Source organism: Protomyctophum bolini (genome assembly GCF_963924005.1).
Source record: "Protomyctophum bolini genome assembly, chromosome: 14".
NCBI lineage: Eukaryota > Metazoa > Chordata > Actinopteri > Myctophiformes > Myctophidae > Protomyctophum > Protomyctophum bolini.
In genome coordinates this window covers 30,694,351-30,827,316 of record NC_137875.1, presented here as the reverse complement: position 1 = coordinate 30,827,316, position 132,966 = coordinate 30,694,351, and the positions used below count along the sequence as shown (strand labels likewise).

At 42.6% G+C, this 132,966-nt stretch overlaps 5 protein-coding genes across 10 annotated transcripts; 2 read left to right on the top strand and 3 right to left on the bottom strand.

The window, feature by feature from the left end:
- Positions 1-5,992: 5,992 nt before the first annotated feature.
- On the bottom strand, positions 5,993-46,043 carry pcnx2 (pecanex 2; the record flags this gene model as incomplete). The annotated part of the gene is made up of 40 exons (XM_080782958.1): positions 5,993-6,166; positions 7,578-7,754; positions 7,963-8,037; positions 8,975-9,141; positions 9,446-9,624; positions 10,111-10,227; positions 11,181-11,338; positions 11,708-11,938; positions 12,141-12,285; positions 12,919-13,022; positions 13,758-13,991; positions 14,432-14,685; positions 14,906-15,121; positions 15,719-15,777; positions 19,188-19,317; positions 19,477-19,585; positions 21,913-22,090; positions 22,465-22,606; positions 24,113-24,263; positions 24,844-24,936; positions 25,040-25,148; positions 25,669-25,778; positions 26,455-26,546; positions 27,031-27,141; positions 27,565-27,736; positions 28,493-28,525; positions 29,289-29,442; positions 31,737-31,879; positions 32,887-33,028; positions 33,220-33,298; positions 33,785-33,927; positions 35,470-35,620; positions 35,768-35,948; positions 36,108-36,569; positions 37,027-37,221; positions 37,734-38,263; positions 39,867-39,900; positions 40,203-40,320; positions 42,659-42,861; positions 45,891-46,043. 40 exons carry the CDS (start codon positions 46,041-46,043, stop codon positions 5,993-5,995), a joined length of 6,408 nt encoding a protein of 2,135 aa, XP_080639084.1.
- A 2,894-nt stretch (positions 46,044-48,937) lies between these two features.
- Positions 48,938-81,810, top strand: map3k21 (mitogen-activated protein kinase kinase kinase 21). 3 transcript variants are annotated; one of them, XM_080782839.1, is made up of 10 exons: positions 48,938-50,659; positions 61,522-61,702; positions 63,165-63,313; positions 64,139-64,314; positions 68,700-68,940; positions 70,308-70,430; positions 72,671-72,821; positions 78,375-78,469; positions 79,121-79,951; positions 80,530-81,810. In XM_080782839.1, the coding sequence occupies exons 1-10, from the start codon at positions 49,855-49,857 to the stop codon at positions 80,901-80,903; spliced, it is 3,126 nt and encodes a 1,041-aa protein (XP_080638965.1). In that variant the 5' UTR covers positions 48,938-49,854; the 3' UTR covers positions 80,904-81,810. The 3 variants fall into 3 exon arrangements, with proteins under 3 accessions (XP_080638965.1, XP_080638966.1, XP_080638964.1); XM_080782840.1 differs by having other exon boundaries at positions 79,118-79,951; positions 80,560-81,810; XM_080782838.1 differs by having other exon boundaries at positions 79,118-79,951.
- A 7,320-nt stretch (positions 81,811-89,130) lies between these two features.
- il22ra2 (interleukin 22 receptor, alpha 2) lies at positions 89,131-101,172 on the bottom strand. The gene is made up of 6 exons (XM_080782599.1): positions 99,709-101,172; positions 99,075-99,195; positions 98,156-98,340; positions 96,951-97,096; positions 91,903-92,057; positions 89,131-91,308 (listed from the first exon to the last, which is right to left on the bottom strand). The coding sequence occupies exons 1-5, from the start codon at positions 99,770-99,772 to the stop codon at positions 91,908-91,910; spliced, it is 666 nt and encodes a 221-aa protein (XP_080638725.1). The 5' UTR covers positions 99,773-101,172; the 3' UTR covers positions 89,131-91,308; positions 91,903-91,907.
- A 43-nt stretch (positions 101,173-101,215) lies between these two features.
- Positions 101,216-116,496, bottom strand: ifngr1l (interferon gamma receptor 1-like). Of its 2 annotated transcripts, none has more exons than XM_080782315.1 (7): positions 116,230-116,496; positions 109,009-109,135; positions 108,265-108,380; positions 107,624-107,799; positions 106,762-106,957; positions 105,795-105,907; positions 101,216-105,342 (listed from the first exon to the last, which is right to left on the bottom strand). In XM_080782315.1, the coding sequence occupies exons 1-7, from the start codon at positions 116,306-116,308 to the stop codon at positions 104,797-104,799; spliced, it is 1,353 nt and encodes a 450-aa protein (XP_080638441.1). In that variant the 5' UTR covers positions 116,309-116,496; the 3' UTR covers positions 101,216-104,796. The 2 variants fall into 2 exon arrangements, with proteins under 2 accessions (XP_080638441.1, XP_080638440.1); XM_080782314.1 differs by having other exon boundaries at positions 108,265-108,464; positions 116,230-116,495.
- A 737-nt stretch (positions 116,497-117,233) lies between these two features.
- On the top strand, positions 117,234-123,037 carry LOC308327904 (uncharacterized protein). Of its 3 annotated transcripts, none has more exons than XM_080781534.1 (2): positions 117,234-117,373; positions 121,455-123,037. In XM_080781534.1, exon 2 carries the CDS (start codon positions 121,500-121,502, stop codon positions 122,364-122,366), a length of 867 nt encoding a protein of 288 aa, XP_080637660.1. In that variant the 5' UTR covers positions 117,234-117,373; positions 121,455-121,499; the 3' UTR covers positions 122,367-123,037. The 3 variants fall into 3 exon arrangements, with proteins under 3 accessions (XP_080637660.1, XP_080637661.1, XP_080637662.1); XM_080781535.1 differs by lacking the exon at positions 117,234-117,373 and adding an exon at positions 119,839-120,458; XM_080781536.1 differs by lacking the exon at positions 117,234-117,373 and adding an exon at positions 120,385-120,419.
- Positions 123,038-132,966: the final 9,929 nt, after the last annotated feature.

Here is a 132,966-nt window from a genome sequence, read left to right as displayed (position 1 = left end):
AGATAATACACATAATAGCACATAGGAACAGAAAAAGACACGTTCAGTTTTGGTACCTTATTAGTTATTACAGACTCCCTATTGCAGTCTGGCATGCCTCCTCCAGAGGTGTTTCTGGTATTTTAGGAGAGTGGTCAGATATTTGTACAGATATTGGTTTGATTTTCCTTCTTTTTTTTTTTAAACAGTTTTAGGTAATCACTCTTCTCTTTATTGATTTAGATGCCTAAGCCTCTCAGTTTTTGCAATGCCTTTTGTAGATGGATCACAGACATTAATGCATGATTTATACTTGGACGCCAGTCACAACACATCACGTTGTGATGTGTTGTGAGCTTGTAGATTGGCTATTTCCAGTGCATGACAGCACACAACCAAGTATAAATCAGGCATTAGAGATGATCAACAGACATAGGTAAATTATTTTATTGTCACCGAAAGTGACATTTGTTCTATTCAGCATGCTTTTTGCTACGTAAATGACATAGTAATTCAGTTATTTACTATAAACAATACTGTATGAGTATGTATTAAAGTACTGCAGTATGCAGACAGATATATTTGAAACTCTTGAGAGATTCCTATTGTACTTCTAGTATATTTCACTAGTATTATGAATACTGAAGACTTTTTCATAGTTTGTCAGAATTACTTGTATGACACTTTATATTGACAACAACACTTCTAGAGAATAACTGGCTCTGAATGGAAATGATGGAAACAATTTGAAGCCTAGTACTGCAGAGCTTTTTATTGTAGTTTTAGTTAACTTTCTCTAGGTTCAGAGATTGCTGGCGACTTCTGAAGATGATTGAGACGCTGACAACAGTCATTTATTTGTATCAAGGTGCAGTGGCTGAATCTACTGTATAGTTGATGCCTAGTGGTTGACAGATATGTGATATGTAGTGCAGTGTGAGATTTATTTATCTTCCAGTGCTGCTCTCACCACAAGATGGGCCCAATTTTCACGAAGCAAATTGTTGAGATGATCATGTACATAAGTAGTGGTACTGTAAATTATGAGCTAATATCTTGCTAATCCTCGAGTTTGTGCTGTCTGAGGAGTTGATTTTATTGAGTAATATGATCACAAAAACAATTTATCCTTGATCAGCACGACTACTCTGGAACACCCCTAGAACGCAACTATCCCTCACTGTAGCATTCAAAAGACCATATACACACGTCAGCCATGTGGATTTGGCCAATGTCTTATGACCCTGGGTCATAATCCACGTTCACCCAACCTAGCCTTGTTTCATAGGGATCCAACCATGTATTTCAAGATACAACTGTTGGACTAAATTAGAATCAGCATGGAGCAGTAGGGACTATCAGAAACATTTATTGATCTTGTTTGGTCATCTCAATTCTCTGCATGACAGTAGGATAGCAGGTGACAATACTTTCTTCCAGGGACAGTAGAATTATACCTCTGGAGAAGGAAAAATACACATTTCATTCATAGATCAGAAAGGTGCAAAATGTTTTAGATCATTTGACTTTATTTATTGCGCCGGGTTGCGGAGTGAAGACTACAGAGCTGTGGCACTTGCAGAGCTGGATATATAAAATAATCATACAGTAAATAATACATGATACAGCAATGCAGATACATGTGTTACAATTTGAAATTGCCCAGCACGAGAGTTAATGCAACTATCCTAATAAGTAAAAGAAAATAAATTAAAAAGAAAATAAATCTGCCTGTTTTGTGGCTTGAATGTGCCAAAATGTGTTTGTTTCCATGTAATGAGGCCTGAGGAAGAGTTTTGAGCTGTGTTGCAACAAAACAAAATAAAAACATGTACAGTTTAAAAAACTCAAATGTTTTTTTATATATATATATATATATATATATATACTTTCTTTCTGAAACATAAGCTGTTGTGTCATTTGGAAGTGAACAGGCACACTTGGCTGTTGTTGATTACATCCATTCCATCCTTAGTGGATGGACGCTGTAAATGAACAGTGAACAGGTCCATCTAACTAATCTAAGAAAAATAATTAAGTTTCTCTTTTCTTTTACAATTTACAGGATGACGTACATTACACATTAAGAGGCGTTAGTGGTTCTGACAGACACTGAACATTTGAGTGACGTGGAGGCTACAGCATATCTGCTTCAACTGAATTTGTAACTTAATGTAAAAACAATTAAAATCACGTTTTGATTTGTTTTATTTAATTTTGTATTTTTCATTCATTGTTTTATTTTTATTATATATATATATATATATATATATATATATATATAAAGACACAAAGGTGTGTTACGGCAGTGTTTAACTTATATTTTTAACATACATTTATGTTAGAAGTGTGTTCAGATGTGGTACATTTGGATGTAAAATTCAGTCTCTTTCTTTGTTTACATGACAGCATATTTCAGAAGATCTTCATTCACTGCCCTTGAATATCTGTAATTTAAATAGTGCTGCTAGAGAAATAAATTAATTAAATGTAACATCTTATAATAAATACTTAATAGAATGTGATTGTGTCTTTCTTTCAATAGCGCAATTAAGCGATTAAAGTTGAACTAATACAGGGAATATTTGTGCTTTGTAATAAAGTACATTTTGCATTATATTGGGGGAAAAGGTTCTAGATTGGTTACTTTACGATGTTAATTAATGTAGTAGTAGTAGGAGGAGTAGTAGTAGTAACAAAAAATAAAGTAAAGACTGTAAAGTGCTTTACATATAACTGAAGAGAATATAATACAAATACATTTCGTAAAATAAAACAACAAAAATGATAATAAACTAAGACATTAGTATACTATGCATTTTCAACAGAATGGTAATTTTAGGCGCAGGCACGTTCACATGTGTAATTTGTGTATACATCAAAGGGGCTAGAGGATCTGTCCTTTTGCCTGTCGGTAATAAGTGCCCTCTCCATTGGGAAGCTCAGCAGGTGCTCTTAATTGAGGCTGTGCTGTAACGTCATAGAAATAGGAAGACAGGGACGTTGTGTGGGCCAATACATCATCATCTAGTAGGGAGCTACTAGAGCCTTCACTGTTTCTAAAGGAATTGTATTTCTAGTTATTATTATAATAAAGTGTCATAGTAAATCAGTGGCATACATACTGTATGCCGAAGAATACCTGCAGACTGACATTCAGTACGGATATTGTGTAGGGACATATTTCCTCCCAGTTGTCACCTTCTCACCTCTCTCCCTGAAGCCTTGATGAGCCCTGAATGTCATCACCTGTGAGGACCAGATGAAGTAGGTTTGCTAACGAGCTCAAGACACTATAAAAACTGGGTTGTGATGTGTGTGAATGTTTCATGTCTTTCCTTGAGTTTGAGTTGATGTGGCAGGTTCTCTGTCAGGTCCAGTGGTGTACAGCAGATATACAAGCTCATACCATGTTATGTGACATGCTATGAGGTCGTAGATCTATTTTTGAAGATCTCAAACAAAAAAATGCCTTTAGTTTGTCGGCTACTAAAAATGGCTGACCTACAAAATCACAATGTGATGGGAAGAAAATGAACACAAATCTTCCTTTATGGGGCTCCCCGACTCCCTGCTACATCTTTTCAGCTAGGCAATATACTGTACATCAATCTGGGGGTCCTAGACAGGTGAGGACCACATTTCTAGTGTCCATGTTTGAGGTGTTGTGTGCAGTACATGAGGATGTGTCCCTGTTAAAAGACCCAATGAGAGAAAAAAGAAAGAAACAACTGTGTGATGACATAGACAAGCCCTTATGAATAAAATAAATATAAAAGTGTATTCACAGGTGTGATTTCCATAGCTCATGTTACAACACAACTGATTTTAATTATACAGGGCTACTCTAATAATAATAATAATGATGGATTGCATTTTTATAGCGCTTTTCTATGCACTACGTGCTTACTCAAAGTGCTTTACAACCACTGGTTTGAATATTACTCTGAATATACTCTCTTTTGAATATTATTCAAGAAGACTTCCAGATGGTGTATTCCTCGTTTTAAACTTAACCTGTACATTGTCACTGAAACATGTATCTGAAAACATTTTAGGTTAGAAATAAGCAATATAGTAACATAAACATGTTTCACACCTATTTCACAACATATTTTTTACATCTGCAGCCAAATGCATATATTTGCATATATCTTTGGCAGGAAATCATTTTATTTGGTTCTGGTTATAGTGGAGAAAGAAATAGAACTTGATGGGTTGTGGAAGGTTTCAGGTAATGGAAGGACGGTCCTGACCGTCCTGGGTTACCAATTTACCTGTGACACGTAGTGGAAAAGAGCCATTTGTGTCCTTGGCAACATCATGCAGTGGTGCCCTTCCACCCCTCCCCCTGGGCATTGAGCTACTGATTATTAGCAGTTTCCACATACTGTACTTACTTTCCATATTAACTTGCAATTTCAAGATGGCCACAGTCACTCAGACTTTTCTCGTTTCATGTTCATGTCTTCCCCAGCCCAGATGTGTATCATTTGTAATTAGTCTTGTTCCCCAGCCAGTCCGCTCCTTCCTTGTTGGGTCATTGTTTAGTGTCACCTCATGTTAGTTCATGTTTGTGATGTATTCTCTCTTTCTTCTTCACGTGTATTAAAACACCTAATCATGGGTTTGGGTTCTCGGCCCACACCAAAATGTGACATAATTAGTACCCATCTTTAAATTGCTTTTCTTCATGTTTTTTTTTTTTTTTTTTTACAATTATTTGATGTGATGCTGATTTGAGTGTTGTTGCCTCTAGAGGCTATGGAATGCTCTGCAAACCGGTTTCCATTTCGATTTTGGTTGCAGAAGGTTTTGATGACGGTGTGTCGACTCGTAGACCCTTCTTCTGGTCGTCATCCTCTACAACAGCGACTCCCTTCCCATTCCCAACCTGTGGTCCAGGGCCCACTGGTGGACCGGGAGGATATTGCAAGTGGGCCCCCAAATTATTGGCAAAACACTAAGATTTTGTTGATAATATATTCTGTGAACACTTTCGAGATTTTCAAGTGGGCCAACTAGGCCAACAACCTTTCGTGGAGGGGTCAGAATAAAATTTGAACTTAAACTGTTATTCGTCTATAGTACTCGCAGCTGGTTCCATTTGCAGTTCAATAATTAGTAATTACCCAATGGCGTGAATTCCGTTTGTGTCCGAGCATAGGCATGGTGACGCCCCACCTGCCTGTGATTGGCCTACCAACACAGCCTGTCTTGACTGTCCTGTTGGATAGTCTGAGGTTACTCCGTGGTGGGAAATGATACAAGTAGTACGGTATTATACAAGAGAATGCTAACTTGTAAGTTTTATTTTTGTAGAAGAGAACTAATATTGTTTATGCCGTTTGCTTTGATGGAATAATTGATTGAACATGCATAAACAATATTAGTTTGCCTCTTCTACAAATGTAGAATCTGTTGCGCGTGCCAAGCTGTCATTCTCTTGTAGCCTATTATTTATTTCTCAGTCTCACCATGGATCTCGCGTCTCGGAGGACAGTCAAGACGGGCAGTGTCAGTAGACCAATCACAGGCAGGCGGGGCGTTACCATGCCTCAGCCATGCCTATGCTCGGACACAAACAGAATTCACGCTACCCAATGGCTGCTGTTGTTCAGCAGATTGCACAGTGGTACTTTTAAAATACCAATAAATAAATACAAAATCAGCTCACATAATCAATGTGTCCAATCAATGCAGTGTGATCAAGACAAGCGAGGGAATTATTAAGCAATCTGTTTTAAAAAGTCTTTATTCGATCAGTGGATCAGAGATCACTTCTTTTAGTTTCGTTACATTCAGACAACAGGGTGAGACCATGCTGTGGACAGGAGAGGCGGCAGGTTCGTGTGCATGGGTGTTCTCTCATACAATCATCTGCATGTGTCTAGACATGTAGTGTGAAGTCTCGCATGTGATCATTCATACAGTCTTTTCTGTATACTGTATTAGGACGTGTCCGTGCACTTTCAGTCGTCTCGTGTGTGTGTGTGTGTGTGCTTTCTCGCTCTTAGTCAGTCTTTTGATCCGTCGCCTCTGGGACAGTCGACGCAGAGGCGGAGTCTTCCTGTGTATTCTCCAATAGCTGGCCGCAGCTTCGGTCACCTGACTGCGTGCTGTCTTTTGGACCAATGGCAGCATTAGAGTATGTCGCGTCTATACTCTCATACGCTTCCGATGTCCACTAAGAGTTAGCAAAAGACAAGAAGAGTGAGATAGAGAGAGATGTATTAGGCTGAAAAATGTATACATTGTGAGCTTGTAGATCGGCTATATAGCCATGGATGAAGTGGTTAATGTATGTATGAGTAGCTAAAGTTTTAAAATAATTAGTAATTAGTAGAGTTGTAAAATAGAAATGTGGAAATACAGCCCTATAGTGTGAGAGGTAACATAATGTGTACTTTCCACCAGTGTGTCCAGCCCTATAGTGTGAGAGGTATAAGAGAAGCTGTTTGCCCAGCCCTATATACTGTGAGAGGTATAAGAGAAGCTGTTTGCCCAGCCCTATAGAGTGTGAGAGGTATAAGAGAAGCTGTTTGCCCAGCCCTATAGAGTGTGAGAGGTATAAGAGAAGCTGTTTGCCCAGCCCTATAGAGTGTGAGAGGTATAAGATAAGCTGTTTGCCCAGCCCTATATAGTGTGAGAGGTAAAAGAGAAGCTGTTTGCCCAGCCCTATAGTGTGAGAGGTATAAGAGAAGCTGTTTGCCCAGCCCTATAGTGTGAGAGGTATAAGAGAAGCTGTTTGCCCAGCCCTATAGTGTGAGAGGTATAAGAGAAGCTGTTTGCCCAGCCCTATAGTGTGAGAGGTATAAGAGAAGCTGTTTGCCCAGCCCTATAGTGTGAGAGGTATAAGAGAAGCTGTTTGCCCAGCCCTATATAGTGTGAGAGGTATAAGAGAAGCTGTTTGCCCAGCCCTATAGTGTGAGAGGTATAAGAGAAGCTGTTTGCCCAGCCCTATAGAGTGTGAGAGGTATAAGAGAAGCTGTTTGCCCAGCCCTATATAGTGTGAGAGGTATAAGAGAAGCTGTTTGCCCAGCCCTATATAGTGTGAGAGGTATAAGAGAAGCTGTTTGCCCAGCCCTATAGAGCGCAGCAGTCCCGCCCCCTTTCAGAAAAGCGAGTGGCCCAGGAAATGAAACTCCAATGCATTTTTCCATCGGCACTTTGAATATAATTTATTTAAAGACGGTTACGCCGCGGACAAAGCCAATTCGGATCATGACAAATCATGACAATGAACACAATGTTTTGGGACGATCAAATAATTTATAAGACGAAAAACAAATAGTGTTGTCTCCTGCCTTTATTTTCTTCTTTCTAATGATTTGATCGTCCCAAAACATTGTGTTCATTGTCATGATTTGTCATGATCCGAATTGGCTTTGTCCGCGGCGTAACCGTCTTTAAATAAATTATATTCGAAGTGCCGATGGAAAAATGCATTGGGGTTTCATTTCCTGGGCCACGCGCTTTTCTGAAAGGGGGCGGGACTGCTGCGCTCTATAGTGTGAGAGGTATAAGAGAAGCTGTTTGCCCAGCCCTATATAGTGTGAGAGGTATAAGAGAAGCTGTTTGCCCACTTGTTCCCCGACCTGTGTGGCCCTGCTGCTGGAGCGGTGTGACGGCCCCATGGCGATGTTGACGCTGGACGAGGACTGTGTGTCGGTGGTGTTGCCGCCTTCGGCGGCCGACAGCCCAGAGATGACCAGGCCACTGGAGAAGCTACGCTTCCCAAACAGCAGGCTGAGTGTGGACGACGACGAAGAGACCTGAGAGAGAGAGAGAGAGAGAGCCCGCGCCGTTGACATCAAGAACATGCATTCAAAGATATGCACCACATGTTCATAACTTTTCTAAAATAGCAGATCTACAAGTGGAGTCTGAAGCTGAATTCACACAGTCATACACCAGGAGGGGAGTCTTGAAGCTGAATGAACACAGTCATAAACCAGGAAAGGAGTCTGAAGCAGCAGCTACCTGGCTGGACCGCTGCTGATGCTGGGCTGCATGCAGCTGAGAGCTGATCCCACCAGCCCCAGAGAGACGAGGGACCTAGAGAGACAGAGACAGACAGACAGACAGACAGACAGACAGACAGAAAGACAAAGAATGCATGAGGGAGACAGAGAGAAATATAGCGAGTCAGAAAGACTGATTTAGAGAAATATCTGACACCAACACAGCCAAAACATACCTGAACCACCTTAATGTTTTAAAAAAACAAAAAAACAAACCTAATCATGTTCACACTTTCACACGCAGGCACGCACACACACATATGCGTAACGAGACGTCAGTATAGTCCCTGACGTGGGAAGGCCCTCGGACGCACACGCACACGCATGCACCAAAAACCAATACTGCAGGAAGGTTTTTGTGTGATTCAGGAACGGACATGGCCGCTGCTTGGCCAGTTTTCACAAATGGGGCAGTAGTCCTAGCCCAAGTACACAGTAGTCCTGTGTACTTGTGGAGAGGAGCAAACAATGGAGCACGTCACTGAAGTTTGCCCTCTCCAAAGACTGAAAGGAGGACAAGTCGCCGTTCGCGTTCACACAGCAGACCAGGAGGAAACAGCTTGGCTCAAGGATTTTGCATTCGCTAAATAAATCAATTACTGTTTAACTTGGAACAGTAGTGGTTTGACAATGAATAAACATCTCTTTACAGAAATGCTGCTGAATGCAAAGAAGGCCTTTTGCTCCGGTCCGGGAAGAACTTTTGTTGCTTTTTCTCCCACTCCCTCAGCCCCACCGTTTTGAATAATGAGAATAATAAGACTTTAGCACAACCTTGTGCTTTTTTTTTTTTTTTTTTAATGTTTTACATCCAGTGCCATCTTACAGTGTGGTGTGTACACATGAACATGTGTGTGTGTGTGTGTGTGTGTGTGTGTGTGTGTGTGTGTGTGTGTGTGTGTGTGTGTGTGTGTGTGTGTGTGTGTGTGTGTGTGTGTGTGTGTGTGTGTGTGTGTGTGTGTACTGTGTACCTGTGAGAAGATAGAGGCTATGGAGGTGTTGAAGGACAGTTGACTGTTGGACAGACGCTGGACCAGCCCATTGGCTGAGCCTGAGTCCAAGATGGGCCCTGATTGGCTGCTGACAGGCGGTCGCTGACTCTGGGGCTGCACTGACCGACTGCGGTATTCTCTCCTGGCTGGACACACACACACACACACACACACACACACACACACACACACACACACACACACACACACACACACACACACACACACACAGAAATAGGAGATGTACGGATTGAACATCTACAGTACTTCTCAAATTGCTATAGAGGGTATGCACATGACATCATCATGTTGCGGACGTCACTAAACACTGCACTTAGTAAAAAGTGCTGTGGATGTGCTCTGGACATCGCAAAAGTGCTCCTCCGCTCAAAAAATGCATTCTGGTGGCCTATACCTGAGTTATGGTGTCTGTGCGTGGTTAGCCTATACCTGAGTTATGGTGTCTGTGGCTGTGCGTGGTACGTGCTCGGTGCTGGTAGTGGTTGAGGCTGTTAGACGTCAGGGAGGAGGGATGGTTCTGGCTGAGAGAGGATGAGCCACCGGCTCCACAGTCCACGTCCTCCATGTTCACTCCACTGTTACAGCTAGTCAGGTTGTCCTTACGCACCCTGCACACACACACACACACACACACACACACACACACACACACACACACACACACACACACACACACACACACACACACACACAGTCACACACACACAGTCACACACACACACACACACACACACACACACACACACACACACACACACACACACACACACACACACACACACACACACACACGTACACTTTTCATTTTTTATTTGTGTCTTGCATCATGTATTTGTTTATTTTCTTTTCATGTGTTTGTTTGTTTTTACTTAATTTTTTATGTTAATGGGGAAATATACTGTATATTTCTCTGTTTACAATGTTCTGTTCAGAAACTCTCACACACACACACACACACACACACACACACACGCACGCACACACACACACACACACACACACACACACACACACACACACACACACACACACACACACACACACACACACACACACACACACACACACACACACACACGTTACAATGGACTGACCGTAGCCATTTGGAGCAGATCCAGGTGCGAATGGTGTCCAAACTTAAAGCACCTCCGCCAATGCTGCTTAGTGTCCGGTGTGTTCCGGCATATGATGTAGTCAACGGTGACACGTACCTACAAGGCAGGAGACGTTAGACTGTCCGTGTTGAATAAAAAGTAAAATCCTCTGTGTTATAATTTATCCATTTGTGACTCTGAATGTAACCCAACTTAACTGGATTACATTCATATACTTGCCCTGATGACTCTGTTAGAGTCGAAACATGTTGGCTTCTTTTGACTTTTATAAATAAAATACATCTATTTTTATCCTCCCCTCTCCTCATTCCAGTCCCACTGATCTTTGAAGCACCAGATCCTACTTTACATTATTATTTTTGTTGCATCTCCATCGAGCACCTGGTTGTTTTCTTTTTGTCGCTTAACTGGATTACATTTGTACATTCTCAAAATAAAAGCTGCAATCTGTTACGTTTTCATGTCCTAATTGGGACCGCATCGCAAACCCCGGTCTCCCGCGTGTGTCACGGTCCGTGACATGTTATGTTTTCTTGTGTACCTTTATTTTGTAGTAGTGTTTTGTGCCTTCCTGTTGCCCCTGTAGTTATGTACCTGCCTTGTCTAACCTGTATTGTGATCAGTCTTTGTTTTCCACCTGTGTCCTCTTAGTCCCCCAGCCAATCCCTTTCTTGATTTGAGTTTTGTTCACCTGTGTCTAGTTATCCCATGTCTATAAGTATGCCCTTGTGTTGTCAGTTCTTTGTTGGTTCGTAAATTGTTGTCAGTGTTATTCAGCTCCTCGTGATTCCTTGTATTTTCCTAGTCCTAGTGTTATGTCCTTGCTCCTAGTGTTCCTAGTTTATTTTCCTGTTCCTGTGTTTGTTCCTGCTCCCCTGGTTTTTGGTTAATTAACCACCGTGCACTCGACCTGCCTTGTGTCTGCCTCATCCTCTGCCTTGTCCTGCGCTTGGGTCCTACACACCTCTGACTCTGATCGTGACAGCGTGGGAGTTTACACTGCACTTGGTCAGCCCAGGGCCCTTAGAATGTTCCTCTGTGTCACTTACATGGGGTATCCCAGCGGCTGGTCACAGGATGAGTTGACCATGTTCCTCAATGCCTGCTTTGAGTTCTGGATGCTGCCTCGCTCAGGGTTCCGGTTCCTCAGGAACACCAGCTCCTGTTGCTGGCCTGCCCACAGCCCACGTACACACTCCTTATTAATCTACACAGAAGAAAGGAGAGGAAAGGAAAGGAGAGAAGAACCATGAGGAGTTCAGTGCATGAGCATGGTTGTTGAGAGACTTTTATAACACATTTCAACAACAAAGCAATTCAAATGACAGAAAAAGGCAGCGGCAAATAGAAACGTCTTAAGCTTTGTTTTAAAAGAACAGAGTTGTACTACCAGCATGACCTGCAGTTTTCTGGGTTTGTACCAGATATGTGGTGCATAAAAACTGAACACTGAACACACAGCAATTCACAAACACACACACACACACACACACACACACACACACACACACACACACAGTCACACAGTCACACACACACTTACACCACCTTATTTTGTGTGCTGCCGTCGTCATACCTTGATGACCTTGAAGCTGAGGTGTCGTTTGTAAAGCATGATAATCTTGTACTCGTCGGAGCCGTCATCAATCATGTGCCGCAGGGTAAGCAGCGTGTCACGGCTGGACAGCACCGCCTTGCGCCATGCCGGGTCACTCTCGTGGCAGATGACCAGGCTGGTGCGGTAGTTACTGATGGCCTCGTACAAGATGGACGCCTCCTCTGTTTCTTCCAGGCACGTGAAGTGATCCTGAGAGGGTGAGAGTGAGAGAGAGTAGAGGTTTGAAAAAAGAAAGGGAGTCGACTGGCACACTTTTCTATGCACTACGTGCCTACTCAGCGCTTGAATACTATAGTCAACAGTCTCTAAAACGCTTTTGTCGCAAGTTGAGTTGTGAGTTGTGTTGATGTGGACTGGCCTTTTCTTCATCATGTGACGACAAGGTGTTTACCTGGTGCAGCTTGAGGCTCATTCTAACCCCAGGAGCCACCACTTTCTGTAGGAGATCCATGTCAGCAAACACCCACTCATCTTTGGTGGCAATGCGGAAGTCCCCTTTGAACAGGGTGTTGAAACCATACAGGAATGACTCCAGACTTTGGAGAAAAAGAGATGGGATGCAAGAGATGAGAGTTCCAAGACAGTGAGTGAATCTAAGAATAATATACTTATGGTTATGAATCCGAAAATGACAAAAAGCATTTTAATCATTCAGATCAATGAGTCTTTCTGATGACAATGATTAACTGGCTTTAGCAACAATTGGCCCCCTCTGGTAATTCTTACTAACTGCTGCCATGTTGTCTAAACATGCATCCAAACTTGTTATACGTACATTTACATTATAAGAATACGATGTTAAAGTTTATATCATAACGTTTAGTTTTTGGGTGTGTATTAATGAATACTAATTTAGATCTTTTTTATGCACTGACTCCTGGACCATGCCTTTTTTTCATGTGAATATGAGCAGTTATTACATTATGAGATGCTACATGTGCCTTTCTTCATGTGATGTCATCATGTGCTTCTTTTGTCAGAGTCTCACTGTGAGAGACAGATGGGGAAAGGCTTGATTTATACTTGCTTACGCACTGTCGCACATCAAAAATAGCCGATCTACAAGTTCACAATGTCTCGTGCCACGACCTATTGTGAGCTTGTAGATCAATTCGGCTCATGCACGACACTGTCCACATGACGGAGCACACACATACATGAAGCGTTACCTGTTGGACATGTTGTGTGATGCGGTACCAAGGGACCTCCTTCCCAGGACAGACAGAGCATAGGACAACGTCACGAGAGGAGAGTCCTCATCACTGTCCACCGGCTGGACACACACGCACGCACACACGCACGCACACACACACACACACACACACACACACACACACACACACACACACACACACACACACACACACACACACACAGGGCATAATAAAACATTAACTATGTTGGTTATGTAAATATGGCATATCGCTACAGATTGGTACAGCATGTGCTTCTTTGCACCCACCATCACCCCAGGTGGCGCTTCTGTTTTCCCCTGGTGAGTGGTGGTGCAACCACTTCATTGCAGAGCTATGTGTGTCCCTGGCTGCCTGGGTCCCTGGCTGTTTTTTTTACATACAGTATATCTCCCTGCTCTTAAATGGTTGTCTTAAATTTGGGAATAATATGAAGTATATGAATATGAAGAGTCTAAATGGCAAGATCAAATACATAATATATGAGTATTTACGTTAAATTTTTTCCAATCTACACGTGACTTATCTGGCTGAAGCGTCCCACAGTGTGTAATGTTTACTGACCGTAACCCAAACCAGGCAGGTAGAAACCCATGTGATAACAGTGAAACAAAGTAAAAGCTTGAGTCTGGACAAATGCAACGATACCCATACCCGTAATAATAGGTCACATTTTGTACAGTTACAAATGGATGAATGAACACTGCAGGATGTCACCATCCGGGTGTAATTTTACACTTTCAGAGTTAAAGCAACACTCTTGATATCGCTGTGTATGTTTCTTTTTTTACTTTCTCGCGCCTAGCGTAGCGTACCGCCTCCATCTTGCCGGCGCAGTACTGTATCCACTCCAGGTAGACGTTGCAGAAGCTGGCCCGCGTCACGCCCTGCAGGCAGTGCACGTAGTCCTCGTCGATCTTGACGCTGAACACCTGCGGGTCGCGCTCGATGTGGTGCCACTTGGTGTAGGACTGCAGGGCCTCCTGGATGGACGCGTCCTTCAGCCAGCTGGTCAGCTTGGGAGACTGGACCAGGTAGTAGATGATACTCTGGAGACAGGAGGGAGGGAGTTGGATGTGACAGAGAGCGAGGAGAGAGAGGGAGGGTTAAGAGACTTTGATTGATTGATTGCTTGATTGATTGATTGATTGATTGATTGATTGAATACTTTATTCATAGTTTGCAAAGACGAGCACAGGAAAGTACAGGGGGCTCGCTGCCACACGTTTATTTTCCGGTTGAAAGAAAACACACATCCGGTTCTGGTGGACCTTCAAAATCAGGGTTTCACTGAAAAACACTGGTGGGTTTTGGAAGAATTAATGAATACCTGGCCTGGCAGTGAGGATGTTAAATTTCCATAGACTTGGCTGCCATATGACGTCATTTGGCAGGGGGGGGGGCTCAAAAGGCCCCAGGGGCTTGTTTCCGTCGCGGTCCAATTGTACTCAATTCATCAGTAAGACATGGTGGCTGATGGTGGCTGTACCTTCAGGTAGTAGGTGATGAGCAGCTTGCGCAGGTCGTACACCTGCAGCATGGTGGCGGCGTTGTTCTCGCTGATGCTGTAGCCCTCCAGCAGGTACTTGGTGGCCGTCACCTCCCAGGCCAGCCAGCGCAGGTTGAAGGCTGCGTTGCAGGACAGCACGTGAGGCAGGTGGCCCGGCTCGCAGCAGCAGCACGCGTCGTCCTCCTCCACGCCCTCCGTGATGGCCTCCACCTCCCGCTGCTGGCAGTACGTTCCTGAGGGAGACACACACACGTCTTCTTAAACATTTTTTTTCTAATTTATGGAATTTCTTAGATTTTTCTTTGATTTCCTCATGAAATTACTGAAAAAAAATATTGGAAAAAATCTACAAACTAAATGTAGGAAGCAAGAAATAAAGGGACCCATAAAAATGTGCCTGCATGCGACCCACAAATGGGTCCCGAACCCAGTGTTTGGGAACCACTGGTATACCTCTGAACTCCAGCCCCCTCAGCTGGAAGGTGACCAGGCCGTTGCCGATCTCTATGAGGTGGACCAGGGCGTTGAGGTAGTCAGAGGCCAGGATGAAACAGTCCCCGGCGCTGTAGTTGCCCCAGCGGCCCAGCTGCAGATCCCCGCACAGCGAGTGCTGCAGTGAGCGGGTCAGGTACTCATAGAAGATGGAGTTGAGGTTGTTGTCGTCACAGCCTGGAAGAGCATGAGGACACATGGAATGATGATGCTGTACTGATATTGGGCATATGTCGATATCATAAATTATATATCGGTGTCGGAAAATAAAGTTGACTATACCGATGGCAGTAGCCGTTATTTAACTGTTGTTGATAAGCATCAATTTTGTGTTGGCTATGTTGGTTATCTGCAGTCTATACCAAGCTGTAGAATGCTTCTGCATGTGTATTCTATTGTTAGTTTGACCACTTAAAATCTTCACTCAACGTCTTTAATCATCATAATAAAATAATGAACCGAAAATAGCAGATACAAGCTTGTAGAACGGTTATATGTTCGGTGTGCGACATGCTTCCAAATGACTGAAATCAGTCATGGTGACTTAAAACTTAATCTATCTATGAGGACAGAGGTGGAATTTGCAGCGGATTTACAGTGGAATTACACCGGAAGGTTTAGGATGATGGGTCAAGTACACATTCAGTAAAGAACATGCTTTTAAAACATAGTATAATAAAGGCTGTGTTGATGTTGACAGGGAACAATCAATTGCCTACTTCACCTGGTAAGTGTGGCACACAAAAGTAGATGTAGATGTAAATCTTACTGTACCTGTCTCCTTATCCACCTGGGACACCAGCCTGCTGTTGGAGTTGTCAATGCGTTTGGTGCTGCAGAGAGACATGGGGACAAGAGTCCATTTCATATACTTGCCCTGATGAAGACTCCTTTGGGAGTCCAAACATGTTGACATTTTCAGTGCTCGGATCGCTGCCTTCTCTTCAGCATTTCAGTCCCTTTGATCTTTGAAGCACTAGCCGACTTTTTCAACTTTTTCTGCAACTCCGTTGAGATTTTAATTTTTTCGCTTTAAGAGTCCATTTCAATTGAAGACCCTCAAAGTTCAAAGACCGGGATCGGACCCTATCCAAAGCCACAGGTCTGCTCCTAGTCTGTACTGTAGATTGTGTTATAATGCCATTGAAAAATATTTCTGAAATATATATATTCACTATTTTCTGAGTGAGAACGGGTGCAGTACTTAGTTTAGACAGTATTTGGTTTAGACTAGTCATTTGGTTAGACCAGTCATTAGTCCTACAACTACAACCTATCTCAAACCCTCACCCTAAACCTAACCTTAACCCATGTCTAACCAATGACTAGTCTAAACTAAGTATGCACCCCAGTGAGAACACCAACCCTTCCAACACAAAGTCAGCACCTGTACCAGACGGACCTGAAACCAGATATCTTGGAACTGGAAATATAGTAATAAAAAAGCTTCCTATTCTGTTGACGATGGTGCTGTTTTCTCTCTTGTTTCTGCTGCTGTTGGCGGTGTTCAGATACTACTGCTGAGGTTTGACATAGTGCCACTCGTAGTGTACGGAATAAAATATCTCCCAGAGACACCAGTTGGTGGTTTTGAATCCCGAGGAGATGATGTGGTCTTGTGGTTCATGTTACTGAAATATTTCTGTTGCATCCTTCCCCTTTAAGCTGTGTCATTCAAGACCCTGGCTGTAGTATTACCACATTAATAGATACATTAAGGATCTACTTTCCAGCTGTGTGATTTTTTTTAATGCTAAAACACAGGCATATTCTACTGTAGTGGAAGTCAACTCATAGTCTCTTGTAGCGACCGGAGCACATGGTGTATTTTTAGAGTGCTTTTTATTCATTCATGTTCATTTTCATGTTCATTTTCCATCAATAAATAAAAGACTGGCAGAGGCAGTGGGTTGCAGTTAGGAGTGAGAGATGTATGTGTGTTTTTCGCCCCAGCTTGTCACTTAAAGGGGGAGTGTCAAAGCCCGAGATTAACATTGCTGATAAGGTACATCACGTGGTCTGAATGAAAACAGTTTCAAACGACACGTGACTATATCTCAGGCTCTGACGTGACCTAGCATCTAGCCGAGCTGAGTGGCTAGCGCAGTAAAGGCTAGTGGTTTTGAGGTAACCTTTTGCGTCATACTAGGTGAAAATATCATTAAAAAATTATTTTATTGCTTTTATTTATTCCTTACAATGACATTGAGTTGACGTGGAAGTTTTAGCGTAAACTGTTGCATAATCGCAATTTCGCACTCGGACTTCCAGAGAGCTGGGATGCAGCCCCGCTCACGACCGTTTGTCCCCTCTCACCGCCGGGGCACAGAGAGCTGGGATGCAGCCCCTCTCACCGCCGGGGCACAGAGCCTATTCTGTTCATGCAGGCTGCGCAGTGCCTCTCTGCCCCGCATTGAACTGGGCATGTGTGTACATACACACACACACACACACAACATTGTTTCTTCATGTGAAATGTTTGTTTATGCATAATGAATTCATGAGTGAAAAACATTGTATGGGTCAGACCCGAATAGTTCTGATGATCCTCATGGGGGCTATCCGCAGCCCCGCCTCCCCCCCCCCCCAGCGGTGAAAAAAAAGAAGTTGATGTTTTCTCGCGTTTACGTGAAGCTAGCGGAAAGGCATTTACGTGGATTTCATGTGTCCCGACCTAGACCTAGAATGCCTGTGATCATTTAATTGTACTTCGTACTAGTCTATATATATGATATATAAATGCCGAGTGCACTTGCATGCCTATGCATGCATTCTAGAGGCAAGTCCCATAAGGAAACTGCCCCTGCAAGCGACACCTTTTTATTTATTTATTAGGATATTTCTATAGCATGCGCGATTGCGCTGCTCACTTGACAGCCTTCTCTAGGCTACTCGCAGTGCAACGCGTTGTGAGCTTGTAGATCGGCTCCCGTGGACTCGCGGTGCATGTTAAAAAACAAACTCACAATTATAATAAGAACATTATAGGCCTACACTTATCTGCATTCTGCACTGTACGAATCCAACGTTGTTTAGTGTTGTTTAGTGAGTCAGTTCTCTGACTGTCGGTGTGTGTGTGTGTGTGTGTGTGTGTGTGTGTGAGAGAGAGAGAGAGAGAGAGAGGGGGGGGGGGGGTCTCGCCCCCCCCATATCGGTGTGTGTGAGAGAGAGATAGAGAGTGTGTGTGTGTGTGTGTGTGTGTGTGTGTGTGTGTGTGTGTGTGTGTGTGTGGAGGGGTATAATATTTGATATACATAAAATGATCACCCATACAAGTTGATCATTATAGCCTAAATAACGCTATGTCAAGTTTCATCATACTTCTGGTGGCTATTTGGAGAGCTCCAAGTTGTGCACGGAGAGAGAGAGAGAGAGAGAGAGAGAGAGAGAGAGAGAGAGAGAGAGAGAGAGACCGCCCCCCCATATCGGTGTGTGTGTGTGAGAGAGAGAGAGAGAGAGAGAGAGTGTGTGTGTGTGTGTGTGTGTGTGTGTGTGTGTGTGTGTGTGTGAGAGAGAGAGAGAGAGAGAGAGAGAGAGGGGCGGACACAGGTTAGGCCGGCCGCTAGAGTAGTCACAGGCAGTGTACTGGTAACGTTACGTGAAGCTCCAGGGCTCCGTGAGCCCTGTTCAGCATTTAGCCGGCTGAGGGCGTGTCAGCGGGGGGAGACAGATAGACAAGATAGGTACGATGGAGCCCGTCGCGCGGAATTGCGATTATGCAACAGTTTTCCCTAAAACTTGGACGTCAACTCGGTGTCATTCTGGCGAGTTTTTTGTAGCAAAAAAGTAATTTTTCCACCAAACTTTTACCCAGCTATGAGGCTGAAGGTGGCCTCAAAACCACTAGCATGAGTTGATAGCCACCAGGAACGCTAACTCGCAGAGCCCAGAGCCGCTCTGACATTTAGACCAGATACAAGATCAATTTTATTGGTCAAATTGAGCTGGCCCGTAAGTACGTCACAATCTAGATGCTAGCGTTAATAGCCTTAATAGCTTCCCGAGGGGCGTGTCATCCCCGCTTTAAAGGACAGACATCCCACAAGACTTGATCGTGGGCAATATACAGTATCTTTTAAGGCGATCTCTCAAGCTGCTCTCGTCATTCTCCCTCCCTCTGTCTGTATCTATTTAACCTTCCATTCTCTGTACCTTCTCTCTCCAGGTATCAACACCTCCCCCCTCTCTCTCTTCCTCCCGAATCTTCCTCCCTTCCCCTATACCTCTGACAGGCCCTTCTTACTTGTAGTTGCGTTCCCAGAACTTGACCGGTCGTGGGTAGGACGAGATGAAGATGGCGCTGCCCAGGAAAGGAGCCAGCGGGGTGTAGAACACCGTGGTCACTAGTGTCTGCAGCAGCAACATGGCCGAGTCTGGGCACACACGTGGCCGTTAAGTACTGTTCTTAATTACAATTTTGAGGTATAATTGTACTTTCACTCAACTACATGTATTTGAAAACTTTAGTTACTAGTTAGTTACGTAGATTTATTATTATTACAAAATATACATTAATGTTTAGTGAAGGATACGAGGCACAGCAAAGGGCTGAGCGAAGGCGTGGAAAGCGCTGCCCCAGGCGATCTGCCAGGGGGCGATGTAGACCAGGATGAAATGGAGCTTCAGCAGCAACTCACGCATCTGAAGAACACAACAGAGAGAACATCATTATTAGTCCTACTGTACATATATAAAACACACATAACATACATACAGGCCAGCAGCACACTAATCTCTCAAGAACCGATTCCGAGCTGCGCTACTGAATCTGTCGGCAGGGGCATTCAGAACGCGTATGGTATACATTGTTGTTAGTGGGAATGAGGAGGGCTGAGGGCGGACCCAACGGGCCAACATCCTGTTATGCACATTCTATTCCCCCAGGACCCCAGATTGGTAGCACCAGTATAGACATGGAAAGGTAGACGCATATTTCTGCTCTGGCCGCCTGAATCTCCAGGGAAGGCAAGCTTCCGCATGTGTCACAGAGGTAAATGGTAAATGATGCATTTACATAGCGCCTTTATCCAAGGCGCTTTACATAGATTGTGCGTTACATTCACCCCTTCACACATTCATACACCGATGGCGGCGGAAACCATGCAAGGCACCAACCAGCACATCAGGAGCAATTAGGGGTTCAGTGTCTTGCTCAAGGACACTTTGACACTACTCTGGGGGAGCCCGGGTTCGAACTGGAAACCTTGCGGTTGAGCCACCCCTGAGCCACCGCCGCCAGAGGGGGACATTCGGTAGGCCAATCAGAGGCAATGTAAATGTTTGTTTTCAAATGCCAATAAAGCTGCACACTTGGAATTGTGTGGGAAAAGACGCACTTCCACGTTCTGCTTGACTTCTGCCTTCCCTGCGATACAGGTCGCTCCAATAAACTGCAGCGGCCAATGAGGTATCTAATAATATATTAATAATAATAATAATGGATTGCATTTTTATAGTACTTTTCTATGCACTACGACGTGCTTACTCAAAGTGCTTTACAATGGTCCATTCATTCATACATTGGGAGGTCTAGAAAATAAATCTAAGCCAATTATTTGGGGGCCCATTTGCAATACCCACACGGCCCCAGCCCACGGGTTGTGAATGAGTGCTCTGAGACAGTGGTTTTCAACTCTTTTAATATCAAGACCCATTATTTATTCTGCATTTGAGCCACAGACCACCATTTGATGAGATTTAGCCTTGCTGACATAAGACGAAAGAATATGTCCTCATTATGCTGTATTGATGTTTGTACCATAGGAGAGATAACAGACAATCGTTGAACAAAATAACATTCTCTATTGTGTAGACTACTTATACTTGTACTTGTACTTCTGAGGACGACCTAGAGAGATTTGTAAATAATTAATGCAGATGTTTATCAATAATTTAACTCTTGAGAGAGTGTAAAATGAACCCGTAAGGGTCCATTTGGTTGAGAAACACTGCTCTAAGACATCGGTAAGCAGCAGTCCCTGTTACAGAGCGGCCTCTTGTTTCCTGCAGAATGTTAACTCATTTTGTGGTCTTATATCTGGTTTCAGTTCCTCGTCCAAATAAGTTGTTCAAATATTTGGCCAGCGTGTAATAGCCCTCAAGGTCAAGGTCAGACAGCAGAAATGAAGCTGTGCGTTGTGGGTTTCGTCCCACAGACAGTTATTTATATCCCACAGTCAAAACAAGTCTCTTTCTGTCGTTCTTTGTTTCTGTCGTCTTGCTTTATGGACTCTGATAAACTGATAAACTGCTCCCCACCAAACACACACACACACACACACACACACACACACACACACACACACACACACACACACACACACACGCACACACACACACACACACACACACACACACACACACACACACACACACACACACACACACACACACACACACACACACACACATACACACACACACAGCTCACTGGCTCACCTTGTCAGCAATCGTAGTACACTACTATTGTATGTGGTGTAATTCAACATATTACCATGACCATGTTTAGTTCACAACATTTAGATACAATGTCAATGTTTAGCTGACATTGGCAACCGTTTAGATATAATGTCAATGTCTAGTTGACACTACTGTGGGACAATGCCGCTTATCGAAGTTGGATTTGACTTGAACTCACTGCGCTATAAACACTATTGTGAAAATATCCACATGGTGTTATCCATTCTAGGAAAAGCGCATGGTGTGACTTGGTGTGTGCGTGTGCGTGTGTGTGCGCGCGTGTGTGTGTGTGTGTGTGTGTGTGTGTGCGTGTGTATGTGTGTATACGCGTGTGTGTCATGTGCTTCAGAGATTAGGCAGTCATGATAGATGAGAAAACTGCCAAATGCCCCAGGACACACACGCGCGCACGCATGCACGCACGCACACACGCACACACATGCGCACCCACCCACGCACACACGCACACGCACACACGCGCACATCATCATCATCATCATCATCATCACCTTGTGGAAGACGATGGACATGAGGAAGAAGTCGAGCAGGAAGCTCTCAGACGCGTGTGGACAGTCGAAGTGGAAGAAGACCAGTGTGAAGAGCAGGGTGAGGAACTGCAGGGTGGGGTCGCAGAAGGACGAGCGCAGCAGCTTCATGCCCGCCACCGTGGTCAGGAGCACGTCACAGCTGGGAGAGGGGACCAAGTAAATATATGACCAAGTATAATAGTAGAAATAGTTAACGAACGTGCACACACACGTGCATGCACGCACGCACACACACACACACACACACACACACACACGCGCAAGTGCAATACATTTATAAATGTGAGCTTTATGTTAATAAATATATTGGACTGCATCAGTTTGCCTGCCTGGTTCTGCTTCTGGGTCCTCACCTGAGACACCGTGACAGTTAATGAAACGCCACCCTGCTTTTTCAGCACGTGGGTAAAATCACCTCTCAACTATATCTGTGCCTGCGTGCGTGCGTGCAAAGTACAGTGCGTGCGTATGTGTCTGTTTGTGCGTGTGCATGTGATTTGTGTGTCCACTCACTGGATTCCCAGCTTCTTGCGGTGACTGAGGGCGAAGCCATCGTTGGTGAGCGCGCTCAGCACGATGGCGGGATAGACGACGTACTTCTCGAAACACAGCAGCCCCACGTACAGCCGTTCAAACCACATCAACACTGCATCCTCTGTCAAGTCAAACCAAGCATATCACAATCACAGCTTTTTAGAACACAGAACGCCCTGCACAGGCGCACACTCGTAGCTGACCTGCTTTGAACATGCCATCGCAACGTCCCCAGTTCAGTTGTGAGACTGGTGCTGTATACTGTGGCAATTCACCCTGCCACTAACAGCACATCACACTCATAACACTCCACTACAATACACCATGACACAATAGCCAGGGGCCTTGTTCATTAGTTTGGTGAGTGCACACACTAAAACTGGTATTAACATTGTTCCTGTTCTGTTTTCCAAATGTATTGTTATTTCTTTCTTTATTTTTTTGTATTTTTATTGTATCAAGGTTATGACTTTTGTTTCTTGTTTACCACAGTATATTCCCTGCATGACTTCTGGGCAGAGGCAAAGCACCAGAGGAGTGTCTCAGGCGGCCTTATATGGAGGGGGAGATCATGATTGGTCCATGAGTGGACCATACCATCTGTGGGTTTTGTTTAAGAGAAGAGTTAGTATAGGAATACTTGTTTGAGTAATATGGTCAATAGACCAGGTGTTAGACTGCATGGTGTTTGTACCATTATGGGAATTATATATTGTCTTTGGACATGGGCTAAACTGGGTTGTAACACGTGACCATGGTTTGGTCTAGTGGGAGGGGCCTGGCCTTTATAACCAGGAAACCTGCCACTGTCCAGGAGTCATTGTAGGGCTGTACCTGGAGCTGAGAGGACCTGTAGCCAACCTGGCCAGTTTATGTGTACAGTTTGTTTTGACGGGAACCACCTCCATGTTTTTTCTCTGGACACAAATAAGGTGAATAAAAGCAATTGATTGCATCAAGTGACTTTGTCAATACTTTGAGTATTCCAACTAAGTGGAAAATGTTTGAGTAACATTTTGAGTATTTTTTGAGTTTTTTGAGTTTTTCTTTGAGTATTTTTGAGTTCCTTGGGGATTTCTTTGACTTTTGAGGACTAATTCAAGTGCCTATGGCTCATTCTACCCGCACTCAGTACAGAGTGTGACATATACCTCACCTCTCATACACTCAGTTTACTTACTGTCCATATGCATACAGTATGGTTTTGGTGCTGTGCTGTGCTGTGTGCTGGTTAAAAAAGTATAAAGCATAAAGTGCTTCGGACAAAACCTCTTAACTCCATTGGGCCATTGGGCAAAGCAGCTAACTCACCTCTCCCCATCTCAAGCAAGTAATTGACAATATAAAGTCACAATACCAACTTTGATGAGGCAGTATTGCCTCATAAGTGGACAGTGCAAAGACAAGACTGTCCACTATGTGCACTGGAGGGTGCCGCACAATATACAATTTAGTTTGCTTTTGTTTTACATTTTTTAACAACATTAACTCTAGTGTCCCTATCCTGGGGAGTCGGGACCATTGCGTGAAAACAGCAGATCTACAAGAAGAAGTTTTGAGCTTTGAATTTTTACATAATTTTAAATCAATCAAGACATTTATTCAAGAGTGTGGATCAGTGGCTTACCTCGAGGCTCAAACTGGTGATACTCTTTGGTCTTGAGGACGGGATGGGAGATCCACAGCCAGGGGTGGTGCTTCCTGAGCTGGGGGATCAGGTAGTGGGTCACGAAGCCCACCGTCCCCGCCAACGCATACAACACGATGGTGACAAAAGGCTGGAGGAAGAATCATGAGTCTATATGAATAAACTACTACAAAGATAATAGGTTATTATTAACCCATTTATGGCCTGACCTGAAATAAATATTTTCACAATTTTTCAAAAATAGCAGACCTACAAGCTTGTAGAGCTTGTAGATCTGCTATTTTTTAATAGCTAAATTATAACAATGTTTAAAACACAAAGGGGTTCCCGCCTAAAATGGGTTAATATGACAACAAATTATTAGCTGATCATCCTTCAGTTATGTCACTTTCATAACGTCACACAGCATAAACTTTAAAAGTGCGCTCCTCTGACCACAGGTCTCCGCCAGGCCCGGTTGCCTAACCAGGGCCTGCACACATTTGCAGTCATAGACAATTGGAATGGGATCCGAAAAATCTGACTCATACTGATCACATGACCCCAGAGATAATGTGTAACGATTTGTATGAGACGGTATTAGCTAGTTTCCTAGCAATCGGGCGCTGCATTCATGATGTGTGGCATGGACAGGGACGAAAACAATAGAAGTAGTGAATTGATAAATTAACGCTCAGGACGTATGTAATGAATACACAAGCAAGTCTCACCTTGAGAGACAGGAATACCGTACTGGCGGTTAGGGCAAAGGTTAAGATGTATGCGACAGAACACACAACCACATCCGACAGCAAGATCTCCTTCTGTGGATCACAAGAGAAAAAGACAATCAGAATAACTCATAATGTGATTATCCGGTTAATTATTTAAGTATAAATCAGGCCGTGACATTTTAACTTCTACTACCATAGAGTTTTGGAGCTTCTCCGGCAGAGGGTCTTTGATGGCGTCTTCTTCCTCATCCTCTTCCTCGTTCTCCACCAGCGTTGGCATGACCTTCGACTTGATCAGGGATCTGGACAGGAATGGGCATGACAAGCCTCAGTAGTGTGTGTGTGTGTGTGTGTGTGTGTGTGTGTGTGTGTGTGTGTGTGTGAGGATCCATGCCTCTGCTTTTGATACCTCTGGTGATTAATCTATATTGTCATTTTTTTTACCATATAATATTATATATTGCCCCTCGCCCCACACACATCTCTAGATGCTGTGTAGGCCTTATTTTCATCCATGCGTGCATCAGGTCCTCTAGTAGTCCGGCAGCTGGAGGTGTGGAGTGGGAAATTTGGTATATAGTTTTTTTGGCCCAAAACCAAAATATATATAATATCTACATGTATAAACATACATTCATAAATCCATCTGCTGACGGGCTGTCAGGTATTGAGCACGTTTTTATAGGGGTTTATATGTGACCATTTCCCACTTTAAACAAAATAACCCTATTGGCTGCCGGACTATAGATTTTACCATCCAGTTCTTACATGTTAAAAACAGGGGACAATGTAGTAGGAGGCCACACGGCTTTGGAGACTTACAGAAGTACTGAGGGATCACTGCTCTGTCGACTGAGGTGGTAGGAGAAAACCACCAGGAGGCCACAGAAACCAGAGAATAGTGCTGGGGTGTGCTGCTCATCCCATGGCTCCTGAACACACGCATGCATGTGCACACACACACACACACACACACACACACACACACACACACACTTCTATAAGTAAGACCATGTACAATTTGAAAGGGCATGAGATCCAAAATATTTTATGTGCACAGATCAGATATACAGCTCTTGCTCGTGATAGGGAGGAAACATGTCCATATGCATGTTGCTTGTTGCTTTTTTTTTAACTCAATCTAAAAGGCCAAGGCCAGGTCTTTGCCACGGGCACATGTGTCGGTGTATGGACATATTGATGACCCTAGCATCATTATAAATGTGTCGGTGTATGGATATATTGATGTATTGATGCAGATTGTAAACATGCTTCAGTGAGAGAACGGTGTGTGGTGAAAGAAGGAGAGAAGCACAGAGACTGGACGCTGGTCTCTGCCAGCTTGTTTGTTCTGTACTGTGGAGTATACTGTTAAACTCTGCTCTCTGCTCATTTATTTAGAAAAACATTGAATTCTTGAGAGGTTCCGCTCTCATGTCGTTCCACTGTGTCCCCATATAGTCAATTCTGCAACCCCACTTAGTTCCACCATGAGTTCTCTGGCTCTGTGTTATTTATAAATGAACTGTGGGTTCAAACGCTATTTCTAACACGAATTCTACTCAACACACAGAGGAGAAGAGAGGAGAGGAGATACACACACTGTACCTTGAGTGCACCAAAGCAGAAGCCATAAAGAAGAGTCAAGGCAATCAGACTGCGGAGGATGCTGTACACGGCAGAGTGGAGACCCGTTGCAGCTGAGACACACAGACACACGCCCATGCAAGCATGTGCACGCACGCACGCACGCACACACACACACACACACACACACACACACACACACAGTAATTTAACCCATTAAAATCGGGAAAGCGTGTCATTTCAGATTTTAGTGTTGGCTATTCAAAAATAATAGCAGAAAATAGCAGATATACAAGCTCACCGGGCATCACTTCATGCCGTGCTGCGAGCTTGAACATCTGCTATTTTTTTTTAAGTCTTGAAAGTGTTTGAAAAATGTTACATTTTGACATTTTGAATTACAAAAAAGAATACTGATTTAGAAGGCATTTGTAGAATCTGCCATGTCTTAATGGGTTAAGACTTTCAGAAAGAAAGAAAGAAAGAAAGAAAGAAAGAAAGAAAGAAAGAAAGATGTGTAATTTCATATTTTTGTGTTGACTATTCAAGAATAGCAGAAATACAAGCTCACAGCCAGCTTGTACATGTGCCATGTACCTGTCCCACCAAAGAAGTGTATGTCTATCTGTTCCAGGAGGTAGATGGTGAATGTGTTGATCTGAGGGAACAGGCCCACCAGGAAGGTGACAGGGAAGCAGTAGGTAAAACCTGTCACACACACACACACACACACACACACACACACACACACGCACACACACACACACACACACGCACACACGCACGCACGCACGCACGCACGCACACACACAGACCGGGCCACCACAGGGCCAACTGTAAGTACCATAAGTACACTAAAGCATGTGTCATTTTAAAAAGCAGATATACAGTACAAGCTCGTAAGCTGCAAGCTTGTACATCTGCTATTTTTAATCATTACAACTACTGATTTAGAAGGCATATACATTTTCCCATGTCCAGAGTCGTTTTGAATGAACTAGTAGATAGATAGATCTTTATTTGTCATTGCAACGTGTACAACGAGTGTGTGTGCGTGTCATCAATATGGACGTGTGTGTGTATGTGTGTGCGACTGTACGTGCGTGTGTGTGCCTGGGAGTATACCCGTACCCACTAGCAGGTCTCGCAGGAAGTGCAGGGCGTCGTGGAACACGACCGTGACTCCGTACAGGGTGGAGACGGGCAGGTCCTTCCGTCTCAGCAGCTGCTCCAGCAGCCAGATCAGACCGCAGAAGATGCAGAAGTACGCTGCGCGGCTGTACGCCACCAGCTGGTTGTGGCCCTGCACAAACACAGTAGTGTGTACAGTATATATATTAGCCCATTCTGACCTGAGATCAGATCCATACGAGGTTTCCACTGGACACACACTGGTCTGATTAACCCATTCTGACCTGAGATCAGATTTAAAAAAAATGTCAGTCGTTCTTTGATTTTTCAAAAATAGCAGACCTACAAGCTCGTAGCGCGCCACTCGGTGGCGCGCTATGAGCTTGTAGATCTGCTATTTTTCAATAGCTAAAGCATAACATCATGCCAACACCAAAATGGGTTCCCGGTCAGAATGGGTTAGTATAGACGCTCTTAATCCAGAGCCATTTACAGTAAGCAAGAACAACATATGGTAATACATCACATGCATAGAAACAGTATTCTATGATCATAAGTAAACCAAGAATCTAAATTAAGGCTTTAGCCTTTGCATACGAGCGCGCACGTGCACGCACGCACCTGATCACCATCTCTCCATTTCTTTGGTAAACAGAAAATGTTTATTTCAGTTCGGTTAACAATTACATCGAATCAGGTATAGCCCACAAAGATAATTTATCAGCCTCAATTTTTATAATGTCCCACTTTCAATTGACTTGAAATGCTGTATTTGGGCATGAGTTCTCTTGTCTCCTAATTGGATTAAATTTGTATCCCAAGCTGAAAATGTATTTTTGTGATTGCTAAGAGGCTATAGAGAGATTTATTGTTGATTGTTAAGGAACAATAAACCCGCTCAGAACAGTGTCAGCTAAATCAAACTCACGTGTGTTGGAGATGCAGCATCTGGCTGAACACTCTGGAAAATAAGACACACAAACAAAATATTCCATCACCATTTGCAGGCAAACATATTAGCATTAGCATTAGTCAACACCTGACATGTATTTGCTGGCAACTGGAGAGAGTGAATGAATGGAGAGCACTTCATTTATACTGTATTGTATCTCTGAGGAGCATTCTACTTTTAAAGGGCAATTCACACTGAGCACTATATAACTATAAAAATATAGTTTTAAAAATCGGTCTTAAGTCAAGTGGATGGCAGAGTTCACACTGACTATAAAGAAAATACAATGGTGAACAGTATAGTTTAGTGTTATAGCGCTCAGTGTGAATGGCACTTACGTGATACATCCAAGTGATCAAGTTTTTGTTGACTTGCCCATGCATATGCCATTGCCTTGGCACATGCATGGGCTTTTTTAACTGTATGGATTTGCATCAATCATTTTTGGATTAGATTTGATTGGTCAAAGTGGAACTAAGTTGCATAACATTTCCCCTGAGAACTAAACAATTTGATGGCACTGGTCCCAACTTAGTCAGGTCAGGTGTAGGTAACATAACATCACAGTCGGGTGGAAACCTTGTATGTCCAAAACCATTATTTTTAACTGAATCTTTTTTTTAAACATAAATCTTCTCTCCTGGGGGTCCATGGCACAAAACATTTTCAGATGGGGTTCCAAATGCATCCAACAATTTGCAGGTCCTCGGAATGAAAAGGCTTGAGAACCACTGCGATATGCTGTGACTTCTAATGTATAGCACTGACTTACCTTCAGCAAGGAGTATTGGCAGCTAGCGATGACCAGACAGAACTGGAAGACCCAGTAATCTTTGAAGCAGCCGTGGTTGAGAAGCAGGAAGCCCAAGAAGGAAACCAGGAAGGCCATGAAGACAGCCACCAAGTTCTCCAGAACATCCTTGTTCCTAAACAACACAACCCGAAACAAGCTCATTATACACAGAGCGGCGCTGAGAGTTTATTTTGCGCTCGCGACTTCATGTGGCGTTATTATCTGCCTGCTGAGAGCTGAAACGTTCTCAACTGGGGCGTTTGGGAGCATTTTAAGGCGAGCGCCATGGCGTTTTCAGCCAGGAAAAAATGCCTCTACGGAAATGGCCCCAGTCTTGATCAGGGACACTTCCACACACAGATATTGGCAGGCCAGAACCTTTCTGATTGCCAGATTGCCTCTCTAGTCTCTACCAACTCAGCTCATCAGAAAACCATCCCAGCCCCTGCAGCCGGGGCGTTTGATGGAGGGGAAAGGAACTGGTTGGAATAACGTGTTCCTTCCACGCTCTACGTCCAACCAGGGAAACTCTCCTCTGTCAGGTGTAAAGGAGCGACTTGGACACTCATGCATGAAGGAAGCATGAGTTCAAGTCCGTTGCTCTCCCCAGGTTGGCGGAGCGTGTGTAGAGCCCAGGATCACAGTAGATAATTGACAGAGGTGAAAAATGAGTTACAAAATCGTGGGAAAAATTTAGAAAACAAGAAAACCATCCCAGTAGGCTATTATAAAAAATGGCAATGAGTGTTGAAGTATAAAATATGTGCAGTATACATACAGCTGCATATAATACAACTTTAGACAACACTGATTTTACTTTGATCTTAGTTGAGAAAAATAAAGGGTATCTCCGCACACTCAGATCTGCGCACAATCAAAGTATTTATTTTGCATTACTTTGATCTTAGATGCTAAATAGTAATAGTGTGAAGTTTCATTCAAATCGGACCCCAAATGAAGACGATAAACCAACCATACTCCCATAGATGGATACACAATATACCTCTGTAGTGTATTGCTTATCCAGGGACTACTTTATGTGGCAGACCACTCTGCCTTGTGCTAGGTGCTCTTAGGTCCTGCGCAGCTGCATCGTATACCCTTGATTGATGTGTGTCAGTTCTGGCTTTGACCAGTAAAGTACTATAAACCTGAGCTCCCTTCTCCAGTGAGTTATGTCTTTATTAGTTGTGTTCATAGGCCACATACACAACAAATTGGCGACGAGAATTGAGAACCTGCAGTGTGTTGTTGAAGGACGTTTGCAATACCGGCTTTGGAGTTTGGAGGAAGGAACAGAATGACTTTGAGTGAAGATTAATTGCACAGCCTGCTTGGACATAAACAAAACAAACCAAGGACACGTGAGTGATTTACAAAAAAGATGGCGATGATTGGAACTATGACAGTGGTGCTGAAGACTGGGCAACTTATATTGAGAGAGTGGAGTTATATTGTACTGCTAACGACATTGCTGCTGCCAAGACGTCTGCTAAATGCCTAAATTGTAAATTGTAAATTGTAAGACAGCCAGTGTGTTACTCAGTGTAATGGGAGCCAAGACATATGGGCTGCTACGGAGCTTGTTAACCCCAGAAAAGCCAGCTTTTCAACGTTTGCGGAAATTGTAGAGACTTTGAAACAGCATTTGAACCCCAAACCACTGGTCATAACTGAAAGATTTAAATTTGCATCTTTTAGGTTTGCATGGCTGTTAAGCAATACATCCACTAGAGGGCAGTTCTGAGTCAAAGGTTTTTCATCAGCAAACATGGTGATGGTTGAGGAGTTTGTAAGGTACTGTTCAGTGTTTCCCTATTCTCACCACCTTGCCTAAATGTCCTCAAGTTATGCCATTTTTATTTAAATAATTATCATGTCTACATCTAGTTGAAGAACTCCTATCACTCCTCCTCCGATCACTGCCCCCACAGTTACTAATGGTACTGCTCCGTTTCATGCATACGCTTTCAGAAAGAAACATGCACAATTTTTCAAAAATAGCAGACCTACAAGCTCGTAGCTATGAGCTTGTAGATCTGCTATTTTTCAATAGCTAAATAATGCTTAGTTAAATTAAACACCGAAACGGGTTCCCGTCCAGAATTGGTTAAATGAAAGAAACATGCACAAAGATGAATTAAATGAAAGAAACATGCACATCTATATCGAGTTTTAATGTTGAGCATGAATTGGTTTTAACCCATTCAAACCGGGAAAACATCTGTGTCATTTTAGATTTTTGCATTGGGATATTCAAAAATAGCGGATACACAATGTGCTATTTTGAGAACTACTGATTTCGAAGGCATTTGTAGACTCGGCCTCCGGTCTTCCAGTAATTGGTTAAAGCACGCTAACAAAATCATTTTAAAGGACGGAGCCAGACGTAGTATCCTAGAAAGGTACAGTAAAACAGATGCAGACCTGTCCAAAAGGGCGAGCAGGGTGAGTCGGTCGTACAGGATGTTAATCCATTTCCCAGGAAACAGTTTCAGTTTGTAGTAGAGTTTCCTCGTCGGTTTCTCCTGGGTCGAAGTCTCCGACGACTCATCCATAGAGTCCTCCTCCTGGCAAAACACACAGACGTACACATTTAAATGTTTACTTAATCAATTCTGGATGAGGAGATTGACAACATGACAGAGAGGATGATAACTGTTCAGCCCAAGGGTTGATAAGGCAGTAGCTAATCTGTTAAAGTGCCACTGCACGCTGAACTGTGAATGACCTCGCTGTGGAAAGTACATGGTTGCTGTGTTGATGTTTTGTTTTGTTTTTCCTTGTTGTCTGTGTTACTAAATAAGCTTACATACAGTACAACAAGTAGTAAGAGTCCTCAGCACCACTGCTGCGGGCTGCAGAACTGAGTCATGGCTTGGTATAGACAGTTAGTCTCGTTTATCTGGAGAAAGAGACAAATTCACAACAAGCATTTGGCCTTGCTTGCTCTACACTGCTGTCACACAAGACTAATGGTTTACCATCTGGAGTCAGGGGCAAATATAATGGAATACAATGCAATAGAATATAGAGGAGAGGAGAGGAGAGGAGAGGAGAGGAGAGGAGAGGAGAGGAGAGGAGAGGAGAGGAGAGGAGAGGAGAGGAGAGGAGAGGAGAGGAGAGGAGAGGAGAGGAGAGGAGAGGAGAGGAGAGGAGAGGAATCAATAGAGGATGAGATGAGACTGAGCATCTAGAACAGGAAAAGCAGACATAGACAATTTTAACATTGGGTCGGGACCCATTTTATTTTCCTACATTTTCCTACTTTTCCTAAAAACTTTCCAGACAAACGGGGATCCATCTTGCGCCACCCTTATCCTTATTTGACTGATACCATATTTGACAGCCCGAAACTTAAGGCCCGGCCCTACCTGGGCTCTCATCAAACCCTGTACACTCAAGACACTGCCCCCGCTGCCACCCTTAGATCTCCATATATGGAGTTGACCTGTTCTGACATTCCATTATGTTGATCTGACCTCATCGAACCCTGTACACTCAAGACCCGCTCCATATATGGCCAGTACAGAATTCATTCCATATATACAGTATATACTGTATATACACTGTGTACCTGGAAGATCTCAGGGTGTGTTCTGCGGGGGCGCAGTCTGTGAGCAGGGATGATACGCCGCTGAAAGGGACAGTCAGAGTGACCTCCCGCCAGGCCGCCGCCTTCCTGACACTCTGAGTTGGACGAAGTTGACAGCAAGTCACTGGGGAGACACACACACACACACACACACACACACACACACACACACACAGGCAGGCATGTCAGTTTATGTAAACACATGGACTAAACCTTATTGACAAAGCATGTCAAGTGAAGTGAATGGAGTCATGCATGAGGGCTGAGGGCAGTATGAAAAGGACAGACATAACGAGGAAGCCAGAACATCAGTACCACATGTTGCCTGTGATGAGTTCAGCTCCGAGGGGCAGGTTAAGAGCTCTCTCTGCATACAGCTTACGTGGCCGGTCTCCTGGTGACACAAGCACAACACGCGACGTCCATTATACACACACAAACGCTACAGGCGTTGAGCGGTTTAGTCAATACGTGCATATTACATATTGATCAAATCACTTAGAAAAACAGCAGAACAAAAACGCTGCATTGGTTTGAGCAACATCAGTGCTAAACTGAATTTGCCAGCCTTTTGAGAAAAAGAAAAAAATTACAAATGAAAAACAGCTGTACATAATGGCATATAATGTGTCAGGTAGTTCTTTTTTTTTAAGATATATATTTTTGGCCTTTTCTGTCTTTTATTGATAGAGATAGTAGACTGACAGGAAACGGGGAGAGAGAGAGAGATGTGGAATCGATTGGGACCGGGAGTCAAACCCACGACACGCTGTCAGGTGTCATTACTATAGCAGCCTTTAAGTGCCCAGGTGGCTATGGCCACGTGCCAGAGAGTTCTAACTATTACAGTGTTTTGCAACAGCATACATGCGTGACTCACTGTGTACGGTGTGGAAGGTGTAAGCATCTTCTTTGTTGGTGGCCTCTGGCCTGCAGATGACCTGAAGCATGGAGCTCTCAGACTGAGACGTCTGCGAGGGTAAGGAGTCGTAGTCGGGGTCCTTCTCTCTGTCTGTCTGTGGGCTAGGGGAAGAGACACAATAGGAGACAGTGTCTGTGGGCTAGGGGAAGAGACACAATTCAATTCAAAGGGCTTTATTGGCATGAGAAAACATACGTTTACATTGCCAAAGCAGAAAGAACAATACAACGATACAGCAATACAATCAGAACAAAAATTATGTACTTTCAGGAAGGTCAGAATCTTCAATAGATCAACTTCTGTGTACCAAGATCACTTGATGCAGGTATAGTGCAGGAATATACACAATGATTAGTCTTTAGGGTGGTTGTGTTCCATTTGATATCCTTCTCCTATCACAGCAACTCACAAATCTTGCTGCTGTGTTTGCACATTGTTGTACTTCGCCCAGCAGATATGGGAGTTTTTTATATGGTCATGTTTTCAAAATCTCCGTGTGTGGTTGTAATCTGTGGGAAGTATGTGTCTCTGATGTCTTGGTACAATGGACAGATGGTTAGGAAGTGTAGCTCGGTTTCCACTTCGTTTAGTGTGCAGTGGGTGCATAGTCTGTCTTCTCTCGGGATACAGGTCTGCCTATGACGGCCTTTCTCGATCGCGAGACTGTGCTCACTGAGTCTGTACCTAGTTAAGATTTTTCTTTGTTTTGGGTCGGTCACGGTGCTCAGGTATTCTGCCACTGTGTATTCTCTGTTTAGGGCCAGATAGCATTCTAGTTTACTCTGCTTTTGTGTTGCTTCTTTCCAATGTGTCAGATAGTTTTCCCTTTGCTGTTTTATAATTTGGTTTAGTCCATTGCGTTTTCTATCTCGTGGCTCTGTTTGTGTTTGTGCCCGGAGTTCCAGGGCCAGCTGGCTGAGGGGGCATCTCTCTAGAGTTTCACTGTGTGTGAGTGCCTTGTTATGGAGTGCATCTAGGTCACTTTCTTTTAGGTGGTTGTAGAACTTAAGTGCTCTCTTTTTTATTTTGATTATGAGTGGGTATCGTCCTAATTCTGCCCTGCATGCATTATTTGGTGTTTTTCGCTGGGTACAGAGAATGGATTTGCAGAATTCTGTGTGTAGGGTCTCGGTTTGGTGTTTATCCCATTTTTCCAGGTCATGGTTTGCTAATGGTCCCCAGATCTCGCAACCATAGAGGGAAATTGGTTCTATCACCGAGTCCAGTATTTTAAGCCAGGTTTTAATTGGGATGTCTATTTTGATGTTTCTTTTGATGGCATAGAATGCCCTTCTTGCCTTGTCTCTCAGGTCCTTTACAGCTTGGTTGTAGTTCCCTGTGCTGCTGATGTTTAGGCCAAGGTAGGTATAGTTTTTAGTTTGTTCTAGTGGGATTGTATTTAGGAAAAATTGGTGTTTTTTCAGTAATTTCATGAAGAAATAAAATAAAAATAAATAAAAGAAATTAGAAAATAAATGTTCAGGTAGTAGTGAAAATAGACGCTGCACCAAGCAACACGTTGTGAGCTTGTATATCTGCTATTTTCACTAGTTGGGGTCCCAGCCTAAAAGGTTTGGGAACCACTGCAGTAGAACGCTGGAACCCTGACCTGGGCTGCCTCTTCTGGCCTATACTATACATACCTGTCGGGGGAGACTATAGGGATCCGTGTGGGAGCGATGCTCTGCAGCGGTTCAGTAGCCAGGCTGTTGGGCGGGTTGGGTCTCTCAGGCCGACTGTCCGTGTTTGCGTCCGTAGTTGCCTCATCGTGTCTTGGGGTCGCACTCGGCTCCTCTGGGAGCAGATGAAGTGATAACAGTTTTGGTTGTATATAAGTTCTAACTCTGCAACACATTCACCACAGCTATAGAATTAAAATAGAACGGAAGTGAAGTTGACTCTTTGGACTCCATCACTGACCTCCCAGCTGCTGTCACTCACCTTTCTCTCCAGCTCCTCCTGCTTCCCCTTTGCTCGCTGGCTCCTCCTCTTCCTGTGTACTTTCCCCGCCCCCTCTGGTGCTGAGTGAGCCGAGCAGAGACACAAACTCCAGGAAACTGGACTCGTTGGGTATCTGCCCCTCCTTGGCCTCCAGGTCTGACTTGGAACTAGTCATGGTTGTCTGGTGGATAGACAGACAGATTATAGATAAATGGTGGATGGATGGATGGATGGACGGAGATGGGCTGTCAGACAGTTGCAGACAAAAAGATTTTCTTAATTTCTCCTCAAAAGGTCAATGAAACCACCTATCAATGAGCTATATTTAGTGCTGACATACTGTGTTGTGGGAGCGGTCCGACAGCAGGACAGCGTCCTTCCCACTGTCCATGCTGAGCCCTCGAATGTGAGCTCGGCCGCCCGGCCCGTATCGACACGATGCCGGTGGCAACCGCAGCAAACCCTCCGAGTCAAGATCGGGCGGATCCGAGTCGTCGGGGTGAGATTGGACGTCGATGCCCGATGAGCTAGTGTCATTGGTCAGCTGTGTGCTGAAGTGATCCGTATTCTCCAGGTCGGGACACTCGAGCGCGGTTGACTCGGAGCTGTTGGTCTCCCCGCGTACCTGGAGGTCTTCGTTCTGGTCGGTCTGTTTTGGGGTGGGGTCGTCCTCTGACGCAGCCCCCTGCTCACCCTCCACCGGCTCCTCTCCGCCCTCCTCCCGCTCCTCTCTCTCCTCTTCGGGGGAGTCAAAGGTAATAACCGGGATCTTGATGTGACATTCTCCAGACCCCAACTGAGCCTGCTGGGACACACACACACACACACACACATCCTGATCACACACCGCCACGCCATGGCGCTTTCACATAACACCGCTGTCGCACAGAAACCTGTACAGTATGTCCAAAAGCGTTACTTTTCTGGAAATGGAAAAATAACCCGTGTTTTAATGGATCCAATGTAGTTATTATTTAGTCAAAATACCTTTGGTCAAATATTTATAAACCCTGCAGACAGACAATTTCACTTTCACTTTTGACGGTAGAGAAAAATCGATCTCATGCGATGCTTTGTGAGCTTGTAGATCGGCTATTTTCACTACTTTTGCATGACACTCTTGTATGACGAAGTACGGCATTAATTTACGAATAAAACGTTAAACGTTATAAAATTATTTTCCAGGGGGTCCCAAAATACAGTACACACACACACACACACACACACACACACACACAAAGTGGTGCGTGTGGTCCTACCTGTGCATTCTCCAGGAGACTCTGCTTAACACTCTCCTCCAGCTGAGCGGCGGTCAGAGGGTCACAGCTCATGGTGATGATGATCTTAACCGTGTCGGTGTCATCTAGGCGAGTCATCATCACCGGCCCAGGACCCAAACTGTCCACCAAGACGACGGCGATCTCATCGGAGCAGTAGGTCTCTTCTAGCTGAGCCTGCAATTATATTATATATGTACTGTAGGCCTACTGTAGTCGAAAATAAGAGTAGGTGACAGAAATAGCTATGCATAATCTAGTCTTGTGTACTATAGCAACATGATCATAGATCTCCACCTGCAAATTAGTAAGCCGAGATCTGTTATCATCTGGCTGACTGTCTGTTTGACTATTTATAATAAAATCTAAAATCATTTACCATAAAATGATACTGATAGTTTGAGCTATAGATGGTGATTGATTGAACAGTCACACATTAAAAGAGTGATTGAATAATAATAATAATATGCAGTAAGACGCCTGAGGGGGACCTCGACCTCGCCGAGGTCGGGCGCTGGCGCTTGCATGGGGGGTCAGATCGACATAATATGGAATGAATTCTGTACAAGCATCTCTAAGCTATAATCTCAAATCGTATAAATGGTATCGGGTCCAGACTCCAAACTACTGTAGAGCCGCAAACAAGGATGACTTCTGTAATGCACTTCTCACTTCTAACTTGTACTTACTGTAGATTGTACCTGCGTAGGAGGCTGGGGTGCTTTGACAGGACTGTCTTGGTATTCCTGGAGGTTCTCCAGTGAGTTGTTGTTGTTGGGGTCCGAGGGCTCCTTCTCCCCGTCACTCTGCTCCCCACTCTCCCCTTCGCTCCCCTTAGATAGAGGCAGACCTTCGTCTGCCACCTCCCCGTCCTCAGCGTCTTTCTCAACTGATCTCTCCTGTTGTTGTGAGTCATTCTCAGTTCTCCTGTCCTGCTCCCTGTCGGGATCTGTCAGAGAGCTCTGGATGCACATGTCTTCTTCTCTCCCACCCCCGGACCCACTTCCAGTCCTCTCAACATCTTTTTGTCCAGTCCCTGCTGCTGATCCAGGCCTCGGCTCCTCTCCCCCAGCAGCCCGAGACGAAGGCCTCTGCTGGGCCTGCAGCAGTGGGGCGGCCTGGTCTGGGTTGGGGCTGGAAAGGTCCTCTGGTGAGAGCTCTTGATTGGGATGGAGATCTTCCTCTGCCTGTTTCTCCTCTGTGGCATTGTCATGCTCCCCTAGAACGAAATGGAAAGTGGGCTCATTGATTGATTGATTGATAATTGTATTAGACAATAAAATGCAAACAGTACAGGGGTACAGTCAAGCACAAATGGTCCAAAAGGATAGTACCGAAGAAAGACCTTGCTGTCTTGTTTACATTCGGGTCCCATACATTCATTCATAACACAAAATGACATCAGAAATGATATATCTCAAACATAATTAAATCTGGGTACATGTTGGAATAGAAATAAATTGGGAAAACAAAGGGTAAAGAGGTGGGGCAATCACATCCCTTTGACCTGATGACAGTGACAGGTGAATTCACACCTTTTTTTTAAAGGAAACCAGTGATTTGCTTGTTTTGAAGGAAAGGGGCAGGGTATTCCACACATGAGTGGCAGTGCTGTGGAAGGTGGATTTACCGATATTTGTTCTAAAAATGGATGGCACCAGATCATTATTCACACTCCCTCTAGTGTTATGTCTACTAACGTGCCTAATATTTGACAGTGCATTTTCTAATAATTCCTTTACGGTTAAGATATATTCGCCACAAAAATCTCCCCAGTGCAATAAAATAAATCACCAACTGCCACAAACTCCACTACGGAAGAGCATGTTGATACATTATGCATCCATCTGATGCACTGCACTACAGTGACTATAGACATCGGCTCCTTCCATTAGCTGACTGCTTTGACAAATCACCGGTGCATGAGGTCATAGATTTACAGGAAGCACTCGACTGGTCTGGCTGTGAGGCTGACTGTTCTGGTTGTCTGGCTGTTCTGGATGACTGTCTGTCTGGCATTCTGCCTGTTTGGCTAGCTGGCTGGCTGGCCACCTGGCTAACAGGTTGACAGGCATTCTGGCTAATTTGGCTGCTGGTTGGGTGCTTGTCTGAGCATATTTGTAACCGTGATGTGTTAGCAGAATTGGAAGTGCTCAATCTACATTGTCCGATTATTTCTCCTGTGCATTAGAGAAGTGGAACAGAGCGGGCCAGATGTCTAACAATGTGCTACATTTCTCCCAAAATGTTTTCACTGACTAGACTTAAATAAATGAATAGAGAACATGCATACATATGCATAAATCATACATATGCATAAAACAACAGTGAAAATAGCAACATTAAAAAAGAAAGGTTTATGCACCCATACTGTATGTCGTTTATAGTCACAAGCATTAGTTTGAGGAAACAGCTAGCAAAACTACCATGGCACAGACATTTCAAACTATGGGTTGTACCCAGCGCTAATTGGCCCACATCACTCCAAATTCCAGATTTCATTTTACAGTGCCGCTTTTATATTCAACTTGATTTATGACCATACCTGTTGTTTACAATTTATGTTTGCGCTTGTTTTATAGTACGACTTCATAACGTCTCTGTTATGAAGTTCAATTGCTTAACCTGAACACTATCGCTGCATATATTCCTGATTCCTGCTGAACAAAACAAGCCTTGCTCACTGGAAGTTTATCCTAGATAAAACTGTGGCACTGTTGATGAGCTAGTGTGTGCTGACATTGCTAAAATACATTATTTAAAAATGATGGTCCATTGTGGACCATGCCACCATTTCATGCAAACTTATGAGACAGCATTACCTTCTGTAGTCAACTTGTCTGTCTTTGGACACTCCTAAATGAAGACAAATCAGGGACATAATATTATCAGGTTTGTGTTAGCTGAAGCAGAGACCATCTTTCACTCAACGTCAATAACAAATGTCTGCAGTGAAAAGTACAATCTACTGTCTGAATGTATGTTCTTACAATGTCCATGTAATGTGTGTATAGTCTTGTGTTCATTGCACAATTGTCTCTTGCGCTGTTGTCACAGGCTCACAGCACCATATGCAGATGCGATCTCTGTGCATGATCATCGTCTTTGGAAAGTGATGAACCTGTCTTTCATAAAATGTTGGTTTGCGGTCCACTCACCGCTCCGATCAGCCCCTGGTCTGTTTCTGTCTGTTTCACGGTAACCTGGATCACTGGACTGGGCCGGTTACGAGCCAACATCGTCATGGCAACACTGTCTGGGACTGTGCTGCTCTTCCTGTGTTGAATATAATAGGAAGCAAGGTGAGAGAGAGAGAGAGAGAGACATGAAAAGGGGATGAAGCACCTAAAATATTTTATTGCATTCTAGAGGGGTCTGGGCATGATGAACGATGAAAATCTAATCAAATCAACTAGCCAGCTTGAACCATGGATTAGAGCATCCTCACCTTCGTCTTCAATGTTTGCATGCTGGGCAAGACCTACAGTACGCTGTAGAGTGCATTGCTGGAATTTGGCGGTAGCAGGATTTTTGGCAGAAGTACTGCTCAAGGAAATTACGTTGACGCTTTACAAATCTGTTTACATTCTCCGTGAATGTATGGATGGATGTTCCGGCCCGACAATCTCTGCCTAAGGTTGTGACCAGGATTTTCTCTTTGCAGATGAGTAAGGCTGGGACCGAGGCTAAATGTTTGTGTTTTCACAATGTTTGTGTGTGCACAAACACATCTCAAAGCTGGACATAGGAGGGGCTATACAGTGCGGGCAAAAGACGGTCTTTCTGTGTTTCGGTTTTAATTCATTTCTGTTCCATCATTCAGGAGATAGAGCCTGTATCAACTGAGTCTGTCAAAGTGTCCAAGTTCCTGCCCACCACTGTGGAGGGGAGACTGGGGTTTTATTCCTCCGGCTTGGCCAAGTTTCCAGTAAACACAATAGTGGGAAGACGGCATGTGTTGCATTACTAGCGAGTAGCGACTCAATTTAGATGGACTCCCCACTGTTAGGTGAAAAGAAGCGGCTCCCCCATGTGCATTGGGTGATTGTGTTTACACATAAACACTCAAAACTTTCCATTCGTTGTCAATGGCATTTAATGATTGTGTTAGGACAACGTTTGTTTATATTACACACACACACACACACACACACACTGACACACACACACACACACACACACACACACACACACACACACACACACACACACACACACTAAAAGCATGAACATAGACGGGGCTAGCACCCCTCAAAAACAAAACTTAATGACACAGACAGGGTGATAAAAGGGGATGTATACTCAACAAGTGGCATTATTCCAAAAGACATGGGGTCTTAATGCAGAAACATCATGGATAAATTCAGGTAATCAGGGATTACCCAGATTATGCCGTTGCACTCCATCTCGCATGCACTGGCATATTTTTATGAAAGATATGAGCATTTGCGCCTGTCGTAGACATGTGCAGAGCAAGTTCAGTCAGGGAACCTCAGTCAGCGTGCCGGCCGTTAATTGGGCCACCGCAGCATCATCCACATGATTCACTCAGCCAATCACAGCTCACCCCATCTCTCATACCGGCTACTTGAACCAGAGGTTTGCATTCCTCTGCCTTCTTGCTTGCCCACTGCTGCTGTATCAGCGTGCTGCTGTCATACAACCTGCGCTCAATTCTGCTTGCTTGCTTGCTGCTGCTTTATTGTATACTGTGCGCTGCTGTATACAAAGTGCTCACCCACCTCCACCCCAGCTACCACCTGTCGTTTTGGATCTACTGTTTTAGGTACGGGGGGATTCAGAGTCCCTATGGTCGGGACTGATGCGCTTGACCTGAGTACCTAAAAAAGCAGATCCAATACATCGCCAAACCATAATAAATATATTGCATTGATTATCTTATATTCAATAAATATATATATTACATCCTCCTTGAGTTGTCTGACTGAACTGCCTAGAAAGCTGCTCTTGGCATCGGGAAGAAAGATACCAGTGCATCACTTATCTCTCTGCATAGTCCCCCGCACAGATGGCCCATGGGAACTCACCATATCTATGGTCTCAAACCAGGAGGAGTAGAGGCACTCTCACTGTGCTTCACCCACTGATTACCAAGATGGATTAGCAGGAACGCTGAAAGGGAGACCGCACTGGAGAGGCACAGGAGAAATGAAGGAGCACATGTCGCTCCACTTGACTATTCCACCTCTAGGCACAGCACAGCCCAGGGCTTATTCCTTGTGTTCAGCCTGAGGACTACACTAAGTAACTCACTCTCAGCCTGGCACAAAGCCTGGATAGCCATCGCATTTATTTAACACTCTTCTAGTCGTGCAGAGCATCAGGGGAACCTTTCCGATTCCCAAATGACAATTCCGCCTCCTTAGCCATAGCTGCCAACACTCATCATGGGAATTAATTGGGAACAACCTTGAACTGAGATTGTTCCGCCTCCATCCATTTTAGGCCCTTAGATAGAGGGGTATAGGTGGTGACACAGGTATGTGTAGCACAGTAGTCCTTCCTGAAGCCCAGAAGCATAATATCTCCTTTGGGAAATGCGCTTTCCCCTTTGGATGAGCAGTACATGTGGTTGGTTGCACATGGTTCTTACCTGATGCCGGCGGACAGGCAAGGATCAGAAGCATTGCTCTTCTTCTCAGGAGCCTTGCTCAGGTCTGACAAGCTGCTTCGTACAACCGCCTCTCCCTGGTCAAACATCAGGTGAAGCCGGTAGTTGGCCAGCTTAATGAGGATGAAGAAGACAGTGATAGAGGTACAGTAGATGCTCAGTGCCATGGTGGTGGGGGGCAGGGCCTTAGAGAGAAAGAGATATAGAGAGAGAAGAGATTAAATCATGTGGATCAGACTTCATGTCAATCTGTGACATCAGTGTCATCTCGTCATTTATCTATGACTATAATTTCAGATTTGGCTTCAGGGCCCCTTTAACTTGTTTCCTGTCTACCTATACATCTCCTGACACACATTATTCAGACTGAAAGCCCTCCCCATGACGGCAGTTTCTGGTATGGGTGTCAAAGCAGCAGTCTTTGGTGATTGGTTCATACCAACCATTCAGAATAGTAGGAAAGCAGATGATGTTGTTGTCAATCATGTGGCTATGGCTAACGAGGTTGCTAACCAAATAAACACAGCCAAAGAGCGCTACTAGCATGCTGTAAACAAAACAAAAACTGTAAATTATGTCGGATGATGATGTTTATAAAATAAAAAACATAATCTTTAAAAGTCGGTGGGGCGAACGGTTCTCGAGTTACGTGCATTACAGACGTACACACGTACAGACAGACTACAGAGACTTGGTACATTTATAGTTAGATATATAGATTTAAAACTTTTGTTGTCTCATACCCAAACATATTGCGGCCAATGCACATTTAAACAGACACAAGTAACCACTTTTGTTATTGCTTGTTTTTGTATTGCTTCATGGGAGATGCATTGAACGATAAAAGGCAAGCTGTCATCTTCAAAGCGGAATGTGTATTCTTTTTTCCACCTCCCACTTTCTCACCTATCCTGGAAGAGGGTGCTATTTTGGGACTAACGTAGCTTCTCTTCATTGGTTGCCTGTGGGTTTCAGAATTGATTTTAAGATTTTACTGATGACTTTTAAAGCTCTGCAAGGCTGCCAGGCCAGGCTCAGAGTGCTGCCTTAGATCCTCAGATGTGGCCCTCTTTGTTCTTAAAACTCTCCTCAAATACTGCAGGCTTTGGAACACACTGCCTGCCATTATAGCCAAAGCTATAATGGCCAAGGCTATAATGGCAGCTATAGTGTCATCTTTGAGGGGCGCTAGCCCCTCCTATGCCCAGCTTTCCGGGTTTGTCTAAACACAAACGTTGAAGATAAAAGTGAGGACGCAAATTGTGATTGGCCAGTGTGTGTGTGTGTGTGTGTGTGTGTGTGTGTGTGTGTGTGTGTGTGTGTGTGTGTGTGTGTGTGTGTGTGCGTGTGTGTGTGTAGTGTCTCCACAAAAATCTCATACTGGTATCTCTGTCTGTCTATCTGTGTGCGACTGTGCCTGCGTGTCTCTCTGAGTACCTTTTATGCCTGTAGGGTTTGTCTCTGTCTCTGTGTCTGTGTACGTTTCATGCCCCTGTGGAGCTCCCTGATGTCATCATACTGATGTCATACAGACTGGCCTCCAAGTGCTATATGAGAATAAGTACTGCACCAGTTCTTTATACTGTAAACCTGTGATGTGACAATAACGCTGATTGTACTATAACAACGGGTACAACAGGTATAGCCTACTCTGACAATGGGTACAACGGGTATTGCATAACTGGAAGGGCATCCGTTCCCAACGGCATTGGCCTAGTATAGTAATAATAATAATATAATAATAATAATAACTAGAATTTCGCCGCCCTTCGGCCTACGTTGCAGCGCAATATGGGAAGAAGGAAATTGCAGGAGTTGACAGACTACACACTTTGTGGCGATGAGAGGTGGTGTGTGTGTGTGGCTGGCTGGCCATCGGAGACGCACACACCCTGGGTAAATAGGATGTGTACTGCACATACACACACACACACACACACACACACACACACACACACACACACACACGTAGGCTGGTGGTCTTGCACAAGAATGTGTTCTTTCATAGAAATGGGTATTGTACTGTAAATATGACAGTTGCATGGATGCAAAGTAGTGCGTGATGTCTGGACAGGCATGCTGTTGGTGTTGTGCATGGTGAGATGTGTGCAAACGGTGTGGTTTGGTAGGAGAAGGCGGACAAAGGATGGGGTGTTGCGCTGGCTATTAGTGTGGCAGGATAATAATAATAATAATAATAATATAATTACCATCAGAGGTGGCAATGTAGCAAAGAAGAAACATCTCATCATATTGTGAGTTTTAACATGGCAGGTGAATTGCTTTCTCCCTCATTTGACATTTGACCGAACAGTTGTCTATGAGATGCATTGTTTATTATTATTGTGTATAACAGCTGTGCAAATAGATATATAAATATATAATACCCTGTAGTATATATGGGTCTGTTCTTTAGATAAAAAAGAGATAGGAAGTTAGGAACATAGGCCTACAGAATGATGAAGTCAGTGAGTCAATCTGTCACAGAAAACAATATCTAATCTCAATGAAATAGGTCAGTGTGTCACTGACACTGTATAGTAGCCTATCCCAGCACTACTACTATTATTTTAGGACAGTGATGAAAACACTCTTCTGACTTCTGCAACGAATAGCAAAAAAAATGCAGGCGGTCACTTTGGTTTTTATCCCAGTGGTGTTGACTATTAAAACACTGACAAAATAATTAACGTCCCGTTCACTCAGGTGCATGGTGTTGTTGCAACATAATAACTTTCCATAATTAGGGCATATGCAATATATCCATGCAATACTAATTATAATGCTGATTTGATTAGACTTATTGCATTGCCGTAAATCGTATGAGTTTGATCTTGGCATGATGATGACGGCATAATGCTGCTGTGTTTATCTTTGTCCGTGCGCCGTGCCAATAACATCCTATGAAGCACGCTGACGCCTTGACTCCACAGAGCAGCCATGCGTTCCATAACTGCATGCGGGGAAATACTGCGACAATGCATTTTATTGCCCCTGTTTTGTAGCCCACATCACCCGTCTACGAGACGATGGCGGGTTAATTAGACAGTTAGCCATGAGGTCTTGTCATCGGACGCTTGGAGGCAGTAGCTATTTATCCATCATCGCCAATGACATGATTGGTATGAAATGCCATGTACTACTGTAGCTATACTCACACCCCCTCCGCGGCCTTGTATATACTGTACGTTGCGTTCCGTATATAAATACTCACCAGATGAAGAGACAGGGGCAGCATTAATAGAAAGATCCACAGATAAAGGTGGCAGGAGTTATTGAATTTGTTCTGGTCCGGGTCGTGGTACCAACCCCCAGTCAGTGATGCCCAGACCCCCTGGCGCAGAGTCTGCACAACCTGGGAACCCATCTCTTCTGTCAGCTCAGCTGAGCTGCGGCGGACGGATGGATGGATGCTGCAAGGCAGGCTACAATGGAACGGTGTCCCTCCCTAGCGCATAGGCTGCTGAGCCTCCATATTGGGGCGAACTAAACCGTTTCTATATCATTCTTTCGCCGCTCTAGGTGTTGTCCTGCCGTCTGATTCCCATACCAATGTCAAATCGTCCATTGCTGCCGTGGTCCTCATCTTGTCCTATTCTCCTCTCTGTGTGTGTCTCTTTCTCGCTGTCTCTACAGATGCGCAGCTCCGCCCCTTTACCCCCCCCCCCCCCCAGTCCTTGTGACCTGTCCCTTTCTACCTGGTGATGGTGAATTATAACGTACTACGTATCGCAGGCTACATTGCACTTATAGAAAAACATGGTTTATAAGGTGATTACTTAAATAGGCCTATTTTTGTTAATTGTAGCGGGTGTGGTATCATCTAGGGCAGGCCTATATCATGTTTGTGTTGTGTTGTTTAGAGAGAGAGAGAGAGAGAGAGAGAGAGAGAGAGAGAGAGAGAGAGAGAGAGAGAGAGAGAATCGTGGTCGTGGATGTCATTATGTAGCCGACTTATATACATTTGGTGCTTATGCTTAAATATGCAAATTATGTGTGCGGGAGAGATCAATTTTATCGACACAAAGAAGACTACAATGTATTTATTTGGGAATATGACAATAGCTACAAAAGCGCACTGAAAATAAATTGAGAGAGTCAGAGAGATACATTGAGGCAGAGAGGGGGGGGGGGGCGGATTGTGCAATTTGTGCGTGTTATTATAATAAGCTGTACAATTTCCATAATATTCCTGAAGGCGCGCTCTCCTCACCACATTCCATTGGAGGCTCCTCCCTCCTCGGAGGATGTTTCACATGGACCAGAAGCCACCAATCAGCGGCCACCATAGACAGACCCCAGGACCACATAGGGTAATTATTTTTCCTTTAATAATAAATGTAAGGCAATTCTCTACCTACGTTGCACACTTTATAATTTTATATCATAAGACATAAGTATAGCTGTTTTCCATTTGTTTTGCAGATGGGTTCACATATTCTATCATATATACATTTGAGATGATGATTTCATTGCAATGCTCAGCATAGTTTACTAGAAATGCACTCAGTCGAGGTGCCAACTTGCACACAAGTAGGGCATGTATACGGCCTACTTTAGCCCCTTTTGGAATCCTCGGTTAGCTTTTCTGAATTTTGGACGCGCTACCCTAGGGTCCCTGGCAGCTTATTCCACCCTCCATGGGATGCAGATGTACATACTCTCTGTTCACGGAGAGTGGCGGCGCCGCTTGAGTGTTGGTGAGATGTTTCAAAGATGCATAACACAGCTATAGGAGACCGCCGCAATGTGTACGAAATGTCATTAACCACCGATGCCGTTAAGTATTTTTAATCTTGTGTGCGCAAGCAGAGTGCGCCATGAGGTGCGCTCACCACTGGCATCACCACTGATGATGCCAATGACATCACCACTGGCATCACCAGGAATACTGGTCCTTCATTGCCTGTTAATAATGACCTTGCCGGAGATGCTGGTCCCTGATTGGGCTACAGTCTTAAACAAGAGAGGACACCGACATACATACCCTGACACATACCCAGCCTCTATGATTATCAAGTGCAGTAAAGCCTGAGTACATATGATGCAGGGCCGGTTCTAGGCATAGGCGAACTAGGCGGTCGCCTAGGGCCTCAACCACTGAGGGGGCCTCGTCACAGGGAGAAGATTTTTTTTTTTCATGTATCCCTTACATGGGCTACTGGCCACATGTGGCCCCCACCTAGCTTCTTAATTTTGATCTCAAAGTGCACCAGATTGAAGCATTTTCATGGCAAATTTACAATTTTTATCCGGCGTGGCAAAGCAGGAGTCTCATGAGTCTCAGTCTCATGGTCGGGGGGGTAGGACCAAGGGATTTGGGATTTGTTTATAAACATTTTGGTATTTGTTTATAAACATTTGTGATTTGTTTATAAACATTTGTGATTTGTTTATAAACATTTTGGGATTTGTTTACAAACATTTGGGATTTGTTTATAAACATTTGGGATTTGTAAGTCTCATGGGGGGGGTAGGACCACTACCAGTTGACCTGCAGTAAGTCTCATGGTCGGGGGGGTAGGACCAAGTCTCATGGGTTTTGGGATTTGTTTATAAACATTTTGGGATTTGTTTATAAACATTTGGGATTTGTTTATAAACATTTGGGATTTGTTTATAAACATTTTGGGATTTGTTTATAAACATTTGGGATTTGTTTACAAACATTTGGGATTTGTAAGTCTCATGGGGGGGGGGGGTAGGACCACTACTACTGGCCACATGAGGCCCCCACCTAGCTTCTTAATTTTGATCTCAAAGTGCACCAGATTGAAGCATTTTCATGGCAAATTTACAAATTTTATCCGGCGTGGCAAAGCAGGAGGGGGGGGGGGGGGGCTCTGTATAATATGTTGCCTAGGGCCTCAAAAGGCCTAGAACCGGCACTGATATGATGGCTATAGGTATTTTAACCAGTGATTATTTATTGTCACATAATAACATGTTTACAGGTGTAAACAGTGGTTGAAATTTATTTTTGTGCAAATAATAATAATGATGATAATAATAATACCGGTAATAATCATATACAATAACAGATACTAACAGATAGTACCATTTTCTTGACCTCTCTTCAAGTTAAAAAGTGCAGTTCAAGGTATATTTCAATAGACACATGCCAATTAGAGGCAAGAAAACACCCCATGTCACAGGACCAGGCTGAGTTCCCAGGCTCCGCTTCTCTGGCACGCTCCGACAAGTGTGTGTGTGGTGACGATGGCGTTGTGAGTGAGAGAGAGAGAGAGAGAGAGAGAGAGAGAGGGGGTTGTTTGGTGATTAAAGTTGACGGGACTATCTTGGTATCGCTCATTTAGATCTATTTTTGTTTATTTTTTATTTTCTTCAACCCAAGATGTTGAATGGGTCTATAAACACTCGACCGTCGTCCGTTCCCACTCTGGAGAGAGAAGTAGTAAGCTCTTGAATGCACCAATCGAAGAAGAAGTTGGTGGACCAACTTTTCCAGTGCCATACTACTTCTACCAGGCTGACCGAAGCTAGGAGGCTAGCTCACCAGCTCGCTGCAAAGTGCGGAATGCGGTCAAAACGGAAAGGAAGGTCCACCAAGCGAGCTGTGAAAATACACTCCTAGAAAGACGGCCATTCGTTTAGTTTGGTCGGTGTGGTTTCGGAGAGTTTCGCCCGGCTGGAGCCCCGCTTCATTCGGTCTGAATGGACGGTGCAGGTGCACCTCTCTTCTTGCGGCACCTGCGAAAACTCTGTAGCCCCGTCCGTCGGCGGAGAGCTAACGCTAGCTTCAAACGTTAGCTTTCGCTGTTAAACTATACCAAGTTTCATATAATCTATATCTGATACATACATTCTATTTTTTTGTAATTGTTGTGTTTTCACTGATGTTTCTCGAGTCGCTGGCGCGCGCGATGGCAATGACATTGGCTGACATGTATGGGCTAACTTTGGCCAACAGCTAGTGGTTGACCCACAGTGGCGACGTGGATCCACAGTTTTCAGACTCGCACTCTGCCTCTCAGGACTTTGGACCACGGTTTGACCTCGGCCTGGGCCACACAGGGGAATTGCACCCTGTTGTGCCCTATAGCTTCACAGATGTGACCAAAAAAATGAACAGTACAGTTTGGTATTTTTCACCATTTTGAGTTGTAACTTAGGCACTGGAGCTGAGCACCCTATGGTGCGACTACAGCCACCGAGAAATGGATGTCTCTCAGGCGAGTCAGGCCCCTTTCCCAAACGGTGAAGGGCGGCCGGACGGCGGGGCAGGGACGGGGGAGCTCGCCTGGACAGACTCCCCCATAGCCCGGGCATGGGCGCACTCTGCCCCGCTGTGTTCGACTCGCTCCCTCTGGACCGCCGCCTACGACTACGAGGCCAGCGGGGAGGACGAGCTGAGCCTGCGGCGAGGAGACGTGGTGGAGGTTCTGTCCAAGGACGCTGCCATATCCGGGGACGAAGGTTGGTGGACCGGTAAAATAAATCACCGGGTCGGGATTTTCCCCTCCAACTACGTGACATACCAGCCCGCTATCTACCGGCTCCCCGCCACGGGGGGCTCGGTGGGGGACGGGGAGCGCGTCCCGATTTCGCCGGCGCAAATCGTTTTCGCAGAACTTGTTCTAGAGGAGATAATAGGTGTTGGTGGATTTGGTAAAGTCTACCGGGGGACGTGGAAAGAGCAAGAGGTGGCCGTGAAAGCGGCACGACAAGACCCGGACGAGGACATAACAGCCACCGCTGACAGTGTTAAACAAGAAGCAAAACTTTTCTCAATGCTGCAACACCCCAATATTATCAAGTTGGAAGGAGTGTGTTTGGAGGAGCCCAATCTGTGCCTGGTCATGGAGTACGCCCGCGGCGGCACCCTAAACCGGGCGTTGACCGGCAGGAGGATCCCGCCACACATCCTGGTCAACTGGGCCGTTCAGATCGCCAGAGGGATGCACTACCTACACGAAGAGGCCGTGGTTCCGATTATTCACCGCGACCTCAAGTCTAGCAACAGTAAGGTGTCCTGTGTGTGGGAGAGTGATTTATTGAGTGAGACATCTTGGGATAGTTTTTTCCAAGATTTCTACAAATAAAATGTATTTATCACTCACTCAGAAAGTAATGCTGGCGTGACATGTAAAATGAGAGCAAATGGCAAAACAATATTATTATCTACCTGTTGCTCCTAGGTTTTCTCACCCAGCCAGAGACACATGTGTTGTCTTCAACAGCCATCATAATTGGGATGTTCCGTTTATAAACTCCTCACAAAATGTTTGGAAACAATTGGTATTGTATTTTATATTTTTAATGATTAGTCACCTTTACAACAAGGTAGGTATAACTTGCAATTAAGGATTGTGGAATGAGTAACACAGTTAAACGTGTGGGCATCTCCCCCCCACACAACTGTGCCAGTCGCACAGATGTGCGACTGGCACCTGAACATGGGTCCTGCAACTTTGTTGAGTTTGTGTTTGCTCCAAGCAGCAACACTTTTTTTGTTAAAGTGTCCCTATTGAACGTTTGTCCCTTCAGGATGAGGCCCGTGCGCGCCTGCACGGGCAAGTGGAAGCTGGTGTCCCGTTAGGCAGAGTGGCAGCATTATTTGGTGTCTGGTCAAAAGGAAGACAACACCCCAAGAAGACCAGATCCTCACCCTTGCATAGGCATTCTTGTTTTTCTTCCATAGATTTACAGTGCAACGGTACCGCAGGCGGATGTAAAAGTTGCAGGACCCATGATCAGGTGCCAGTTACACACACCTGTGACTGTTAGACAACTTCCAGCAGTTCTGTGCTGACACTGGCTGGTCACTCAAAACGAGAGTGATTACCAACAGAAGCATATTGGGAGAGTTTGGCAAATTGTTGGGGGTCGCTAGTACCCACACATTTAACTGTGTTGCTCATTCCTTACAAGTTATACCTAGTTGTAAAGGTAACTAATCAACAATGAAAAATATATATGATACAATACCAATTGGTATAACGGAAGGGGAGAAATAATCAACCGAAGTTAAGTTTCCAAACTTTTAGTGAGGAGTTTATTTAGGCAAGGGGTATAGGCAAAAAGTAGAGTACAGACTTATCATTATCATTAGATACTGAGCAGTGGTGCAGAAAATTCACAATGCGCACAACAAAGTCCTCGGCTCACATGCTGAGTTCATAGTTTTCTTAAGCTGCAAACTGACAAAGCTAGTCTTGCCACAACTTGCGAGTTTGGAGAGGGAACAGGGATGTATAAGCAAGATGGAGTTTAAGAGTGTGTGAGAAAGGTCTGCGAGTATGAAGTGGAGGGGGAGATCCTTGAGAGGATGTGAAATAAGGTCAGAGTTTGCTCAGCTGAGTCCCACCGCCTGCCCCCCTCTTGTAACACAGACACACACACCCTACCTTCTTTCCCAGCCCCCTCTCAACCCCCCTGCAATGTTGTTCAAACAAAGGCTCTGATTTAACACACACACACACACACACACACACACACACACACACACACAAACATATTCAGACCACATTATCAGGCCATGTGCTTTGACCAACCAAATGCTGACAAGAGTGGACAGAGTAGGTCATAGGCTAGAATGGTATAAACCGGATAAGAGTTGAGTGTAGGCCTACTTACAGAAAGATTAGAGATGATTCTCTTGAGTGGTTGTCTGGGGAGTGACATGAATCTATTGTGCAATGAGATTCATATTATGGGGTCCTGCTGCCTTAGTTTGAAGAAATGCAGACTTCTATAGTGTACTCCATTGGTCTTTTCCCAATTCCTTGAAATCTGTTGAACCTTTTAAATCAACTTGGCCAGGTGAACAGTCATACATATTTGTAGTTGTTTGTAACAGTGAAGCCAGGTCTGCCTAGCAGGCTTTAGTAATTTACTAGTCTGAATTATGGATGAACGTACCTTGAAGAACTGAGTGCGAGTCATGTACCTACTCTTTTACTCTACCACTACTCTGTGTGTGTGTGTGTGTGCGTGTGTGTGTGTGTGTGTGTGTGTGTGTGTGTGTGTGTGTGTGAAACATGAGTCTTACCACAGTATCTCTTCCTCTGTAGCCACTGATCTATCGTATCAGCCTGGGGCCACTTGGAAAGTGGATCTGATGCTATGCTGTCTGTTTATCTGTGGTTGTAAGTGTTCATTCGTACTTAGTAGCAGATCTACAAGCTCACAAGGTGTCACAGTGCAATAGCTTGTGAGCTATTTGGGTATTTGTGGTGTGCAACACCAACGCAAAATTAAGTATACATCAAGCTTAAGTGAGAGAATGTGTGCAATGCATACACATGCTTCAGCCCTGCACTGATTATCAGATTGAGACATTTTAATGGGAGTCCCCAGAACATATCTCAAACAATCTGAGGGCTTATTATCATTATCACGTAGCCTATAATATAACAGTATAACGTTAAAGAGATGATGTGTACACAAAAATGCACATTTTGGTATGTGCCTACATGTGCCTTGTAAGAGGTACAACAAGATTATCATCAAATAACACAACAAAATTATACTTATTGGACCAGAAAATTAGCATAGGCAATTAGACATAATCTGCCAAAGTTGCCTTTGGTTTAAAATTGAAATATTTCCAATACCATCACGATATAACTGAACATGCTGTAAAGTACTTCATATAACTGAACATGTTATATCACAGTGGTTTTCAACCTTTTTCATGTCAAGGTCCATTATCTATTTGGCATTTAAACCACGGAGCACGGACCACCATTTGATGAAATTTAGACAGATTCTCAGACACAAAACTTTATTATATGTATATAATATAATATATATATTATATTGTATATAAATATATATTATTATATTTTGTTGTCGTTGGTTAAGCGTTTGTCCACAATTCCATGCTGTATTGATGTTGGTTGGTACCGTAGGAGAGATAACAGTCAAACGTTGACCTGTTGACTTCTACATTCTCTAATTGTATACTTCTTGTAAATAAGTAATGCAGATCTTTAACAATATAATTTAACTCTTGAGAGTGTAAAATTATGGGGGTCCATTTGGTCATTTATCTGGGGACCACCTGGAACTCCCATAGCATAGCTGAATGGTGAGAGCCGGCACGGCATGGCGACCTCCTCACCTGAGCTCGCTCGGCAGTGCCTCTCGTGGCTCATCCTAGGGAAATAATATTAGCCCCACAGTGACCTTGAGCAAGACACTGAACTCCTTTCTGCTCCTGCTGTGCAGGTTGATTGGTTTTGCATGGTTTCCTTCACCACCGCCCGGTGTTTGGATGGATGCATTTTATAAAGGGATTTGGATAAAGGTGGTATATAAACATTTGCCATTTTGACCACTAATTATTGGCCATGTGAAGAGATAGGATTTAACTGCTGTTAAACCCTAATTTATACTTCATTCATTCATTCATTGTAGATCAGTGTTGCTCATTGAATTCTGAACATTGAAATCTGTTTGTATTTGGAAAGCACAAAGGCTTAAGGCTGTTCAAGCAATTTAGCAAATCAGTTGTCTGCTAAGACACACAGAGTCAATGTGTTTGTCCTGCCACTTCATTGTGACCAGATGATATAGACTTTGATAGGAGACTGGAGAAGGGGGAATTTAAAATGTATGGGGGAGGTAAGATGATTCGTGATTGAGCGTCTTCTCAGCAATAGAATTAACTTCCGAATCCTCACTGCAGCCATACAAGAAATATATGAAAACTTGTCTGTCAAGATGGATCTGTTAAGATGGAAACATTTGTGGTGTTCTCTTATGGCATTTGCTCTCTATTGTGATTACATTGGAGGCTTGAACTGCTAGCCAACAATTTAATTGATCCTTAACAAGCATGCAACGCTGCGACACATTTCAAGGTGAATCAGTAGTTGATTGCAACAGAGCAATACATAGTTGTAGACGGTCGATGTATGATTGTCTCATGGCCATCAGTCTGAACATCTGTATTCACTATATAGAGCCTTATCTAAACAATGAATGAAGTGTTTACTTTGGGCTAAAGCAATGCGTTCACAGAGACTCCCCCTTCTCAATCAAACGCAAGAACACACCACACCCTGCAGTGTGAAATTTAGTTTTCCCTGCAAAACCATTGCCACTTACAGAAGTCTCTACCAGTGCACATTGTCATTATCTGTATCCAGGACATAAAAACACCCCCTAAGAATTTCTCTAAACTTTCTTCCAGTGTATGTATATACATATAATGTCATCTGAATGCAGCCTATCCCCTGCTTACAGTACTACACTTTACCTTCCAAGGGCAAATCAGGACACTCAACACTCATGGCTCAGGCAGACACCTAACATCCTCCAACCTTCACTCAGCCATTTGGTCTGACGTTTATCAATTTTGCCGTGTACACAAGCTCCACACAGACAAACATGCAGCTATTTGATCAATGATTAGCTAGTAAAGTAATATGTTGGAAGTCAGCGAGATTTGTCCAATGTCTTTTGTGCTTTCCCCCTAATCTGTAAAATCCTGGCCCACAGGGAGGAATGTTGCTAATGAGGGATAAAAGCTTAACATACGTTTGCACAATGGACTGGTCAAGCAGCGGTTGCTAGGCTACTGTGGCCAGAAGAATGGCCAGGACTCGGAGGGTCTCAAAGCCCTCGTTTTGTTTTGTCCCGTTCATATTTAATCTGCTGGAGGGCTGCGCTACTCTTTTATTGCCACAAACCAAGGGGGATTCCCTGCTTCCTTCATTATTTCACTCCTTCCTCACCTTCCCTCCATTGTCCCCCCCCCGGGCTGCTCCTCAGAAGGATCTTTCTTTCTTCCTTTTCTTTCTTCACTTCGACTCTCTTTCCATATGTGGTTTCTGCTGACACACCTCTTGATTACTTAACTCACTTTTCCCTCTCCGTTTCCGTCCCTCATTTCTTCACTCATTCACTCCATCCATTCATCCTTACCCCCCCCCTTTCCCGCTCCCAATAATTCATTCCATCTTTTGGCCTTTTGGGAAGGCGTGGCAAGAGTTTGTTGACACAGTTCCAGATAAGGACAAGCAAAACCACACTGAAACTTGTCCCCGTGCCAGCACGAGTGGCCCACATTAATGTTTAGTTTCAGGTTATGATGGATCAAACGATAGAAGGAATGCCAGGTATGTGTACCCTCGGCTCTAGAATGCCTGGCAGTTGTGTTGAAACCGACATGAAGCGTGCGTAGCTGCATTCTCCCCTGTATCGGTACAAAGCTATTGTTAGACCACATCTCTCTGTTTCATTGACCCTCCTTTCCCTTTCTGTTCCTCTTCCTCTGTCTATTTCTGCACCCCCCACCCTCCCACCCCGACTTGCTATGGACGGGCATAAATATCACAGGAGGGGGGGGGTCTACGCCTCAGTCACCCTTAGTGACTCACAGACAGTTACTGCCTGTCTTTCTCTGACGAGAGAATGGAGAGAATGGGCAGAGGGGAGAGAGGAGGAGTGTGAGATGCTTTCACTGTGTTTTTTATGACCTCTCCCTGACTGCACCTATTGTTGGCCGAGAGGAACGAAAAGGAAAATGGCCAAATGGCTGAGAAGGGCAGCCTCCCGAGTCCACCAATCAGCATCCTTGGTATCCACCTTCAGTCGAGAGTGGCACACCAGGAGGTACAAGACATCCACCACTAATATTTGTTACAACATTTTAATTAGCCTGGTTACAGATAAAGTTGAGTTTAGAGACACAGAGGTGAACTCAATGCGGCTGAGAACAAAGGGTGAGTGGCCCAGAGAGATATGTCCTTGATGGATGGGGGTGTTTCTGGACATTTGCCCTGATCCTGTTCCCACCACTCAGACCAGCCTTACCCCAGGGGCACACTCATTTCCAACCAGGGACGATGGACTTGAAAGAGAATTTTTCAAACTGGTCTCTCTCATGCTTAGTCCAGGAATCCCACTTGCGCGGGAGAGTGAGTGACTGTGCATTCATATTTATATACTGTTGTATTTGTATCCACACAGAGTATACATTTTACAAGTTAGTTTTTAGCCACTTTAAAACGTAATAAAAAATAATAAGCTCAGGCCCGGCTGGGAGATATAAGCTCAGGCCCGGCTGGTTTTCGTCCCTGTCAGTGTGGCTCCATGTCCATCTTGTGTGTGTCTGTGCTCAGCTAATCTCTGACAACGTTGGACCGTTCTGCGTCAAACTTTGCATGCACAGATTGCATACTCTAATATTAGTCTCTCTTTGTTCCGTCTCAATTTCTCTTCCACCTTCCCCAATGTGTTTGTCAGTCTCTGGTCACTCGCTGCACGCACGCGCACACACACACACACACACACACACACACACACACACAGCTGTGCTAAAAAATCTTAAGTGATTTGTCTTTTTGCAGAGTCTTAAGTGGAGAAGAGAGAGTACAAGAATATAGCATTGAGACAGATGAGAGAGTCACCAGGAAGATACTGGGAGTAGAAAGAGAAAGACGGAGCAAAGCATCAAAATGTAATCTGGGACAGACAATGACATTTACTTAAGCTCACAAGTAGTATCCCCCCTAAGTGTATAAGGGGGAAATCCCCCCCCCCCCCCATGACTTGCGTTGCAGCAAAGCTTTCTCTAGCAGGCAACAAGAGAATGAAGCAGCCTTCTTGTATTTGTTCTTTCTTCCATATCTTTCATAATATACCAGGCTAATACTTTCAAATGTAACTATGTGGGTTTGTTACCGCCACACCTGGGACGCATGTTTGTTCCAGGTGGGCAAGGCATTGCCATTTGCGTTTGCACACTTTTCACGTTTCAATCTTAGAATGGGGGATGACTAGGACCTACTACTTTGAGGTCTCTGCGTCTGATCTCCTGATGGTTCCACCCCCAACACTGGGGATCTGCCTGAAGCTCTTCTCCAGAAGTAGGAGGAGAGAGATGTCTGACTGGGTGGAGGCTGCCCTTGAGCCATGACCATCTCCTATTCCTTATCACTGTCTTTTCACCAATCAACAAGATGGATTGGGATCATACTCAAGCCTATTCTATCTGAGTAACTTAGCAGAAGAAAGGCTTTGATTTTGACTTGCGGATTGGGCCTGTTAGAGAAGACTCAAAAGCCTGCCAAGGCTTTACTTTGGGTGCCATGCTAACCCCTCTTTTGGATTGTGAACCGTTGGCTGAGATTATGCAACACCAGCCACCATAGACCATAATATTACCATGGCAAGATGCCTGAATCACGTTACTCAGCAACAGTGGTGGAGTAGGGCTGTGGCACACTGATGGTCACCCGTGGAATGCAATCTCCAAACTATACCTCTGCTTTAAAGATGATACAGTATAACGTCGGTACTGAATCATGCAGACAGGATACAGACCCTTTGTGTAAAATTCTAGTAGGCTCTCTTTGAAGTATCACAGGGCAAGAAAATAAAGAAAATGCCATATGGCATTTTGATACCGTCACGCTAGTCAAATGAGACGGGTCATCCCAGAATAGCTATTCATCAAGGTGGTGTAACGATCCTACAACAGGTCATTGTAAAGCTACAGAGCCTGCTTGGAGGAATCTATGGAATCAGAGAGAGAAGACACAACAACAGGAGCTAGCTGTATATCACTGCTCTAGTGGAACCTGTTTTTTGTAATGGAATGCCTATTGTTGGATCTCGGGCAGAGGATCCCCTTAGTGCCCCCAGGCCTAGTAGTGGCACCAATAATGGCTGTTAGTTGAGGCCCATATAGGAGTCACTGGTTAATGTATGAAATATGTCCAGATATGTATACTCTGAAAGATTAAACTTCTCTGAAACCCTCCCCCCCCCCCCCCCCCCCAAAGAGCTCTTTGAAATTAGAAAGTAATGTTTTGTTTGTTTTTTGTACATATTTATAATAGATATAGCATATATTAGGTTGGCCAAGTCATAGACGCAGAGTATGCGGAAGTGCCGTTTACGCCTGTGCTTTGTGGCCGTGGTACATCACCTCTGCGTTTTCAACCCAGCTTTGTGGGTGTTCGCAGTTTCCCTTTCTGTGATGTGATGGACCGATTACAGAGCGCCAAAGATAAATCCATGTCTGCCTTCGTTCTGTCAGTACAACTAGTTTGTACAGGTTCCTGTACAAACTAGTCAAGGTCTCTCAACCCATCCCCCCAGCTCCCTAGCTCTTTATACCCCCCAAAGTCTTCCTCTGGCTGTCCTCCCACTCAACTCCTCATCCTTTCCCGTGTGTGTGTGTGTGTGTGTGTGTGTGTGGTTCTTAAAGGTCTAGTCAGGTGGTACTTTATCTGCAGTAAGCCAGCAACAACACACACAGCGCTGAACCCAGCTATGGCTATAAGCGTCTGTATGAATGTGATTTGAGACTTGATTTGATTTGAGTGCATGTGTGTGTTGGCACGTTCCGGTAAGTCCAAGGTCAGTGATATGCCCTTTGAGACCACAGAAACACTCGCGCATGAGCAAACCTGCACGCACAGACTTCAATCGGCTCCCGCTGGAGTTTGATAGCTGGAGATCTCATCGGTCATAACCACCAAGAGGAGTAACACACACATGGTTTTTCTTTAAGAGGATATAAAACATTTCATGGGTTAGAGTTTGGGTTGAATTTGTTTTGATCCAAGAACACCTCAATGTGTTTGCGTGTGTGTTGTCCTCACGCAAAGTGTAACTCTATCAGCACACACATTGTTTCTGCTTTGAAGCCGCTGCACAAAGCAAGTGCTCCGTGCCATAGTCCTGTGGCGTTCCTGAGCCTGCGTGAAGCCAAGGACCTTTCCCATGGGAATATCTGACACCTCTACTTTTAATACAGTTCCCACTTTAAGGCAAATGCGGTGATTTGATGTGGCATGCAAAACAAACCCAGGTGACACTCACCAGATATACTGTGTACAGTACAGTACAGTATGTCCACTTAAGACCCACTGGAATATCTTCGGGAGAATTTAGGTGGAAGCCGTCCTCTGATATGTTACAGAATATGATTTTGTGATATAATATTAATAGTTATTTCATATTAACTATTAGGTTACACCTTGGTAAACCCATAAGTGGCCTAAAGTGCAATACTGAACATAGATGGCTTATGCTTGGCTTCATCTCTGAAAATGTCTTTAGTTTCAAGGCATGCATCTATTTTAACCATATGTAACACATTTTGAATTCTCCATGACTTTGTCTTGTAGATGTCTGATCTAGTATCTATTCAGATGATAAAAAAAACATGTGCATATATTTATTTACTTGTGCCATGAAAACAAGTCTCTTTGACAGCCATCCTTTTTATATCTATGGAGTTAGCTTCAGCCGGTAGAATTTGAGGTTGTATTCTAGCTGGATGCAGACTTCAAGGGTGTTATGACAGGCTGCGCCAAGAGTTGATTAATTTCAATAAAAAACGAATAAAGCCCCAAAAGGGGTCGATGGCTGTGAACGGTAATGAAACCATTAGCCCCTATAGGGGTCAATGGCTGTCAAGGAGGTAGGTCCTCCATCTGTTTAGTTATTTAGACTTTAGTTTTTACTTTATTTATTATATAAGACGGAACAATCTTTCTTTAATCTGGAATTGTTCCAATATTTAACCTGAATTATTTTCCATCTATTGTGAGGAGGTGTTTCAGTCAGTGTTTTTCATGTATGCTGACACAGAATATGTCAGGTTTTTACATGTCAGCAAAGTTCCCCTTTTTAATGTCTGATCTAATACCACAGGCTACAACGAGGTTCACTGAATCCTGTCAAACAGGAAAATATTAGCCACTTCCTATAATCTTTCATATTTCGCCCTCCTTGGGGTAATGGTGACAAATGAAAGTATTACAATAATATATGTCTTATTGTTCTACTAGTCCAGGATTCAGTGAATATGCAACCCATCTACCAGTCCCATATCCGAGGAATGTGATGTGCTTCCTCGGACATTCTGAATCTCCAGCACCTCCAGTTTTTTAATTGGCTTGTTAATCATGCCCACACAAAACATGTCATCTACTGTATACAGTACACGCAAAGAAAGACTATCCGGCATTCTGCACAGCTTGTAGAATAGGTACGCTATTCGCATGAATATTCACAATTGGAGCTCGTTAACACTTTCTCTGGGACCATATAGGCATATATATAATTTCATGAATCAAAGTGTGGCAAGATGTTCAACACTCACTCAAATTAAATATGTGAATTGTTTAGTGAAATTTGTTTTGAATATAATGACATTGTTTTTTACTGTGAAATTGTTTATAGTTTAATTTGACCTTTTGCTTCATCTTTCTGTTAACGTTCCATGATGCATGTGAAATATTAATGGAATGGAACCAAATGGAACCATAAGAGCCAATTTGGTTCCAATTGAGGATGAATAGATGGCCTAATGTCCGTAAATTAAATGAAAATACTTCACTTATGTAGTATGAATGTGCTGCACAAAGAAAACATCAGGGTGCCATTTCTAAATTACATGAGGTCCCCATGTTTGAATAGGCTTTAAGTCTCATAGCTCTTGTCAAAGCAGTACAGTGCATGCACTTAACTTGTGAAACCTACTATTTGGTGGATAGACTGAAATATTTTCTTTCTGAAGCGGTTTTAATCTTTTTTCTTTTCTTTTTCTTTCCTCTAGTAGTGTCTCTGTAGATATAGTGTTACAGGGAGGTATGAAGGAGGAGTGTTACATCCTCAGGGGGTTTTGTAGAGCTGTCAGCCTCCTGTTTCTGCAGTTATAAATGACCCTCGCACCTGCCTGTTTGTCTCTTAACCCCTCATCCCACTATCTCTCTATTTCTTCTGCCTTCACCTCTCCCCTGATTGTCTCTTCCCTGCTTCACTCCATCCTTCCCATCTACCACCATCTCCTCGTTAACCCACCATTCCCCATTTCCTCCGTTTCTCTCCTCTCACTTTCCTATTTCTCTCCCCAGTTTTGTTACTTGAAACGATTGAGAATGATGACATCGGCAGGAAGACATTGAAGATCACAGACTTTGGCCTGGCCAGGGAGTGGCACAAGACCACCAAGATGTCTGCCGCGGGTACCTACTCCTGGATGGCCCCTGAGGTCATCAAGTCCTCACTGTTCTCCAAGGGTAGCGACGTGTGGAGGTACCAGCATACAAAGCCCGTCATTTCACCAAGCCTCCATCAGTTCTGTGCTTCCTTTTCTTTTTCTCCACTCTCCTAATTCTTATTGTCTCTGCTCGGCCGAACGCATTGCAGACACGGTTTTCGGCCCTGTTCGTCCGTCCGTCTGTCTGTGTGCCCATCCATGACACCAAAACATTAAACGGCATTGACATTGAAGGGAAAACTTACTTAAACGAGCAAATCGGCTAACTAATCACATGTTGGTGGGAGCGCTTGGCCAATAAGGGACCACCTTATGTACCTTATGTAGCAATGTCAAATGTCCGCTAACATAAATTGATGTACGATGACAAGAGCAGCCCTCATTTCACACGGGTGTGTTTATATTACTCCTACCGATTTTGTCCAAACCTCACTCAAATTCGTACATTATCTCTGTAGTCATGTGATCAAGATGTATCTGTCAGATTGTTTTTTTTATTCTATTTTGATTGACTAAGATTGGCTTTCAAGGTTTGCTGGAAGGGCCCGTTTTGCACGACATGCTACAAGTACCGCTGGACCCGGTGGACCGATCCGCGGGAAACTTTAGTAGTAGGCAGTGGTGTCATGCTTGTAGCACGCAGTACCATGGCATACTCGCAGGTATGGCACGGTGCACGGCACGCGCGTGCACTCTAGAATGCGTCCCCAATTCCAGTGTCTGTTGGGCAGCCCAGCCTGAGTCAATGGAGCTCTTTCCCAGAATACTGAGGCTGTAAGCTGCTGAAAAACGGAGGTGAGAAAATAAACAAAAATCGGCTCCTACGACAACAATAGATACTATTGGTTGCCCCATTCGCACGTTCTTTCCATGCTACACCAGCTGCCAACGCAACTCGTGCATATCAATGGTCCACATAGACCTGATGTTGACACGTCAGAACCAGTAGGCTAGATTATCGTTGTAGCGCCAGATTTTAGCTAAACATTGTTTTTGTTACTACAGTACTAGTATCACTATCTATAAAGTATCTATACATGCACAGAAGCTCTGCATGTGTGTCCAACAGAACAACCTCAAACTGTACGCGTGTGTCCTCATATGACCTGGGGCTGTGCAGCGATGAGTGGCAAATTGGTCGCACTAGCGGTGTCCAAGAACCAAAAAACCACAAATCCGTCTGAGCCTGTGATCCACATGGGAGCCACACTGTTCTTAGTCTTGTTTCTTATACTGTATATTTTCTAAATCCTTCCCTTTCTTCCTTTTCTGAACTTATGTCACTTTTAAGACACAAGATGCTTCTCTGTGCTCCCTTTGTTTGTGTCACATCATATACTGAACAGGTGATAACTGTGCTTTTAACTGTTGCCAAGTAATCTAATATTCTAACTGATGATATTGGCAAGTAGATATTAGTTAATAATTACGTGTGTGTGTGTGTGTGTGTGTGTGTGTGTGTGTGTGTGTGTGCGCGCGCGCTCATTCCTTCTCCAGTTATGGTGTGTTGCTATGGGAGCTGTTGACAGGGGAAGTGCCATACCGTGGGATAGACGGCCTTGCCGTGGCCTATGGCGTGGCGGTCAACAAGCTGACACTGCCTATCCCGTCCACCTGCCCTGAACCCTTCGCCAAGCTCATGGAAGGTACACCCATAATGGATGCATCCTGCACATGGATTATACATGCAAGAGTTGATTACTTGCCAAATCGCGGAATCACCATGAAGCGCCATTGATTTGGACCAAAATAAAATATTCAGGAGACTTTTATTAACGTTTTTTTTTATTTTATCTGATAATATACACTTTATGTATACCCATATAGGAAGCCTTTGTTATGTTTCACCAGTTTCAATTGGGGGGGCTTATGAGCTCCAACTGACCGTCATTCAACCCCCGCCACCCTTAGCCCTCTCTCACTCACTCGCTGCCTTACTCTCTCCCACAATGTTAAGTTACACCCATTTCCTGGTAATAACCTGGGTGAAATGTGCGGCATTGGGAGGTAAAGGGGAGACACTTTATTGTGAAGCGATGAGGAGAGGTGTTGTTGTTGCGTAATTGTCGAGAGGAATGGCTGCGAGCGATATTGAACATTCAAAACTATTTCTATCAGTACGCCTGTATCAACAGAATAATTGTCATAGGTATACTGTATATGGGGGCCTCATATTTGGTCATTGATATGGTTCATTTGTTAGAGGCAGTACGACTTTTTGGTCCAGTGAGGGACTGTGGAATTCCCTGCAGCAAGTTTAGTTTAGTAGTTTATCTAACAGTTGTGTGTGGAGGCAGTTTTACTGCTGGAACCAAGATGTGCTAAACCTTTTGTGGTCTAGTTTCTTATTTGGATACTTTGTTCAGTATGAGTGTATTTTCAATACCAAAACAGGAATTTTACTGGCCTGGACAGCTGGAGCCAACATTGTCTGTTTCTCTCTAAATGTTTGCTGTGTGCGTGCATTGCAGAATGCTGGGACCAGGATCCCCATGTGCGGCCATCGTTCGCCTGCATCCTGGAGCAGCTGTCGGCCATTGAGGAGGCAGTGATGGCCACCATGCCCCAGGACTCCTTCCACAGTATGCAGGACGACTGGCGTGTGGAGATCCAGGAGATGTTCGATGAGCTCAGGACCAAAGAGAAGGTAGACCATGGGGACAAGGTCACCCTCGCTCACATTCTTGACACACACACACACACACACACACACACACACACACACACACACACACACACACACACACACACACACACGCACACGTGGGAGTATGGAGCCAAACTCATCAACGCATTCTTTTTGTTACATGTCCTACTCACTACTGCTGTGTTTCATTTTGTGGTGATGGAACATAGTAACTGGGCTCTACCACTTGGGGACGGCTTTGAGCGGCTTTACATTTTTAATTGGTTGCTTCCAGCGGGCGGTCTAATCGCGGCCTCCAACAAAACGAGCCATTTAGCGTCAAGGCGCTTTCGCGCACTTCCCCTCGTTAAGATCGTAATCTGCTTCCTGTGCAGGTCTCCCGTCGCCGGCTTAAAGGGAGGGGTTAATTAATGTTTGGAGAAGGAGCGGGATCAGCACACTGATCTGGGCTGCTCAACGGTAGCACTGGATAACGGCCATGCTGGGAGCTCTGTGGCTTTTGTTCCACCGTGTCCAGGTTAAAGGGAGATTCTGACTCTATTTAGCAGTTTAGTTTCAATATTTTTACCCCATAGTAAACTTACATGTTTGTTCCTACTTTGGCATTCCCTTTTGCTTTGTATGGTTGGCATTTGCCACAAGCTGTTTAAATTAGTGTTTGTATAGTGTGTGTGTGTGTGTGTGTGTGTGTGTGTGTGTGTGTGTGTGTGTGTGTGTGTGTGTGTGTGTGTGTGTGTGTGTGTGTGTGTGTGTGTGTGTGTGTGTGTGTGTGTGTGTGTCTAAGATGTCTGGGTAGTCCAACATGACTGCTACCACTCTGTCTTCTTGACTACAGAATAAGGAGGGCAGATTTTCTGTACCAGTTCTTGTTTGTTGTGCAAAGCAGTAGCACTGCTTTAGGAAATATTTTGTTCAGACTAATCATTGCAAACAATCGTATCATATAGTTAGCCATCCCCTTCTTTCCACCACACAAATCCTATTCATCATTTATATAAAACTTGTGTGGATATGAAAATAACCGTACTTTGCTTTAAGCCTTGGCTAAAAGGTTTCTCACAGTGATTTCATATGTTTTTCTTTGTAGAATTAGCCAAAGACATGACAGTATTTCCTGTAAACAGCCTGCAGTAATTTGTGTCTAGGTGGGTGGTTTTGGGGCTTTGCTTGTAAAGCCACTGCATGGAAGTCATCCAGTTAGGATTATTATTATGACTCAGCACTAGGCATGTAACGATTAACTCAACTCACGATACGATTCGTATCACGATATGAGGTTCACGATACGATTTTTCACGATATTTTAAACAAATTATTTTCCAGACAAAAATGGCAGAAAAGCATTTATTTTAATTTCTCTTAAACAAATCCAGTACTTTCTTTTGCAATACGGTTTGTTCTCAATACTGTAGCAACTACCAAATGACAGGAAACTTTTCATTTCTCTTCCACAAATCTCTTTTTTTTTTTTTAACAATACTCACTCTAGTCTCTTACCCTCTTTTCAATAATGTAGGCTTTAGGGCCTAAAGCCTAATTATGGATATTAACAATACGACTAGCCTATTAATACCTTTTATATTTCATATTGTGAGTTTGTAGAACTGTTGAGTGTTGCCACGTCTAGTCATTATAAACTACTTTGGACTTGTTTATCTGTACATTTCTTAGAAATATTAGTGGTCCATGACATGAAAATGTTTGAGAACCACTGCTCTAAAACAACATTGGACAATGATGTTTGAAAGTCAGCAATATTGTTGCTTATTCTATATTTATTTTCTGATTTTTTTCCGATTTTCTGACTTGATATGGCCCGTTAACATTTTCATAGACCTGGTTGCTTGTTTCCCTCTCAGTCAATATGTGGCAACCCTGCGTTGTTGACTGTTGTGGTTCCTTATGATATTTTAGCTTAGCACAGCTTAGCAACAGCTAGGAGGATGCCTGCCGTCACGTTTAACAGTATTTTGCGCAATTTATGTCCCCGAATTTATGGATATGGCTCCATCGCTGCCTCTTTCTTTAGTAGAAGTAGAAATTGTACGTGTTGCTGAATGCTGACCGTTTACCGTCTCGCGCGCACACACACACACCGCCTCCTGGCCATGACTGAGTCACTTTTCCCCCTCTTTTCTCTCTCTTTTCCCCCTCTTTTCTCTCTCTTCTCCTCCTCTTTTATCTTTCTCTCTCTCTGTGTGCTGCCGCCCGTCTGCACTCCACATTAACGCCCAACCAACACCACACGCCAGCCTGTTATTTTTTGTCTTTCTTTCCCCGCGGTTCTTCTATCATGGACGCTGAACAAGAATGGGAGTTTAACGCTATTGCGCCCTCTGCTGTTTGGATCGCGATATATGCATTTAATAAATCGATTCGTAGCGTCAACATTTTATATCGATATATATCGATCTACGATATATCGTTACATGCCTACTCAGCACAGAGCAATAATTGACAAGAGGTACAAAAAGGGGGGATAAATGGCTAAGCTAGCATCTCACGAGAAGATGGAACCATGTGCAGCTATGTAACACTGAAAGATTTTTTATGCAGTAACTAATATAACACAGTTTGTATAGAAGGCACTTGTGCATGAAATGGCGCTTATTGGAAATTGTACATTACTAGAATCCCAGATAGTTACGTTGCCGCGCACTATGGGAAGAAGAAAATTGCCTGCATGGCTATTCCTGTGTGTGTGTGTGTGTGTGTGTGTGTGTGTGTGTGTGTGTGTGTGTGTGTGTGTGTGGCGTGGCGTTGCCACCAAACTAATGAGAAGTCTCATCACCTGTCTGTCTATAACTTAACTAACTCATCTTAAATGTCCATCCAAAGAGTTTTCAGAGATGAGCTGTCGTACCCTTACAGTATAACACTTGACTTGCTTTAGTTCTCACTGCCTGTAACCCTTAACTGTGCTGTGCATCAATCCAGAGGTTTGTTTCTGTGGAGACCTGGCACTCTAGCCTGCATAAAGGTCTTATCTGTTAGCCCTGCATAAAGGTCTTATCTGTTAGCCCTGCATAAAGGTCTTATCTGTTTGACACATCAGACCTCACAGGAGCGAAAGTTGTTCTTCCCTTCTTTTATCAATTTAGTCCTGTTCTTTTTCTCGGACCTGTGTGCATTAAACTCGTAACCCTATATAAATTGTATAGAGTTTGATTTGTACTTGGTCTGCTCTCTTCTCCCTCTACACACCACATCTGTGTGTGTGTGTGTGTGTGTGTGTGTGTTGTGCGCTCGCCAGAGGATGCAGTGTGTGATGCGACGTGCATGAAGCAGTATAGCCAATCAGAGGGCTCAGAAGAGGGCACCCGCTGTTCCGTGTGCCGTGTTCGCACCAACTTCTTAATTGTACTTTAGAGAGGATGGATATAAATGAGTAAACAGTGATTCTCTGGCAAATACAGAGACATTATATTTGAACACATACCTTGACATGAACACGAGAATACACACATTTATCGATAGACCAAGTGTAGACATATTGAATGGAAACACAATCAAACAACTCTTTTTCTTTTTTTCTTCTTAAAATTGCAAAATACAACGCACAAGTACTTAGTATTGATAGTTACAATCGATTATTTGCATTGCAAAACGATTCAATACCGATTATTTAAAAAATAGATTTTTCGATGCAGTTACTATATCGTTACACCCCTACACTACTCCTATCTCTTTGTCAATTCAGGAGTAGTGTTCCAGAGAAGAGGAACTCGAACACTTTATACAGCAGCATACATAGTAGTCTTATACAGTCAAGTGTTAGTTGAGTCGTGTCGAGTGTTAATTTAACGCTGTACACCCAGTGACATTTGTACAGGCGGCCATAGCTGCCATAGTGGGTTGAGCGGCCAACTGGATTTGGCTCACAGCCACCGACACTTAACCTTAACAGTCGTCCTGACTGGGTACTCAATGAGACCGCCTGAGCAGCCATCAACTGGTCTGGGTGAAGCTTAATCTCTCAAGACTTCAGCAACTCTAGTTAGAACGTGTATAATTTGTTGTTGGTAAGAATAAAAACAAAGATGCACCACTGGAAAAGGAGGGCTGAAGGAGAGTGAACGGGCCAACAAACGGTCTCTACACGCAGAGAGGCCATTCTTTTTCTTTTTTTGTATTGCATTACATTTGGCCCCAATCAATTCCTGACTAATATGCTTCATTCAACTGTGAACACCTCTCAGACTTCTTGCTACGTAACTGCAGTTAGCGTGGGTTTTTTACAATACTCTCTTAATCGCACACTGGATCTAAACGGGTCTCGGAATTAGCGGGCAGATGATATTCAACGACTCAAGATCTTTGCATCGGAAGCACACGACGAAACACAGTCAAATTCCCTGCTCACCTGCTTCTCTCCACTCACCCAGGAGCTGCGTTCCAGAGAGGAGGAGCTGACGCGGTCGGCGCTGCAGCAGAAGTCTCAGGAGGAGCTGCTGAAGCGCCGGGAGCAGCAGCTGGCCGAGCGGGAGATCAACGTGCTGGAGAGAGAGCTCAACATCCTCATCTTCCAGCTCAACAAGGACAAGCCCAACGTCAAGAAGAGGAAGGGCAAATTCAAGCGCTCCCGCCTCAAGCTCAAGGACGGCAACCGCATCAGCCTGCCCTCCGGTTAGTCGGGCCGCGTGTGGGAGTCCTCCAAAATGTGTTATTTAGTTGGGCCCCCTTTTTGAATAAAGAAGCTTTATATGGTTCTACGCTAGTGACAGATTTAACCCATTATGAGGCTGATTCTAAAAAAAATCACACCCGTGTGAACTGAGTGGTGCAACTCCCCTCTCCCCCCCCCCCCCCCCTCTCTCTGTCTCTCATTAGCAGGCAACAGTGCAGCACTATCTCTCTCTGTTTCTGGCAGGTACCCTCTCATCCTCGCAACACGGATAACAATATATTTACAACCACAAGCAGTGTTTCCTGCAGGAAAAAGCTTTGGCATGGTGCTGGGCACAGGCCGCAATTTTGATTAATTAATTAATTCATTTGATTCATTCATTAATAATAATTTGTATTATTGCTCTTGTATTGCTATTGGAGACACTGGGGGGACACTGGGGGACACTGGGCAGGCACTGAGGAGGCACTGGGGAGACACTGGGGAGGCACTCAGGGGCACACTGGGGAGGCACTGGGAAGGCACTCGGGAGGCACATTGGGGAGGCACTCAGGGGGACACTGTCTAAATGTAGACGTCTAAATGTATAAGTCTAAATGTAGACGTCTAAATGTAGACGTCTAAATGTATACAGACGTCTGAATGTAGACGTCTAAATGTAGCCGTCTAAATGTATACAGACGTCTAAATGTAGACGTCTAAATGTAGACGTCTAAATGTATACAGACGTCTAAATGTATAAGTCTAAATGTAGCCGTCTAAATGTAGATGTCTAAATGTATACAGACGTCTGAATGTAGACGTCTAAATGTATAAGTCTAAATGTATACAGACGTCTGAATGTAGACGTCTAAATGTAGACGTCTAAATGTATACAGACGTCTAAATGTATAAGTCTAAATGTATAAGTCTAAATGTAGCCGTCTAAATGTAGACAGACGTCTGAATGTAGACGTCTAAATGTAGACGTCTAAATGTATACAGACGTCTAAATGTATAAGTCTAAATGTAGACGTCTAAATGTAGACGTCTAAATGTATACAGACGTCTAAATGTAGACGTCTAAATGTAGACGTCCAAATGTGTACGTCTTCTCTTATGGGGGTCCCTGGCATATCTTTTCAAATGGGGGTCCACGGGCTAAGTAGTGTCAATTTGGGGGTCCTTGACATGAAAAAGTTTGGGAACCACTGCTTTAAACACTTTAGCACTTTATGAACATGAACAAAATAGATGGGTCCCCCCTGGAACTCCCTCAGGTACCCCTGGGGGTCCCCGGACCCCACTTTGGGAACCACTGGTATAGAGGATTATAGTTGGTGTTATTCTTTTCTAACTGCAATGTACATGTGGTTGTATATTGTAGACTTCCAACATAAGATAACGGTGCAGGCGTCCCCCTCCATGGATAAGAGGCGGAGCCTTCACAGCACTAGCTCCTCCCCTCCCAGTAGCCCAACGCCCATCCCCAGACTACGAGCCATTCAGCGTAAGTGACTTCAGATACCACTCTGACTCTACTCGTTGATTATGTATTCTTTACTTGAACTATACTTTGTATTTTGTGTGTGACATACTGTACACCATGTGTGTTTGTGTTAGGCAACTTTTGCGTCTGTATTCTGAACATTGTTGACTTGGCCTCAAACACGATCCCTCATTGTTCTTTTTTATATTGTCAAATAGTTCCATATAGAATTGACAAATGTTTGTGGAGTATCTAGAGTGAACTTTAACCCAAGGGTTCCCAAACGTTTCACCTCAAGACCCAAAAGATACATTTGGTGTCTCCCTGGAACAATGATTTTCCACTATTTCTTTAACCCATTCTGAACTGAGATCAGATTTAAAAAAATGTCTTCTATGTCAGTCGCTCTTCGATTTTTCAAAAATAGCAGACCTACAAGCTCGTAGCGGGCCACTCGGTGGTGCGCTATGAGCTTGTAGATCTGCTATTTTTAAATAGCTAAAGCATAACGTAATGCTAACACCAAAAGGGGTTCCCGCCTAAAATGGGTTAAAAGCTTTTTTAAATGTATGGATTACAATTTTTAATTTTTTAATTTTTAACTTTTTTCTTTAGTTCTGACAAATCAAAAAAAATTAAAATCTTTTGACATACAGTATATACAGTGTATATACAGTACCGGTATATATTTTTAGGAAACTTAAAAGAAGGGATGTTTACTCAACGACCGCAAAAAATTGTTCCGTGACCTAGAGATGGGTCCCAACCCATATGGCTGTAGCCTGTATGCTGTGGCATGTACACATGTACACCGTGCACGTCGTACAACATGTATGTTTCCTCTCCTCAGTGACGTCCCACATACAGAGGGACAGTTTGTATGTTTACCAACAGGATGTGGATCTCACCAGCGAGGTTACGGCCCACTGTGGGTTCAGGAACAAAGGCAAGCTTCTGGCTACTCGGACGCAAGTGTGGGTGTGGTCACAATGTTTGCCGTGGGCTCTCTGGCTAATGGCATCGCCTGTTTGGCGTGTGATGGTTGACTAACTCCTTAGCCAATCAATGAGAAGGATTCCGGGTGCTCACTGCCTAAATCGCTCATGGCAAAGTGTGTGTGTCTGTCTGTCTGTCTGTGCGTTTGTGTTGATTGGAGAGTTTTTCCTAAAGTGTGGATTCTAACCGCTTTGTGTGGTGATGGCTACATCATTTTTTTCTCACATGATTTGCATTAGGTCTGAAATTATTTGCTGTACCTAACTTCCCATCACAGTTTCTTTTGAAGCTCCAGGTTTAAGCTGTGGCGTGTTTAACAGGATAATAATGCAGGTTCTGGCTACCGACCTGGGTCAGAGGTCCGTTTCAAATCATTTGAAATATCTGAGAGCTCACAGTTACCTTACAATTTATAACCTTTGCTAAAAAAACATTTACGATAACTCATAAAACGTACTGTACATACAAAAGACAAATAAAAACTTTCTGGACAAGCATTCTGGACAGACATACAAACACAAAATGATTACAAAACATAACTGCATCAAGCTTTTTTGACCCTGGTCTGTCGATGATGGAACCTGGTAGTACTGGCAGTACTATCATAACACCACAAATGTGTTTTAACTACTGGTTGAAAATGTAACTTTGCGTATCGAGATTACCTGAATGAATGAATGAATAAATAAATAACACACAGAAGTGGCTGTACTCGCTTTCAACACACACGGGAAGAAACCCCATTTTCAGCAGTGAAATAGAAATACTGTCCACCACTTCCATATTCAGCTCCAAAAGTGGATATTATAGGCTGCGCAATGGCAACTCTAATTATGAACTTCTATAAAGCCGCTGTCTTTGCGGTAATATTCACTGTGTTGTGGTCTGTGTTGTCTAATTATTAACTTCTATAAAGCCGCCGTCTTTGCGGTAATATTCACTGTGTTGTAACTCTAATTATAAACTTATATAAAGCCGCTGTCTTTGCGGTAATATTCACTGTGTTGTAACTCCAATTATTAACTTCTATAAAGCCGCCGTCTTTGCGGTAATATTCACTGTGTTGTAACTCTAATTATAAACTTCTATAAAGCCGCTGTCTTTGCGGTAATATTCACTGTGTTGTAACTCTAATTATAAACTTCTATAAAGCCGCTGTCTTTGCGGTAATATTCACTGTGTTGTAACTCTAATTATAAACTTCTATAAAGCCGCTGTCTTTGCGGTAATATTCACTGTGTTGTGGTCTGTGTTGACACTGACAGTCACCCTGGATGAGAGCAACCGTACGTGGGGACGCAGCACCCTCTTCAGGCCAGAAGAGTTTGATGACGTGAAGAAGGGGATCAAGAAGAAAGGGAGGACCTGGGGTCCCAGCTCGGTGCAGAACAAAGACAGGCCCACCACTGCCGAGAGGTAGAGATGGCACGCACGCACGCTCACACACACACACACACACACACACACACACACACACACACACACAGGGAGGAAGGTCAAGATACAGGTATCTTATATATAGTAGTATGCCGTACGATATGGGCTATAGCCCATGGTCCAAAATGATGAGAAACGAGGCTAACTTTTTTTTTCAAAATTTCAAAAAACATGGGCTATAACCCATCGTTTTTGTAATTTCGTAATTTTTTTCAAATCCTCAAAAATGATGAAAAACGGCGCGCTATAGTATGCCGTACGATATGGGCTATAGCCCATGGTCCAAAATGATGAGAAACGAGGCTAACTTTTTTTTTCAAAATTTCAAAAAACATGGGCTATAACCCATCGTTTTTGTCATTTCGTCATTTTTTTCAAATCCTCAAAAATGATGAAAAACGGCGCGCTATAGTATGCCGTACGATATGGGCTATAGCCCATGGTCCAAAATGATGAGAAACGAGGATAACTTTTTTTTTTTCAAAATTTCAAAAACATGGGCTATAACCCATCGTTTTTGTCATTTCGTCATTTTTTTCAAATCCTCAAAAATGATGAAAAACGGCGCGCTATAGTATGCCGTACGATATGGGCTATAGCCCATGGTCCAAAATGATGAGAAACGAGGCTAACTTTCTTTTTCAAAATTTCAAAAAACATGGGCTATAACCCATCGTTTTTGTCATTTCGTCATTTTTTTCAAATCCTCAAAAATGATGAAAAACGGCGCGCTATAGTATGCCGTACGATATGGGCTATAGCCCATGGTCCAAAATGATGAGAAACGAGGCTAACTTTTTTTTTCAAAATTTAAAAAAACATGGGCTATAACCCATCGTTTTTGTCATTTTGTCATTTTTTTCAAATCCTCAAAAATGATGAAAAACGGCGCGCTATAGTATGCCGTACGATATGGGCTATAGCCCATGGTCCAAAATGATGAGAAACGAGGATAACTTTTTTTTTCAAAATTTCAAAAACATGGGCTATAACTAGGGATGGGTATCGTTAGGATTTTTTCGAGTCCGGTACCGATTCCGGTTCTGCTTATCGATTCCGGTTCTTAACGGTTCCCTATTTCGGTTCCAAAATGATATAAAAGAGGTCAAATGTTTAACAAAAAAGCTCAATGTCAGGTAATGTGTCCGATCAGGTTTGACAACATTAATGTTACTTTTTTTATTTACCTTTTTTCCACATGACGTATGAAAAGACAAGTGCAATGTGCATTATTTTATGGCTTGCCCATTTTCTCTCTTTTGAATAATTCTGTGCAATTAGCACATTCAACACAAACAACTGTTTCCATAAAACAAACTAACATAGGCTACTTCTCTATAAGCAGAATCATGAATAGGCCTATTTAATTTATACAAAAGGAGAAGAGAGAGAGCAATGTGTTTGTGGCTCAAACTTTGTCTAATATTGTTTTAGAGCAGTGGTTCTCAAACATTTTCATGCCAAGAGCAAAGGACCCCCAATATTTTTTCAATCTACAAAAAGAATCCCAAAATCGCTTATAAATTAAATTAAATTACTTACTAATCGCTTATTTGGCAACACTGGCCAGAAACGACCAGTGTTGCTTCTTTTTGTCTTATTTTGTATAGACCTAGGTGGCTTGTTTCTGTCATAGAGTTATACTGGCAACACCTCTGGTTTCTAGCTATACTGGATATGTGCTGCTGCGCCTGCTCTGCTCGTCTCTGTACTGTGTACTGTCAGTCCCAGCTCCGTGACTGCAGGGAGATGGAACTGTCGTCTGGATAGAACTTTCTGTTACAGTTAAATCAATATAAAAGTACCACACAACTGAAAAGTATCGCGACTGTGACCGCAAGTTAGAAACGTGTGTGGCTATAATGACGCACAGCTGTTTGCAGCGTCTTCTGCATGCATCTAAGCATTAACATTTCAATGGCCGAGGGTCGTTAGAGTCTATTGTTCCGTGTTGTTGTTATTGCACGTCTAATGGTTAGACGTGTGACAACGCAACAATAGGAAGCGATTACCACGGTCCATTCTGTTGCTGGCTCTCCGAGTAGCATGATCTGATTATAATCAGCTGTTTTATGTGCGTGCGTGCGTGCAGGGTGTCACCCAGGAACCGATAGAGAGAACCGAAATTGAATTATTGTAATGGGTACCCGGTACTCGAGCATGTTCGGTTCGGTACCGGATTGGTCCCGAGGTTCGGGACCCACCCCTGGCTATAACCCATCGTTTTTGTCATTTCGTCATTTTTTTCAAATCCTCAAAAATGATGAAAAACCGCGCGCTATAGTATGCCGTACGATATGGGCTACAGCCCATGGTCCAAAATGATGAGAAACGAGGCTAACTTTTTTTTTCAAAATTTCAAAAACATGGGCTATAACCCATCGTTTTTGTCATTTCGTCATTTTTTTCAAATCCTCAGAAATGATGAAAAATTTGGCGCGCTATAGTATGCCGTACGATATGGGCTATAGCCCATGGTCCAAAATGATGAGAAACGAGGCTAACTTTTTTTTTCAAAATTTCAAAAAACATGGGCTATAACCCATCGTTTTTGTCATTTCGTCATTTTTTTTCAAATCCTCAAAAATGATGAAAAACGGCGCGCTATAGTATGCCGTACGATATGGGCTATAGCCCATGGTCCAAAATGATGAGAAACGAGGCTAACTTTTTTTTTCAAAATTTAAAAAAACATGGGCTATAACCCATCGTTTTTGTCATTTCGTCATTTTTTTCAAATCCTCAAAAATGATGAAAAACAGCGCGCTATAGTATGCCGTACGATATGGGCTATAGCCCATGGTCCAAAATGATGAGAAACGAGGATAACTTTTTTTTTTCAAAATTTCAAAAACATGGGCTATAACCCATCGTTTTTGTCATTTCGTAATTTTTTTCAAATCCTCAAAAATGATGAAAAACGGCGCGCTATAGTATGCCGTACGATATGGGCTATAGCCCATGGTCCAAAATGATGAGAAACGAGGCTAACTTTTTTTTTCAAAATTTCAAAAAACATGGGCTATAACCCATCGTTTTTGTCATTTCGTCATTTTTTTCAAATCCTCAAAAATGATGAAAAATGGCGTGCTATAGTATGCCGTACGATATGGGCTATAGCCCATGGTCCAAAATGATGAGAAACGAGGCTAACTTTTTTTTTCAAAATTTCAAAAAACATGGGCTATAACCCATCGTTTTTGTCATTTCGTCATTTTTTTCAAATCCTCAAAAATGATGAAAAACGGTGCGCTATAGTATGCCGTACGATATGGGCTATAGCCCATGGTCCAAAATGATGAGAAACGAGGATAACTTTTTTTTTTCAAAATTTCAAAAACATGGGCTATAACCCATCGTTTTTGTCATTTCGTCATTTTTTTCAAATCCTCAAAAATGATGAAAAATGGCGCGCTATAGTATGCCGTACGATATGGGCTATAGCCCATGGTCCAAAATGATGAGAAACGAGGCTAACTTTTTTTTTCAAAATTTCAAAAAACATGGGCTATAACCCATCGTTTTTGTAATTTCGTCATTTTTTTCAAATCCTCAAAAATGATGAAAAACGGCGCGCTATAGTATGCCGTACGATATGGGCTATAGCCCATGGTCCAAAATGATGAGAAACGAGGCTAATTTTTTTTTTCAAAATTTCAAAAAACATGGGCTATAACCCATCGTTTTTGTCATTTCGTCATTTTTTTCAAATCCTCAAAAATGATGAAAAACGGCGCGCTATAGTATGCCGTACGATATGGGCTATAGCCCATGGTCCAAAATGATGAGAAACGAGGATAACTTTTTTTTTCAAAATTTCAAAAACATGGGCTATAACCCATCGTTTTTGTCCTTTCGTCATTTTTTTCAAATCCTCAAAAATGATGAAAAACCGCTCGCTATAGTATGCCGTACGATATGGGCTACAGCCCATGGTCCAAAATGATGAGAAACGAGGCTAACTTTTTTTTTTCCAAAATTTCAAAAACATGGGCTATAACCCATCGTTTTTGTCATTTCGTCATTTTTTTCAAATCCTCAAAAATGATGAAAAACGGCGCGCTATAGTATGCCGTACGATATGGGCTATAGCCCATGGTCCAAAATGATGAGAAACGAGGCTAACTTTTTTTTTCAAAATTTCAAAAAACATGGGCTATAACCCATCGTTTTTGTCATTTTGTCATTTTTTTCAAATCCTCAAAAATGATGAAAAACGGCGCGCTATAGTATGCCGTACGATATGGGCTATAGCCCATGGTCCAAAATGATGAGAAACGAGGATAACTTTTTTTTTCAAAATTTCAAAAACATGGGCTATAACCCATCGTTTTTGTCATTTCGTCATTTTTTTCAAATCCTCAAAAATGATGAAAAACGGCGCGCTATAGTATGCCGTACGATATGGGCTATAGCCCATGGTCCAAAATGATGAGAAACGAGGATAACTTTTTTTTTCAAAATTTCAAAAACATGGGCTATAACCCATCGTTTTTGTCATTTCGTCATTTTTTTCAAATCCTCAAAAATGATGAAAAACCGCGCGCTATAGTATGCCGTACGATATGGGCTACAGCCCATGGTCCAAAATGATGAGAAACGAGGCTAACTTTTTTTTTCAAAATTTCAAAAACATGGGCTATAACCCATCGTTTTTGTCATTTCGTCATTTTTTTCAAATCCTCAAAAATGATGAAAAATTTGGCGCGCTATAGTATTCCGTACGATATGGGCTATAGCCCATGGTCCAAAATGATGAGAAACGAAGCTAACTTTTTTTTTCAAAATTTCAAAAAACATGGGCTATAAGTAACCCATCGTTTTTGTAATTTCGTAATTTTTTTCAAATCCTCAAAAATGATGAAAAATGGCGCGCTATAGTATGCCGTACAATATGGGCTATAGCCCATGGTCCAAAATGGTCAGTACCATACAACATGGCTATGGTCCATTGGTGTCATTTGAAACATTTACCTGAAACTGCATTTATTCACAAACAATATTTTAATGAATGCCATCACTGGTGACTGTTTAACATTTGTTTTGTTGTACTTGAGTGCAGCATTTGACATTATGCTAATGAATACATTACAGATGTGTATCGGCATATCTGGGACTTCTTTGTAGTGATTTATATTGTAGACAAATAGTATCTCTTTTTTTCCTTTTCTCTAAGAAGTTGTTGCTCATGTCCTAATTTGATCTCAGACCAAACTTTGAGCAACATAAAACATTGTGTGGTGCTTTAACATGTCTTAAGGCTAACATTTTCTATAAACTGCTGCTAGACTGTTAACTAAAACCAGGTGAAAAGAACATGTAAATAAATAACTATTTAAGATCGTACTCATTCATTTTAATCACACACACACACGCACGCACGCACACACACACACACACACACACACACACACACACACACACACACACACACACACACACACACACACACACACACACACAGAGGTCCTGTCATACCATACGTATTCCTTTGGGTAATTAGTGTGCCACCTGTTTGTGTGTTCCTGTCAGAGTGCGTCCTCTGTCTGATGGCAGTAATCCCTGGTCCACCAGCCTGGTCAAATCTCAGAAATCTGTTCCTCTGGCCGCACTGTTCGCTGAACAAGGTGAGTTGTTAACACAGATCTATTTAGTGTTGGTCTACTTTTTAACAAAACTACTTTAAAGCTGTTTGCTGGTTATGTAATAATATTAGCTCAGATTTATGTACACGTAGCGCTGTACCCAGAGTTGCTTTACAGTACATAAAGAAAAAAAACAGAAAAACAATACAAAGATAAGTGCTAGAATTTATTTTGCACTTATTTGTTAAAGCATTTTTTTGCCAGTCATTGTTGTTGCTTGAGGTGGGTAATAAGTTAATTTATTGATAATTATAAAATGTGTTCAAATTAGACAGTAAATGTAGTTTGGTGGTCAAACTACTTTGACCACCTCAAAAAATAGGAATAAAAAAAAATCCAAAAAGGTAGCACATCCAAAAACTAAACAAGCGGCAGACAAAGTACTCAAATTTCCATTTCTTTATTGGCACACACCAAAAAGGAACGCTTACGCGTTTCGGCTATGCAGCCTTCATCAGAGCATGCTCTGATGAAGGCTCACTGAAAACCACTCCACTGAAAACCATTGCTGATGCACAACCTCTTTTTCTCATTTACTTTGACCACCTATCAATAGATATGTGTTGCGTGTCTGTGTGTGTGGATTATAACCTTCCAACCAATGTGCAAATTTAACTGTTGTGCATTCAGCAGGTGGCGGTAAAGATGAGGCCTTCTCCCTGGACAGCCCGGACAGCCTCGGTTCCAAACCAAAGCAACTCAAGTTCCCCAACCAGGTGTACATAGATCTACCTCTGTGGCGGGACGAGCAGCAGCAGCCTCAGAGCCCCGGCGGCCATGTTGGGCCAGGAGAGGTGGGGGGAGGAAGCAGCACGACGAGTCAGGGCAGCCCCGTGGACACCCTCGAGGACCCCTCCAGCGCCAACTCCACCTCGTCCACCTCCACCACCCCGCAGCACACGCCCACCAACAGCCTGAAGCGCTCGTCGGCCCGGCGGCGCACCGACTCGGTGCTCTACGGCTGCGGAACGCTGCTGGCCTCGGTGGCGCTGGGGTATGACCTCAGGGAGGCGCTGAAAAGCTCTGCGCTCGGCGAGGACAACGAGCCCCAGCGAGAGGAGAAGAAGAAGAAGGAGGGCCTGTTCCAGCGTGCCACGCGCTTCCGCCGGAGCACCTCGCCTCCCGGCGGTCGCTCCCGCAAGGACGAGGTGCCGGCGAGCCACACCTCCGGTCAGCAACCTGTTAATCTCATCTCCATGTCGGCTATCCAGGAGTGCAATTCCACCAAGAGTCTCCTGCAGGCGGAGGCAGAGAGGGTGGAGCATGGCCCCAGGAAGGAGGAGCTGGTGTCCATCAGTCGGCCACACCTGTCCACGCCCAACCCAGTGGCATCCACAAATGGCCAGAACAGCGGCCCTGCAGTGAACCAGACCCCTGTACGAACGCAGAGCCAGGCATCGGAACTGAGCAGCCACAGCACCGGATCACGGCTCCGCAGGAAGAAGTCGGCTGCCAATAACAACAGTGAGTAACGCAGAGGGAGGAGAAGGAAGTGAAAGGGTATTCAAGGATGTGTTATGGGTTTTAGAAATTACAGGGTTGACTAGCCTGGTTCGCTGCGTTCTGTGAATTTGTTTGTCACTTCACTACCCAAATGACAAGCAAATTAACGGAACGTAGCTAATCAGGGTTGACACTAAGGGTTTCCCAATTGCCCAGGGACAGTGACAAACATATATTCAGGCGGGCGGCCTTCTGGTCATGCTCTTTCTCTATGGGTGTTATTAAATACATGCTCTGATTTCCGATCGTTCTGGTTTTAACGTCCTAGACTAGAGCAGGGGTTCTCAACCCGTGGGTCGCGAGTCGCGACCCCCCCCGGGGGGTACACTACACTATTTAAAGTACACAAGCACACTCATAGTACATACTGTAAGCACAGTTCCACACACACGCTATCTTTTTTATCTTTTGGCTAAGCGAACATGATCTTTTGGCAAATAGAACATGAACTGTACTTTCCTGAAGGGTAAGTGCCTTGGAGACCTTGGTGATCACCACAGAAATTGCCAAATTCTAAAGGTTAACCTCTGTTTTTCCAGCTAACGGTCCCTCCACTTTGGCTCCACCAGCTCCCAATCAGAAGAAGAAGCAGGAGAAGAACAAAGAGAAGGACATCGTGCCGGAGAGGCCGTCGGGCGGTGAGGCCTGCTCCAGACCGCGGCCCCTGTCCCTCCGTGCCAAGCCCCACTCCTGGGCCCTGCTTCGTGGACGCAACAAGAGCTACTCCCTGGGCCACTACTCTGGAGAGAAGAGCGCCAAGGGTCTCAACATGCTGCTCTCCTCCGAGGGCTGCTCTCTGCTGGATGTGGACACGGAGGGCCAGAAGCGAGACTGTACTGTGCCGCTCTGCCGCATCCAGAGCTCCCCGGCGCGAACCTCGGTCTTCGAACTGGAGAAAGAGTTTCTCTCCTAAAACTCCCATGGAGCACAGAGGCGGACAATCCAAACTGCTGCCCCCGCCACGGTGGAGTCGACATGGAGTGTAATCTAGAGCATTCCACAACGCACAGATGGAATTGCGCCTTACAACTCCAGAAGGCTGCCTGTTCAGTTGTTAAAGCTCGAGAAATGTAGAGCCCAGTTTGCCTTAGAAAATAAGCAAAGACTTCCAGAACACAGCCTTCTCGTAACCACAGATCTAGAACGCATGCCGTTGTTTTGGTTCTAGAGCAGTTACGTATGTCCGAGTTCTACCACACACTGCCTTGCCTCATTCTAGAACCACACACACACACACACACACACACACACACACACACACACACACACCTCTTGAGCGTTCTAGGACTTGGAAACAACATTCCAAAGCTGCTTTGCCAGCTTTTCTATCAAGTTAATTCCAGGGTGCTTCCACTGCCACCTTTGTCTCCCGTGTCCCTTTTGTTTACTGTATGCATCCCTCCACCCTCGCCGTTATTCCCCCATCTGCCCTCTATGTGCAGCTAAACGTTGACTGCTGCTGCAGCTCTTGCAACACAATACCTTCACCTGTTTTTTTTATTTATATATATTTTTATAGGTAATTTAATATGAAGAGACTTGACCTTTTAGCATCAGGCTGGACAAAAAGCGTTAACGATACCAACGTTGATCTCTAAGACGTCAACGCACGTCCGGCGCTTTGATTTTAGATCTTGAGTTACAGAATTGTGAACCCTGAAAGATGATGAACAAAAACGGAACAAAAAAAAAATCAATATGCTGTGTTTGTAAATATTCCTTTTTATCCATTTTTGATTTGATGCCAGTAAATTGTTTTGTATATTGCATATATCCAGTTTTGCGATTGTGTTTTGGTGTCTGCAGCGGCTGACAGACAGGCTGTTATGTGCTGTATACCCCCTCCCCACCCAGGGGTTCTGAGGACAGGCTGTTATGTGCTGTATACCCCCTCCCCACCCGGGGATGTCCTGACAGGCTGTTATGTGCTGTATACCCCCTCCCCACCCAGGGGTTCTGAGGACAGGCTGTTATGTGCTGTATACCCCCTCCCCACCCTGGGATGTCCTGACAGGCTGTTATGTGCTGTATACCCCCTCCCCACCCAGGGGTTCTGAGGACAGGCTGTTATGTGCTGTATACCCCCTCCCCACCCGGGGATGTCCTGACAGGCTGTTATGTGCTGTATACCCCCTCCCCACCCAGGGGTTCTGAGGACAGGCTGTTATGTGCTGTATACCCCCTCCCCACCCAGGGATGTCCTGAAGGTTGCAGAGAAACAGGTAGCTACAAACAAACAAAAACCACTGGAAAGTTCCACAAAGACTGGACTGAAAAGAGATTTCGATTACCACTTTTACCGTCTCGAATACGGTCATGTATTGCTAATGTGGCCTTGTCTTTTTTTTTTTTTTTAAACAGAATATTTATATAAAGTGTCTTTGGTTATTTCTTTTGCATTTTAGATGACAACTGTATTTTGATGCTGGTGACATAATGATTACCAACATAGAGGGACTGTTCTTCACTTAGCTGCAGTACTACAGGGCCCGTCATGCTTAATAATAGAAATATTACTTGACTTGAGTATAAAACTTGAAAATGTGTTCATAGTCTAAATTGATGACTGCCCTAATTTTATGTTTTTGTTTCTTCTTTTTTTTTACCCCACACAAATGTTCACCTGCCCAAAATGGGGAAGCCATGGTCAAAGTGGTTAATATTTCTCTCCATTATGAATAGTCGAAGTAAAAATGTGTTCTCTATTCCCACGGACTGGGGACCCGTTGAATGATTTGAAATCTGGTAACGACTCAAAGGTTGATTGTGAATCATGAAGTGAATATCACTGTATCTTAATGATTTGAATGTGGATTATCACATTGGCCTGTATTTGATGGATATATGCAACCAGGTCCTAGACTTTAAGAGTAGAGGGATCTATTTCACCACTGAAATGTTATACAAAATAATGTTTTCACAAAGCAGAAGGGCTCAAAAGATGACACTTCTGTGTGAGAATGCATTTACAACTCACAGCTTACCTGGCCCCACTTAGTTAATATAGGCATTAATGCCTATAATTAATACAAATTGTGTGACCATACCAATTATCCCCATAATATTGTCACACTGTCAATATTGAGTTACATGGTCAATAATGGAATATTAGACCGAATGTCAACAAACTGCTAATAAAGCACATTCAGGGCAATAGATAAGGGACCAAGTCCAGTAGTGTCTGTCCGTAGAGCTGTAGTATAAGTTTACAGTTACGAACTACATCTACGGACTGATTCTAACTCGCTTGAACATGGCCTCTCTTAGTCTCTGACCAATTCCAACAGCAATCCCTCTTACTCTGGGACCAAAACCATGTATCATCAGCTGCTACCACAAAGGGCCGTTCACACTGAGCACTGTAACGATAACTACAAGTCTACAACTATATCGTTCACCATTGTATTGCTTTTTTTTATATAGTTGGTGTGAACTCTCAACTCTGCCTGCCATCCACTTGACTTAGAACGATTTGTAATACTATATTTTGATAGTTATAGACTGCTCAGTGATAGCTATAGTGCTCAGAATGGCCCTTAAGCCATTTTCTTTCTGTTACCCCCACCTCCTAACTAAGGCTATGTTCACACTGCATGTTTTGCCTATCCAGATTATAATAGGATTGGATTTGCCATTTCTGAATAGCAGAGAAACCACATGGAAATTCAAATCTGATTTCTAAAGATGTCTCGGTCTCGACTGTATTTAGTCATATGATGGTATCACTTGTCACAAATAGCCTATCGGTAAGCTCACCAACATGTCACATTGCGACATGTGAGTTTGTAGAGCTGCTCCGATCTGATCACTGGCAAAATCAGTGTGGAGTGGATACAACAGTCAAGTCTAAGATCAGATTTGAGAAACAAATCAGATATGTCTGAACAAGGCCTTAAACTACTGAATATGATGACTACTGAAGCAATCACCTCATATAGCCAATGCTGTTAAAGTCCTGTGTCGGGCCATCCCTTCCAAGTATCAATATCAGACGTCCTGCTAACTGCATCACTTCCTCTTAAATCACCGAAGACTTCCTGTGAAAGACTGCATCGAACAAAGAGAGGAGATAGTTGTCAGATTTTGTTTTGTATAAATCCGTTTTAACGATATTTGTCGTTACAGTATTGATTATTTCACGCCTGATTGATCAAGAAGAGAGCATCTCGACATTTTGAATAAAGTCTGAATCAAGACTACAACTTTTTGTTTAAGCAGAATTACGTGTTTTAATGTTCAAGGAGTGAATGGTGCACAATGGTTGTCTGACTGACACGCTGGAGCATAATTGTATTCGCCCATGTGTGATTTTGTCCGCTGCTAATCTCATAAACTACTAGACCGTTCAGCGTTACATTTCTTGTGCATCTCATATTTCTTTTCCATGCTGCCAGCAAGCCAAGGAACTTAATTCTGAATATTTTTCAAATGTCAGCTTTTCTTGTGAATGAATAAGCTCAGGTCCCAAGTTCTTGTGATCAGGAGTACTACGGATATGATTTGACTTATCCACTGGGCCATTGAGGCACACAAACATGGTGATAAACCGGGGGTTTGTAAACAGGACATTCAGGGTTCAAGTCCCCTGAAGAACCTTTTCAATGTCCATCTAAATTCTAAAAGGCTTGTTAAATATGAGTTCCCGGTTATACCTTACATGCCAGTGTGGCGCAGGTGATAAACCGGGGGTTTGCAAACAGGACATTCAGGGTTCAAGTCCCCTGAAGAACATTTTCAATGTCCATCTAAATTCTAAAAGGCTGGTTAAATATGAGTTCCCGGTTATACCTTACATGCCAGTGTGGCGCAGGTGATAAACCGGGGGTTTGTAAACAGGACATTCAGGGTTCAAGTCCCCTGAAGAACCTTTTCAATGTCCATCTAAATTCTAAAAGGCTTGTTAAATATGAGTTCCCGGTTATACCTTACATGCCAGTGTGGCGCAGGTGATAAACCGGGGGTTTGTAAACAGGATATTCAGGGTTCAAGTCCCCTGAGGAACATTTTCAATGTCCATCTAAATTCTAAAAGGCTTGTTAAATATGAGTTCCCGGTTATACCTTACATGCCAGTGTGGCGCAGGTGATAAACCGGGGGTTTGTAAACAGGACATTCAGGGTTCAAGTCCCCTGAAGAACCTTTTCAATGTCCATCTAAATTCTAAAAGGCTTGTTAAATATGAGTTCCCGGTTATACCTTACATGCCAGTGTGGCGCAGGTGATAAACCGGGGGTTTGTAAACAGGACATTCAGGGTTCAAGTCCCCTGAAGAACATTTTCAATGTCCATCTAAATTCTAAAAGGCTTGTTAAATATGAGTTCCCGGTTATACCTTACATGCCAGTGTGGCGCAGGTGATAAACCGGGGGTTTGTAAACAGGATATTCAGGGTTCAAGTCCCCTGAGGAACATTTTCAATGTCCATCTAAATTCTAAAAGGCTTGTTAAATATGAGTTCCCGGTTATACCTTACATGCCAGTGTGGCGCAGGTGATAAACCGGGGGTTTGTAAACAGGACATTCAGGGTTCAAGTCCCCTGAAGAACCTTTTCAATGTCCATCTAAATTCTAAAAGGCTTGTTAAATATGAGTTCCCGGTTATACCTTACATGCCAGTGTGGCGCAGGTGATAAACCGGGGGTTTGTAAACAGGACATTCAGGGTTCAAGTCCCCTGAAGAACATTTTCAATGTCCATCTAAATTCTAAAAGGCTGGTTAAATATGAGTTTTGCAATTTCCGCAATTTCCGCAATTTTGATTTTTTTTTTAAATTAAAAATTGCGGAAATTGCGGAAATCCGCAATTTTGCAATTTCCGCAATTTCCGCAATTTTGAATTTTTTAAAAAATTCAAAATTACGGAAATTGCGGAAATTGCGGAAATTGCAGATATCCGCAATTTCCGCAATTTTGATTTTTTTTTAAAATAAAAAATTGCGGAAATTGCGGAAATTGCAGATATCCGCAATTTCCGCAATTTCCGCAATTTTGAATTTTTTAAAAAATTCAAAATTGCGGAAATTGCGGAAATTGCGGAAATTGCAAAACTCATATTTAACCAGCCTTTTAGAATTTAGATGGACATTGAAAATGTTCTTCAGGGGACTTGAACCCTGAATGTCCTGTTTACAAACCCCCGGTTTATCACCTGCGCCACACTGGCATGTAAGGTATAACCGGGAACTCATATTTAACAAGCCTTTTAGAATTTAGATGGACATTGAAAAGGTTCTTCAGGGGACTTGAACCCTGAATGTCCTGTTTACAAACCCCCGGTTTATCACCTGCGCCACACTGGCATGTAAGGTATAACCGGGAACTCATATTTAACCAGCCTTTTAGAATTTAGATGGACATTGAAAATGTTCTTCTGGGGACTTGAACCCTGAATGTCCTGTTTACAAACCCCCGGTTTATCACCTGCGCCACACTGGCATGTAAGGTATAACCGGGAACTCATATTTAACAAGCCTTTTAGAATTTAGATGGACATTGAAAAGGTTCTTCAGGGGACTTGAACCCTGAATGTCCTGTTTACAAACCCCCGGTTTATCACCTGCGCCACACTGGCATGTAAGGTATAACCGGGAACTCATATTTAACCAGCCTTTTAGAATTTAGATGGACATTGAAAAGGTTCTTCAGGGGACTTGAACCCTGAATGTCCTGTTTACAAACCCCCGGTTTATCACCTGCGCCACACTGGCATGTAAGGTATAACCGGGACTGTGTACCGAGGTACATGGCCAAAGCAGGTTCAAGGCCAGCCTGGGGGACCAAGCTGTACCCAAGCACTGAAGCCAATACTCATCGATGTACTCTGTTACCCTGGGTCTACTGGGATGCAGTACAGTGGGGCCGGGGGGGGTATTTCCCCCCCGGTGTTTCCACACAGTAAAATGTGGGTGTTATGGCAAAATAAACTAGAACTGCACCCTATCGTAGTGCCTACTTGCTTGTTGCACACAAGTAGGCCTACTAGTACGGACATTTATACAATATTTAGCTCACTCTTACATCAAGGATGTTTTTCCAAGTTTGTATGTGTATTACAAAGAGCAGGGCCTTTAGTTATTCTTTTTTCATTTTGCATCTTTGCAAGGTTGTACCTTTGTAGGCCTACCTGTCTCTAATGTATAAGCAAAGTTGTAGCAGCGGTTAAGACACAGGCTTCGCAAACAGAAGGTTCTAGGTTCAAGCCCAGCAAGGGGCTTTTTACAACCGTTATCTTAGTCTTACCCAATATGTCACTCCTAATGAAGAGTGTGATTTGTTGTTTCAGTTTTTATATTGACTCATTTTTGAACCTACAACATTCGGTTTATACATCCTTGTCTTTATGTTTATGCCACAAAGGCATGTGAGATGCATGGTGCAGAGTTCTGTCTCCATGCGACGATGGGTTATAGCCCATGTTTTTTTATTTTTTTTAGTTATCCTCGTTTCTCATCATTTTGGACCATGGGCTATAGCCCATATCGTACGTCATACTATAGCACGCCGTTTTTCATCATTTCTGAGGATTTGAAAAAAATGAAAATATAAAAAAACGATGGGTTATAGCCCATGTTTTTTGAAATTTTGAAAAAAAAAAGTTAGCCTCGTTTCTCATCATTTTGGACCATGGGCTATAGCCCATATCGTATTAGATTAGTTTCAGGTGGGGTAATCTAAACACAGCATCTTAACACTGGTTGTCAAGATATTTAGTATTTTTTGCAGTTTCCCTGCTTGAAAGGGATGGCACAGACCATATGGAGATTGTTACTGGGTTTCACTCATACAATGACCACACAGTTTCCTTTTTTTTACTCTTCTTTACTTTGTAGTTGAGTACAGTTGTACAGGTATTGTGTAAGTCAGTTAGTGGGTAAGTCAGGTAAGGTGAAAAACCTTAAAGGGAAAATAAAAAAGAACTAATGTAAGTATAATGCACATTCAATCAATACACATACTTTACATGTTCTAAACACCTAAATATCATTTTTACTTAAGTGTCTCTTAATCAACTCATTTCTAAATCAATTCATTTTTTGCTCAATTCGTTTCTAAACAGTTTTTAAACATAATAAACTCATGAAATGTAAATTAAATAAACTGAATTAATTAGCATCATTGAAACGTTTTTATCAATCAATAATCAATTCAAATGTATTTTAAATCAAATGATCATGTTTATTGTTCATGTCCAATTGGCCATCATGTTTCCTTTAACTTCAACTCAAGTCATCATAAACAACAACAAACAATAACAAGTGTCCATGAACTGGCATGCAACTGGCATGATCTGTCACAGATATACAGTTCTCTCACCGGCTGTCTCTCCAGCATTTATATGGCTGCACCGTTCTGCTCTGCTGTTTGTGTGTGTTGCTCCTGTTTGGATGGATGCACACTGCTGTTTCTCATGGAGGTTTGTGTGTTTCCTGTGTTTGGCCAACGCCCTACTCTCAGGTGCAGTGAATGCACTGATGCTGATTAGTGAGGCAATTGGGGAGTGAGTGAGTGAGTGACAATCAGCAGAGTGTCAGTGGCAATGATTGTCAGTCCAGATTTAACCCTTTGCTCTCCATTTCTCCAAGTTGACTTCACACTGGTGAAATAGTGAATTTCGTGAATCACGTCTATATGACGTCATAAAGACTACTTTTTGCTCACTGGGGCATTGGTAGCCACGCTAGAACTCGATCACCTAGAGCACCTCCACCAATTACACTTGTTTCTTTAGGGCTTTTATGTCGAAAGTGTGCATTGTTTTTTAACCTCCTAAAGAACCTCTATATTCTGAAAGGTGGGTTAAGTCAGACATTCTCAACTGCATCAAGTTCGAACCTGCTGAAGATTTAAAGGTCGGTCCCTGTTTCAATCCTGGATTTAGGCAGTTCAAATGAGGTACAGAAAACCCTTCGACTCTTTGGCTGATCTCAAAAAATGAAAAAAACGATGGGTTATAGCCCATGTTTTTTTTAAATTTTGGAGAAAAAAAATCCTCGTTTTTCACCATTTTGGACCATGGGCATATCGTACGGCATACTATAGCACGCACACACACACACACACACACACTTGCATGAACAAAACAAACAAATTCATACCTTAATTGTGATATCTTTGATACAGAGGGTGATACTGACATGATGACCATGATAATGGTGTGATACTGACATGATGCTGACCATGAGAACAATTCCATTTGTTTATGGCATGACAAACAAGGCCTGGCGATTTAGCATGTCCAAAAATAAAGGAAGCTTAAAAATACATAATTTAATTAAATGACCCACAAATAAAGTTCTTTGAGGTGACTTTTATTTGCTTGTTTTTTAGTCTTACAATACATTGATTCAGTTTTTCTCCAAATTGATCATTTCACATCACTAGTTATATAGTGTAAGGAGACTCGTCGTCATACAAATAATATCCCAATCATGACCAATTTGTTTAAGGGAATGTAATAGTGACTCTTCATTTATGTAGAAAAGATATTTTGTAGGCTACATTTATTTATTTAAAGTGGATGCACTAAACTTTAGTGCATCCACTTTAAATAAATAAATGCACAAATGTACAAAATATCTTAGTTTAGTGACTAAACTAAACTGCGTTGTATGTTCCATACAGTGACAATAAACATCTCATCTCATTACAGGTCTTCATATCCAGCACAAAGCATTGTAATTGTGCATGCTCGTCAATGCAGTTAAAAGATTAGAGCATAGAAGTAGAATAAAGTGCATTACCTTTAAAAATGTAAGATTCATCATGAATGTATGAGAGAGTCCATTTAAAACACCGATCATATAAGTCTGTGCAATTAAATCACAGTTCAGTTCAGTCCAGTGTGCATTGGCCACAGGCTCAGTAAGCCCAAACTAATAAAAAGAAAATCACATTTACAGTACAATCAAAACAAAATGTGTTTTAGTCAGTGAGAATATGTTTTTCAAAAAGAGTGTTTCAACCAACGGGTTAGGTCACTGAGAAATTATTGATCCAGAGAACGGAGTTTAGTGTTTTAGCAATTTAGAAGAAAACGCAAGACTATACTGATCCATTCCCACTGTCCAAAAGCATAAAAAAGCCCAAAAGTTCACAATTTTGTACATTTTGTAAAATTCTGTAGTGGAAGCCAGTCCATGTACTGTAGCAGCACAACATTCATCCTGTATGACCATTTATTAATCTGTGTGCTGAGGATAAAAGCTATACTGGTGCCACTGCCAAAACAAGTAGTACTATACAAGACATTCAAGTTTCTGTCAGGAGTGCTTAAACGGAATGCTACATGGATCATACAATGTGGTGTTTGTGTATTTCTTTGGAGTCCTAAAGTGCATTGTTGTTTGTGTCGGCCTGGATGTCAGCAGCAGTAACGATGAATGCTTTCCAAGCAGCAGTGGTGGAAAAAGTACTCTGATTCTTTTTTACTTAAAGGTTTCATAACCATCCACTTATTTTTCGTTTTTCTTTTAGGTTTTATGACCTCAATTACACCCACACAACCTGAACTTTGAACATTCAGTAGATTTTCTGTGGTCCGAAGACTTTTGAGCTGCAATGAAAACATCCCTCAACAGTGACATCTGCTGGCAAATTATCATATATGGGATTTGTGGACTCTTACACAGTCCACAGGAAAATCAGAGCACTTGTTTGTGCCAGAAAACCCCAGACCACAGAAAATCTACTGGATGTTAAAAGTTCAGGTTTTTTGGGTGCAATTGAGCTCAGAAAACACCAGAAGTAAAAGTACTCGTGCAGAATGTCCCATTAAAAAAATTCAAATAATCTGATCTAATTTGAAAATAGCAGATCTACAAACTCACAATAAGTCGCATCGTAACGCATTGTAAGCTTGTAGATCAGCTAATTTCAAGGGCTGAAGTGGTTAATCAATCATGTATGTTATACAATAATAATCCAAATCTACAAAGTAACTAGTAACTACAATTTTCAAATACATGTAGTGGAGTAAAAAATTGCCTCTGAGATGTAGTGGAGTAGAAGTGAAATCACTGAAGATTTGAAATACTCCAGTAAAGTAAAAAAAAAAATACCTAAAAACTGAAGACCTACTTAGTAAATGTGCTTAGTTACTTTACAGCAGTGAAGTGGAGAGCGTTAAGGAGAACGTAGCCTGGCACAGCCAGGCTTCGTCCGCCCCTAATGCATATGCATATGCCCCGCAACGTGAGGCTATGGAGGATGAGCAGATAGACAGATGAAGTCCAAAACCAGTCCCTTCCAGCCATTCATAGTATCATGTTGAGATTCCTCTTGTTAAGACCCAACCCCCTGGAGCCACGATACATCCTCTCCTGGATAAAAGAGGAGCGAAAATAGATATAAAGGACAATGGAGACGGACGGAAGACAGGGAGAAAGAAAGAAAGAAACAGAAGGTTATTACATTGCCCAAAGGCAACAGCATCCGGAAATGGATTTGCATTTCTTTCTTTTTTTATTTGTCACCAATCAAAAACAAAAACAAATAAACACACACACACACACACACACACACACACACACACACACACACACACACACAGACACACACACACACACACACACACACACACACACACACACAAAAATAAATCTTTACAAAAAAAAGGGAAAACAAAGAAAACAGAAACTGCACATGTGTTTACTAAACTAATACAATAAACTAATAAACTAACAGTCTTTAGTCACTTTTAACTATGATTTGTTCGGTTATGATTTGGTTTTGTTGAAAAGTAATAGGCCTACACCTTGAAAACTTGCTTAAAAATATAATTAAGGCTAAACTATATTGAGAGCAACAAGTCTAAACTAAATCAAAAATAAAAACTAATGACAAATACAAAACTACCTTGTCTGCACACGTGTGCCAGTCTGTCTACTCTAGATGATATGATGAATGTACTGTACCTGGGTCAGAGTGTAGTGGCACATCTCAGAGAGCTGCGGGTGCTGGTCCTGCCCTGCAGAGGGATGAAGATCTGGGCCTGGATGCAGTACTTTGTGTTGGGCAGTAGGTCGTAGAGAGAAAGATGTTTGCGACAACACTCAATCTCGTGCACGTCCTGGAAAACACGACAGGGGCAAAAAGGAGTGGAGAGGAGGGGGAAGTTGTGGTGAGAGATATAGAAAACATGGCAGGGATATAACTAACAAGCGTGGGAATGAGGACAGAGAAGAACAACGACACGTGGTTCTAAAACACTTACATATCAAGCCAAGGACACCCAAATGAAAAGTTATTTGGCTGCACAAACACATTGCTCTCTCTCTTCTCCTTTTGTATAAATTAAATAGGCCTATTCATGATTCTGCTTATAGAGAAGTAGCCTATGTTAGTTTGTTTTATGGAAACAGTTGTTTGTGTTGAATGTGCTAATTGCACAGAATTATTCAAAAGAGAGAAAATGGGCAAGCCATAAAATAATGCACATTGCACTTGTCTTTTCATACGTCATGTGGAAAAAAGGTAAATAAAAAAAGTAACATTAATGTTGTCAAACCTGATCGGACACATTACCTGACATTGAGCTTTTTTGTTAAACATTTGACCTCTTTTATATCATTTTGGAACCGAAATAGGGAACCGTTAAGAACCGGAATCGATAAGCAGAACCGGAATCGGTACCGGACTCGAAAAAATCCTAACGATACCCATCCCTAGTTATAGCCCATGTTTTTTGAAATTTTGAAAAAAAAAGTTAGCCTCGTTTCTCATCATTTTGGACCGTGGGCTATAGCCCATATCGTACGGCATACTATAGCGCGCAGTTTTTCATCATTTTTGAAGATTTGAAAAAAATGACGAAATGACAAAAACGATGGGTTATAGCCCATGTTTTTTGAAATTTTGAAAAAAAAAGTTAGCCTCGTTTCTCATCATTTTGGACCGTGGGCTATAGCCCATATCGTACGGCATACTATAGCGCGCAGTTTTTCATCATTTTTGAAGATTTGAAAAAAATGACGAAATGACAAAAACGATGGGTTATAGCCCATGTTTTTTGAAATTTTGAAAAAAAAAGTTAGCCTCGTTTCTCATCATTTTGGACCGTGGGCTATAGCCCATATCGTACGGCATACTATAGCGCGCAGTTTTTCATCATTTTTGAAGATTTGAAAAAAATGACGAAATGACAAAAACGATGGGTTATAGCCCATGTTTTTTGAAATTTTGAAAAAAAAAGTTAGCCTCGTTTCTCATCATTTTGGACCGTGGGCTATAGCCCATATCGTACGGCATACTATAGCGCGCAGTTTTTCATCATTTTTGAAGATTTGAAAAAAATGACGAAATGACAAAAACGATGGGTTATAGCCCATGTTTTTTGAAATTTTGAAAAAAAAAGTTAGCCTCGTTTCTCATCATTTTGGGCCGTGGGCTATAGCCCATATCGTACGGCATACTATAGCGCGCCGTTTTTCATCATTTTTGAAGATTTGAAAAAAATGACGAAATGACAAAAACGATGGGTTATAGCCCATGTTTTTTGAAATTTTGAAAAAAAAAAGTTAGCCTCGTTTCTCATCATTTTGGACCGTGGGCTATAGCCCATATCGTACGGCATACTATAGCGCGCAGTTTTTCATAATTTTTGAAGATTTGAAAAAAATGACGAAATGACAAAAACGATGGGTTATAGCCCATGTTTTTTGAAATTTTGAAAAAAAAAGTTAGCCTCGTTTCTCATCATTTTGGACTGTGGGCTATAGCCCATATCGTACGGCATACTATAGCGCGCAGTTTTTCATCATTTTTGAAGATTTGAAAAAAATGACGAAATGACAAAAACGATGGGTTATAGCCCATGTTTTTTGAAATTTTGAAAAAAAAAGTTAGCCTCGTTTCTCATCATTTTGGACCGTGGGCTATAGCCCATATCGTACGGCATACTATAGCGCGCAGTTTTTCATCATTTTTGAAGATTTGAAAAAAATGACGAAATGACAAAAACGATGGGTTATAGCCCATGTTTTTTGAAATTTTGGAAAAAAAAGTTAGCCTCGTTTCTCATCAGTTTGGACCGTGGGCTATAGCCCATATCGTACGGCATACTATAGCGCGCAGTTTTTCATCATTTTTGAAGATTTAAAAAAAATGACGAAATGACAAAAACGATGGGTTATAGCCCATGTTTTTTGAAATTTTGAAAAAAAAAGTTAGCCTCGTTTCTCATCATTTTGGACCGTGGGCTATAGCCCATATCGTACGGCATACTATAGCGCGCAGTTTTTCATCATTTTTGAAGATTTGAAAAAAATGACGAAATGACAAAAACGATGGGTTATAGCCCATGTTTTTTGAAATTTTGAAAAAAAAAGTTAGCCTCGTTTCTCATCATTTTGGACCGTGGGCTATAGCCCATATCGTACGGCATACTATAGCGCGCAGTTTTTCATCATTTTTGAAGATTTGAAAAAAATGACGAAATGACAAAAACGATGGGTTATAGCCCATGTTTTTTGAAATTTTGAAAAAAAAAGTTAGCCTCGTTTCTCATCATTTTGGACCGTGGGCTATAGCCCATATCGTACGGCATACTATAGCGCGCAGTTTTTCATCATTTTTGAAGATTTGAAAAAAATGACGAAATGACAAAAACGATGGGTTATAGCCCATGTTTTTTGAAATTTTGAAAAAAAAAGTTAGCCTCGTTTCTCATCATTTTGGGCCGTGGGCTATAGCCCATATCGTACGGCATACTATAGCGCGCCGTTTTTCATCATTTTTGAAGATTTGAAAAAAATGACGAAATGACAAAAACGATGGGTTATAGCCCATGTTTTTTGAAATTTTGAAAAAAAAAAGTTAGCCTCGTTTCTCATCATTTTGGACCGTGGGCTATAGCCCATATCGTACGGCATACTATAGCGCGCAGTTTTTCATCATTTTTGAAGATTTGAAAAAAATGACGAAATGACAAAAACGATGGGTTATAGCCCATGTTTTTTGAAATTTTGAAAAAAAAAGTTAGCCTCGTTTCTCATCATTTTGGACTGTGGGCTATAGCCCATATCGTACGGCATACTATAGCGCGCAGTTTTTCATCATTTTTGAAGATTTGAAAAAAATGACGAAATGACAAAAACGATGGGTTATAGCCCATGTTTTTTGAAATTTTGAACAAAAAAGTTAGCCTCGTTTCTCATCATTTTGGACCGTGGGCTATAGCCCATATCGTACGGCATACTATAGCGCGCAGTTTTTCATCATTTTTGAAGATTTGAAAAAAATGACGAAATGACAAAAACGATGGGTTATAGCCCATGTTTTTTGAAATTTTGGAAAAAAAAGTTAGCCTCGTTTCTCATCAGTTTGGACCGTGGGCTATAGCCCATATCGTACGGCATACTATAGCGCGCAGTTTTTCATCATTTTTGAAGATTTAAAAAAAATGACGAAATGACAAAAACGATGGGTTATAGCCCATGTTTTTTGAAATTTTGAAAAAAAAAGTTAGCCTCGTTTCTCATCATTTTGGACCGTGGGCTATAGCCCATATCGTACGGCATACTATAGCGCGCAGTTTTTCATCATTTTTGAAGATTTGAAAAAAATGACGAAATGACAAAAACGATGGGTTATAGCCCATGTTTTTTGAAATTTTGAAAAAAAAAGTTAGCCTCGTTTCTCATCATTTTGGACCGTGGGCTATAGCCCATATCGTACGGCATACTATAGCGCGCAGTTTTTCATCATTTTTGAAGATTTGAAAAAAATGACGAAATGACAAAAACGATGGGTTATAGCCCATGTTTTTAGAAATTTTGAAAAAAAAAAGTTAGCCTCGTTTCTCATCATTTTGGACCGTGGGCTATAGCCCATATCGTACGGCATACTATAGCGCGCAGTTTTTCATCATTTTTGAAGATTTGAAAAAAATGACAAAATGACAAAATGACAAAAACGATGGGTTATAGCCCATGTTTTTTGAAATTTTGAAAAAAAAAGTTAGCCTCGTTTCTCATCATTTTGGACCGTGGGCTATAGCCCATATCGTACGGCATACTATAGCGCGCAGTTTTTCATCATTTTTGAAGATTTGAAAAAATGACGAAATGACAAAAACGATGGGTTATAGCCCATGTTTTTTGAAATTTTGAAAAAAAAAAGTTAGCCTCGTTTCTCATCATTTTGGACCGTGGGCTATAGCCCATATCGTACGGCATACTATAGCGCGCAGTTTTTCATCATTTTTGAAGATTTGAAAAAATGACGAAATGACAAAAACGATGGGTTATAGCCCATGTTTTTTGAAATTTTGGAAAAAAAAAGTTAGCCTCGTTTCTCATCATTTTGGACCGTGGGCTATAGCCCATATCGTACGGCATACTATAGCGCGCAGTTTTTCATCATTTTTGAAGATTTGAAAAAAATGACGAAATGACAAAAACGATGGGTTATAGCCCATGTTTTTTGAAATTTTGAAAAAAAAAGTTAGCCTCGTTTCTCATCATTTTGGACCGTGGGCTATAGCCCATATCGTACGGCATACTATAGCGCGCAGTTTTTCATCATTTTTGAAGATTTGAAAAAAATGACGAAATGACAAAAACGATGGGTTATAGCCCATGTTTTTTGAAATTTTGAAAAAAAAAAGTTAGCCTCGTTTCTCATCATTTTGGACCGTGGGCTATAGCCCATATCGTACGGCATACTATAGCGCGCAGTTTTTCATCATTTTTGAAGATTTGAAAAAAATTACGAAATGACATAAACGATGGGTTATAGCTAGGGGTGGGTCCCGAACCTCGGGACCAAATCATCTTCAAGATATTTTGAAAATAGCAGATCTACAAGCTCACAGCGTTTCCAAGACGCGATGTGAACTTGTAGATCGTCTATTTTCAAATAGTCGATAAAAGGTTAAACTTATTTAGCTGGGGACCAATGATTACTTGGGGTCCCAGGACTGTGTGTGTGTGTGTGTGTGTGTGTGTGTGCATAGCATCAGCACCTCGTCTCCATTGGCGTGTATGACGTAGATCTTATAGCACAGTCTCTTGTGCATCTTGTTGTGAGCGAGAGCGCGGGGGGGCTTCACACGGACCACAATGCCTTGCGCTGTCACATTTAGCCTCAGTTTGGGCGGGCTGATTTTGGCTGTCAAATATAAACAAATAGAACTTCACAAAACCATTCCACAGCATTCTCTGTGCAGTCTGTGCTCCCAAACACATGACACAGTAGTACACATAAACCCACCCAAATCCCTCCCCACATACACAAAGGGCAACACAGATAAACAATCAGAAATAAAATAAAGTACAAAAATAGAACAAGAATAGATCTACTGTATAATTTACTGTATAAGTAGCTTCAAGAAATACTAGATCTAGACTAAGATAACTGTAGATACAAACCTAGTACATCTCTGATACAGTGAGCATATAATGTTTCCATAAATCCACCTATTAGTTTGGAGTGCAAATTTGAATGAACTATATGTCAAAGGGGAAGGCAACAGTCAGTGGTGCCCTATGGCAGTGTGTCAGATCAGACTAGTGAGTTATTGTTCACTTTTTAACATGTCATTCTTTTGGGGCTCTGACTTGATACCATGCATTATCCTGTCCAAGGAAACAATCAAACAGTGATGAGTCCCTTTCTTTATGTTAAAATTCAGTACTCTTACCTAGTCCACTTGAGAATATTGAAATGATCGCAGGCCACCCATCTAACCACTTAACACGGCAGCCAAAGTGGTTCAGATGGGTGGACCGTGTCCATTTTCAGAGGCTGTTTATTTTAACCAATCAATTGATTGTGTTAAGTTGCTATTTTGCGACCCATTTTCAAGGTCATTCTTTTTTGTATTAACCCATTCAGAACGGGAACCCCTTTTGGTGTTTTAATCATTATGTTATACTATTGAAAAATAGCAGATCTACAAGCTCATAGTGTGGCACCAAGTGCCGCACTACGAGCTACAATGTGGGGTTTGGGGATGGCAGCCAATTACATATATTTTTGGGGGTCCTTGACATGAAAATGTTTGAGAACCACTGACATAGAAACATGGGTTTTTCCAGAAAACTGTCAGGATTTAGAAGGCATTTGTAGAATCGTCCTCAGGTCTAAATGCTATCATTATAATCGTAGTGTTTGCTCAATATTTGGGGGAACACTTGAAATACCCTCGAAAACTAAAATAAAACTCACTCTCCCAGCGAGGGCTGAACCTGGGGGAGAGCGCCCATGCTGATTGGCTCGCAGGCAGTGAGGAGGAAGCATGGACCCTGGCGTAGTACCACTCTCTAGGGTCAGAGGTCACAGTGCTCAGGTCACACTGAGTAGTGTTGATCCGCTGGCAGTCTGCCACGTCAAGCCACTGTGGCTCACCATAGCTGGAGAGGACAGGTGGAAAAGACTGCGTTACAATATGGCTCACCATAGCTGGAGAGGACAGGAGGAAAAGACTGCGTTACAATACACACTGTCGGGCGGACCACCTTGTTATGTTCCAAACCGTTACTTATCCAGGGAATGAAAAAAGAAAGGATGTGATATATCTTTCTTTTTTGAGAAGATATTGCACGTGTTTTGAAATACATCAATCTAGTATCTAGATATATATATATATAAAATTTGTAATTTGGGTTCTTGATAAGATTCTTATTCTTTGTCCACATTAACCACAATCTTAACCCATTTAGGACTGAGGCCGATTTCCCCAAAAGGTCCTGAATGTTTATTATAACGATTTCTGCCTCAAATTAAAGTAATTCTGTATGTTTTGCAGGGCAAGGTAAGATGGCTACATTTCACTCACTAGAGAGTGAGTGACTTTTTTTCTTCTTTTTTTTTAATACTGTTTTTATTAGGCATTTTGTATGTGACATAACTTCAGAATATCATTGACATATAATGGGTAATTAAGTAATATAAAACGGAAAAAATAGTTACAGGTAGTGTAAATGTTCCAAACACAATACAAATAAAAAAGGTATCTAAATGAGTGACTTGTTGACTGTGTGCTTGTTAATGTTGTCGACTCAGCTCAAGTGTATTGTGTGTTGCATGTGTACGGGTGAGTGACTGTGTTGAATGTGTACTGTGTTGTAGCAAGTGTTTCACTCACATCTTCCACTGCACATTGTAGTTCAGTGTGGTGGCATCGGAGGGTGAGTTCCAGTGAAGAACATTTCTATAGTCCACAGACTCAAACTTCACCTCAGTCGGCGGAGTCAGAAACACTGGAACTGAAGAAATAATACAGTAGATTAATATACCGGTAGACAGGTTTTTCATCCCGGATTTAGGGCGGTGCCAGCTCTCCTCAGGAGAACTTTACTAGACCATTTGCAAAAGGTTTGTAATACCTCACTATTCCAACGTTATTATAATTGAATAAAACAAAATAACTCAAATTAAATGGAATTTAATGTTTGTGTAAGACAAAAATCTACAATATAGCGGAATATAGGCGCCCCTCAAAAATATACAATGAAAAATCCTTGGATTAAATAATGTAATTAAAAAAAATAGAGATTCAGACAGGCCATGACGGGGATCAATCTGCATGATAATTAAGTACTACTGGGAGGACGTAGCGCCTCATATTCTTCCCATCCTACTCTTCCCATTCAACATTCTCCAAAGACAGATACTGCCCCAGCCTATGGCCATGGGAGTACGTGTGGCCCGGCCAAGCCAGATTCACCACGGTGGATTTGAACCCTGAGACAACATGCAAAAAATAGATAAAATATTACCTTGCGCTGTGAGACCGATAGAGAGGATCTCCAACAGTACAGCCAGAAACAGCAGATCAGGCATGTTGGCGATTTTGTCCGTTTGTGGAGTGCGTCAGACAGTTAGACCTCGGGGACAGTGCACTGTACTGAGTTACTTACCTTTACCATTGCCTTTATGTACACAGTGTACATAAAGGTGGTGTCATCACTCAGTTCCTCTTCTCATTTCCATGATGTTCTTTGCTGGAAAAAGCCATGATGCATGGACATATACGGTATCTGAAACATCAATGAGACTTTTGATATCAATAAGTCATTGCTGTGACATAGGCTGGTTTAACCACACCCGCTTGAAATCGCATTACTGTCAACCCATGTCATTTTGATTTTGCATGCCCATATAATATTGTCAACATTGAATTACGGTACACATATTTGCTGACATATCATTCCACTTAGGAAGGTTTTCTGGATACCAAGAAAGGTATTAAAGTGGAATGCCTTTGTATATCTCTCTTTCCACTTTACAAATGGGAGGAATTGCTAATCAAATCATATTTGATTTTGAGTGGAAATGAAACATTTATAAAATAAAATGCACATGCTATTTTCTGTTAAAAAAGAGAAAGCCATTGCTTTCCAATATATTTTTTTATAAAAAAAAATCTTTCACAACAATTAAATGTACAGTACAATACAGTACAGTAAATAAAGTTGGAGTTACATTTTTATTGGCATTACCTTATTATTCTGAGCAGTGACCTCCACTGGTCATAATAAATGATAGTAAACTGCATGGGATTGCATGGGAATGGCAACATCTTACTGGAAGCTACAGAAGTTATGGGCTATGGACAGCAACTTATTTGTTTGCAATTTGTGTGCCTCTGTGTGCGTGTGCATGAGCGGGAGAGGGAGAGGGGGCTGGCTGGTTCCTCTGTGTGCGTGTGCATGAGCGGGAGAGGGGGCTGGCTGGTTCCCATAGAACAAACCCTGACCTTTAATGTACTTCATTTCTTTAACTTCCATGTTCCCGCCACCACATCCGTCTCATCTGGATGTCAGTGAAGTGAACCACAGCAGTCTAGTAGCAGTCTGGATAGTCTTGTGTTCTCAGCAGTGAGCAGTGACCAAGTGTGTATTGTTTTTAGAACAATGCCTAGAAATATTCACACCTCACCGTTCACCAACCCAACTCTGTGCTCTTGCAGCCCTCCACCACCAGCCTGGGATCCAGCCTGATTCACTACGTTCCATGGACCCCAGGCTTCTTTCTTATTCTACATATCCATACCAAACCCTCAACTCCCTCATTCTTTTCAATAAACGACTTGGAATCTTGACAAGACAATGCGGTTTTCTGTGTAGTAAAGTACTAATATTCTAGTACAAAATGATTTATGACGATTTGATATTGGCCGTTTGTGCAATGCATCATGGCTATAGTCCTGTAAACAACTATTACCTAAAACTATTCCTGTAATTTTATTTTTATTACACTTTAACTGACATTTATGCGAGAGATGAGACATCTGGAACATCACCAAACATACCTTAGTTACGTCATCAAGCATGGTGGTCCCTTATTGGCCGGTGGTGGACAACAACAACATACGCAGCCGATTACAGTACTTGCGCACTCCGCGCAAGTACTGCTTTTGCGGTTCATGTCATTACATGCGCCACTGCAGGCCAATAAGATGTATTAACGTATTTCGGTGTTGTCCGACCACCGGCCAATAAGGGACCACCATTCTTGATGACCCAACTAAGGTACTTTTGTTGATCGGCTGGGTATGTGTGTATGTAACCCTTACCACGATGTATATCGGGGTAAGAATGGTGGTCCCTTATTGGCTGTTGATGACGTAATTAAGGTATGTTTCAAGGTTGGTATAAGGTCAAGAACGGGTCTAAAGGATTTAGAACAGCAGTTGTAATAGACATTATTTAGTAGCAGTACTTGTGCAAGGCGCAAGTTGGCACCTCAACAGAGTGCATTTATAGTTTGGCTCTGTGGACACCTCTGGGTAATATGATACACACACTCCCAAGTTTGAGACCCAACGGTCAGACGCGGTCAGAGACTAATCTTGTGTGTTTGACACACGGGAGACTCAGAGATCCAATTATAGTATAGATAATGGAAGTGAATGGCTGGATCGGTCTTGTCCAAATATGGCATCAGCCTGGTCAAATGAGTCAGAGTCGAGCCACGCATTATCAGACCCTGTCATTTATTTTTGTTTTATGATCGTTGTTTATAATAAGCAAAAGCCTTCCCACTCTCATGTCACACAGAAGAGGAAGGAACTGTAAAAGGGAAACAAACATCCATGTGTGCATAAACACAAACACACTAGAGGAACTACTGGGATAGAGTCAAATGTCATGGAACACACCAACCCACGCACGCACGCAGACCCTTCCCTTCCCTTCCAGATTACTAATCTGTATTAAATGTTTGTCAGTCCAATTACTCATCATGGAACTGAGACACGTGCTACTATTCTTTAATACTGTAGATAAGATTTCATTGAAGAAAAGCTGACTGGAAAATGCACACACAGACGCACACATCTCCACCTCAAAACAAACTCTACAGCAGTTTTGAAGTAAAACATTTGCAGAAATTTAATGCGTTGGATAGAGATACCAGTAATATAGAAATGGTCCATATCAAATAAACAATGTACAGTAAATGAAAAGCGGTCGAGTTTTATGTATCATCAACAAAGGCACTTTACTGGTAATTGTCAATGACCTCATGATACATCCAACCAACATGAGATGTTGACCATTGAAAATAATCTAAAATACAAACGTCTCAAAAGACATACAAATGTCTGCAGTTTATGGACTTGATTACTACAAATGTGAGGTAAATTATGTTGTTGACCACACCAACAGGATTCAGAGTAAATATTCCTGCATGTTTCTCTCTTCACATTAATTTTGTCAAATAATATAGTGGTTCTCAAATGTTTTAGTTTAGCAGAGTTTGGTATGCATTAAGCCACGGACCCCCATGACTCTTGAGAGTGTTCAAATGGAACCAAACGGACACATTAGTTAAGGGTCCATTTTGTTCCTAACAATCAATGGTCGGGACCCCCTGGAACCCCCTCAGGTACCACTGGGGATACCCGTTACCCAGACGAACAAGGGGACATTTTCCAAGTCACAACGGAGGCACTGCTTTCTGACGCCGTTGTGAATAAATATCCACAGTGAAGGTAACCACAGAAATTAACTACAGCCAGCCATCATCTCCACATGGACAGTTTCATGAATTTATCAATTTTTAACAACTATTAAATGAAATGGCTCAAATGTGCAGTGGTGGAAAGTCACTAAGTATATTTACTTAAGTACAATTCTGAGGTATTTGTACCTTTTGAGTATTTCCAATACTTTCACTCCACTATATCTCAGAGGCAAATATTGTACTTTTACTACACTACATTCATTTGAAAACTTTAGTGTTACTTGTATTATTATTACAAAACATACATTAACCACTTCAGCCCTATATAGATTTCGGCCATTTGAGAATAGCCAATCTACAAGCTCACAATGCATTGCGATGCTTGTAGATCTGCCATTTCCAACAACAACAAAAATCTGCATAATAAGTAGCCTACTTTTAGTACATTTTAACGCCAATACTTTTGTACTTTTACTTAAGTACATTTTGAATTCCAGACTAACAGAGTATTTCTATATTTAAGTATTGATACTTTTATTAAGTAAAACCTTTGAGTAATCTTTCCACCACTGCAAATGTGTTAGCTGAATGCAGGCTATAAAGACATGACACAATACATAGCGTAGCAGTTAGATTGTGTAAAAGGACATGACCACTTGTAGCATGAATAAACCATGAGTACACTTCCCTTCTATTCTCAGCTAAGGCATCCTTTCTTCAAGATGGGGTTTGGCAATGGAGCCCATATCTGGGTCAGAAAAATAGATTCTACAGCAGTAACAAATATAATAACGTAAACAGATTTTCTAGATTTGTATGTAGTTCTTTTTGTTTCACCATCTTGTGAGTGTTGAATGTTTAATGGGCCACAATAGAAGCCATTGGCTTTTTGTGTCACCCATTTTGTAACACATCTTTAAAAAGACAGTCAATAAAATATTAAATCAATCTGCCTATATTAAAAATGCCTCTTGCACAAAAACTTGTATCTGGTCTGATAAACAACTTCCTTTCCCTTTAAGAGTAGGTTAATATCTCAGAAAGAGTGCTCAGATCAATTTCATTTAGTTACAATAAAAAAGTAGATTGCCTCTTTTCCTTTCATCTCTGAACAAAAACCAGTGTTTTAAACAGGGGGGCAGTCAGACAGATATTTTGTGAAGCCACAAGGAAATCGGGATTTCCTGAAAGTTCATATAATGGCCTGTTGTGGCGCTGTCATTGGGCCCAAAAAAACCCATAGCCCCATAGAAGTCCATGTATTTGGGCCCAACTTCACCTAGACTGTATTACCTTAATAAACATGGTCATGAATACTTTTTGCTTCCAGTCACTAGTTTAAAGTCTCATTTCTAATGTCATAATATTCTTTTTGGAAAATTATGGTCCCATTTATAAAAATATTAACATAAAGTCGCGCATGTTCTGAGGGGCGTGGCTACCGTTACAGTCTATGAACGGGATCCCCCACCCACTCGAGTCAAAATAAAAACCAACAAAGAAGAAGGGGGGAAGTCCCGCCTCGTTGTCTGGGCCAGCCAATGGGCCAGCTGGGCCCAAACGGATCTAGAAAGATGGCGACTTCCATTGCAAGGACTGACAGGCTTCATTTTACGTTCATGTTAGAACCGGGGAACGCTTTGTCCATATTTTTTACAGTCTATGGTTTTAAAGCAAGAACAAGACAAACTACAAATGTTAAGTATTGTACAGTCCTGTCGTAATTTTATGAAAATCTGCTCGAGTCTTTTAAAACAAGACCGTTAAAGACAGACTTTGTTCAGTGAAACCTAATGACTTGAAGATCCGAGGCCACATAATACTGTTTCATTTTTGTAACACATCAGTGGTAGATACATGGTCATACTCATTACTGCAACAGGTTATAAGGACAAAACTCAAAGAGTTAGGTGGGCCGAGTCATCAACCACCTCCTCTCCTGGGGAGAGTTCAACAGTCAGCCTGACACGGGGCTCGTAAGCTGATCGGCTCTCGCACCCACTCCCCCCTTTGTTGTCAACCTCTTCTTCATCCAGGGCCCTGCCTGAGTTGTAACCCGCTTCCTCATCCAGGACTTTGCCCGAGTCATAACATGACTCCTGCCCCATTTCACTTTCTCCTTGCCCATTCTCGCAAGGGGACCGGCTCTCATAGCCATCAGGGCACCCACTCCCCCCTTTGTCAACCTCTTCTTCATCCAGGGCCCTGCCTGAGTTGTAACCCTCTTCTTGAACCAGGACCCTACCTGAGTCGTAACATGACTCCTGCCCATCCTCCAGCACGCTGGACACGCCCTCGTCCTGTACCGGCGTACCAATGTGTACCTCTGGCTCTGTGGTGATGAAGACAACATCATGAACGTGCGACAGTAGAGGTAAGGTAGAGGTAGTAGAGCTCTCCACCATCTGGCTCTCTACAGTCTCCTGGCTCCTGCCGCTGAAGTCCTGAAAAACACAGAAGGAGGGAGGGAGTGTGGGGTTTGAGAGTCAAAGTTAAAGACAAGAGTATAATGACCGCAGAGTAGTAGGGCTGTCACGATCATGACATTTTACAAACAAATTGCGATTAACTTGTATTTTTGGCATTGAACATAAAGTATAAATTAACATTACATTTCTGTTTGGATTTTAGGCTTCATAGACAAAAATAGCACAGAAAGATGACAGATAACTTACAAAACAACTTTACAAAGAAATTACTTTTAAAATAGTGGAAACTGGAAATAGATGATCTACAAGCTTGCACAACATGGAAACGATTATGACTATTATGCAAAATAACTGTGATTCTCTCAAATAGATACTCAGACGAGTATATAAATATTGACAGGCCTACTGAATAAGGGAAAGAGTCTCCTCCTAACATGCATTCATAAGAACAGGATGAACGAACGTACCATAGAATCTGGAATTTTGGACGAAGGAGAGGTCAGTTTACGGAACACCATCCAGCCAATAAGTGCAATACAGAGCAATGCCACTGGACAAAGGATGGACGCAAGCATCTGATCTAGATGACAAGACAACATAGATATTTATAGATAGATTTTTTTAAACATTTTAATATTACATTATTTTTCCATCAAGAAAAAGAAAACACTATTAACCCTAGAACACTAAACCCAAATTTTGTCACACCATCACTAAATTACATTAAAAATATATTTGACACAGGGGTGAAAAATGGGTTACAAAATCGTGGGATAAAAAATACATTTAAAAGAATATATATATATATATATATATATTTGAGGACACGCACATCTAAACCTATAGGCTGGGTGCTGGATCAAAATAAACTCACAATGATGAAATGAAAAAAATCTGCACACCATTTGATGCTCCCAAAATATCTTTACTGGTAGCCAGGTAAAGTTTCGGGCTGCAGCCCTTCCTCAGGAAGGGCTGAGGAAGGAATAAAACAGATATCACGCTATCTGTTAAAATATATATTCCTAAAAAAAGAAATTTGAGTTCGGAAGGGTTAAAAAAACTAAACTATTGATATTTGCATGTGCAGCTGACGAGTCGACTTGGGGCCCCTTTGCATGCGTAGTAGCATCCCTCATTTGTCTACGTCACAAACAACCTCTGTGTGATCCATGAGTCGAAGCTATTGGTCGAAAGCCCTCGAAACCCTTTTCACTCATTGGTGTAATGGGCATCAGCTGTGGTCAACCTGTTTAAACCATTGCTTACTATGCCCATAGAGACTGCACAGTGTTGACCACTGATGTCCAGAAACAATGGGAACAAGGTCTGTCCTGCTGACCTCACATGTAATTGCATCAGTTATTGCACCACCATGTGGCGCTGATAGTCAGTTGCACTCATCCAAGACAAACATGGATGAGTGGATCTTACTTGTCGTGTCCGTAGGGGGTCCCGTGTGGGCGCAGTAATCCTGTGTAGCCTCGACGGCAATGCCATCCCACTTTCCGTTGATCTCCACACAGTGGCTCTCTGGGCTTCCGTACACTTCCACTATGCCTGTGCACACTTCGCCATCACAGACGAACGAAGGCACCAGAGCCTTATCTTTCAAGACACCCCCTTGTTCCTGTCATTTGGAGCACAGAGCTCTGTGAAATCAATGACTGCATGGACGATCTTCATGTCCCGAAGAAATGTTTTACCTTGTATTGAGAATGGTATGGGTTTTACCCAGATGCCAATGGTAAAACATTAAAACAATGGATTTCAATGTCGCCTCTCTTCAAATGGCGATGATTCACTTTTAAAGTTAGTGTGTGACATATCACAGTTCCATTTAACTTATCTATAATATCACAATACAAATTAATTCATTATGTTAACTATATAGCTTGCAGAGCAACCAGAACTATTAGAGAGCGGAGATGAAGGACACGGCAAACTAACATCTGCAACCTCATTGCTCAATGCTTTTTACTGCAAGAAACACTGGGCTCTGGCTGGAATCTGACAGGATATGTTGCAACCATTAGTCCTCTCATCTGCTGTATATATTATCTTCTATTTTCATTTATGAGAGAGTAATGTACCAATTCAAATGTCTTGTATGTTACCTGGCCAATACACAGATTCGGATTCTCCCTTACAGATTCGCCACATTTATATAGATTTTGTTGCACTCTCCAAATTTCCAGAATACAAACATACAATTGCCATCAAACAGTATCTATCCAGCTAGATTTGATTTCAAGAGCCAGCCACACTGATTTGGATGTAAAATGTGCAGTCTGACCTGGCCCTTGGTTTCGACGGTGTATCTGAATAGGCTCCGTGAAGCCTGGTGTTTTTTCTTCCTCCTCTTATTTACTGGTTCCTCCTCCTTGTCGTAGACTTTTGATGGGTGGGAGAAGCTGAAGTTTATGCCATCCTTTGAGACGGTGACATTGACAGGCGGGAGATCCAACTTGCCTTGGGGTAAACAACATTTAAATTATTAGCATACGAGTATTGCAAGCCAAACTGTTGCCTCCCACAATGCTTCAGTCACACAGTCTGGAGCACAGATGCTCTGAAATTGATTTGAGGATAAAGCAGATGCGACACCTCCTCCCCGCTTCCGTTCCGTCTGTACAGTCATACAAATTTGTACCAACATACTGTAAATAATCTATCATATGTATTTCTAATATATTATTAGAAATACAAAAATAAAATGTAAATATATTTTCTTCTGTCAAATTTTGGCAGGTGTAGCTCCAAACAGTAGCATTTGGAGATTGAGGAGTAGTTGTCTGGCTAGTGGCTGTACTGGCTACCCGATTAACATGCAGTTTTGACACTCAAATCCCAAACTCTGGAGCTCTGTGTGTTTAGCGCACAATGTTTGGGGATGATGGGAAATACAACTCTGGCACAATAAGAAGCCTAACTTACATGTAATAATCCCATCTATCGGTCCATCGAAGTAGCTGAAGGCCAGTCCATCTTCATCTTCAGAGTCAGACTCTGTCTCTCCAACCACAGCCGTCACACTCACAAAGAACTCCTCACTTGAATAACACAGTGATGTGTGACAAAGGAGTGATATGTCACAAGAAAGGTCTGGTGGCTTCACCCACAATGGCTCCGGAAAGCTGCAGAGAGGATAAACATGATGAGAAACCAATGACCAATGATGCGTAAGTGCACACAACACATGTATAGTAAAAGAAAACAACGTTTTCTTATTGTTCAACATGAACCTTATCTCTGGGCGCAACACCATGTAGACCTGGGGCGACAGGGCCTTCTCCGTGGCCGCCCCTACCCTCTGGAATGCCCTCCCCAAACAGATCCGGGATGCCCCCTCACTCCCCACCTTCAAAACCGCACTGAAAACCCACCTGTTCAGAATAGCATTCCCCGAGCTGATGTGTTTTTAACCCGTTACATGTACCGGTACTGTTTTTATTGGTTTTTACTATTATTTTACTTGTTCCCCCTCCGGCCACCACACATGTAAAGTGTCTTTGGGTATTAGAAAAGCGCTATATAAGTCCCAGGTATTATTATTAGACTGGTGAAGATCTCGTGTGCACAGTGTTTTTGGATTTCGATGACGTCACACCATCGAAGCAAGTGTTGCGCGCACACACACACACACACACACACACACACACACACACACACACAACTTACCCTTCTTTCTGCCTTATATCTATGCGGAATTTGGCCTGTCGGGACTCTAGGGAGGGCTGGCTGTAGTTCCAATAAAGAATATTCCGGAAGTTGTGGCACTGCAACGTCACATTGGTTGGGGGAGGCACTGTGGACGAAGACGGTATTTAAACCTTTACTTTTCAGTCACCAAAAGGAAACTACTTATGTTAAGCATCCTGTGGGCCTTCCACAAAGCATTTGAATAGCACCTGCCGCCTAGCACCGGCTACAACAGCAATGTGATGGTGATATAGAAGTGGCTATTTTACACAGAAATCAAAGTAATAAAGATCCCATGTGATGGAATGGTATGACAGCAACTCCCAAAAATACACTGCAACAACTGTTTAAATCAGTCTTTGTTTAATGTGAGGTGCAGGGACCTAGGGTCCTCAGGGGTAAATGATTGCTAGTTAATCTTCACCATCATTACATGTAGAAGTACATATACAATAGCTAGAGAATAGATAACTATCCAAGTACACTATAGGCTATTTTGATATTTTATTTATTTATTCACTGCTCTCTCTCTAGAACTATTACTGTACAGACCATAATTAAGGAATTCTAAACTTCTAAAATTCTAACAAGATTAATTTTTTAAAGGGATAGTTCAGATTTGTTTTAACTTAAGCTGCATGAAATACTTTCCATTAATATAGTGGTTGCTTAATTTACTTTTACTGCGTGGCCCCAGTGCCCCCAACAAAATGACCGGAACTACTTAATATTGACCAAAACCAGAGCAGAACTCCTACCACGGGACTTGGGCAATCAATTAATACAGTTGCAACCACTATATTAATGGAAAGTATTTCATACAACTTAAGTTCAAAAATCTGAACTATCCCTTTAATTGAATCTATTTTTATGATCATGGATCACAAGCCCTTTCTTTTGTGCTTGAACACAGAGTAGACCGTTATATACAATGATATAATACAACTCTTATGTCAGTGTCACAGTCACCTCATAATTGTATGTCACTTTAGCACCTGTGTGCACCCCTCATTCAAAGGATTTAGCTCATAAACTGTATTTGTAGTAATCCTGTGACACCAGAAATGCCCACTAGAGGTCAGTCGTGCACTGCTAGGGAATTACACAGCTGCTAAATTGCATAATTCCTTCCTGAAACACAATTCCCACAATTTCTACAACTTTTTGGTATGGTCTGAGAAAACCCTAAATTTCCCCAGACCCCTGCAGCAAGTGTAAAAAAAGATATAGTCAGCATTAAGATATGAACCGTCTTTTCTATAATGGCTTCAATAGATCTTTCTACGGCATAGTCCAACCGACAGGAGGATTCTAACACAAAGCACTTGATTGCATGGATCCCCCCCCTCTCCCATCTTTTCTCTGTTGTGTTCACTGTCCATAAAACACTAAAGAAGGAAAAGCCAATATGCTTCAGCCATGGTGAACTGCAAGGTGTAACTGCTCTAATGTGTGAGAAGAAAAGAGGAAGAGCTACTACGTAAAATGCTTTAACCACTTAGACCCTGTCTTTCTCTCTAAACGTGCCAGAGTTGGCAGTAGACTGCTGAACAAGTACAACAAGCTCACAATCTGACTTGAAGAATACGGATTGCTAGATGGGTCTAAACATCACATTGCTTTGGTGATAATGCTTGATTAAAATACCATAATGTAATGGGAGCATGATCCAGTGTGTTTTTTTTTTTCATATTCTCTAGTCTGGATGAAATGTTGAGATTGTGTCAACAGATTAAAGGGAAGAGGCCAGTATTGCACAATTCTCTCTACTATTAACAACATGTTTTGGCCTCACACACGGTCTTCATCGAGGCAAAGGAAGGAACTAGAAAGTCAAACAGTACTGGAAGAGAGATAAATTGCAACACATTTCCTGCCACCCTTGCACAAGTAGTATGGTCAGCCACTACTTGGCCAGCCACTACTTCCTGAGAGAAGACCTTTATAGAAGTAGCTGTGATTCAGACTTTACCCAGTCAGAAAACAAGTAAACTTGACTGTACAGTCCACTTTCCTGTACACCAGTGGTTCAAGGGACCCATAGGGTTCCTTGAACTTTTAAAGTTTGAGAACAACTGCTGTTTTCACTAACATCAACACACACAGGCTGGAGCCTGGGATAGAACCACAAAGCTAGCGAGCGAGAGCGAGAGAAATAGAAAGAAATAGGTGTGAAGAATCAGCTGCAGTGTAGAGGTGATAACCTAACCACAGCAGTAAAGATGGTTGGTTACACAGCTGCCACCAAAAGCCCAACACACAACCACATGCAGAAGCCACGTTGTCTCTTATCTGTGTGTACATGATAACATGTTAGCTTACAGGAGTGGAAATGGGCTGCTGTGATGGCTTTTGCACCTTTTTTTTTTTTTTTACATAGAGCTCAGCCATGTCATAGTTCAAGAAACATTACATTAACTAAATTTGCTCATTCGCAGCATTGGCAATGTGATTGTGTATAGTGAATTTGATAAGTGATGTAATTGTAAAAGTTGATCCAGAAACACTGCTCTCAATTGCATCCACTTGACTTGTGCGCTTCGTTTGGCAGGTGTGAAGGCTCATTCGAATTCTGGTGCGGATCAAACAAACGCATTCTAGATCGCAAAAAAACGGGGGTCTCGCTTCACTTCCAAGCGCACCAGAGGGCGTATCACCACAGGTGTGAATGCAATCTCATCAAATAACAGATGGACTAAAGAATGTGCCATTGTGGGATGAAGAAGTTGGTATTTGGCACACGAGGAGAAAGGAGAAGGCATAATTAACGATAAAATGTATCGTTTGCAACAGTCAGTCACTCTTATATGATAGTCTGTTTCTAGCGAAAATGTAACTAATACAGTAGCAGTAACAATAGCATTTTCTCTTAGTCAGTATGAATGCCACAGACGAAAAACAGTCTAAGTCCACACTATTTATACATAATGTATAAATGATAGATAAGGGGTCAGGACAACGAGGCCTTTTCGTGGAGGGGTCAGAATGGAATTTGGACGATTTGTTTATTTTTCAAACACAGTATGAGGCAATCTAAAATCCCCCTATAATGCAAATAAAAAGTACATGAACCCGTGGATTTGCGCCCTCTACAGATATTGACGATCACATTTATCAAATGCTGAAAGTTACACACAATAACACTGCAGTGTACAGGATATTTAGCGAGAGAATGGATTCATTTAAAAACATCACACCCGTGTGAAGTGAGTGGTGCAACTCCATGTGGGGGTCCCTGGCAGTTCCAGACCCACAGGACCACCGCCAGGGTGCCGGCCCGGTTCCGGTGAGCCGCCCCACGTCCGAAACGGTAGAGAAATGAGAGTTACCATATGGGGGTCTCTGGGCGTCCCCGGGGAGTCCCCGGGGGGGTCCACGGAACATCCAGACCCCCAGAAACGCGCCCAGGGGGGCGGGCCGATTCCGGCTAGCTGCCACACGTCCGAAACGGTTGAGAAATGACAGAGTTACAGTGTAGGGGTCCCTCTACTACTGTACCCTTTACTGTACAGTTAGTGTGTGTGTGTGTGTGTGTGTGTGTGTGTGTGTGTGTGTGTGTGTGTGTGTGTGTGTGTTAGGTTGCGCACAGGTGGTGAAAAACAACCATGCTATTTTCGTGCTCATACCCACCCACCCAGCCACACACATAGCTCCGTAAGGGAGTGGTTGCACCACTCAAAAAATGTTACATAGTGCTCTAACTTAGAAAGTTAGAGCTATGATAATTCTGCAGTCAACTAACATTTAGTATCTCCTCACATAGCCCTTAAAAGCAGGAAGTGAAACCACATACTGGTCAGACCCGCAAACTATTGGCAAGATGCCTTCATTGTTTAGGCCAAAGTGAGTGGAGAATTGTTTTGTAGAACAAACACTGACACTGCTCAGTACATTTGAGCCTGGTCAGGTGCCTTCTTTGACAATGTTGGGACATATCTCCCATGTAATGGTGATTCTTTATATCGTTTCCAGCCCATAGACCCCGCCCAGAGTCTGATAATCAGGCTAAGATGTATATCCATTTCAGTTCATAAAGAGGCACCTGCAAGCTGAATGGAATCATGTGATTGGCTGAATAAGGGTTTGAGGGTTCTCTCATGATATACTGTAAGTAACGATAACATATATACTGTCTAACAATGTCTCCAAACTCCAAAGTGAGTGACACCCAACCACAGTCACAACACCAGAGCGAGCAAATAAAGTACCGCCCAAATGTATCACAAACATGGTAAATAATGTATTGTATTCTACGATCTGCCATCATAATGTGGAATCATCCATCACTGGCTTCTTTCAAAACTTGCCTGAAAAAGCTTTGTTGAGGAAACTACAAGGAGATCCCCTTGAGATGAGGGGTCATACACTCATAGTACACTCACTGCAGCCGAGCCTCCCTTTTTTCCTATTCTTTTTTAATGACATGTTATGAATTAATATTCTATGTTCTGTTGACGAATTGAATACATAAGACCACAATGGAAAGGCCAAATGTCATTGACCAAGTTACTACCAGATAGATAGACAGACCTCCATATTATCGTTTGTGCATGTTTTCTTTCTTTAAGATGACAAAACTGGATGGGCAATAGCATAACCACAAATGGAAACCTAACAAACAGCCCGAAATGTATCTCCTCCATACAAATTAATGTACACTGTTCCAGCCTGGTGCATCTGCATAACACTACTAATTCATCCTATTACCACCACGTCCAGAACACAGACATTCATAGTACTGTGTAGTGCACATTCATGTTTATCACATAAACATAGGTTATATATATAGCCTAATAAGTCTGTGACTTTGCTAAACTGACTGTAGCACGAATCGTCATGCTTACCACAAACATAAGGTGAGCATAGGTCCTATGTTTCCCGGTCAAACATAGGTTAAATATAGCCTTAGGCCTAATGTGACTTTGACAAACTCTCCACCACAACACAGTCACTGTGTCACGAATACTCCTACACACAAGACAAAGCGTGCCACAACTTCACTTCACACACACCAGACTCCTCTCTGACACGCTGAACTGAAACTGTGGTCAGACAGTTTACCACAATGCCAAGTACCATAACAACAGACTTTATAGGTAACTTTTATTTTTTTATATACCAGCCCAGGCACGGCAGGCAGTTCCCACTTAATTAACAAGCGTTTGCAGCAATTGTACTTATCTACATCTACAACTTGGCTGGTATAGGGTGGGTACACCACCAAAAAGGCTGCTGCTAATTTCCCACACCAATAAGAGGTTTTATCAGTCCGGCATGCTAAGACATAGGCTTGCTAGGACTCTAGGTCACACCAGAGTGTGACCTAGAGTCACACTCTAGGTCCTAGAGTTACGATATATTACGACCTAGAGTTACGATATTGAGGGGGCAGAAAGCGAGCGCTCGAGTGCTGTTCATGCAGCCAGGAGAGGGACAAGCTGGAGTTTGAAATAAATTGTTTTCAACTAGGGTGGCCGAAATAAAAGCAATTTTAGGCATGTGTGTAACATGCTAACTGTTTTAAAGTATTGTACAGTAACAACTAAAGTCTCTGTTTATGTTGTACGATTACTACAAAACAATCTAAAATGAAGGGATTTAAGATCATTAAAGCTGGGCTGTTGCCTGGGTCCAATGCATTTCTGCAGGACTTGTCCTTATTTGTTGTCCCTATTCTCAATAGAGGACTGGCCCCATGAAGTGAACAGAGTTTTCGTAACTCACACTGGACGCGTTTTGACATTTGGCCTTTCCATTGTGGTCCTACAGTATGTATTCAGAATATCATAACATGGCATTTACAAATAATACAAATGGCTATATTTACAGAGGAGAAAGGGGAGGCTCTGCTGCAGTGAGTGTACTATATGACCCCTCATATCAAGGGAATTTATGTCTATCTCCTTATAGTTTCCTCAACAAAGCTGATTCATGTCCTTTAAATGGCCGGGTCACACGATCACTGCTGGTGACTCATCATGCACTTCATGGCTAGTTAAGAAAGCAGATGGATCACTAGCTCTGGTCCATAGCCTGCTCTTGCTACCGAGCTATGGATCAGGTCTAAGCGAACTTGCCCCTAGCCGCAATTTGCAACTCTAGATTTTTTTTACAATGGGCTGAATCTAGAGTTGCAATACCCTCCATCCACTTCCTATTCATCTTTTTTGGTTTGTGATCTGCTGGTCTTAAATGACGTTAAACTCACCAACATTGCAGCTGCAGTCCAAGCTTGAATTATCCTCTTTCAATCTGCCAAGCTTGTTTTTCATAAAAATCCCCCGTAGACATGTCCAAAATATTCCAAGAGTCAAATTTCGAGCCGCCATTTTGTATTTTTGCAACGTGCCGTAAAACAAGACGTGAGGGGGAGCGCTTGTTTAATAGAAGTGCGTGATGGGGCGTGGCACTGCGTCGGCCTCTTCTTTGGGTGTCTTACCGCTCCCCCTCACGTCTTGTTTTACGGCACGTTGAAAAATTACAAAATGGCAGCTCGGAATGTGACTCTTGAAATATTTGGACAGAAAGTAGCTCATAACATGTCTACGGGGGATTTTTATGAAAAACAAGCTCGGCAGATTGAAAGAGGATAATTCAAGCTTGGACTGCAGCTGCAATGTTGGTGAGTTTAACGTAATTTAAGACCAGCAGATCACAAACCAAAAAAGATGAATAGGAAGTGGATGGAGGGTATTGCAACTCTAGATTCAGCCCATTGTAAAAGAAATCTAGAGTTGCAAATTGCGGCTAACTTGCCCCATGGCTTGTGGTGGTCTGAAAATCCCTGGCTCAAAGTAACTCTTATCTTGTACAAATGCAAAATCTAAGGTGCTTTACCCTGCTGCCCCACTTGTCCCATTTGTCTGCGGAAAGAAATTACAACCAGTAGGTTGTATTTATTTTCAATAAATAGTGTTTTGATGACTCTCGTAGAGTGATGATGTCAGAATCGATAAATACATACGACTACGAGTGTCTACTCTAAATCTTAGGCTAACCATAACCTACTGTTCATGTGTAGCATAACATAATTTACTACGCCTACGAGAGTCTACTCTAAATCAAATGTTCGTGACATATGCGGCAAGGTTGTACATGTGTACAAGCTTGCAAATCGGCAACTTCCCACGTTGCATCAATAAATCTGACTTGAGTCATAATGATAACAACTAACGAGAGGCCAGACAGTTGGGTACTTACCGAAGTTACCGATGCTGGCGACCGCTGGTGTTGAAAACAACACTAATAGGGCAGTTGTTATTGTCAGCGTGTGCTGCATTTTAATAGCCACACTCTGACTGTATCTTAAACAAATAAATGCTATACCACCGTTGCTTATTCATATATCTAAATGCATCACAGCGACATGTATATTTGTCTCGTCGTGTGGTTGTCAACAGACAACATCTCCCACAGTCCACTTCCAAAGAAAAACGCTGGCAGTGGTTTCCTGTAAATGGAGAAAACGCCTGAACGACGTCACCGCACATTGCGGCGAAAGGAGTCGAAGGATCCTCCCACACGCGTGCGCGCGCGCGCACACGCACACACACATGCACACACTGGACGATGAAAACACAGGATCCAATACAATCTATGATCCAATCCACACACGTGACACGAATCACAGTCAATCATCAATTCTTAATTATATTTGTTGTTATTTTTCATGTCATGAATATGAATTGAATACCCAGGACCTGGGTGAATGGAAACAGAACGCAAGGGCTTTTTTCGGTATCCTTTTGGACTAAGACAGTGTTTGACTGTACTAAATATGTACCGTTTACATTTCTGCCAATAAAGTATTCAATCATTGGCTACTCAGTCAGTACTCACAACATAATAATAAGCTACTTGGTGAGCGGTGAGGGGTGAGTGGCCAGCAGCCGCCAGTCCAGCTGCCTGGGAACATCTGTGAGAAGTTGAACGAACTGTTGCTCCAAATAATTTGTGGGACCATGCAACAACAGATCGAGACCAGCCCCCGAGGACCTGGGGGAGATAGACTTGGCAATCACAGATATTGATAAAAGACTGTCTGTCCTCTACTCCTCTAATACAATAACAAATAGAATCATCTTTAATTTGATTACACAAAGGGCAGGTTTAAGGATCTCAGGAGTCGGGACATATGTGATTTGATTATAGAGACAAAAAGGAGCACGTTTTTAATAGGATATATTTATGGGATCGCTGCGTATCCTCTGTCTCCAACCGGTCCACCCAGTTATAGGATACTTATTACTTCCTCAGTCCTGACGTCAGCTGGTAAAGTCCCAGACTGGGAGTCCCAGTCCATCCCAGAATGAGCTGAGATCAGTTCTTCGACTGCGTCCTTTAGGTAAGTTGCGCATGAGAACATTTAACTTATAGCTGCTTAACTCTTACAGATAATATCAATGATAAATTGAAGCCATGTACAGTATAGCTATAAATGCCGATTACATACAAGCACTAAAGTTTGACAGATACCGTAGTTGTTGCGACCGTACTGTTAGCTCAGTCAACCCCAGTAATCAACTGCATATGTTTGTCTGGGCTAGACATAGGATTCAGAAGAGCTATTAACGTTTTCCCGTCTGCGTTATGCAATATGAGTCTGACCATTCTCACGGATAGTCCTGGCCCCTTGACTGAGTGTAAAAATGTTGAATTATTGTCAAATGAAAACCGTGATTCATGGCATGGGAAATAATAAATATTAACCGTTAGAGTTGAGATTTGAATCAGTGAATTTCAGTGTGCAAATCTTACTCACTATTGGTGTAATAGCCTACAGCTTTGACTAATTGGCCTTATATAATATAATAACTAGAAATGCACTCTCTTGAGGTGCCAACTTGTGCCTTGCACACAAGTAAACCTGTATGACCTACTTGTACGCAACACCACTGGCATCACAGCTTCCAAAAAAAACGGACCTATACGATCTGACACAAATTCTGACCTGATTGACTTATTCCTAGTTGGCCAACACGGATTGGCTGAGCTTTGCTTTAGGTTTGTGCCACAGTGTTATATGTAGAGTTCAAGATAGGGGAGACATCTAACAGTACAACATCAGCAGTTTCTCACGAAAGCAGGAATCCCATATCTCCATATTTGGTAGATCATAGTTTTATGGTAGTGGGGTACTTTGACACCAGCGGGTACTCTGACAACAGGTACAAAAAGTACAACAGGTGGGGCTCCACCTGTCATAGTACCTGTCAAACATATCTTAATTACGTCACCGTCAACAGCCAATTATAAGATGAAATAAACATGGGGCGAGATATCCGTGATTTGGGGCGAGATATCCACGCTGTGTGGCGAGCTATCCACGCTTTGGGGGCGAGCTATCCACGGCTTGGGGTGAGCCGTCTTCACTTTTCAAAATTCCGGGGCGAGCCGTCTTCACTTTTCGCGGGGGCGAGTTGGCAAAGGGGCGAGATGACCTGTTACCGACCACAGTATACTACTTTCAAGTTATATACATACGTTACCTTTTACCCAAACAATATTGAAACATATCTTAATTACGTCACCATCAATAGCCAATTATAACAACGCCGACAAGTTATACACTTGGCTGTTGATGGTGACATAATAGGCCTGTCTCACAGCCATTCCACGCTTTAACATTTGGAAACGGCCTTAAATGGTGCAGAGAAAGCAGGTAGGGATGTAGCTCTGGTCCATAGCCTTACTCATGGACCAGAGCTACATCCCTACCTGCTTTCTCTGCACCATTTAAGGCCGTTTCCAAATATTCAAATGTAAAAGACCAATATTATTATGAAGAAAACAAGATGTTAAGACCGCTAAAACAAATAGATTAAAGTTTACCTTCAGAAAAAGTGTTGTTTATGGCTTCTGAATGTAGGTCTTTTAACATGTAATGTCTATGGAGAACACCACTAGGTCTGGAAAGGGGGCGTGGAGACAGGCCTATTAAGATAGGTTTCAGAACATACATTACCTTTAACCTTAAAGATGTTTTATAGTTGTTTCAGGAAAATTATTGAATTCCAATGAGAACTTGTGATAATATAGTTGTTAAATTGCAGGATAAACAATAATTTGTGTAATTCCAAATCTGTAAATTGTAAATCGGGTACAACACTAGAAATGCACTCTGTCGAGGTGCCAACTTGAAACGTACCTTAGTTACGTCAACAGCCAATATTGGCCAGTGGACAACACCGACATACATATATACCCATTGGCCGGTTGACAACACTGACATATATATGCATACCCAGCAGTATTTGCACGTGGGTCATAACCATGACTGAGCTAAATGTGTCTTTGCTTAAAGGTTTAGGGCCAAATTATATTATTTATTTGCTTGTTTTATTATGAACCCACACAAAGTCTTCAGTGGTCTGGGTCTGGGACCAATCTATTAACTGTTCCCAGAGTTAATACAAAACATGGCGAGGCAGCATTTGGTTATTATGCAACACAAAGTTCCAGAGAGGATCTGAGGCTTGCACCAGCTACTACTTTTGAATCAAGACTAAAAATGTATAGTGTATGTCCTCCATTGCCTTCTGTGAATTCTTCACTGATTTCTGTCATGCATGCATTCTTTTCACTCAATGCATCAGCAGCAAATTGGGTACTGTGGACATTAAAAATGTGGATCCATTTGAACATTATAATGAAACGCATACATATTTACATGAATTCTCTAGTAATAATAAATGGAAGACTAATATCATAGATTTGATTCATTATAATTATAGTACACATCACAATCCAAGAGACTTTATTCATCTTTTGTATATTTACTGTGTGGTATTATAAAACGGGAACTAAAGCTGTAACTTTTTAAATAGTTGGAAATGATTTCTATTGTGTTGTACGTTTGGTGAGGGCTGCAGAGAGCAGTTTGGCTTAACACCATGAGGCCTGAGCTACACTAAGCCACGGGGTTAGCCCAGGGGTATTACATGACTCAATCATGTGGTATTGACAAAATAATACAGGCACATTACAATGAAGGTCATTACCCCAGTGTACAAGCCAGCTAGGATTTCAAAATAGCTTTGAATGCATATTTTGCAACATTTATGTAATGTCCCCAGTTGCAGTGTCACAAGTGGTGTGCGTGCGTGCGTCTGCATTCACATGTGGTGTCTGTGTGTGCACCAGTAAAATTCATTGACAATCATCAGTGCTGAACAATGCACATCTGCTCTGGGAGCAACATGCCCATGTGTGAAATTAGGGAACTAACTGTGTGTCTGTGCATGTGCATGTGTGCGTGTTACATTGTGTTGATCTAAACCAGCTGTCAGTGTGTCACTGTGCAGGCTCTATACAGTACTGTACGTCACCTCTCCTCACATCTCACTAATAACCTGCTGGAAAAGGAAGGACCCAGGACACTTTCTTCTAAAGTGAGACCAGGAATGTTGATGTAACAAAACCATAGTGCTGTACGTGTGCATGTTTAAACTATTAAAAGGGTTACTTTACTGTGTTACAGTTACTTTACAGTTATTTTAAATTAATTACCCTGGACCAGGCATTAAACGAACCCATGCAAGGAATGTCAAGATTCACCACAGGTTTTCAGACGAAGCTAGAAAGAGCTTTGTTACTGTTTGAGAAACATTACCCCCAGAGTCATAAAAATCAAATCATCAAATCATGTGAAATCAAAGCTAATGTTACCACAGGGGTACTGAGCTGAAACTTTTACTGTCTCTTTAATTTAAATTAATTAAATAGTTTGAATGACTGATGATCTCAGGTCTTCTCCTCTGTTGTCTCTGTAGGGTTTCATTATCATATTGAATCGACAAATCAGTAGGCCTATTTAGATTTTCCATGCAGTTAGATACCGGTACTTCAGCTCAGGTACAAAATGTAATCTGTTTATTAATATACAAATTAATTAATTTCTCGTTATCTTGTATACTGTATACAAATGGTACAAGATGGACACTTTTGTTCTACAGTATGTATCATCGACAAAATGGCTAGCTGTGCTCCTCTCTCTCTCTCTCTCTCTCTCTCTCATCACTCCCACCTTGGCAAATGTGTTTCATGAATCAAAACACAGCAAAGTGTCTTATGGGCTTATATGCATGTTGTGTCTGCTCTTAATTAACGAGAGTTCTGAAACATCAGAGCTTTGATCTAAATCAAAGTGACATTAGCCGGCCAACGATTTGGAGGATTTAGCTGTGATAATGATTTCTGAGTCTTCTCTTGTATTTGATTGACTCGTTCACACACACACGCAATGATGCACAAAATTGGGAGCTGGATCAGAGCACTTGCCTTCGTGTGTGTGTGTGTGTGTGTGTGTGTGTGTGTGTGTGTGTGTGTGTGTGTGTGTGTGTGTGTGTGTGTGTGCGTGTGACTGCATGACATGTTTGTTGACTTTTTCTCTAATTTCTGTCTCTTTCTGCTCCTCATACGGCCAGGTGAAGTCTGTCCAACATGTCCTGTGAGGCCCTCCTCCAGTAGCGATGTCAGCCTTCAGCCCCCCCACCCCACTGCTGTGTGTATTGGTGTGCATGGCGGCGTGTGCGCCGGCCGTGCCGCGGTCCGACCTGCGCCTGGCCTACGTGACCGACCGCAGCCTCTACTACTGCTCCTGCATGCGTGACCTGCGCCCATGCACCCTGCCGTCTCCCGCGGACTGCAGCTGCAAGGACCTCCCCCTCTCTGTCCTGCAACGACCCCCACCGCAGCCCTCCTTCCCGCCACATGGCTCCTCCACCCCAATAGTCCGAACGAGGCGTCTCACGGTTTGGTACACAGCGCCGCAACTTGTGGCGCGTCTGCTCAACGACTCGGAGGTGCGTCACCTCACCCTCCTCCGGTGTGGTCCGTCGGGGCCCGGGGCCGAAGGGCCTCTGTCTCCACCCGGCTACCAGGAAGGATACTTCGCCGTGCAGCACCTGGAGCAGCTGACGTTGTTGCGCCTGCAGCGAAGAGCAGACAAGGACGGAAACTATAACCCAGACGCTGATCCAGAGACGGAGAGATATGTGCACAGAAACACAAATACATACACAGACAAAGGAAAAGGGGATAGAGATACATACATGGACTTGAGATTAGACACGGACAGAAACCCAGGTCCTGCCCCAGCCTGGGCCCTGTCATTATCCCAAACCCAAGACATCTTCTTGGGGAGGGAGCTAGGAGCAGCGTATCACGAACAGGCCAGGCTGGGTCTCATCCATACCTCTGTGCTGGAGGGCAGAACAGCAGTGAAGGCATATACAGTCCAGACACACATAGACAGCAATGGAGATCTGCCTTTCCCTAACCTCCATCTATCCAAGCTGCCAGAGACATCCAACATATATGTTACTTTTATATACTGACACCAAGGCACTTTTAGTGGCATACAAATCCATGCTTGGAGGAGCATACATGGGTGGACGCGAGTCAAGTCAGTTCAGCTGAAAATATGTTATTTAAGTTTTTTGTCATGTAACACACAGTTGTACAATGAAGTACTGTGTAGATAAATATGAGGTTTTGCTTCTTGGCTTAGAAGGTTTTGATAATGTAAGCATGTTCTTATAGTTGGACCAGACCATAGTCTATGAATGTTGGTTGGTGGGAAAGTCAGCAGTTTTCTTTGGCAGGACTATATATCTTGTGCTTGGATGAGGATCAGTGCCTTTGAATTTGAGTAGAATGGTCGTTCTGTTACAGCTATTATCAACACACAAGAGTTTATAAGTTCATTTCTTCCCACATACTAATATTTGGTAAACCAAATAGACCTAGATGAAAGAAGAAAAGTCATATCATTCAATATTATCCCAGTTGGAATAAGATCCAGTGGTCAGTATGTTTGACTCAGGTTATGAACAAGTATGAACAGATTTCAACTTCAGATGGTTTGTTCTATTCCTCAATAAATTACCGGTAACTAACTGTAAGCAACATATATCATTTGACATAACACTACTCTTCCTCCAAATTGCGCCACATTGATTGATATTAACATGGGAATACCGTCTAGCTATAAACCGTTTCAACTAGATGTTTGTTACCAAATTTGACCACATGGTGGCAGTATAGATTAAAGTAAGTAGTCTACCTTTATTCCAAGAGAATGTGTGAGAAAAATAACACGTTTGGTGGTTGTCTTCTTGTAATTATCATTCATTACATATCTCAACACTTTAAAATGTTTGCAAACAATACTATCAAAATAACTCACCTTGACTTCTGATGAATGTTCCCTATTCACAGATCTTAATATGCATTGTTAAAGACTTAAAGACTTCAAGACAGCATTTCAAACTTGTTCAAGTGAACGAAGAATAATGAGTTTGATTGATGTTTATTTTTTATAAGCATTATGCTAGCCAATTATCATTTGAATGATGATGGTGATTACAGTAACTGTTCATTTCTAAAATGAACTGGGATTTTGTTTTTCAGTAATACCCTCAATAAAATTGACAAACTAGACATGATAAAAATGGCACAAACATAACATCTGCATGATGATATGACAATATGCATCATTGGATCCACCAGTTCAGATTATGTACGTCTGTGTTATGCCTTAAATTTAGACCATTGTATTGATTTAACACCTAGAATATGGGGACTAATATAAACCATCACTCCACAATGATACTTGGTCTATGCCTATGGCCATTTCTGTCCATGTGATCAACGCAGACGGTTGTAAACTCTGTGAAATCCTATTAATTTAACTCATGAGTAACAGTAAACGCTCAAAGCTTTTTGGTGTGTGTGTGTGTGTGTGTGTGTGTGTGTGTGTGTGTGTGTGTGTGTGTGTGTGTGTGTGTGCGTGTGTGTGTGCGTGTGACTGACACCTGCTAGAGTGCTGTGTATTTGCATACTAAACAGTGTGTATCTTCTTGACTTAGGCGTAAGTCCCCCCCCCCCCCGTATTTTAGGCTACTTGAGTATATTTGTATTTTTGGATACTTGTGACTTTTACTGCACTACAATTACATTTAAGGGAAAAGTCTATGAACTATTAACTACTTACCGGTAAGCACTATTTCAAATATAGCAAAAATAGCAGATCTACAATCTCTTTTTGGGAGGAAATGTCAAAAAATTGATCAAATACATTACAAAATGTACTTCTTTTGGAGCACAATATGCTACTACTTCTAAGTTCCAAGCACTCTTTTTTTTACTCAAGTAGAAATTAGACAACCTTCACTTGGGGTTGGTTGAGTAGTATTTGACCAGGAGTATCTATACTTTGACTCAAGTAGGCTACTCTACTGTATACTGGGCTTGTCCACCACTGGACATCATCACCGGCCCTTTGCGTCCAGCATGAGACCAGCAGGTTTAACAACCGGCGAAAGAAGGGCGGGCAGACCGGTCAATCCAGGCATCCAGCTCTCTCTCTTTATGGAAGTACAAGTCCATAAACACGCTGCCGTGGTCTCCTCACCGGCAGTTTAGCACTATAACATTTTTATAATCAGCCGTTATTGTTCGCCGCCTCCTTGTGGGGGATGCGCTCATGTTCATTTTTTAAAAGGGCAAATCAGCCATAATTCAGTTTATAAACTGCACAGGATGCCTGGATGAATATTCATTAGGGCCCGCTCGAACTGCCACGCGCCCTGATTCATTAGGCATATGTAAATATCACTCACTTTAATTGCCCCTAAACTGACTCAACATAATGTTGTCATTAGCAAATTATTACTTATTTGTGGTAATGGTACGGTATGGTGCGCAATGCTAAAGATTCACATATATGATTGCAATTATAGCTCTATTCACGTGGTGCTGATGTGGCGGATGCTGATGAAGTGTGTGTGTGTGTGTGTGTGTGTGTGTGTGTGTGTGTGTGGGTGTGTGTGTGTGTGTGTGTGTGTGTGTGTGTGTTATTGTAATGCCAACAATTAAATCAACTGACACTTAGATGGATGGGAGATTCAGTCAATCATGCCCTTATACCCAGAATTCACCCTATCTCTCTAATAACATAGTTATTGTCTTGCATAAATCAATATGCCTATTATTATGTTCAATTATTACATTTTCATCCCACGTTTTGCAACCCATTTTTTCACCCAGTGTCAATTATCTAATATAATCCTGGGCGCTACCTTCTCTGTCAACCTGGGGGGGGCAGCGGACTGACCTCATGCCTCCTTCTATGCATTAGGAGTCCAAGCTGCTTCTTTTCACCTGACAGGGGAGAGTTTCCGTGCGCGGAAGGAACACGTTATTCGGACCAGTTCATTTCCCCTTCCATCAGGCGCCCCGGCTGGCCAGAGGGAGGTAGTTTAGAGACCAGGATTACTGCATGTTTTTTATGGGGGTACCTACCCTATAGGGGACACGGGGAGAACATGAATTATTACATCTTTTAAACTTACAAATGAATTAACTGATGCATGGCAGAAATGGCCAAACTAAGTTATTTGTAAGTTTAAAATGATTACATCTTTTAAACTTACAAATGAATTAACTCATGGCAGCAATGGCCAAACTAAGTTATTTAAGCCACATATCTTTCAATATCTGAAAAATATATAATTAATGAAATGTCAGTTCTGCAGTGCAGTGAAATGTAGCCTATTGTCTTTACATTTAAAGTGTAGGCTACATTTGTATTTCTTTAGATTTTTGACAATTCTGTCAATAGTTGTTTACCCTCCCAATTATGAATCAATCCCTTTCTGTACAATGTGTGGCGAAATCTCTGCTTTTATTACAGGAGAGTCTATGGATATGGATCATGTTAGCCAGCATGTAGCCAGCGTATATAACATGAGGTACAACAGGTTGAAATGAAATGTCATGACAGCAATTAGACCCTCGGACAAAAAAAGTTAACATGTAATAATCATATTTGTATGTAAACAACAATACATAAATTAACTAAAATATACAATATATACATTTTTTTTAAAGGGTAAATGAAGAAGAAAAAAGCCTTTGAAGAAGATGATGAATTGCATGTTGAAAAAAGAAAATAAGAGAAAAGAATGTGTGCTTACTGTATGCAAACGTGCTTTTTGTAAAATAATTTGGGCATGTAATTACATTTTATTTAATACCTGCCCTACAAGCTGTATTAAGCAATTTTTTAAATCGGCTATAGTGGTCACGTTTCTGTCACCCTATATTTTTAAATGACACCTCTGACACCTTAATGGGAGGGAGCACCTTAGCATGCATTATTTTTTGTGGTTTTGGACAACAAATGCAAACATTAGCCTCAGGTGAGACTGCTTGATCTATTTGCTTACACTTTCTACCACAGAAGTTCAAGGTTACGGTTCACCACCACAAGGTTCGGAAACTCGGAAACTCTCTTTATACTCTTTATCACCAGCCAGTAAGACACAGGCATTGTTTTATATAGCCATCAGCAGCACATGTCCAAACTCAAAATAGACACAGGGAGAGAACTAGGGGTCAGAGAGAATTGAGGGTGAGTATACATCAGTGTCTCTCTGTGTGTGTGTGTGTGTGTGTGTGTGTGTGTGTGTGTGTGTGTGTGTGTGTGTGTGTGTGTGTGTGTGTGTGTGTGTGTGTGTGTGTGTGTGTGTGTGTGTGTGTGTGTGTGTGTGTGTGTGTGTGAAAACTGAGAGAGAGAGAGAGAGAGAGAGAGAGAGGAGAGAAGCTAATAAAGCACCATGATGGATGAGTCCCAGAGGGAACAACACCATGTAAATTGGCCCACACAATGCATTATGGATAAGGCAGTTGAGATTATAGCTTGTTAATGTGCCCCTATATACTTCCACCGTCTTCTACCATGTCCCTCCCTCCATCCATCCCTTCCTCCCTCTCTCTCTCCTCATTCTTTCCTTTCTCTCTCCACTTTCTTCAGCCGTCTCCCTCTTTCCTTCTCTCTCTTTCTTTTTACATTTGCTCTCTCTCTCTGTCTCTCTCTCTCTCCCTCCCTCTGTTCCTGTTCAGACACTGACATGGTCACTATTGTTGGGGCTTGTGGGGCTTGAGGTGCAGATGGAGTGGGACGTGAGCCGCACAGAAGCGATTTGCCAACTGAGCAAATGTGTGTGTGGGTGTGTTTCAGAATATGTGTGTGCGTGTGTGTGTGTGTGTGTGTGTGTGTGTGTGTGTGGGGGGGGGGGGGGGTTGGGGGGAGGGTTGACAGGGATCCAGCAGAGACGGTTAGTCAGCAGGGGACAGGGCTGTGGACATATGTCTCCTCCCTTACCCACACGGCCACACCGCACCACCACCACCACCACCACCAGTCCACCACCCAGGACCCCTCTGTGGATGCACCCCCCCCCCCCCAGGTCTGTCCAGGGACCTGTCAGGCCATCTGTTGAAGCTGGACCACTGTGTCACTAACTAGCCTGCCATCATGGCTGCATGGCTGTCACTAACTAGCGAGGACATCGCAAGTGTGGCTATGAGCTTGTGTATACAGTACGACGTACTGTATATGTGGAGCTGTTTGAAGTGGAGGGAGAGAGGGGGGGGAGAGAGAGAGTGTGTGTGTGTGTGTGTGTGTGTGTGTGTGTGTGTGTGTGTGTGTGTGTGCACGCGCGCGCATGCGCGTGAATAAATAAATAATTGAAGGGTAAAAACAGTTACTCCTAAATGTATTACATGTGGGGCGCCGGGTGGCCTAGTGGTCCAGGCGCATGCCACATATAGGCTCTGGCCTGACAGCGTGTCACGTGTTCGAATCCCGTTCATGACGCCCTGTGCTGCATGTCTCTCCCCTTCTCTCCCTCTTTCCTGTCAATCTTCACTTGAAACTATCAATAGCAGATAAGCCAAAAAACTAATCTTTAAATGTATATTACACTTTTAGGTGAAAGGTTACTCTTTCCAGCAGCCGTGGGGGGGCACATGAAAGTTCAATTCTCAATACAACCAAGCAGTTTTATCTGGGCAGCCTGCAGGGCCTGATTTGGAGAACATGGTTACTTTAGAACACAAACATTTGCTTATGATCAAAGATATTAATTTGGCATTATTCTGCAGAGCATCACAAAACCTTGACGAGGGGGTTGCATGGAAACCTACTGTATGTCTTATTTTAATTCATTGTGCAGACTTAAAATTGTAATGTATTTGTTCTTTAATCACTTAATACCTATATACGTTGTTGTAAGATGTACCGCAAAAATAGCTGAAGGACACTAAGGGCTGTATTTTGCGTGTCTTAAGTACCAGGTCTTATTCCCTAACTTGAGTAAACTAAAGACCTGGAGGCGAGATCAATGCTCTTTGGCCACTCAGAATAGCCAAATGGCATTGATCACGCCTCCAGGTCTTTAGTTTACTCAAGTTAGGGAATAAGACCTGGTACTTAAGACACGCAAAATACAGAAGTGTGTGTGTGTGTGTGTGTGTGTGTGTGTGTGTGTGTGTGTGTGTGTGTGTGTGTGTGTGTGTGTGTGTGTGTGTGTGAGAGAGTGTGTGTGAGTGTGCGTGCGTGCGTGTCTGTGTGCGTGTGTGTGTGTATGTGTGTGTATGTGTGTGTGCGCACACATGCACGCTTTTGGCCTGGCTGCCCAGTGAGGCAGTGTGTGTGGGTGGCTTACACCGATTATAATGGGTCATCTCTCTCTCATGGAGAGTTTTCACGGCTGTGGAGCGGATTAGGACGAAAGAGAGACGCATGGGGTTAAGATGAGAGACAGCAGAGACTGGCAGAGGGAAGAGAGCATTGCCATGCATGTACGTACAACTTTGACAACAACAGTATGTAGACCTTTGCATGGAAATGGGACATTGATGTGTATAGTGAATAGTGGTATATCACCGTGGTCACGCGCAGATGAGTATAAAGAAGAATAGAGGACAGCATAAGTAAAGGAGAGACACAAAGAGGACTATATTCCGTCCAGACACCCCAATAATTCTATTTATATTTGACATCAAATGCAATATCAAGGAATGCCTATCAATTAGATGCAATAAGTTCCTTATTACAGATTTGTGGAATTTAAAAATGGTCTTCAATGGTAGTAGCATATAAATGACCATATTGTGCACTGAAAAACAAAACAGTACCCCCTACGGGTGCATAATACAGTCACCAACTACAGTAACAACAGCCTTGACCTTTGATCTTAACCTTTGGCACAGAATGCTGAAACTCATTCAAGCGGTCTCGGTACTGAACTCTTTTATGAAGTTTCATTCAAATGAGACCCCAAATGAAGGCAGCAGAACAACGACAAGAAAATGTAAACATATCCTGACAGATGGATGAAGGGCATATCAAATGGCTCATACAGTATGATGAAAGGCATCAGTCTCAAGAACCAGTGTGGGTAGGGAAGTGCACGGGGCTAGTCGACTATTAAACAGTGCTGCCATCTAATCACTGAATACTTATTCTGCAAAAAACACTGGGCCTTATTCGCAAAACTCTTCTTAAATGTCTAATATATTAGTGTAGGTCTGTGTGTAAGTAAATACCAACATTGAAAAGGGTGTGTACAATTTGATTTGTGTGCATCTCAGGTGTAGAGGATGAATTTCACCTGTTCGTAAATCAATTTCACGTTCATGTACGAATCATTTGCATTGTTCCATGCCCCGTTTAACAGCATAAAAGGCCTGCACTGAAGGGCCATGTGCAACAAGGATAGGAAAGCACAGGCACTCCGTAGTATATCAGCTCATCAAAAAGAACAGATCTACAAGCTTGCAATGATTTGCACCACAATGCTTTGAGAGCAAGATCTATAGTGTATTTGGCTCACACAATGGATTAGCTGAACTTTTGTGAGAGTGAATAATGTATTGCTCTCAATTCATGTGTAAATTAGTGTAGTGACAGAAAAAAGGGGTCCAAGTATTAGTTGTAGCTGAAGTCTGTAATGCCTTGTCAGACAAAGAGATAGATACTGTGAACCTCCGTTCTGCCACTCGTGAAACACCTTGCTCTCATGTGAAAAGAAGCAGTTCCCAACATTTGCGGTTGGCAATCACACATGGAAATTATTACATTGTGGGGAATATTAAAACATTAGCAGTTGTTCAAATAGAGACAGGCTGCACGATTGATTGTCTTGTGAATTCTTTACGCTGTCTGTATCCTGTTGCAACTGTGTAGGCTACACATGCATTCACCTGGAAAGACTTTCTGCCAAGGAATGGAAATAGAAATAATATATGCGTTCCTTTATGCAGGAATGTTGGCTTTATAGCATATACATCTTTTATTGGGACCCTGGAATGAGGGCTGATGTTGATTAAGACTCAAATTAGAGCATTACTGAAATCAACATCCGATGAGAGAAAGTTTCTGTTTATAATTACAGGCTGAACTATGTTCTTAGCTGCTGTCTTTCTCCATCATGTGTATACGCACATGCACACGCACATGCACACTCACACGAGCAGAGGCGCACAAGCGTTCACACACACACGCGCACACACACACACACACACACACACACACACACACACACACACACACACACACACACACACACACACACACACACACACACACACACACACACACACACACACACACACACACACACACACACATTCACTCACACACCAGCCGGCGGTCGGTTTTAAAGAGGCATATTCTGCTGCAGCATTTTCTCAACGTCGTAAAGCGGCTGCCGTTAAAGTGATGTTTTTTCAATCCGTCTGTCTCCCTGACGTTTCCAGATAATGTTAGCGTTAGGTTGATTTGGGGGGATTTGCACGCCATATGCTGCTGTGTCAAATACCTACATTTAAGCAGGCTATGGCTCTGCATTCCCTAATAGCAGCATCATTGGAGCTTGTTTACCTAATATGCCTGTTAATGTTATTTATTGGGAGTCTGCCCGAGCTCCGTTTGTCCCTGCATGATAAGGAGACAGGCATAAGATATGCAAATGCTAACGTCGGCCCAACTTCAGGGCAGTAAAACAGAGCATTTGCATTTGATATAGCACATAATAAACGTGGTTATTAGCATTTTAAATACGTCAAACTAACTTGAAAAATGTGGCCTACGCTGGTATGGTTTTTATTACTGCCAGTTGTAGTCAAAGACATGCCACACATGTATGTGGGTATACCCTACACATAAACGTAATATACACAAAAAACACACACTTGTTAATGTGTCATGGAACAATCTCGTCGTCACATGTGGAAAAAGTCATAGGAGGGATGATGTGTCAGTGATAAGTTGTTCTCTCTACATTCCTCTATCATAATGTGACACACACGCACGCGCGCGCGCGCACACACACACACACACACACACACACACACACACACACACACACACACACACACACACACACACACACACACACACACACACACACACACACACACACACACACACACACACACACACACACACTTTATCTGTCTCTCAAGGGAACATTTAAATAAGCAGACAATTCATTTCTCAAGACATCCGTCTACCCACAGAAAAGCAGGGTGGTTTTTAGCGTTGACGGAGAACAAGGATGAACGGTCTGACTAAATGGCCTGCATATCACTGCTGCTGTCTCCGTCGCAATTGCTGTCGGTGATTCATCCCCGAGTTCAGGCTGCAGACAGGCTCACAGATGATGGCTTCATTTTAGCTGTCACCATTGGAAATGTTCTTGGCTGAACCACAACAGCGGGCCCAGCCCTACAAATGGCAATGCATATGGACTCTGACTGACTGGCTGAGTCCATCAATATGTCCATTCATTCACTGATTGATGTATTTCCATCACACCAGTAGCCAGGTCTACTCTACAAACTGGACAATTCTTCCAGGCACTATAGCCAAACTCCGAGCAATGTCCCTCCAGGCTATGCAATGGAGTCTCTTCTAATGTGTTTGATTTGCTGCCTTATTGGCCTGTCATCAGGTTTTGTGGTGTGGTTTTTGCTACTCTGGCCACCACACTGCTTGATGCATTGAACAGTTGGAGGATAAAATGAGTGGCCATGCCAAGGTGGGATAAAAAACAATATCTAGATCTGCAAGTGTTCCGCATCACAGCATGTATAACAAGTTTCCACTTTTGCTGTACTGGTGGTGATTGTTGGGCAATGTGCATTAAAGGATGACCAGAAGTGCTGTGAAATACAACCTAGTTTTCTTGTCATACTTCAAAATGCATCTGGATTCAAGTATCTCCGTATTTCCACAAACATATCAATGAACAAGCTCCTTGGCCTGTGTGAACACCACTAATAAACAGTGTGAGAAATGGATCAGGTGAAACACGAGGACATCTAATAATTAGTTAATCACACTACACATCTATCACAATTCTGTTGATACTGTTGACACTTAATATGCATCTTGATGTATCACCAATGCCCAGCCAATGTTTATGAAGCAAAGTAGCCACCACACCATTTGTAATTAATCTTCTGGCAACACGTATTATGATAAAGACTATTTTGTAGTTTTAGTAGTTTCAAGTTCAATGGTTCTGACATTGTTCAATTCTAATCATTTGTTGAATTAGATTTTTCATTTTTCATATAAGACGGTGGTTATTTTAGGTGATACCTCCAGAAGAATGCTGGCCAAAATCCTTGATTATGCGGCTTAAAATCCTTGATTATGCAGGCTAAAATCCTTGGTTTCGTGATGAAATATTAGAGTACATGGCTTTCGACCCTACCCTCTCATTCCTCCCCCACGTAAACCACATCACAAAAACAGCATTCTTTCACCTCAAAAACATGGCCCGTCTCCACCCCTCCCTGACACCCTCAGCTGCCGAAACCCTCATTCACGCCTTCATCTCATCCCGACTGGACTACTGCAACAGCATCCTGTATGGCACCGCCGCAAAAACCCTCAACAAACTTCAATACGTCCAAAACTCAGCCGCCCGCCTGCTGAGCCCTGCTCACCTCCACCCGCTCCTCACCACCTACAAGTCACTGCACAACCTGGCCCCCCCTACCTCTCCGCTCTCCTCGAGCCACACGCACCATTTATGTCTGTGTGTTGTTTAGAAAATATCGAACCAATGGAAAGGA

What these genes read in the sequence shown, in the direction of transcription:
- LOC308327904 (XM_080781534.1), top strand. Translation starts at nt 121,500, where the DNA reads ATGTCAGCCTTCAGCCCCCCCACCCCACTGCTGTGTGTATTGGTGTGC.
- ifngr1l (XM_080782314.1), bottom strand. Translation starts at nt 116,308, where the DNA reads ATGCAGCACACGCTGACAATAACAACTGCCCTATTAGTGTTGTTTTCA. An exon ending in CGCCAGCATCGGTAACTTCG is followed by an intron (nt 109,136 to 116,229) that starts GTAAGTACCCAA and finishes CTTCGTCCACAG; the next exon opens with TGCCTCCCCCAACCAATGTG. An exon ending in CCAAAATTCCAGATTCTATG is followed by an intron (nt 105,343 to 105,794) that starts GTACGTTCGTTC and finishes TGTGTTTTTCAG; the next exon opens with GACTTCAGCGGCAGGAGCCA.
- il22ra2 (XM_080782599.1), bottom strand. Translation starts at nt 99,772, where the DNA reads ATGCCTGATCTGCTGTTTCTGGCTGTACTGTTGGAGATCCTCTCTATC. An exon ending in TATCGGTCTCACAGCGCAAG is followed by an intron (nt 99,196 to 99,708) that starts GTAATATTTTAT and finishes TTATTTCTTCAG; the next exon opens with TTCCAGTGTTTCTGACTCCG. An exon ending in GTTCAGCCCTCGCTGGGAGA is followed by an intron (nt 97,097 to 98,155) that starts GTGAGTTTTATT and finishes TATATTTGACAG; the next exon opens with CCAAAATCAGCCCGCCCAAA.
- map3k21 (XM_080782838.1), top strand. Translation starts at nt 49,855, where the DNA reads ATGGATGTCTCTCAGGCGAGTCAGGCCCCTTTCCCAAACGGTGAAGGG. An exon ending in AAGGGTAGCGACGTGTGGAG is followed by an intron (nt 61,703 to 63,164) that starts GTACCAGCATAC and finishes TTCCTTCTCCAG; the next exon opens with TTATGGTGTGTTGCTATGGG. An exon ending in CCGCATCAGCCTGCCCTCCG is followed by an intron (nt 68,941 to 70,307) that starts GTTAGTCGGGCC and finishes TGTATATTGTAG; the next exon opens with ACTTCCAACATAAGATAACG.